Source organism: Thamnophis elegans, chromosome 5 (genome assembly GCF_009769535.1).
Source record: "Thamnophis elegans isolate rThaEle1 chromosome 5, rThaEle1.pri, whole genome shotgun sequence".
NCBI lineage: Eukaryota > Metazoa > Chordata > Lepidosauria > Squamata > Colubridae > Thamnophis > Thamnophis elegans.
Window position 1 is genome coordinate 45324955 of NC_045545.1, and position 144179 is coordinate 45469133.

The 144179-nt window shown below is 42.3% G+C and overlaps 4 protein-coding genes and 1 long non-coding RNA gene across 10 annotated transcripts; 2 read left to right on the top strand and 3 right to left on the bottom strand.

Moving 5' to 3' along the window:
• Positions 1-7390: 7390 nt before the first annotated feature.
• Positions 7391-48195, top strand: EPS8L3 (EPS8 like 3). 2 transcript variants are annotated; one of them, XM_032217483.1, is made up of 20 exons: positions 7392-7628; positions 8543-8626; positions 16998-17062; positions 19188-19252; positions 23111-23269; positions 23554-23703; positions 24708-24784; positions 24906-25021; positions 29811-29905; positions 31000-31123; positions 31351-31415; positions 34711-34785; positions 36913-37061; positions 37425-37527; positions 38212-38243; positions 39128-39221; positions 41784-41906; positions 44036-44121; positions 44993-45125; positions 47528-48195. In XM_032217483.1, exons 2-19 carry the CDS (start codon positions 8586-8588, stop codon positions 45123-45125), a joined length of 1752 nt encoding a protein of 583 aa, XP_032073374.1. In that variant the 5' UTR covers positions 7392-7628; positions 8543-8585; the 3' UTR covers positions 47528-48195. The 2 variants fall into 2 exon arrangements, with proteins under 2 accessions (XP_032073375.1, XP_032073374.1); XM_032217484.1 differs by lacking the exon at positions 41784-41906 and having other exon boundaries at positions 7391-7628.
• Positions 48196-49341: 1146 nt separating this feature from the next.
• On the bottom strand, positions 49342-58555 carry LOC116508979 (glutathione S-transferase Mu 1-like). Its single transcript, XM_032217849.1, has 8 exons — positions 58108-58555; positions 55899-55974; positions 51708-51772; positions 51489-51570; positions 51293-51393; positions 50421-50516; positions 50232-50342; positions 49342-49596 (listed from the first exon to the last, which is right to left on the bottom strand). Exons 1-8 carry the CDS (start codon positions 58141-58143, stop codon positions 49501-49503), a joined length of 663 nt encoding a protein of 220 aa, XP_032073740.1. The 5' UTR covers positions 58144-58555; the 3' UTR covers positions 49342-49500.
• Positions 58139-67435, top strand: LOC116508981. Its single transcript, XR_004255449.1, has 3 exons — positions 58139-58224; positions 63733-63800; positions 66175-67435. It is a non-coding gene; the product is annotated as an uncharacterized LOC116508981 (long non-coding RNA).
• On the bottom strand, positions 63023-73329 carry LOC116508978 (glutathione S-transferase 2-like). Its single transcript, XM_032217848.1, has 9 exons — positions 72423-73329; positions 70473-70548; positions 67726-67773; positions 66340-66404; positions 65332-65413; positions 65135-65235; positions 64425-64520; positions 64220-64330; positions 63023-63824 (listed from the first exon to the last, which is right to left on the bottom strand). The coding sequence occupies exons 1-9, from the start codon at positions 72456-72458 to the stop codon at positions 63729-63731; spliced, it is 711 nt and encodes a 236-aa protein (XP_032073739.1). The 5' UTR covers positions 72459-73329; the 3' UTR covers positions 63023-63728.
• Positions 73330-82541: 9212 nt separating this feature from the next.
• Positions 82542-142750, bottom strand: AMPD2 (adenosine monophosphate deaminase 2). 5 transcript variants are annotated; one of them, XM_032218063.1, is made up of 18 exons: positions 142504-142750; positions 114467-114597; positions 111682-111812; positions 109620-109688; positions 108021-108132; positions 103718-103904; positions 100921-101062; positions 99189-99278; positions 97572-97701; positions 96115-96309; positions 95138-95269; positions 93790-93953; positions 91506-91632; positions 91043-91206; positions 90624-90744; positions 89440-89613; positions 87434-87544; positions 82542-85751 (listed from the first exon to the last, which is right to left on the bottom strand). In XM_032218063.1, exons 1-18 carry the CDS (start codon positions 142511-142513, stop codon positions 85569-85571), a joined length of 2373 nt encoding a protein of 790 aa, XP_032073954.1. In that variant the 5' UTR covers positions 142514-142750; the 3' UTR covers positions 82542-85568. The 5 variants fall into 5 exon arrangements, with proteins under 5 accessions (XP_032073954.1, XP_032073956.1, XP_032073953.1 ...); XM_032218065.1 differs by having other exon boundaries at positions 142472-142750; XM_032218062.1 differs by lacking the exon at positions 142504-142750 and adding an exon at positions 140065-140192.
• Positions 142751-144179: the final 1429 nt, after the last annotated feature.

Below are 144179 nucleotides of genomic sequence, written 5' to 3' on the forward strand. Positions count from 1 at the left end.
CTTGGCAAAGCATAATGGGATTACATGATTTGTGGCCGAGGATACTGGGTGAGGATAATGTCAAACCATTTTGCATTTTTGTCCATTACATATTTTATGAATACAGGGAATATCTTTTGTTATCCTTCCCACTGAATATCTGTCAGGATTGCTGACATCTGTTAACTTCTACAGACCAGCTGGAGTCAGGCAACTTCCAGAATGAATAAAATATGAATAGCATAATGCATAGCACATTAATATAAAGAAACAAATAAATACAGTTGTATATACTGCATAGCTCTTGTTTCTTGTGCTTTCTGCTGAATTTTCTACTAAGAAATTCAGACTATTCTGGAAGGAAGAATTAGGTGTGAAAATGGTGTAAAATTGATTAAAATTGCATTCACTCGTGGAACAATTAAGGGGCTAAAATGCACTGATTCTAATCATACTGGTTCCCTGTAATAAAAAAAAGTCTACTCAGTATTACCAGGATACCCTTCTAAGATGCTCATTAATTTTAGGCTCTGTAAAAAGTATCAAACATTTTTTCCTACCATAATAAGGCATCTTGAACTGTGCCAAATAAAAAGAAATATTGTAACTGGAACCAAATAACAAAACCTTTGTTGATGTCTAAAGCATCAAGAGAAAAGATTTTTCAGGGCAATACATTATTTAACTTTTGAAATGAAAAATGCTAAGAGGACCTATGACAAATCTTTAGAGTAAATGAGAATTAGTAAGATTCTGCACACTAACCAATCCTAGTGCAGGGCAATTGTAACTGAAGTGTTATAAAGAAAAGGATGTAATAAAGCTGGATTTGGGGGAAAACCCTATTAATTTATTTAATGTATACTCTATCCTTCCTCTGGAAAGGTAACGACTCAGAAGAAAAGTGAAGCCCCAAAAAACCCCACCTATCCAAGGATATAATTGAATTAAACATAAGTCCATTAAGTCATGCAGAAAATTAGCTCTAAAGAGCGAAACTGGAAATTGAATATATTTATTGATGGTTTTGGGTGGAAACAGAAGCTAAGACCTGTTAGATGTCCAAATGTTGCAAAACAAACACAAGAATTATTATTTTTAAGAATCACTAGTTATGATGGTCTCTGTCTTGATTAAAGCATCCAGAGGTATTGTAGGAATGAGTATCCATAGTTACTGTGCAGGCGTATTTATCCTCCTAGAAGGCACCATGGCAACACTACACTCTCACAAAAAAGGTTGTACCACCAGACAAGGAGTAATAATAACAGCTATTTCTGGACATTAATCTATTATTATTTTCAGTGAACATGAACTGTTTCAGCTGATTTCCAACTTTTCCTTTGTCAGGGAAGATTACTGAGAAGGTGGCTGGAGTCCACTATAGACAATTCTGATAGAAACAGATTATGTGACTCTTTAAAGTCAGTATTCACCCTGGATGTAGGACCAAAACAGCATTTGTCATTCTTGTTGTTGATATTTGGAAGAACTGGGATAGAAGACGTGTGACTATTCTAGTTCTATTGGGCCTAGCCTCCAATACCAATGAAATTTTCCTGGGCTGATCATGAGATATGGGAATAGGAGGCATTGTTCTGCAGAGGTTCTCCTTTAGGTTGCCAGTTCCAGTTCTCCTGGGTGGGTGAGAAGAGATCAAGATTTGCCCACTGCAAGACTTAGTCTTCTCTTCCTTATTGTTTACTGTATTTTTCGGACTATAAGACGCACCGGAGTATAAGACTCACCATGATTTTGAAGAGGTAAATTTTTAAAAAAGTTTTTGCACTCTGCAGGCCTCCCAAACCCTCTGCACGCCTTGGGTATTTTTGCAAAAGAAAAGGGCATGCAGAGCTTTGGGAGGCTTGTAGAATGCTCCTGAAGGCTGGGGGGAGCAAAAATAAACAAAAATGGTCCCCTTTTGCTTGTTTTTGCCCTCCCCAGCCCTCAGGAGCACTTTTCCAGCCTCCCAAACCCTCTGCACGTCCATTTTTGCAAAGGGGTCAAAATGCTGTATTCAGTGTATAAGACGCACCCAGATTTTCACTCTCTTTTTTGAGGGAAAAATGTGCATCTTATTCTCTGAAAAATATGGTAATTGCTCCATAAAGTGGAGATATTATTCATCAGCACAAGAAGATAATATGCAGATGGTATAGCTCTCTCTACTCTGCATCAGATGAGAAATAAAGTGAAGGTCATGACACAGTTTTTGGAGGGTGTGAGGGTCAGAAGGAGGGAAAACAGCTATAGATTGAATCCTACACAGAAAATGTCTATTTGCATTGTGTAGCAATTGAGACAAAGGTAGACCATGTTTGACTCTAAATGGAATATTTCTTTTCCAGACAAAACTGGATTGCAATTTTCTGGTCTAGCTGCTCCTGGAGACTCTGGTGATGAAGGCCTTTGCATAACTACTTGTGCACAAGTTGTTGCTTTTCCTGGACTGGGAAACTTTAGTCTCAGTCATTAATGCCCTTGTCCACTTCTACCCATCCATAAAATCTAAGGGAGAAAATTTGCTGAATTTTTTGCACTACATGAATTGTCCTCCAGGTGGATCCAGATAAAAGGAAATGTATAGTATACTGATTCCATTCTATCCTGATAGGTAGGCTGTCCAAGCAAAGACATGTTTTCCCCTTTAGGCTTTCTCTTCTTGGAAAGGGCCTGACTTTCTGCTTAGAGAGATAGTAATGAGGGTATTATTTTTTTAGCTTCAGGAGCTGCCAGGCATTTTTTTAAAAACACTTCTAATATTAATCAGTAGGAGGAAGCACTGACTCCCTCTTTGTATTCCCTTCTTATTCTCAGCATTCTGAGATCAGGAAAAATGAAAGTAAATTTCAAAATACATTGCTGGGGTTGAGAAATGAAAACGGATACTGTGTAAAGCGTTCTACAGGTTGTTCTCAACATACGATGACAATTGAACCCAAAATTTCTGTTGTTAAGTGAGTTTTGCCTCATTTTATGACCTTTCTTGTCACAGTTTATTAAGTGAATCACTACAGTTGATAAGTTAGTAACCTGGTTGTTAAGTGAATCTGGCTTCCCCCATTTAATTGTCAAAAGGTGGCAACAGGTGATTACGTGGCCTTGGGACACAGCAATAGTCATAAATATGAACCAGTTGCCAAGCATCTGAATTTTGATCATGGGGGTGTCTCAAAGATTGTAACTGTGAGAAATGGTCATAAGTCACTTTTTCAGTGCTGTTGTAACTTTGAACTAAATGAACTATAGCTACTAAGACTTGTTTCTCGTGGTTGAGTCTAAAGGCCTCCAATTCTTTCATCCCACAATCAATGCTATCAGCATAATACTGCATTTGCTGAGTTCTGATGCTCCTTATCCTGCCAGAAGCTTGATGCCAGCAAATGGTGTCATCCTTATTTACTGGGTACAGGCAGGGTTGGGCTTCAAAAATTTCAGCAATGGTTCTGTAGTCGGCCTCCTGCATCATGGCAGTGGGACCATTTTCGCCTTCCCCAGGCTCTGGAGGCTTTCCTCGAGTCTCTGGGAAGGCAAAAACTGCCTTCCCTGGGCTCCAGAGGCCCGGAACTTCCGGGAGGCTTGTTTATCCCCCTCTCCAAGCCTTCACGTGGGCTCTGCACTTACCTCGCATCCAAAATGGGCCGCGTGGATGCAGAGGGTAAACTCAAATCTATTCAAGAATTGAAAGGAATAGAAATGAATTGGTACTCATATGTACAGATACAATCTAGATATAATGAAGATAGAAAATCAAAAGGTCTTTACAACAAAATGACTGAGTAAGATAAAATTTTAACAGGTACTTAGGTTTAGGTTTTAGGTTTTAGGTTTTATTAGGATTTGTATGCCGCCCACTCCCTAGAGACTCTGGGCGGCTTACAGATAAATGGGGGGGGGGGACATATAAAAATTAAAAAAACAAACATTAAAATTTCACAACATACATACAGCTTAAAGTGGGGCTGGATAAACTCAACAGCCCCAGGCCTGCCGGAACAGCCAGGTCTTAATCGCTTTGCGGAAGGCCGGAAGAGTAGTAAGGGTCCGGATCTCCACGGGGAGATCGTTCCATAGGATGAAAAAGTAATTTAAAAATTATATGCATATTTATTAGAGGTTAAATTACAAGAGGAACAAGTTAAAGAAAATATGATAGCTTGGGGGGAAAACTTTGGGCATGGGATTGATTTAGAGAAATGGCAGAAATTGTGGTCTCAAAATTATAAAATGACAATGTCAACTGCATATAGAGAAAATTTTTATAAGATGTTTTACAGGTGGCATCTACCCCCAACGAGAATTGCAAGAATGTCCAAGAATAAATCAGAAAAGTGTTGGAAATGTCAGCAGACACTGGGCTTATATTACCACATGTGGTGGACTTGTATTGAAGTCAAAGGATACTGGACTAAAATTCACGTGTAGTTGGAGAAAATGATACACGAACACCTAGATCTTAAATCAGAGATTTTTTTATTAGGAATTATACCAGAAATCTATAACAAAGACTTAAAATATTTGATTGTAAATGTTTTAACAGCAGCTAGAATCATATTTGCAAAAAACTGGAAAAATGAAACAATATCAAAACAGGAAGAAGTTATTTGAAAAATAATGGAGTGTGCTGAAATGAGCAAATTGGCATTTGAAATTAGAGAACAAGACAACGAGCAATTTTATAAGATATGGGATTTGTTTTATCAGTGGCTGGAAAAAAAACTTGGAAATGAAAAGTTTTACTTATGTTTTAATTGAAGGAGATAAGTGATAATACAATTATGTTGTTAAATAGATTAATAATGATACAATGAAAGACTGATTATATATATATATAAAGTCACAACCCCTGGTATGCCCCGGTTATGGGAGGAAGCTAACTGCTTCCATTCTCTGTCCATCGGCTCGTCACAAGAGACCATCCAGACAGAAAGCCCAATGTTTTACTGTTGCCTTTGTTACTTTTGTGTAGTATAAAGGGAGACTAGTATAGATCTATTTCAAGCTATTTAGCTCTCATCAGCTAGCCATACCCTTAGGTTCAAATCCCAGTAAAGGTATGGCTAGCTGATGAGAGCTAAATAGCTTGAAACAGATCTATACTAGTCTCCCTTTATTTATTTATCAGCACAAATATTACATATATATATGTAGGATATGAAGTCTTCTTGACTTACTATGTTTTAATTTTTAATGTTGTTTTTTATGTTTAAAAAAAATTGCAAAAAAAACCCAAAATGGGCTGCGTGGAGACTCCTGGGAGGGGAAGGGTCAGAGGGATGGGAGGGGCCAGCCAGGAGTAGGATTTGAATTAGGTTTCAATAATAATCCCATTCTGAATATTTTTACAGTATAAAAGAATTTACCAACTGTTTATATTTATATATCACTATTTTACATTTATATATCACTATTTTCAATTATGTATAATCCTACCAATCCTCCATCGAGTATGCTTAGGTTCATTATTGTCCTTGTACATCATATATTCAAACAAAAATGTTATTCCTTCATTTTTCTCTGAACTGGCCATAACATTAGCTATGGGTTCGCCTGAATCCGGACGATTCCATAACTACCCACCCCTGAAGCCCACCATGAAGCAGAAGAATGGAGCTGCTTCTCTCTCTCCCTCTTTCTTTCTCTCTCTCTCCTCTCAAAACAGTGCATTGTCAATTAATTTCTGTTTGGGCTGATCCAGGACATCTTGGAGATGTACAGAATTAGGATCTTCTTGCTACCTAATCCTGTGCATCTCCAGTAACCTTAACTCACACAAATATTTTACTTTGATCTAAATTGTCTCTGGTGGGACACCTAAGTAAGTAGGATGATCTTTCTCATCTTCAATCCCAATTAATCTTGAGAAACAGGCCACCTCAACTTTGAGGTGGCCCATTGCCACCATGAGATTAAACCATTGAAAAGTAAATGGGCTTAATAAACTAATTAGAACACTCCCAGGGATCAGATGAAGACCTAACTGAATGAGTGCTGCACATTTGCTGGCGTTAAATCCCTTTAGGACCCCCTGTCTGCCAGAAAGGATATGAAGTCTTCTTGACTTACTATGTTTTAAAATATGCTTAATTGGTATCTTGTTTTAATATTCTTTAATTGCTGTCTCATGTTATATGGGTATGTTAATTTTTATACCACTTTAGAATAAAACCTTAAGTACTTCTACTGTTGTGGAATACAGCATGACCCAGTCATCACAAAAAAGATATAAAGCTTATCCTCACACCTATTATTTTTCACATAACAATGATTGGATAACTCTGGGAAACATTATTGAGTACTTGAATCCTCCTAACTGCAGCACAAACATGCACTGATAAGTTTTTATTTGACACATCTCAATGACATTGCCTACATCTCATATTTAGCCCGCAGTTAAGAAAGCTTAAAGCTGTGCTTAACTTAAAAATTTATCAGTGCATGCTTGTGCTACAGTTAGGAGGATTCAAGTATTCAATATTGTTCCAGTTTCATAGTGTTCTCCTTGGGGGGGGGAGAGAATTTTTGCCATCAGTTTATCATGACCTGGCATGCTTAATTGACAATGTACTCATAAGAAGTAGCTAGAGGCCAAGCCATAAGCTGCTTTATAACTTAGGCCAATAGTTTGAGCTCAACAGCAATCAATAAAGGACCTGCAAGGCGGTTGCAATATGCTCACAATGATTTATGGTTGTCAGCCAACGAGTCATTGCAGGTGTAATGGTTAACCATTAATCAGGAGACTCCCACATCAGTCCAAGGATCAGATCAAAGGAGCTAAGGGAGACATTCAATTGAACAGCATCTTAACCCCACAACCCAACTTAACAAACCCCACTGCCTCAAGAAAACTGTCCATCATAACATGATTTTTTAATGCACAAAAAGGGGAAATTCAACATTACCCACAATGGACAAATGGTTGGTGAAAAGGATGGAACTTGGTGAAATGACTGAATTGTCCTCTTTAAGCAGAGACCAAACAATATTTATGTTTATTGCTGATGGGAAACCCATTTTAGACTTTTTATATTAATCAGAAAAATATGAACATATGATTTATGGTCTTGGTCATTAAGCAGGATGGATTATAGAAAGAAAAGAGTATGTGGTAATCATAGAGTAAAAGGGAAATTTATCATTGTACTTATAACTGCTTGCAAAGAAGATAGGAAGCTAATTCTTCATATCATTTTTCTTTTCTATTTTTCTTCTATTTTAGCCTTTCTTGTACTTTTATCTTTCTCTTTGACTTTTTTTCTTTTCTTTTTCTTATTTTATGTCAGTTTGTATAAATGTTTACCTTCTTTTTTTAAGCCAGGTCACTCTCCAGTAGCCGGTGTAGGTTCAGCACACAAGGAGATGGATGATTTATCTGTGCAGAGAAGAGTCCAAAGACCAGGGGTGTGACTCCTGCGTCATGCAGCACTGAAACTTTATGCCTACTATTTGCCCTCTCACTCTCTGAATACTTCCTTTTATTCTGTGTATTAATGCTCCTTTAAACAGAGGGACAAAGTCTGAAGTTGAAACCATGTTCCGGGGACAGACACAACTCTTTCTGTGGTCTTTTTCCTGCTTCTATGCTTAGCAGAGGGAAATCCTGTGTTTGTTCTATTAAACCACCTGTTACCACAACAATTCAGAAGGTAAGCTGCTTTATTAAATCCTACTCCCCTCCCCTCTGATTGATGGAAAATAGCACTGATTTCTCAAGTTCACGTATTCATAAGTAGAGCCAAACCCAGCCTCAAAGAATGTTGGTCTTTTCAATAACCTTTAATGGTTCTTGGCTAATCTTAAGCCAGATTGCCTAAATTAGGACGGTAATTGGAAGGAAGACCACCTGGGAATTCCAGGTCTTTTGACCAGATTAGGAAATTTATAAAAGTTTTTTAAAAGCAGTTTAAAAGTCCTACAAGAAGTCTCTACATAACACAGACAAGAAAGACAACTGGAGGGTATCTTTATCTTACAATAATTTTATTTTTTACAATAATTTAGGAAGGGTGAAAGGTCTCAGGTAGAAAGGGAAAATGTAATAATATTGATGACCATGGAAAGAGTTGCACCAGTAGTAGAAAGTACATACAAGGAAGAAGGCTTTAAAATTATCTGCATGTAAAACAAATTCCTTGGTGGGTTTTTTTTGGGGTTGGTTTTTTTTTGTTTTTTTTGCCTATTAAAGGGAATGACTATTTTATGATTTTTAGCTTTTCGGTAGGAATGGCAGGTTTTGCACACGGGAAGTCCTGGAATTAATCTCTGGCATCTCCAATTAAAATCCAGGCTGTATGCCCAAACATTTGGGAACATGAAAGCATGGAAACTGCTACTAGTCAGATTAATGATCAGGGCTAAGCCAGATGAATTGACCATGCTACCAAATTTCCTGCAAATGTGCTATTTTAGAGTTATGGTTAAATTTAAGCTAAGGTCTGGCTATTTAGAATGTTGAGAAGAAATATAATGCTTCAATCACAATTGCGGAAATGATTTATAAAATGCAGGTCTTGAATATTTATTTATTAATTCAATTTATATGGCTATCGATCTCTGCTAGAAACTCTGGCTGTTGAACAAGACTGTAAAAATCTGAATTCAGAATGGAAGATCGCTTCAGCTATGGGAATGGTGCTTACAGCGAGTAAGTCTACATATTTAAATGTTTTTAAATGGCTTTTTGTTAGTTTATAATATAGCATACAAAAATACAAAAGTAAATTGTAGAGAAAATAGGGAAGGGGAAAGTGGGGGAAAGGAAAAGGGAAAAATAAAAAAAGGCATTGACTTCTGGCTCCCTTTAGTGTAGTTAGAACAAGGTATTCACTTCAAACCTCAACTTTTTACATAATTGTATTAATTAGTCATTTCTATAACAACAAGTCTATCTAATCGGTAAAACCCAAAATCAAAAGTTTCTTTTCCACCTCAAGCATAAAGTCCAGAAGTGGTTTCCAAGTAAAAATAAAAGTATTTGTATTTTTTTCCTTGATCAAAAGGGTCAATTTAGCCATCTAACTCCATCAGTTTTTGCAGCCATTCATCCATTGTGGGGATCGAGGTGATTTTCCATTTTTGTGCATAAAGAAGTCTTGCTTTCATCAAAGTTCTGAATGTTTTCCCTTAGGTCGCTTTCCACTAAACCCAAAAGCAAAGTCTCTGGTTTTCTCTTTATATTCACTTTAAGAATTTTCTGTATTAAAATATGAATCCTACTTCAATATTTCTTTGTTTTATCACCCACCCACCATAAATGATAAAAAGTCTCTTTTAAACTCTTAAACTGGATCTCCTTTACACTTACATTTCCAACATTCATTTAAAATGCCTTCATACATTCTTGACAACTTATCTGGAGTTAAATACCAGTGATATCTCAACTTATAGGCATTTTCTTTTAAGTTATGGTTTAATGTAAATTTTAAACCTTTATTCCTATATATTTCAATCTTATTGAGAATTTGCCAGAACAAACTAGTCTCCAGTCTAGACACGGATTTGAGAAAGTTTTGTCAAAAGTCTTTGGATTTGGATTCTAGACATTTTAAGTGAAATTTAGCTCACACTGTATCTCAAAGAGCATATCATTTCATTTTGTCCAGAATCATGAATGTTTATTATTGTAACTTACTAAAATTCCTGATTCAATAGTAGCAGAGGGGAGGGAGGAATAACTGAGATATAAGGGAATATAAGTGAAAACTGACCTTTAAAAAAAATTAAATCCATGTAGTTTAGTTTAGTTTAGTTTATTAACATTTATAGGCCGCCCTTTTCCCTGAGGGGACTCAGGGCGGCTCACATAAAATCAGGAAAGGGGAATACAAACAATGACGTAGACACACATAAAGTAAAAATAATGAGCAACATTCATTCATCATTCGGGAGGGGCGGCTATCTTTGTCCCCAGGCCTGACGGGCTAGCCTAAGGTGACCAGATTTTCAGATTGGAAAAGAGGGACACCCTTGACCGGGGGGGGGGGGGGGCTTGATTAAAAAAAAATTTTTTGTCAAAAGGTCACCCCAGGACACTGAAACCAGCATAAATACGAATCTGTTGCCAAACAAAATTTTGATCACGTGACCATGAGGATGCTGCAACGGTCGCTAAGTGTGAAAAATGGTCGCAACGGTCGCTAAGTGTGAAAAATGGTCATCAGTCACTTTTTTCAATGCCATTGTAACTTTGGTCACTAAATGTTTTCCCCCTCCTCGAGACTCCTCACTTCTTCCTTCATTCCTCTTGCTGATCTACCTTCACCTTATCTGTCTTCTGCTCTTTCCCTCTCTTCCTTCCTTCCTCCCTCCTTCCATCCTCTTCTTTCCTCACTCACTCCCTTCCTTCTTTTTTCTCTTCCTTCCTCCTTCCATTCTTTATACGATATAAAATTCAATGAGGGTGAAACACACCAAATCTGGCAAAGCTGCCTTGCACCAACCTGGCCTGCCCATAGAATAGCAGCCACTTTGAGACACATAAACCTGGTCTGAACATATTGCATCACAAAGATTTGCAAAGATCACATTTGCAAAAAGGAACATTTCTTGTAGTAAATACATTTTATAAACAATTTAAAAGTAAAAATCCCCCCAAAATAATAAAAAAGGTATTCTATAAATAAAAGAAATCCTTAAAAACCATTGTTAAGTATTACACCAGCAATAATTTATACTGTCACCATTTCAAACTATCATCAGAAATACGAATCTGTTGCCAAACATCAACATTTTGATCGCGTAACCATGAGGATGCCACAATGGTCGCTAAGTGTGAAAATGGTCGCTAAGTGTGAAAAATGGTCATCAGTCACTTTTTTCAATGCCATTGTAATTTTGGTCACTAAACAGCCATGTTCCTGACTTAACAACCACCATGATTCACTTAACGTGGCAATAAAAGGTCGCAAAATGAGGCAAAAATCATTTAACAAACGTCTCCCTTAGCAACAGAAATTGGGGGATCAATCCTGGTCGTAAGTCGAGGATTACCGGTAGCCAATTGCAAAAGGCAACTTTACTTGGAACAGGTGAGATTGTGCCCGGATCCCTTTCATGCCAACATCCCATCCTGTCCATGGGGAGAACTCCACAGGCGGACAAAAGCCCCAATCCCCTCTCAACCTCCAGCTGACTCTGCCATCCGCCATAACCACACATGCCCCTCAAAGGCAAAACTCAGGGGGCTGAATTCTACAGGGGGAGGAGTAAAGGGGGGATTTGAGGGGCAGCCCAAAGCACCATCTGTCTAAATTTGCATCAGGCAGGCAGTAACATTTTCATAGACCATGATCAGAGGAGCAGCTGATCCTATGGAGAGACTCCTCCTGCATTCAGTCCCAGGCCTACAAGTGGAAGTACCCTTCCTTCCTTCCTCCTTTCACCTTCCTTCCCTCCCTCCCTCCCTCCCTCCCTCCCTCCCTCTTTCTTCCTTCTAGCCTTCCTTCCTTTCCATTCTTTCTCCTTCCTTCCTTCCTCTTGCCTATCTGCCTTCTGTCTTTCTGCTCTTTAGATCTCTCTTCCTCCTTCCTTCCTCTTTCCATCCTTTCACCAAAAATCAGGATGTTTTATTAGCATCAGCATCATTCTGCTGAAAATGCCAGATTCTGTGGTACTTCTGGATGAGATTTAGAAAATTACAGAGACATGAGGAACCATTATATAATTTCACTTGGCAAAACTCTGATTAAAATAATAGCAACAAAATGTAAGGTTTTTTAATTTTAAAACTCTAGCAAAACATAGATTTATTTCCAGTTTAGTTAATTAATGCCATTATAAACAGGAATGCAATTGATTAAATAAAAATGACTTTTTCTTTTATTAAGAATACTTATTCTACACTAAACTAGAAAATATTTCATAGGCCCTTCAACAAGTTTGTTACAAATTTTCAGGATTGCATGCATTCTTGAAACTGATACCATGTAATGTTAAAAAGCAGATAGCTAACTAAGTACACTAAAAACCATGTTTAATTATTTGCTACTTGAGGCCAATAGCAATGATGAAGAAATTTCTGTCATCCTCAGTGACAATATTTTTAGGGCCAAAAAATAAAACTCTGTATATTGGATCTGTTGAATGGAGAAAGGCCTGCCCCCCCTCCCCCAAATGAGACACCTTCCATGATAATAGGAGAGGAGAGCCTGGAGACAGCAATCACAAGGCAGAACGTATCTAAGAGAACGGAAACTTGCCTCTTGGAAGGAATGACCCGGTTTGGCTCCCACTTTCAACAATCGAACAGAGAAGCGAAGAGGCAGGAGAGACGAAGCGGGAGCCAAGCCGGGCTAGAGTGTTGGGCTGAAGGAAGGAGGGATACACACACTCGTGTTCTCCCCCTTCCTCTCTCTCTCTCTCTCAAATGGCAAATCCGAGCCCGGTCCCATGCCTTCTCCCAACCCCCGCCCTGTTCTCTTAGCTCTCCTCTCCTATTATCGTGGAAGGCGTCTCATTGGGGAGGGGGAAGCAAGCCTTTTTCCATTTCAAGGAGCTGCCGCTCCTCCCCCCCACCTCTTAGAAGTCCAGCCAGCTGCCCGCCAAGCTCTCCGCGGAGACTCACCCAGAGTTTTCACCGCGATTTGCCTGGTGAGGGGAGGCGGCAGGTTGATGCAGACCAAATCCACAGTATAATAAATACAAGTATAATAAATACTTGTATTTATTATACTTGTATTTACTTCCTCCTCCTTCTCCTCGCTGCGATCTGGTTGCTTCCCTTCACATCTTTGGAACGGCTTGGCTCCTTTTTTTTTTTTTTAGGGCGCCCCTCCGTTGGGAGGAGGTGGAGGATAGGCTCCAACTCTGCCCAGAGAAGGAGCCCGAGCGCTCCGGGGAAACGCGGCAAGCAATCCAGCACTTCAAAGTCATGTTTCGCTGAATGACGGGCAAGTTCTAAACTGCCGGCATGACTTTGAAAGGGCTGGATTGCCTACCGCGCGGGCCGACGTGGAAGGCAAGCGGCAAGCCAGCCAGCCCTTCAAACTTATGCCGGCACTTTAGCGTGCCCCTTGGCCGCCATTCAGCGAAGTATGTTTCGCTGAATGACGGGCAAGTTCTAAACTGCCGGCATGACTTTGAAAGGGCTGGATTGCCTTCCGCGCGGGCCGACGTGGAAGGCAAGCGGCAAGCCAGCCAGCCCTTCAAACCTATGCCGGCACTTTAGCGTGCCCCTTGGCAGCCATTCAGCGAAATATGTTTCGCTGAATGACGGGCAAGTTCTAAACTGCCGGCATGACTTTGAAAGGGCTGGATTGCCTTCCGCGCGGGCCGACGTGGAAGGCAAGCGGCAAGCCAGCCAGCCCTTCAAACCTATGCCGGCACTTTAGCGTGCCCCTTGGCCGCCATTCAGCGAAATATGTTTCGCTGAATGACGGGCAAGTTCTAAACTGCCGGCATGACTTTGAAAGGGCTGGATTGCCTTCTGCATGGGCCGACGTGGAAGGCAAGCGGCAAGCCAGCCCTTCAAACCTATGCCGGCACTTTAGCGTGCCCCTTGGCCGCCATTCAGCGAAATATGTTTCGCTGAATGACGGGCAAGTTCTAAACTGCCGGCATGACTTTGAAAGGGCTGGATTGCCTTCTGCGCGGGCCGACGTGGAAGGCAAGCGGCAAGCCAGCCCTTCAAACTTATGCCGGCACTTTAGCGTGCCCCTTGGCCGCCATTCAGCGAAGTATGTTTCGCTGAATGACGGGCAAGTTCTAAACTGCCGGCATGACTTTGAAAGGGCTGGATTGCCTTCCGCGCGGGCCGACGTGGAAGGCAAGCGGCAAGCCAGCCCTTCAAACCTATGCCGGCACTTTAGCGTGCCCCTTGGCCGCCATTCAGCGAAATATGTTTCGCTGAATGACGGGCAAGTTCTAAACTGCCGGCATGACTTTGAAAGGGCTGGATTGCCTTCTGCGCGGGCCGACGTGGAAGGCAAGCGGCAAGCCAGCCAGCCCTTCAAACCTATGCCGGCACTTTAGCGTGCCCCTTGGCCGCCATTCAGCGAAATATGTTTCGCTGAATGACGGGCAAGTTCTACTGCCGGCATGACTTTGAAAGGGCTGGATTGCCTTCTGCGCAGGCCGACGTGGAAGGCAAGCGGCAAGCCAGCCCTTCAAACTTATGCCGGCACTTTAGCGTGCCCCTTGGCCGCCATTCAGCGAAGTATGTTTCGCTGAATGACGGGCAAGTTCTACTGCCGGCATGACTTTGAAAGGGCTGGATTGCCTTCCGCGCGGGCCGACGTGGAAGGCAAGCGGCAAGGCAACACTTCAAACTTATGCCGGCACTTTAGCGTGCCCCTTGGCCGCCATTCAGCGAAATATGTTTCGCTGAATGACGGGCAAGTTCTAAACTGCCGGCATGACTTTGAAAGGGCTGGATTGCCTTCCGCGCGGGCCGAAGTGGAAGGCAAGCGGCAAGCCAACACTTCAAAGTCGTGCCGGCAGGCAGGGCTGGAGCGAGCGTGCTCCGTCCCGGTGGGTGCATGAGCGGAGCACTTTTCCAGCGCTCCTGTGCCTGGAGAGCTCCCTCTGCATATGAGCCCGGGATCCGCCATTTGCGCTCCCTTGCTCTGCCTCGCCACCCGCCTTCCCTATCTAGGGACTCCTCCAGCAGAAATAGCAGAGTCGCGTCGAGCGCCGCTCTGCCTTTCTCTGTGCTCTTCCCGCCCGGACGCCCAGAGCCTCCCAGCCTGCCCGGCCCGGGGTGAGTCAGCTGCAGTGCAGCGGGTGGCGATCCCGCAACCCCCCCCCTCACTCGCCCCGCCCGTCACTTACTCTGAGTTCGGAGAAGAAGCGGCGGCCCCAGGTGGCACTTTTCGCAGAGGGTTTTCCACAGCTTGTCCGGAAGTGGAGCTGAAAAGGCGAGCTCGCTCCCCGCTCACTCGCTACGCTACCCCGCCCATGCGAGCGGCAACGGATGGGCGGGGGACTCATGCGGCATGCTAAGCGGACTCCAGCCAATCAGTGAGCTGGCTGGGATGGAAAACTTTAAGCACGCCGCGTTTTCCATCCCAGCCAGCTCACTGATTGGCTGGAGTCCAGGCCAATCCAATCTGTGAGCGGCAGGCTGGGCTGGCTTAAATTTGTAGGTAGGAGGTAGGATAGAGAACAGAACGATGAGCCAGCCCAGCAAGCTAGCAGCTTGATGGGCGGGAGCTGCGAGCGCCAAAAAAAGCGTGCTTTTTAAAAAAGCGGGCGGGACGTGGGAAAATGCATTGGAAAGCGGGTGTGTCCCGCCAAAAGCGGGATGTCTGGTCACCTTAGGCTAGCCAGGTCTTAAGGGCTATGCAGAAGGCCTGGACGGTGGTGAGAGTACGAATCTCCACGGGGAGCTCGTTCCAAAGGGTCGGAGCTACTACTGAAAAGGCCCTCCTCCTTGTAGTTGCCAGCCGGCACTGGCTGGCAGATGGAATTCGGAGGAGGCCCAATCTATGAGATCTAATTGGTCGCAGGGAGGTAATTGGCAGAAGGCGGTCTCTCAAGTACGCAGATCCACTACCATGAAGGGCTTTATGGGTGACTAGTAGCACCTTGAAGCGCACCCGGAGATCGACAGGTAGCCAGCGCAGCTTGCGGAGGATAGGTGTTATGTGGGTGAACCGAGGTGCACCCACGATCACTCGCGCGGCCGCGTTCTGGACTAGCTGAAGTCGCCGGATGCTCTTCAAGGGCAGCCCCATGTAGAGCACATTGCAGTATTCCAGCCTAGAGGTCACAAGGGCCCGAGTGACTGTTGTGAGAGCCTCCCGATTCAGGTAGGGTCGCAACTGGCGCACCAGGCGAACCTGGGCAAATGCCCCCCTGGTCACAGCCGTCAGGTGGTGGTCAAAGGATAGCTGTGGATCCAGGAGGACTCCCAAGTTGCGAACCCTCTCTGAGGGGTGTAAAATTTGACCCCCCAGCCTGAGTGATGGAATATTGGTCGAATCTTTGGGAGGGAAGCACAACAGCCACTCGGTCTTTTCTGGGTTGAGTACAAGCTTGTTAGCCCTCATCCAGTCCATAACGGCCTCAAGGCCTCGGTTCATCACGTCTGCCGCTTCATTGAGTTGGCACGGGGCGGACAGATACAACTGGGTATCGTCCGCATATTGATGGTATCTTATCCCGTGCCTGCGGATGATCTCTCCCAGCGGTTTCATGTAGATGTTGAATAGTAGGGGGGATAAGACCGAACCCTGAGGCACCCCATATGTTAGGGGCCTAGGGGTCGATCTCTGCCCCCCCACTAACACCGACTGCCACCTGTCCGAGAGGTAGGAGGAGAACCACCGCAACACGATGCCTCCCACTCCCACCTCCCGCAGTCGTCGCAGAAGGATACCATGGTCGATGGTATCGAAAGCCGCTGAGAGGTCAAGGAGAACCAGGATGGAGGGATGTCCTCCATCTCTGGCTCTCCAAAGATCATCGGTCAATGCGACCAAAGCAGTTTCTGTGCTGTAACCGGGTCTGAAGCCTGACTGGAAGGGGTCAAGATAGCTTGCTTCCTCCAAGGACCGCTGGAGCTGGAAGGCCACCACCTTCTCAACAACCTTCCCAAGAAAGGGAAGGTTGGAGACTGGGCGATAGTTATTAAGAACAGCTGGATCCAGAGATGGCTCCTTCAGGAGGGGTCTCACCACCGCCGCTTTTAGCGTGGCGGGGAAGTTCCCCTCCCGAAGAGAGGCGGTAACAACCGCCTGGATCCAGCCTCGTGTCACCTCACTGCTGTTAGTAACCAGCCATGAGGGACACGGGTCCAGTACACAGGTGGAGGCACTTACAGCCCTCATGGCCTTGTCCACATCCCCGGGGGCAACATCCTGAAACTCAACCCAGAGATGGTCTACTTCATCCTCTTGTGCCTCGGCTGGAACTGCAGAGATGGAGTCCAAGTCCGACCGAAACCGAGCAATTTTGTCCGCTAAGAATTGGGCATAATCCTCAGCTCTGCCCTGCAAGGGTTCCCCCGCTTCCCTCTTATTTAGTAGGGAGCGGGTTATCCTAAACAGTAATGGATCTTTGTTCTGTTTTCTTCACAGTGATTCTGGAACAGATTTCAGCAGAGCCAACAGCATGTCCAGGCCAAGTGGCAAAGCAATTTACCGTAAGGATAGCCTGCTCTCCTCTTTACAGATCATTCAAATGGAATCATATCCTAGTGACCTAATTTTTTTTGTAATCAGGAGCAAAAATGCAGTTGCAGCTACCATCTGCACATTGTCTACTTTCTTATGTCGGAGTATATTTTTTTTATTTCAAGAAATAGCCTAGAGGGAACCAGATGATGAAGATGATTGATGACGATCATGATGATTGTCACTCTGTCAACCAGATGTTTAAACTGGATCTGATATTTTTATCCACCTAACAAGTCCTTCCCTAAGACCTGGAATAGGCAGATATTGTTTGATGTATTAAAGGTATTGTCACAGGATGTAGGCTGTTCCAAGGAAAGCTACCATTTGCAATTGACTGATGGTGATTTGCTGATGGTATTCATGTCTTGCCCCAGATATTTTTGGAATTGTACTCAAGGCTTCTATTACTATCTTTGCTTTCTTTTGCCACTATTGTTCCATTTCTATTTACAGATCTTTGTATGTCGTGATTTTCTCCAGTTTTTTCTCTTCTCTTCTGCTGTCTCCAGATACTGCAACATCCACTATCCAGATTTTTTATTTTTTATGAACAATTGTTAAGTTTGGGTGTTATGTGGCAGGTACTTATCTGTTTGAATTCTAAAAGTCCCAGAGCACTTCTTCATTTTGTATTATTTTATCTATTGTGTGGTCCCACCAGTTCTTGCTTGTAGGCAAATGGTATTTCTTGCAGATATTCCAGTGCTTCATTTTTGCTATTTGATCATGGCATTGGTTGTTTATAGTCAGTCTATGTGATCTTCTTGCAGCAGCTAACTAGATGGTTCACTATTTCTTCAGCTTCTTTACAGAGGAGGCATTTGCTGCCTGTTGCTGCCTTCACAATTCTGTCTTTATATGTTTATCTTCTTAAGGCCTGGGCTTGTGCAGCCAGAATTAGTCCCTCTCTTTCTTCAACTTTCTTGCTCTTAGCCATTGTCAGGTCTGGTTGTTATCTGCTTTGTCTGCTATTTTTAATAATTCTTTGCCTTGACTCTTTTCTATTCTTTATTTGATCTTTCATGTAGGCCAGTTTTATCTATCCAGTACTCGGTAACCCTCCATTGTATGCTAGCTTCAGTGCATCGTCTTCACTGTCCATCAGATATTCTTCCAATGCCCTTTTTATTTCTTCAACTCTCTGATGCCATCTGGGCAATATTCCAAGCCCACTTATGCTCCTTTGTAAATAAAGTCTGTCAACGTTGCTTCATGGATGAAGGGCATAATCCATTGTCATTATTTTTATGCTGTGGCTATCCCAGACTTTTAGTTCTGCTTGAGTCCAGTCTACTATTCCAGCTGTGTATCTAATGACTTGCCAAGGTGTTGTTGTTTTTTTAAATTATTGTTGCTATGCTGCCCAACTACCAAATCTGATTCTGGATGCTTTACAAATTGTTTAAAACATTTAAAAATAAGGAAAGGTCACAAAAATAAGAAGAAAGAAATGTGGCAGAGAAAGCAAACCCAAATAGGGGCAAAGAAATGGAAGATGAGGGATGCCAATCCTCAACAAAGGTCTGGGAAAATAGTCTTTGAAACACCAGTGTTGGGGAGGGGGGCATTTGAATCTCTCAGGGGAAACCTCCCTCCATAGAGCTGCACCAGAAAATCTGTGCTTCTGAGTTCCCAATAGATAACATTGTTTAGTGAAAGGTACCCAAAGCATGCCAACCTAGTCAAATCAGAGCTGGCAGGAAAATAATATGGGAGATAGGCGATCAAGTAACCAGACCCTGTGCCATGTACTTTCTCACTCTGTATCGAAGAGAGGAATATCAGCTGATCCTTAGCATAAACTAGTTTAGAAAAGTGGAGGCTTCCCTTCGTTCTGTTATCTTCTCTGAAAAAGAAACCACCACCCTTCCCTTATTAATTCCCTCTAATTGGCACGTAAAGCAGTCCTGGAGAAACCAAGATCAGTGGAGCCAACTCCTGCCCTCACCTGCCTTCCAGACATAAACTTTCTCTGAGGTTTTGGGTTATCATTTGTGTGGTACCCACTACAAACTGTGATCTAATTGCCATCCCAATATATACTTAAAGCAAAAACTGGAGTTGAATTCTGCCTTTTCCCCCCCCTCACAGGTCAAAGGAAAGAGTACAGTAACACCATAATGAAGGCTGAGTATGACTTCCGGCATCGGGTGGAGGTAGGAAAAACCTTTGGAAGCCCAGAAAGATCCCTGCCATTCTGCTCAGTTGCAGAAGTTATCAGTGGCACTTATCAGTTACATATGCTCTACGTCAGGGGTGTCAAAATTAAGGCCTGGGGACCAGATCCGGCCTGCGGGGTGCTTAGATCTGGCCCATGGGGCTGCCCTGGAAACAGTGAAGAAACAGCCCGCGGTGCCTCTGCCAGTGAAAATGGAGCTCGGGACGGCTGCACGCAGATCCTCCTGAGCTCCATTTTTGCTGGCAGAGGGTTGCAGGAGGCCGTGAAAACTGAACTCAGGAACCCATTGGCCCCAACATGAGTGATGTTGAGGTAGCCATGCCCACCCTGGCCACCCCCCACCCCCAAGGTCAAACACAATCCTGATGTAGCCCTCAATGAAATCAAGTTTGACACCCCTGCTCTATGTAAACCTCATCCATTTCTCAATGAAATAATTTTGGGTCCTTTTGTGCTGATCGTCCTGAAGAGGAAATTACCTGGCCATTGGCTCAAAATGCTCTGAGTCTGGACTTCCTGCATTGCACATAGAGTTAAATATGATGATTGACAAGATTTTGTCTTATTCCATAATGCTGTGCAGGATGATTTTTTCTTTACCAGTTCTCTGGTCCTAACCTCTTAAAGGCGTTCAAATGATTTTACAGAATGGGGAAAAACAGAAAATCAGCATTAATAACATCCTTAACTTTTACATTTTTAATTTACTATTCATTCATTCATGAATAAATTTACAACCTTCATTATACAGGTAATCTTCAATTTACAACCCCAATTGAGACAGAAACTTCTTTTGCTAAATGAGTCAGTCATTAAGTGAGTTGGGCCCTATTTTATGACCTTTAGGCCACAGTCATTAAGCAAATCACAATGGTTGTTAATTAAATCATGTGGTTGTTAAGTGAATCCATTTTTCACCATTGACTTTGCCTGTTGGAAGTCCCCTGGGAATGTTGGGAATGGTGATCATGTCACCCCAGGACATTGCAACTTTTGTAAATACATGGTGATCACTAAGCAGTCAAATTTTGATCATGTGACTGCAGGGACACTGTGATATGTGTGAAAACTGACTCTAAGTCACTTTTTTGAGTCCTATCATAACTTCAGTTACTAAACAAGTACTGTATTTTTGGACTATAAGTCGCACTGGTGTATAAGACACACCAGGATTTCAAAGAGGTAAGTAAGAAAAAACAGTTTTTGTCCTCCCCAGCCCCCAGGAGCACTCTGCAGGCTTTTCACAAAAAGGGGGGCATTTTTGGCTTCCCCCAGCCCTGCTGAAGCCTGCAGAGTGCTTCTGAGGACTGGGAGAAGGTAAAAATGTCTCAGTTTTTGTGGAAAATGTCCCATTTTTTGCCCATTTTTCGCAAAAATGGGATGCGGGGGCATGGATTTGGGAGGCCAAAAATGGCTGTATTTGGTGTAAGTCGCACCAACATTTCCACGCTCTTTTAGGGAGGGAAAGGGTGCATCTTATACTCTGAAAAATATGATAGTTGGAAGTGGAGGATTACTTGTACTCAGAGATTGCCTTCCAACATCCAGATGAATGAAAATAAATTAGGGCAACGCCTATTATTGGCTGTATCCATACAACATGCTTAATTTGATGACTGAACTATTCTGTTGTTGTTGTTTTTTTGTATAATGTACGGAATCCCCAATTAACCAAACTGTCAGGGTTTCAAGTAATAGTCCCAGGCAAAACTCTGAGGCAGGTGAATTCTTCAAAGAATAGCTTTATTGGAAATATATTGGCACATATCTGGTGAAAACCAACTCTGAAAGTTCCCGCAGTTTTCACCTAATTAAAAGAAAATGTTTTCCAACAACCCCAAACAATCAGTCACATGGTCCAATCAAAACGCTGTCTATTTGTCCAGTGACCTCACTCCTCCTTCCATGGTCCAGGTGTGAGAAGGTCCTTGATTCTCAAGAGAAAGTGTTTTATTTTGGCTACACAACTCCCTCTATCTCTAATCTCCCCCTCCCTTTCCCTCAGCTCCAGTGTGGCAACACTGAAGCTCCAATATGGCTCTAGTCAGGTCATTTTCAGGGTTGACACAAACAGCCTTGGTTTTCACACCATGCTATTCAATCAAGCCCACCCCCACCCCCGTTTGAGCTTTATGTTGGATGAATGCAGCTACTGTAATTAGCCTGGCTAAGCATGTTGCATATATACAGCCACAGGTGGCAACTCACTTCTCCTGGTACACATTTGTCTGAATATCTGCAAAAGACTGTGGCCTATTCTTCTGACAGAAAGTTATTCCGAATTTCAGCACTAGAAGCCTATATCTTTTGGGTGATTAATATTTAACTGATCACCTGAATTTTAATCAGATAAATTTAGAACTGTTTTCCTCAACCCAGAAAAGACCGAGTGGCTGTTGTGTTTCCCTCCCAAAAATTTGGTTGGTGTTCCATCGCTCAGGCTGGGGGGCCAAATTTTACACCCCTCAGACAGGGTTCGCAACTTGGGAGTCCTCCTGGATCCGCAGCTGACCTTTGATTACCATCTGTCGGCTGTGACCAGGGGGGCATTTGCCCAGGTTCGCCTGGTGCGCCAGTTGCGACCCTACCTGAACCGGGAGGCTCTCACAACAGTCACTCGCGCCCTCGTGACCTCTAGACTGGAATACTGCAATGTGCTCTACATGGGGCTGCCCTTGAAGAGCATCCGGCGGCTTCAGCTAGTCCAGAATGCGGCCGCGCGAGTGATTGTGGGTGCACCTCGGTTCGCCCACATAACACCTATCCTCCGCGAGCTGCACTGGCTACCTGTTGATCTCCGTGTGCGCTTCAAGGTGCTTCTTACTACCTACAAAGCCCTTCATGGTAGTGGATCTGCGTACTTGGGAGACCGCCTCCTGCCAATCACCTCCTCTCGACCCATAAGATCTCACAGATTGGGCCTCCTCCGAGTGCCATCTGCCAGCCAGTGCCGGCTGGCAACTACGCGGAGGAGAGCCTTTTCAGTAGCAGCTCCGACCCTCTGGAACGATCTCCCCGTGGAGATTCGTACCCTCACCACCCTTCAGACCTTCCGCACAGCCCTCAAGATCTGGCTATCCCGTCAGGCCTGGGGGTAAGACCATAGTCCGCCCCCACCCGAATGTTGTATGAATGTTGCTTGGTTTTAATTATATATTGTGTTTTTATGTTATTGTATGTCCTCCCCTCCCATACAAGTTGTTAGCCGCCCTGAGTCCCCTCAGGGAAAAGGGCGGCCTATAAATAAACTCAACTGAAACAACTGAAACTGAAACTGTAGATAGAATATTAATTTTCCTATCTTTAATGTTTAATCTTTCTTCATTCTTTCTTACAGTAATATAACAACTCTAAATTACTTGTACATTGTAAACAATTATGTAATCAATGATTATATACACAGTTTAATGAGCTATATATTGCCTCTGTTGAACAAAATTCCCACCATAAATTAATCATGTGAAAAATGCCGCTGTTTATTATACTGAACCAATTGAAGTTAATAGCATATATTCTATATGCAGCATAGTTGGCCCTTCCCTACAGTACTTCCTAGTGCCTCTTATACACTGATCCTTTCACAACAGTTATATGTACACCAGGGATGAAATTCAGCAGGTTCTGACAGGTTCTGGAGAAGCGGTAGCGGAAATTTTGAGTAGTTCAGAGAACCAGCCAATGCCACTTCTGGCTGGCCCCAGAGTGGGGAGGGAATGGAGATTTTGCAAGATCCTTCCCCTACCACGCCCACCAAGCCACACCATCCCCACCAAGCCACACCCACGGTAAAAAAAATGAATTACACCACTGACCAAAGTCCATATTTGATCCACAGCACCTTTTGACTTGTACTATTGATGGCAAAGAAATCAACAATGTAGAGAATTGTATTGAGCGACTCAAAATGATGGATGCCCAAAGCCAGGTGTGGGGCCAAGACATGCTTTTGGAGATCAAGGAAAATAAATTGTTGCTGAAGGACATAGAGTCTGAGGTAAACAGAGCTTCTGTATACTTTATTTCATACCCAATTTGCATTGCCATATTTTCTTACAAGCTGGGATGGGTACCTGGGACAACTGAGACAGACTAAATATCTGAACAGTAGCCATGATACTGCTATTAAATAAGACATTTAAAATGCCAAGGAATGGCAAAGAACTACTGTATACTCATGATTGTTGGGACAGAAAGTTGTGCCCTTAACTTTGGACCTGGAAGGCAGCAACATGGTCCTTTCTGCTACATCTGGTGTGTTTGGGTTCTTTTTACCTACAGGAAGAGCTGGACTGCTATCCCTTGGAAGATATCCAGGATTGGGTCTCCATCCTTAACCGTTGTGTTTACAACTCCATCTTGGCCATTTCTGTTAAAGACATGAACGAGCAGAAAACTAGTGTCTTGCTCTTTCAATGCGAGCAGATTGGGGTAACTATAGCATCTCTTTAATTTGGAGGGGACAGATTTGAAGGTAGCCTAGAGACAAACTGCAGGTTTCTCTGAAATCCATAGTCACATGCAATATATCTGAAATTGACACCTTTCCTTAAAATATAGCAGTCCTAGCAAATCTGATTTGGATCTAAGGCACTAGGAGTGTTAGGAAATTGTTCTCCTCTGGCAGCACGATTGCCAGATTTTAATAAACATGTGGGGAATCTTCTATAGTCCAAATCCTACTGCATGCTGTCTTCCTAGTGTTTTACATAAGAGGATTAGCAAAAAGAAATTAGTTCCTGATTATCTTATAGGAGTGGAAAATAATTTGCTCAGGTATGAGTCCACATAATTATCAAAAGGTTAGCAAAAGGAAATGTTCTGCAGTCATAGGATAGTACAGAATAACAGAATAATAGAGTTGGAAGAGACCTTAGAGATCTTCTAGTTCAACTCTCTGCTCATTTTGTGAAAGAAATGGTGTAGGAAAACATTCAGACAAATGGTTATCCAATCTCTTCTTAAAAGTGTTGCTTCCAGTGTTGGAGCATCCACAACTTCTGAAGGCAAGTTGTTCCACTGGTTAATTGTTCTGTCAGGAAATTTATCCTTAGTTCTATGTTGCTTCTCCCATTGATTAGCTTCCATCCATTGCTTCTTATCCTGCTCTCAGGTGCTTTGGAGAATAGCTTGACTCCCTCTTCTTTGTGGCAACCCCTTTAGTTATTGGAACACTGCTATCATGTCACCCTTAGTCCGTTCTTTCATTAAGCTAGACATACCCAATTCTAGCAACCTTTCTTTATATGTTTTAGCCTCCAGTCCCCTAATCATCTTTGCTGCTCTTCTCTGCACTTTTTCTAGAGTCTTGGTATCTTTTTACAGTCATAGTGGTGGAGATCAATTTGTATCAGACAATAACAGCAGCCATTCCAGTTTAAAGCTGGAAGGTCTGAATCCAGAGAAATCTGAAAATTGCTTCTTCTTTCTTTTAGGCTGACTTGCTGAAAACCAAAATACAGAAAGCTATTGGGGAATGGAAAACTGAACGTCAAAATCATGATATGCTCAGGTAACAGAAAAGTTGGACATCTGCAATATTATGTTTCATTTGTAGATGCTTTATTGATTACCTCAAGTGATGGTGATAATGATGATGATGATGATGATGTAGGTTTATTATTATAATTTAGGGTGAACTTGGAGAACATATTGAATCCGCGAAACAGACTATCTCACATTGGCAAGACCATACCAATTCCTCACGATTCACCTTGGGACATTGAGCCACACTACACAGAATTCAATGGTAACTGTATAATTCCTTTTTGCTGGAATGTTGCCTACTAATGGAAGGTATGCATGCTAAATAAAGTAACAGATGGAGGGGGGGAGTGTCTATTGTGATAATGTACAGCACATGGAAATATGACCAACGACAGAATTAGATTATTTACATGGGATAGGTTTGAATTATTCTTGGACTGTTTCCAATTTTGGATGCTCTGAATGGTGAATACAGTAGAACTGTAGTCTAGTGCTTCAAGTTTAGCAACTCTTGCTCAACAATAGGCCATTTGCTTGTAGTTTTCCTCAATATTCTATTTTATCTCCCACTGCTTTTCAATTTATACATGGAATTTTTGGGATAAATGTTTTGGAAAGATCAGCTTCAGTGTCACCAGTAAATTGATAGCTTCCGGTAATGTGTTTCCTTTAAAAAAAAAACACCAGGGAACCTGCTGAAATCCATTGTCAGTTATGGGTAAGATAAGAACGATCAGATTCAAGCTTAATGCAGAGAAAGATGCTTCTATCCAGTCAAAAAGCAAGTCAGAGAATGAAAATTTAGATAAAAAACAATCAAGAGTGCAATCCGGGTATGTTTCAATCCGGGCTGATGGTCCTGGGGGACTTCAATTTGCCTTCGCTTGGTGAACACTCTGATGTGGCGCAGGAGTTCATGGCTTCCATGACGGCCATGGGCTTGACCCAAGTAATCCGGGGCCCAACCCATTCAGCGGGTCACACGCTCGACCTCGTATTCCTCTCGGAGCAGTGGATTTGTGATCTTGGTCTGAGGGGTAACGACATCATACCCCTGTCATGGTCAGACCACTGCCTACTGAGGCTTGACTTCCGGAGACCAAACCCCCACTGTAGGGAGGAGGAACCGACCAGGTGGTTCCGCCCCAGGCGACTTATGGAGCCGTTAAGGTTCCAGACGGAGCTTGGGGTCATTCCTGATACTTTCGCCCACAGTCCGGTAGAGACTCTGGTTGCTGCCTGGCACTCGACAGCATCAGAGACCCTTGACCGGATTGCGCCACTACGGCCCCTCCGAGGCGGCGGATCCTGGAGACCTCCTTGGTTCACTGAGGAACTCCGGGAGATGAAGCGCCGGAGGAGACGCCTAGAGCACCTATGGAGGTCCGATAAGTCCGAACCGAACCAAGCAATGGTAACCATCAGCACCAAGGAATACACCAGGGCACTTAGGGCAGCGAAAAGATCTTATATAGCCACCTTGGTTGCGTCCGCTGAGTCCCGCCCAGCCGCCCTGTTTAGGATAACCCGCTCCCTACTAAATAGGAGGGAAGCGGGGGAACCCTTGCAGGGCAGAGCTGAGGATTATGCCCAATTCTTAGCGGACAAAATTGCTCGGTTTCGGTCGGACTTGGACTCCATCTCTGCAGTTCCAGCCGAGGCACAAGAGGATGAAGTAGACCACCTCTGGGTTGAGTTTCAGGATGTTGCCCCCGGGGATGTGGACAAGGCCATGAGGGCTGTAAGTGCCTCCACCTGTGTACTGGACCCGTGTCCTTCATGGCTGGTTGCTAACAGCAGTGAGGTGACACGAGGCTGGATCCAGGCGGTTGTTACCGCCTCTCTTCGGGAGGGGAACTTCCCCGCCGCGCTAAAAGCGGCGGTGGTGAGACCCCTCCTGAAGAAGCCATCCTTGGATCCAGCTGTTCTTAATAACTATCATCCAGTCTCCAACCTTCCCTTTCTTGGGAAGGTTGTTGAGAAGGTGGTGGCCTTCCAGCTCCAGCGGTCCTTGGAGGAAGCAAGTTATCTTGACCCCTTCCAGTCAGGCTTCAGACCTGGTTACAGCACAGAAACCGCTTTGGTCGCATTGACCGATGATCTTTGGAGAGCCAGAGATGGAGGACATCCCTCCATCCTGGTTCTCCTTGACCTCTCAGCGGCTTTCGATACCATCGACCATGGTATCCTTCTGCGACGACTGCGGGAGGTGGGAGTGGGAGGCACCGTGCTGCGGTGGTTCTCCTCCTACCTCTCGGACAGGTGGCAGTCGGTGTTAGTGGGGGGGCAGAGATCGACCCCTAGGCCCCTAACATATGGGGTGCCTCAGGGTTCGGTCTTATCCCCCCTACTATTCAACATCTACATGAAACCGCTGGGAGAGATCATTCGCAGGCACGGGATAAGATACCATCAATATGCGGACGATACCCAGTTGTATCTGTCCGCCCCGTGCCAACTCAATGAAGCGGCGGACGTGATGAACCGGGGCCTTGAAGCCGTTATGGACTGGATGAGGGCTAACAAGCTTGTTCTCAACCCGGAAAAGACCGAGTGGCTGTTGTGCTTCCCTCCCAACAATTCGACCAGTACTCCATCACTCAGGCTGGGGGGTCAAATTCTATACCCCTCAGAGAGGGTTCGCAACTTGGGAGTCCTCCTGGATCCACAGCTATCCTTTGACCACCATCTGACGGCTGTGACCAGGGGGGCATTTGCCCAGGTTCGCCTGGTGCGCCAGTTGCGACCCTACCTGAATCGGGAGACTCTCACAACAGTCACTCGGGCCCTTGTGACCTCTAGGCTGGAATACTGCAATGTGCTCTACATGGGGCTGCCCTTGAAGAGCATCCGGCGACTTCAGCTAGTCCAGAACGCGGCCGCGCGAGTGATCGTGGGTGCACCTCGGTTCACCCACATAACACCTATCCTCCGCGAGCTGCGCTGGCTACCTGTCGATCTCCGGGTTCACTTCAAGGTGCTACTAGTCACCCATAAAGCCCTCCATGGTAGTGGATCTGCGTACTTGAGAGACCGCCTTCTGCCAATTACCTCCCTGCGACCAATTAGATCTCACAGATTGGGCCTCCTCCGAATTCCATCTGCCAGCCAGTGCCGGCTGGCAACTACAAGGAGGAGAGCCTTTTCAGTAGTAGCTCCGACCCTTTGGAACGATCTCCCCGTGGAGATTCGTACTCTCACCACCGTCCAGGCCTTCCGCATAGCCCTTAAGACCTGGCTAGCCCGTCAGGCCTGGGGACAAAGATAATTGCCCCTCCCGAATGATGAATGAATGTTGCTTATTATTTTACTCTATGTTTGTCTACGTTATTGTTTGTATTTCCCTCCCCTGATTTTATGTAAGCCGCCCTGAGTCCCCTCAGGGAAAAGGGCGGCCTATAAATGTTAATAAACCTATAAACCTATAAACCTGTTTCTAGATTGAGCCTCGGATCTAGAAGCCAAGATTTAGTAGCAATGACTTGGAATGGATTTTCACAGCTTCTTTTATAACAGAGGAATGTGGTGGCTCAGTGGCTAAGACGTTGAGCTTGTCAGTCGGAAAGGTCAGCAATTCAGTGGTTTGAATCCCTAGTGATGCATAACAAAGTGAGCTCCAGTTACTTGTCCCAGCTTCTGCCAACCTAGCAATTCAAAAGCATGTAAAAATGCAAGTAGAAAAATAGGAACCACCTTTGGTGGAAAGGTAACAGCATTCTGTGTGCCTTTGGCATTTAGTCATGACCATGGAGACCAGGGACGTGCAGTCAGGGGAGGCAAGAGAGGTAGGGCCTCACCACTGTCATCATGAAAAGAAAAAAAAACGTAAAAGGAAAAAGGCTGAGCTAGTTGCTACCAGAGTCACAGTGGATCTCGGCTTAGTGCTTAACTGTGTAAAAAAGCCTCTAAAAAAGTGCCTCTACAGGGGACAGCAGGAGAATGAGGTGCCTCATTTAGTCTGACTTTATGATCACTTGAGCAGAGCTAAGCAAGGGTTAAAAGCCGAAAAAATTCTTATGTAGATGAGGCACAGGGTTCTCCTGCCTCCCGTTTTTAGAGGCTTTTTAGAGGCTCTGGGGGCAGCTAGCTCAGTCTGACCTCAGAGCTCATGCCTTTTTCCTTTTACATTTTTTTCATGATGGCAGGCAAAAGCAGAGTTGAAATCCTCTCTGAAAAAGCTGGAAAAGGTGTGGGGGGGGGGGGTAGGGGGAAGAATTCAGAAAGTTTGATTGCATGCAGAGCCACGTTGCTTTTTCAAACACACACACACACACACACACACACACACACACACACAGCTGGATAAAAGTATATAAGCCCAGCTTCACTGATTACAAGTTTGAAAAGGCAACATGGCTCCACCTGCAATCAAAGGCTCAGATCAGAAGGCAGCAGGGGAAGGGGGGGTATGGCAGAGGAGCTGCTTTCAAGCCATTGGAAAATATATCCAATCCAACTTCTGTGTTTGTGTTTGTTTGAGAGAGAGTGAGTGAGGGAGAAATCCAACTTCTCTGTGTGCGTGTGTCTGTTTGAGAGAGGGAGGAGGGAGGGAGAGGGAGGAAAGAAGGGGGAGACAGAAGAAAAAGAATGAAGGAAAACTTATTTCGCAAAGGAGAAAAAATGCTGTCACTTTAAATCGGAACTGAGCATGCCAGGCTGTGGAATTCTGGGAGTTGAAGTCCACAAGTCTAAAAAAATTTGAAACCCCTGTGTCAGTGCCTCACCAGCCATAAACCTCACTGCATGTCACTGATGGAGACATCTTTGGATGAACGCTGGTTCTTTGGCTTTGAAACAGAGATGAACATCACTCCCTAGTGTTGGACATGACTAGCACATATCTGTGAGGGGAACCTTTACCTTTATTATAAGACTTCCAGGGTTAAATTATATCCATTCATTATGTGATAACAGCTACCTCTTTTCCCCCCTGGTATCCTTTTTAGAAGCAACTGGGGTGCACACATTTGGGGCAAGGAATTGAAATGGAAAATCAGCTAGCTGGGGCATTATTGACACACTGTAGACACATTGATTATTGAATATTATAGAAGCTGAACAGCAATTTGACAGGCAGCAGAAATATGAAACACATCAAGAAGATCCTAAACTCTCCTCGATGTCACAAGATAAACATATAGAAATTGTAAGTACTCCATCCTTTCTTGGATACCATCTCTCTGCTGGCCCCACACTAAAGCATATTTCCCTGTCATGTCTCTAGAGGGTAGGAACTGAAGAACTGGATATTGTTATCTAAACAGGTAGGGCAAGAAAACTGCATAGTTTGGATGGTGTATAAGATGAGATATATCCTCATTTATTTGGGATTACAAATGCCCAACTGCTTAGGTTAATCATATTGTCTGGAGAGTATATGATTTTTAGTTCAACCCCAATTGGAAATCTCCTGTTTGAGTATAGGAACTGTTGTTGGTGGTATGAAGTCTGAATTTAAATATTTTTATGAACAGAGGTTATAAACATGAAGCACCCCTTCTTTAAAAAGTGTGACAAGAGATTCTAGAAATTGTCTGGAAAGATAGTCAAGAACTATAGTAAAGGAAGATATTTAGCTAGAAGCCAGGATTACAAGCCAGAATAAGAGATACCTTGGTATGGAGATCAATAACATTTAAATGAGAGAAGATGTCTCTGTATAGCTAATTAATTTCACTTCTTGATTAGTGTTTTTCCCCCAGATCTAGACAAGGAACCAAGTGAAGTAAATTAAATTATTATCAATACATCTGTTTACTACAGCCAGAATAACATTTGCCCAATGTTGGAAACAGATTAATATTCCCCCAGATGAATTAGTGATTCAGAAAATTCTAGATTGCGCAGAAATGGGCAAGTTAACATTAAGATTAAAGGATAAAGAAGAGTCTGAATACTATTAAATTTGGGATAATTGGTATAAATGGTTGCACAACAGAAATAAATGTAGCCAAGAAACAATAGAGAAGTGTATAGAACTGTAAATGAATGTATATAAATAAAAAAGCAATATAAGATTGATATATGCAGGTATGAGGACACAACAATGTTAATGTGATGATTGTAAGTTGTTATAGATAGAAAAGACAATAAAAATTTGATTTAAAAAATTAAACCATCATCAAATTGAAAGCATGACCAAAATGCTGAAATCTCTGAATGGCAAGAAAAATGTACACTGTTAGTAGTTTTCAATAATACAGTATTGGATTTGGATTCTTGTTCCTCTGTTGCGAGCAGGAGATCCTGAACCATGTTCTGAGTGATATAGAATCATTCACAGGAAAAGTACAAAAGAACGGCACTGTGAATGACAAGAAGAAAAAGAAAAAGAAAAAAGGGAAGGAAAATGATAACAATCAAGGTAACACCGCCAAAGCAGCAGCAAGGAGGCAATTGCACATTTCTAAATTTCCACAGTCTCGTAGAAAATAGAGGCGGGGCGGGGGGGGAACAGACATAAACTGATTCTAATCCAAACTTTTTTTGACTCAAGTCTCTGAACTGAACTGCCTTAAGAAACTGTCTCATTTCAGAGTATTCTTTTATCTTCTGGATTAGTTTGCTAATGTTTTTTCTCTGGTTCAGCAGCATTGCCCTCGGAATCTGAGTTTGGAGACTGCTTCCAGAAGATCAAGTACAGTTTCAATTTGTTGGTAGGTTTGCAACTTGTTTGACCTTGGCAGAAATTTCTCTATTGCCAATACAGTTGGCTACATTTCTTATGAAAAGAACTCTTCATAAATTCCGCAACAGGAAATATCTAGGGCAACAGCACAAAGAGCTCCATTCTCTTTAGTTGTAGCTGTTTATTGCCACTGTGGAATTACTGTAGGAATATTTTAAGCAACTGAAAAATTATGGTAGTCAAATAAGAAATTAGGAAACTAGAGGAGGATTGTAAATGTACCTACATATTCACCAGATGTAATCATACAACTGTATTGTGTGTGCTTGTTGGTATTTAATTCAGCTTTTTAGATGAGAATTGTTTCCCAAAGAAAGCCTCAATTAAATCAGAATTAAAATTCTATGCACATTTATGCTTTCAAGCATGATGCACAAATGATACAAATCTGACTTTATCGAAGGGCCAAATAAAGGCTATACTTTATTGGAAAGCTATGCTTGCAAACTTGAATAGATCTGATAAACAGGCTGGGGAAAATAGTCCAGACAGGTACCAGAGGTGGGTTGCTCCCGGTTTGACCCAGATTGGCCAAACCAGTAGTGGTGGCAGCAGGAGGCTCCGCCCACCTGCCCAGATACTTGTGCACATGCACAGAAATGTCACGTGTGAACGAGCACGTGCATGATCATGAGTGAACCAGTAGCGCCAGGATTTGAAACTCACCTCTGACTGGTACTCTGTAATTTGGAACATAACCTTTCCTCATCTCCCAATGTGCATTGCTAGAAGTATTCCCCAGTGAAAACAACTGAAACAATCTGGATTGGGATCATTTTGGGAAAGAGTAAAGGCTCCTAAAAAAGGGATGCGGTGGCACAATGGCTAAGACGTTGAGCTTGTCGATCAGAAAGGTCGGCAGTTCAGCGGTTTGAACTAGCACCACGTAACGGAGTGAGTTCTGATTACTTGTCCCAGCTTCTGCCAACCTAGCAGTTCGTAAGCATGTAAAAATGCAAGTACAAAAAATAGGAACCACCTTTGGTGGGAAGGCAATAGCATTCCATGCGGCTTTGGCATTTAATCATGTCAGCCACATGACCACGGAGACGTCTTCGGACAGTGCTGGCTCTTCGGCTTTGAAATGGAGATGAGCATTGCCCCCTAGAGTCAAGAACTACTAGCACATATGTCCAAGGGGAACCTTTACCTTTACCTTAAAGGCTCCTAAACATTATCTTTCAATCTTTCATATGATCCATAAACAAATCAATCCTCCTGTCACTTATCTATTGTAAAAAGCCACTAACTAAATTAATTTTCTGGTAGTTTTTTAAAACCTTCTTTAGTTTGATCTTAAGATCCTAAATGTGATCTGATCTTTATCTCCTGTCATTTTTTTCTATTTCTTCTTTTCATAACTACCACAGTTGTGTTCTTCCGCAAAGTTGGGGCATCAATATTCTTTCCTATTTTGATTGTTCACATCTGAATTACCCCATTCTACCTGTTTCTTTTTTCCTCATAGACAGCTAAAGTGGCTGGATGCAGGAATCTGGTCCCGAGAAACGAAACAAAGCGATAGGATTAAGATTTTCCCCTTTCTTTGTTAATCTGTATAGTATTATGTTTCTACTGCTAAAAAAAATGGAAGGAGAAAAAGACCTATTGGTAGCAATACTATGGTTAGATCTGTGTCATACACTAGACTAACCTGAGATTGTTTTAGTTCGTTGTCCAAATCTAGCTGGTATGTTTTATTAACGGTTCAGTGTGTTGAGCAAGAAATAAAATTAATTTGACAGTCATTGTGCAGTTAATTATGGGTTAATATGCTGTTTAAGCCTAATCTTTGTGTTAACTGAGTTCCTATAAAGAAAGGGGAGTGGAGGAAAAAGAGCTGAAAAATGAACCAAGATGAACAGCACTTGAAAACAGCTTTGTCTTCTAGTGAGGGGGATGTTCATTTTTCTTTGCTGAGGGCCTTGCTAGAAAGAGAGGAAAGAAGTAGTCCCCAGGGGCTCTTGGCCCCCTGGTCCAATATCCGACATCCCTTCCCAACTAATAATTGAAATTGTGTTATTGATGATGGGGAAAGGAGAACAAGTTCCCAGTAGTTACTCACTAGCTGGAGTTTCACATATGTTACCCATTTTGTTTTGCTTCTGATGGTTTGTTAAATGTATCATAATTTGTTGTGTTTACCCAAGTACACAACAAACATTGATTTATAAGCTATGTTCATACCATTTGTGAAACCACAGTTCCCAACTAAGGATTGTGTGATTCCCCTGGGCACCCCAGGATATTTTAAAGAGCCCATGCATAATGGGGTGATACCATATGGGCTGGTCTACTGTAATTCTGTCTTATACAGTATATGCCAGAAAATGCATTGGTTACTGTCCCTTGTCTGTAGTCAGTAATGGGACCTGGATAGGGGCAATTGATAGTATGAAAACAAGGTTGGGGGAGGACTACAGATGGGGAAAAATGTGGGGAAATGCAGTGTTAAGCCAAAATATGTGATGACACAGTACAATATGTGACTAGTTCACTCTCCAGCCAAGGACCAAGATAAGGCTTGCCTTCTTTCTTTAGAAGAATCAGAGTCCTGGCCAGAGCCAAGTATCAGTAGAAAATATGTTTCCCACGCCCAGTTTAATCCTTAATCCCCCTTGCATGTTTTTCTTTGAGAAAGGAACTAAGCATTAGCTGAATAAGCAAGTTCAATAGGATTATTAGAGGGTCAAAGTCTTTACCAATACCATAGCAGGTCATTGTAGATTCCTTGCCCAGATTCTAATCAAACTTAGCCCATGCCCTTCCCCATTCTTGCACCCTCCTAATGGCTGGCATCAAGGTTCCCAGCATTCCCAGCCTATATAGCCACTTGGAAAGCATCAAGTTTTGGAAAGTTGACTTAGTGCCATCCTTTATTTAAGTTCACCTAATATGAGCAGTATTCAAGTGGTGTAGTCATTCAGGCATTAAAAGTAGAAACTGGAAGACCATGAATTCTAGTCCTGCCTTAGAATTCATAAATAAATTAATCATCCTTTCACCTATCACCTTGCCCCCCACCCCTCTTTTTCTCTTTCTCTCCCCCCCAAACCCTCAAGGAAGAGGATGATGGCAAACCACTTCCAAACTTTTGCCCAAAAAATTGCAGCAAGTTGTTAGGAGTCAACACTATCTTAAAGTACAAAAATAACCCCATAACCTGATGTCTTGTTAATGGTTTACTTCCTTCCTTCTTCAATCTGTGAATTGGTTTTTCAAAATAGAAATAATAATTATGGGACTGTGCTTGTTTTTTGCAGGGGAATCTTGACCAAACAATACAACAGCCAAGTGCTCCTGAATTAATCAACCTCATCTTCTCTACTCTAAGAACTGTGAGTACAGAAGTCCAGAGGTTTCTGATGACTGTCTTTTTTAAAAAAAAAAAAAAGATTCATTTGTAAATAGAGAGCATTACTTTCTTATATAGTTTTATTGAAAGTTTTTACATCCATAAAAGATAAACAAGAAAAATATAAAAAAGGAAAGTAGAAAAAAATAAAAGAAAGTGCTAGGAACAGTAAAGATAAAGAAAAGAAGAAGAGAAGGGAAAATTTAAGAAGCAGCTTTCATTCTTTGCAGCAATTGCAAACAAACAAATTTTTACCACTTCCCCCCCTTTAGTATTCCATAATATAGTTCCTTTCATAAAAGGAACTGTAAAGTCCATTAAAAGTTTTCAATCTTTTGTAAATATAGTTACTGCCTATGTTATTAATCAAACAATTCAATTTTGTCATTTCTGCAAGTTGTACCATCTTCACAGTCAACTCCTTCATTGTGGGTATACTTCTGTACTTTTCCATCTTTGTGCATATAGTATGCACATGAGAGAGAGAGAGACCCCCCAAAAAATCAATTAGGCATCCCAGAATTCTGATAGGTTAGGGTGCTCTAGCAATAACATTTTCTAATATTCAGCATCAAAATGCAGGTGTCCTACATATTTCCCAGCATTGTTTATACCTCATTTTCTACAGATGACAAATGGGAAGCAGCTATTATCAAAGGCCAGATGAGAAGAAATTTCCTGACACATTAGAAATCTCTAAAGAAGCGGTGTCAAACTTGATTTCATTGAGGGCTGCATCAGAGTTGTGTTTGACCTCTGGGGGCCAGATGGGCATGGCTGGGGTGGGCATGGCCAGTTCGACGTCATTCATGTCAGGGGCGCCTGTGGTGTCCTGGGGAGGGCTGGGGGGGGATCCATTGTCTCCAGTGGAGGAAGGTGAGACCAGGGAGAGGGGCAAACCCTTGTCATCCAGAGGAGCTTTGCCATCCTTTTCAGGCCATATGGATGACCCTCAGACAGTGGCACAGGCTGTCCAGAGTTAGTTAGCAGTAGGCAAGTGCCCAGCCCTTGAGGTCCCAGGGCACTGGGACACCACAGCCCAGCTCCATTTTTGTTGGCAGAGGCACAGCAGGCCAGTCCTTTGTTGTATCCAGGGTGGTCCCGCAGGCCAGCTCTAAGCATCCCGTGAGCTGTATCTGGCCCATGGGCCTTGAGTTTGACACCACTGCTCTAAGGACAAAAAACGACACAAGTGGAAATCACTTTAACATGTCTATGTAGATGGTTCCAGGGAGGGTGTGGATCAGTGCCCAGTGGAGCTGGTAGCAGACTCAGACAATGAGGAGTAAGAGGAACATGGGCCAGTCCTGGAGTCTGGGGAAGGCTCTGGCTAGTGCTCTGCATGAGGGATAGAGATGAGGCCAAGGCCGTCCAACAGTTATCAGCTGCCTTTGGAGTCGGAGGTCAGTAGGACAGAAGAACAGCTGGAGCCTGTTCCCGATGTGCGCATGCACAGAGCTATCAGGAGAAGGGAACAGTTAAGGAACAAGGGCTGACCCTGGAGTAAAGGGACAGGTGGACAATGAATGTCCCCTCCCATAGGGAATAAAGAGGAGCGAAAGGGGAGTGGAGTTTGCAGGAGACGATTTGTTCATTTCATTAGTGTGTAGATTTGTTCCTGACTCTCAGAGACACCTTGCCAATTATTTTCTTGTACTGTGTTGTGAAGATATTGGCCTGGCAGCTCTACAAGCCTAATAAGATCTGTGGTTGTAAATTCAAACTTGAAAGACTGTTTGCTAGGACTTTGCTGGATGTGAATGAGAGGAATTCACATTAGCTTAATAAAAAGGGACAAGGAGTCTGCTTCGTGATTTTGTGAAGCCTAGGTCAGAACACCTCATTCATGGAATACAGAAATAATCCAGATAACTTCATGCTCCATTTCTAATCATACTGCATTTCTTAGCCTTTTTTTTCTTTCCTAAACAAAATTCCAATATACAGAAAAATGCATAGCTATAATGTGCTTTTTGAACATTAAGCAATAAGAACTTTAGCTCTATTTGGAAGCATTCAATGAATCAAAACCTGGGTCATAAGAAAGTGCAACAATAAACCTGTGACTTCATTCATCATTCCCTGAATAACATGTATTCTCACTCCTCAGATTTTATCCAGGTGTCCCAGGATGAACCTGGCCTCTACCATAGTCTTACCTTTGCTGACAACTGAAGCTATTAACTTGCTCAGGCGCTCCTTGAAACATGATGAGCAGATTATTTGGAAGAATTTGGGAACTGCTTGGAATCAAACTAGGTAAGACTTGTCAAGCCCTATGCGATACTTTTCTCCTATAATGTGATAAGAAACTAGGTCAAACGAGGGTACCAGCCATTGTATAATGTACTATAGCCAGAGCCATTCCATTGGCATCATGCAAAGCCACTGCCAAAGATAGCAACACGGACTTTGAGTCAAATCTAGCAGGATTCTTCTTCATTGAAATTATCCCTGTTAATCCCTGCTAAACTTTCAGTTTGTTCACTGTATAATTTTCAGTAACCCTGTCATTCAAGTGGATTTGTAACACAAATTCTGAAGGAAACACCTTGATGATCTGGCTCTATTGTAGCTTGATCCACATTTCTATTACTCAATAAGTTGTCTTCTTACTCACAGGGAAGAATTTCCAAACGGACAGTCCTTCCCTCCCTATATACCCACATTTTCAGATGGATGGATACCTCCCAGGTCTACTTGGAGATCCAACGATATGGCTCAGGTAAGTCCTGAATGGCAGGCAACCACAGACAGAGCAGAAGTAATAGACAGCCACGTTATGGGGATCACGTGCTGGCCATGAGCTCCTGAAGCAAAATACAAAATGCTCTATACAAGGTCAGCACAAATTCATCACAAATAGCCCAATTTTTTACAGTTCCGTATATTGTTCAAGGTCAATGTTAATTCTCATGGCAATACTCATGTAGCAAATGATCATTATATTTCTGCCCATCTGTACAGTTAAAGTTGTTCTGTACTTGGTGCCTACAGATAAGGAGACCTGCAACTCCCAGTATCTTGGGATGGATACTTATGGATGCAGCACAAGTATTGCTGTCTAGGCCTTATGGGAGCTGAACTCCAACATATTTGGAGAGAACCAGGCTGCCATAATTTGCAAATCAGTAGGTCAATTAGCAATTGCAAAGAAAAAGTTTACTATACTGTCAAAATGCAAAGTCTGCTATCACATACAAATGCATTACTAACAATGCAATTCTCCAGCAGATAAAATTTTATTGCTACCAGCAATACAGTGGATTCCTATGTAGTTCAAATATGTAAGCAAATATCACGACTATTGTCTTTGCATATGTTTGAAGCCATTCATTTATCAAAACATTGTTTAAATATGTACTTATGATTAATTTCACTTAAAGTAAGCTGTATTATTTTCTTGTAGGCAAATGGAACCCAGAATAATTCCTCAAATGGGTATGTTCTCTTACCAGACTTTTTAGTGGATATACAGGAAATATTCCTGGAATGAAAATGACATATGTGACCACATAGAAATTATTTTGACTCTTAACATGACCATGGAGACATCTTCGGCTTAGAAACGGAGAGCACTACCCCCTAGAGTCAGGAACGATTAGCACATATGTGCGAGGGGAACCTTTACCTTTACTAAAATTCTGACAAAAGTATTCGGGGAGGAGGAGGTGGGAGGAGGAAGAGGTGGGGGAGGAGGGGGAAGAAGAGATTGTGTGACCAATAATAATAAATTAAATATATATGTTACTCATCTCCCAACAACCCTGGGTGGTTTACAATTGTTTTAAATATTTAAGAACAAAAATCAGTGCAAAAATACCACAGTACAAAAATACCACAAAAACAGAACAAGATACAATACTTCTGAATTTAATTGAAATTATCTTTCAAAAATTTTCTTTAACATACTTATCAGTGTGTTCATCTTTGACATGCCATGTTGTGGCTTTTGCTACAACAAATTAATATGATTACTTGTCTGAAATTGGCATAAATCAGGACTAAAGGAAGAAATAGGAGCCTAAGTATCGGGACCCTATGCTAGAGCTGCTTTAGTGCATAAGAGCTCCATAATATTCTCAGCTGCCAGGTGTGTTAACTTTGGGAAGTGGGAGTCCCGTTATTCAATTTCTGTAAAGGCTCACCCCAGCTGAGGTGTTTTGCCCACATTTGCAGAACCTAGTAGAATCATTGCATCACAAGGGATGTGGCCATGTAGAGACAAGGAGGCAAACTCTCTTCAAGGGAGTCTTTTACAGAAATAAGGAAGAAGGAAGAACATCTCCCAGACTTTCTCAAGAGCAGATTCATTTTCTTTTCAGGGCTTCCCACGCTCCCCAACTGATGCAAGTCATAAGTGATTTCCATGCACGGAATTCCCAAGAGCTCACTGTAAGAAAAGGAGACCTATTAGAGGTAAGACTGAAAATCTGTTCCTTTAGTAGATAGGCAAGTAAGTGCTTGTCTCTTGGCAAGTACATTGCTCTTCACCACCAAAGCTGCTGTATGGGATCAAAAGCTATTTTGCTTCTTTACATAAACACCATCAAAGCAACTGCAGCCCAATCATGACTAGGAAAGGGAGCAAATTATACCAAAGTATTTTGTTCTAAGCCTATGATGCATGAGCCTTTCTGTGGGCACGTGCGCCATCGCTAGCTGCTCTTCTGGTTTTCAGCGTGCACATGCATGCTGGCCAGCTGGTCTTCGTGGGTGCTGGAGCACCAGAAAGTGGCCTGAAAACAGCCTGAAAATGCCCCCAAAACAGGCTGTTTTGGGGCATTTTGGGGTTGTTTTCCAGGCCATTTTTCGGGCTGTTTTTGAGCCCCAAAACAGCCCAGAAAATTGCCTGAAAACAGACCAAAAACCAGCCAAAACTGGCCAAAAAACAGGCATCTGTGCACTGGCCAACTGGTTTTGGGGGGTTTGGTGCTCTGGTGCACACACATGCACGTGCATGCACGCACGTTCCAGTTTAGGCATTCAGTGCTGAAAAGGTCCGCATCACTGTTCTAAGCAGTATAAAAGACAAAAAAAAAGAACCAAAAAGGAGAAGATAATTCTAATAATAATTCTTAATAGAAAACAGTGCCTCTAGCTATTTCACATCATTAAATAAAATCAGAACTGAAGACTGGAATAGCCATTTTTGTCTAGAAGTCATCAGTGCTGCAAATGATTATCACAGGCTCTTGAGCTAGATCAGAGGTATGGTATTCAGCAGGTTCTGACCAGTTCTGGAGAACCGGTAGCGGAAATTTTGAGTAGTTCAGAGAACCGGTAAATACCACCTCTGGCTGGCCCCGCCCCCATCTATTCTCTGCCTCCCGAGTCCCAGCTGATCGGGAGGAAATGGGGATTTTGCAGTAACCTTCCCTTGCCATGCCCACCAAGCCACACCCATCAAGCCACGGACACCATGCCACACCCACAGAACCAGTAGTAAAAAAAATTGAATCCCACCACTGAGCTAGAACCTGAAAGGAACAGTGTAGTAGACCAATGGTTTTCAAACCTGTAACTTTAAGTTACAGTATGTGGACTTCTGTAGAGTTTAGGATGCCTTTTACCCAAACCTCAAACTTTTATTTATAACCTTTTCCCAACAGTTTCCCTATAACAACATTTTCTTAACGTTTATTGCCATGGATCAAGAAACTTGGCAGTCACTCTAGTCATTCTGAATTTGTGCTAATGGCACAGGACTCATCTTTATTTACGTATTTATTTAGAAAACATACCCGACCACCTAACTCGGCAGCCCACAGCAACAACAGTACAATAAAAACATGTAATTAAAAAAAATCCAAAACAAGAAATGGTGCCTGGCATTCTTAAACAACACTTCCCAACAATAATAATAACAGTACTGGGCTCATTTTTTCCTACATTCCACAAGGCTAAACCTTGAACACTTTTATTTTTAATAAGCTTCAGTATTGGGTTCCTTAGTCTATCAAGAGTTATCTCATATATTTTTCATCAATGATATACTGATGAAGAACATGTGTTATCATATTCTTTTTTGTTATATCTCATACCTTCTTCATCAATTCCTCACATCTCCTTCATCAATGATTTAGATGAGGGAATAGATGGTGAACTCATCAAATTTGCAGACGACACCATGCTGGTAGGAATAGCCAACACTCCAGAAGATAGGCTTAAGATATAGGTAGATCTTGATAGACTTGAACATTGGGCCCTAGCTAACAAAATGAAATCCAATGGTGAAAAAAGTAAGGTTCTGCATTTAGGCAAGAAAAATTAAATGCACAGGTATAGTATAGGTGGATCAATAGTAGTAATTGTGACAGGAGTCCTAGTGGACAATTACTTAAATATGAGCCGGCAGTGTGTCGGCAGCTGACCAAAAAGCTAACACAGTACTAGGGTGCATTATCAGAGAGATAGAATCAAGATTATGTGAAATATCAATACTACTCAATAATGCCTTGGTAAGACCATACTTAGTATACTGGATCCAGTTTTGGTTGCCATGATAGAAAAAAGAGACTCTAAAATAATACTCTTAAAGATGATTAGGGGACTGGAGGCTAAAACATATAAAGAATGGTTGCTGAAATTGGGTATGTCTAGTTTAATGAAAAGAGGGACTAGGAGCAACATGATAGCGACATGATCCAAATATCTAAGGGGTTGCCATAAAGAAGAGGGAGTCAAGTCATTCTGCAAAGCACCTGAAAGCAGGACAAGAAGCAATGGGTGGAAACTAATAAGGAGAGAAGCAACCTGGAACTAAGAAGACATTTCCTTACAGAACAGTTAACCAGTGGAACAACTTGCCTCCAGAAGTTGTGAATTCTCCAACACTGGAAGTTTTTAAGAAGAGATTGGACAACCATTTGTCCAAAATGGTATAGGATTTCCTGCCTGAGTAGGGGGTTGGACTAGAAAACCTCCCAAGGTCCTTTCCAACTCTGTTACTCTGTTAAATTGAACTCTCCTATTTTTTAGATTTTGGACCAACGAAAAAGATGGTGGCTTGCCAGAAATGCCATGGGGGAAAAAGGATATATTCCTAATAATATTCTGGAATCTAAGAATCAGTCACCATCTAAAGAACACAATCCAGTGCAAGTGGGTACAATTTTCTTTTGCATCATGTGGCATTACAGAGACAGATGCTTTATGCTAGGTGTTATTTCACATAATCATGTCTCCCCTTCATATAAAATGGAGGCATATCTAGGGAGCAGTTCTCTATTGGCAATGTGAGACAAAATCAGAAAAAGTATATGTTCTCTGCGTATGGGCATCTCTGCATACTTTATTGGAACAGCTGTTTTCTTCAGACAGAATAGTTCTCGTTGGCTATATCTCACTTCTTAATATTCAGCTTATCAATTATCCCGAATTCTGTTTGTATCATAAAGTTAGCTGCAAATCTATGGAGGAAGAATAGCAAGAAATCTCATCCCAACTGTATAGATTTTTTGGAATTAAAACTGAAAAATTAAAACGGTAATTTAGTGAAAGCAGATATTCTCAATCTGCTATACAATGTGTAAGTAAGACTTATGCTAAATATAGACAACACATCTGAAGCTTCTAGCAACAGCACTTAGGTATTTGAGATTACTGTAAATTTATATTAGTTATATTTTCACATACACCACCCACTGAGAACTAGAACTGAAACTAACAGGAAGGACAATTAACCAGTGAAACCGTTTGCCATCAGAAGCTGTGGGTGCTTCATCATTTTAAGAAGGGACTAGAGCAGTGATGGCGAACCTATGACACGCGTGTCAGTGCTGACACGCGTAGCCATTTGGGGTGACACGCACAGGATTTCATGCGATTCATCCTCAGCTCCTGCACGGCCGCCGAGGATGAAAGAATCTGTGCTGGAGGAACGGGGGGGTGGGACGTGTGATCTCCCCCGCCCACACTCACTTACTGTATCGCCGCCGCCGCCCCTTTCTGAGCGCAGGGGCTGCTGGTAAGGCGTGCGTGCCGTGTGCACACACGTATTCAGCACGGAGAGGGAGGACCCGCAGGAGAGGAGCGTGGGAACAGTGCGCGCCTCTCTCCAGTCAGGCCGGCACAGAGAGTCTACTCCTGGGACTGTCGGTTACGACCGCACCACACTTATCTCAGTTCACGGCAGGGCTGTGGAGTCTGCTGCTTCCAGCTCCACGTCCTCATCAACATGCCGCTCCAGCCCGCCCCCGCTATGAATATTCATATTCTTCGCCCTCGCGTCACTAGGAATATTCATAGCAGGGGCGGGCTGGAGCGGCATGTTGATGAGGACGTGGAGCTGGAAGCAGCCGACTCCACAGCCCTGGTTCACAGCACCCCAAACAAGTTCAATAATATCAAGGGCAACATACAAAATCGACTGATGAACAAAGAAGTTACTAAGCAGGTATGTTAAATAATTTGTTTTTGGTTTATTAAATACAATTATATATTGCAATTATACATTTTTGTAGTTTAAACTATAAATTGCGCAAAATTATGTTTTTGTCGAAGTGACACACAATGCGAATTATGCTCGATTTTTTGCCGATTTTTGACACACCACGCCAAAAAGGTTGCCCATCACTGGACTAGAGAGTCACTTGTCTGAAATAGTATAGAGTCTCTTGCTTGAGCAGGGGGTTAGACTAAAAAACCTCCAAGTCTCTTCCAGCTCTATTCTGATTGACTGATAGAAGGAAAATTTCAGCTCCTCAAATTTGCAGCCATTTATTAGAAAATAAGATTGAGATATAGGGACACCGTAGCTCAGTAGCTAAGATACTGAGCTTGTCGATCAGAAAAGCCAGCAGTTCGAATCCCTAGTGTACATAATGGAATGAGCTCCTATTACCTGCCCCAGCTTCAACCAACCTAGCAGTTTGAAAGCATGTAAAAAATGCAAGTAGAAAAAATAGGAACCATCTTTGGGGGGAAGGTAACAGTGTTCTGTGTGCTTTCGGCGTTTAGTCATGCCAGCCACATGACCATAGAGACATCTTCGGAGAGTGCTGGCTCTTCGGCTTTGAAACGGTGATGAGCACCACCCCCCAGAGTCAGGAACAGCTAGCACATATGTTCGAGGGGAACCTTTATCTTTACCTAAGATTGAGATCAAGCCCAGTTGTTGAGACTTTATTGTAATTACACTTATTTCGAAATAGGTAGGCCTTTAGAAGTTTGAGCAATTGATATCCTTTTTTTCCTCTGAATCATCTTGTTCCTGTTGTCTCTGTATATAGGTTTCAGCAGGTTTCACTGATATCAAGCCAAGTTCCTCACCAGCAGAAGTCACAGTTTGGCTCAGGACAAAAGGTTTTTCCAAGATGTAGGTGTCACTTTAATAACTAGTCCAATAAGTCTGATTCTGGTCATGACTGGTTTGATTGTTCTAATCTAAAACTTGATGTTCATGAGATGAACAGTTGCGTAGAGTAGAAAACTCCTCCTTCATTTTCAACTCTGTTTACTCGCTTGACACTTAACTTCCCTGCTGTACTGCAGCTATTAATCCCAGCAATCATACTATCACTATAACCAAAGAAGTCAAGTTGGAGATATAATTCTAGGTACTGATACTATGTTTCCCCAAAAATAAGACAGGGTCTTATTTTTTGACCCCTGAAATAAGCACTTGGCCTTATTTTGAGGGAGATCTTATTATTTTTGAGGTGCAGGAGGTGGCAAGCGTGGTCACCTCATTGTTGCTGCTGTGTTGAAATATTTTAGAGGAGGGCTTATTTTGAGGGGAGGGCTTATTTTAGCCCATGCACGCAAAAGCCCAATTGGGCTTATTATCTGGGGAGGTCTTATTTTCGGGGAAGGAGGGTAGTTCAACAGAAACTGTAGATGTAAATTTTCTTTTAAGCAAAAATAGAGCAAGATGAATATGATAATGCTAACTTATACAGGAAAGACCAGATTCCACGTTTACAGTCAAGCACAACAAGCTCACAAATCAAGTGTTCAGAACTAGAAGGGCCATGTTCCAATTCACAGCCATGCAACAATTTTCAACTCTAACTACATTGAATGTTGAGAAACCCAGATTGTTTATTTTCAACAACAATAAAAAGGATGCACTGTAGCATGGCCCACAAACAAAACATATAGAATCAGGTCCAACCCTGCTTTCTTCTTCAGTCTTCTTCAAGAGTGACTCATTTGGCTACATATGTACCTTTTGTTTATTTCAACAGCACTGTTAAATCCCTTGGCATCTTAAATGGTAGACAGCTACTGTCGATGAGCCAAGAAGAACTGAAAATGGCCTGTCCGGAAGAGGGAAGAAAAGTATTTTCAATGCTTACAGGAGTTAAATCCCCACCGTAGGTAAGACCATGTCTAAATCTTGATCATTGGATCAATCTCAGTATATCTGCTGAAAGATACCGTTTGCTACCATATTGTCAATGTAGCTTTGTACTGGGATTCAGTCTCCCTCCCTTTTTCAATGACGCCACTGAATGAATGAAGGAACAACTAAAACATTAGTCATCAGGACTGTTTTGGATTTTCATCTGATTGATATTGTAGGCAGGAGATGTCAATTCAAAAAGGAATTGGCCTCTGAAGCCCACCCAGGATTTGGCAGATGGCACCTTCTGCCAATGGGGATGGACCCTTTCTGGGAGCATTTTAGTGGTGGTGGGGAATTAAAAGAGACAATAAGCACATGCTTCCCATTTCCCCCCACAGAACAGCAGGATTTGTTTGTTTGTTTGTTTGTTTGTTCGTTCATTCATTCAATTTATGAGGGGTCCTTGCTGCTCTCTGAACTTGGTTGTTTTCTTGAAGATATTTCATTAGCCAACTAGCTGCCTATAGTATTTTTCGGAGTATAAGATGCACCAAGGTTTTGAAGAGGCAAATTTAAAAAAAGTTTTTGCACTCTGCAAACCACCCCAAAACAATCCATTTTTGCTAAAATGGCCCCGCTTTTTTTTTAAAGAGCATGAATAGCCTTTAGGCGGCTTGTAGAGTGCTCCTGGGTGGGGTGAGGGGCAAATTTGAGCCAAAAAAGTCTGGTTTTTGCTCATTTCTGCCCTCCCCAGTCCCCAGGAGCTCTCTGAAAGCCTCCTAAAAGCTACGCATGGCCATTTTGGTGAAGGGGCGGGGTTTCGGGAGGCAAAAAAATGCTGTATTCAGTGTATAAGACGCACCCAGATTTTCAGCCTGTTTTTTGAGGGGAAAAGGTCCATCTTATACTCCAAAAAATACGGTAAATTGGCTAATGAAAAGAGAGTACAAAAACCCCTCATTTCAACTCTGACCTACAAATATTCTTTTATCAGTATTCAATTTATGTAGCCACACATCTCACCATAGTAATACTGGGTAGCTAGGAGCTATTCAAAAAAGTAACAAAAATTAAGTACTTTGCCAGCACCTATGTTAAAAAAAACTAAACAAGCAACAATTAAAATAACCATATCAAGGACAATTGAGAGCTCGTGCCCAGGAAGGCAAGCACACCTTCAGGAGTTGCAAATTGCCAACAGGGAATGGTGCTGCAGAAAGTTGGTAGTTTTTTGTTTTGGTTTTGGTTTAAAACACCAGAAACAGAAACAGGGTAAAGAAGTTTGGTTTAGCCATTCAAAGATGGCTACAGAGATGGTTTGGCATCACTCTCCACTTATAGGTTACTCCTTAGTCCTTGTTTTTTCATATTTAGCTAAGGAACATATGATAAATTAGCACATACATTTACTTCATCTATTAGGAATCTGGTTGTGTAATTTAAAAGAACAAGGCTCAGTTGTTATAAATGCACTCCTACATGCAAATCATAAGATAGACACACCAAATGCATAATTTAAGAGTGGATCATTGTTACCATTCATTTTCTGGTAACTTACTCTTAATATCATAAACTCATGTGATAGTGTTGAAAATTGCACGATGAGCACAAGGGAGCAAAGAGTAATATTCTGCTGGCAATGTTTTATAAGCAGACTGTTGCAAGAGAATGACTGTTAAACAGAAGAGAAATGAGAGAGCTTGAATTCAACCTTAAGTATTTTCTAATCAGGGTTGCTATTGTACTTCCTGTCAAGGATACTTCTATCTAAATAAGTGTAGCACAAAAATGTGCTCTAAAATCTTAACATATTTCTTCAATGGTAATACTTTCATTGTTCTGACAAAGAAGCATATTTAGTATTCTTCTAGATCAGGGGTGTCCAAACTTGGGAACTTTAAGACTTGTGGACTTCAACTCCCAGAATTCCCGAGCCAGTTGGCTCGGGAATTCTGGGAGTTGAAGTCCACAAGCCTTAAAGTTCCCACGTTTGGACACCCCTTTTCTAGGTCAACTATTTATGTTGGGGGGGGGCATGATACAATTATTTATTTATTTTTGAAAACTGATAATGTGCAAAGCAGCAAAACACTAACCAACTATTGGTAGGTAGAATTTAGGGTGCTCACTTCTGTTTGAAATTTACTGAATGACCTTATATTAGCCTCTCTTATTAAGCACACCCACTACAATATTGCTATGAGGATTAAAATATATTTACTTTCATACAGTACATGATCCTAACCTCTTCAAGGGATATGAGCCAGAATTCCCCACAGGTGGGGGAATTGCAGAATACTGAATTCTGAACTCACATAATACCAAGATAAAATTAATCATACCCCATTGTAATTTTCCATGAAGTCTTATGTGGTTTTTTTTTTAATGCTAGTTTATTTAAGTTAGGGTTTAATCTCTGTGCTTCCTTTCACAGTAATGGTCCTCAGCATTAGCTTTTGCAGATCTCCCAACCCATTCCATCCTCTATTTTGAAGAGATGATCACTGCATCAATGGCACAATTCACTGAAAATGTTATTAGCTGCATGGTGATCTTCAGTCCACTAATTTTCCAGTTAGTTTGTAATTGCTGTGTTTAAGAAGAGCCTTCAAGAGGGCTTTAAGATGCTTCTGTAAATGCTGTAGCAAGTAACATGTTTACCATTTTTGAATAATCTCAGGAACATTTGTAAATGGCTGTTATTACAGTGATGACATACTCTTCTATTATTGGGCTATGGCTTTCAGGATAGGGGACATTTGCAGGGGTCATTGATTCTTGCAGCCCAGCCTGATCAGACCACCTCATCAATTTTTGAGTGTGAAAAGAGACTATTTCCAGGACATATTTATAAAGGATAGAATCTTAAATGGATCTTTTAGATCTTAGAACTTTGAAAAGATAACTTTGAGGTAGCCAGGATGTTCTGAATAATGAATCTGATTTGGAAATACTCTACCTTCTCCAAATGAGGATAATTGGAGTAGGGGACAAAAGATTGAACGTGTAAAAAGATTGTATTACGGTATATTCCATCCCCAAATTTGTAGTTAAGACACAGATTAATACATTTGAAAAACAATAATTGATCTTTTCCCAAGGATTGGCAGAAAATCCACTTAATGAAAAGGCTCCAGCAAGCCAGACAATTATTTTCATCCTCACTCCAACCATTTGAGAGCTACTCACACATAAGCAGATTCTTTTTGGATAATAGCAAGAGCACTACCACTTAGACTTATACACCATTTCACAGTGCTTTACAGCCCTCTCCAAACGGTTTAGAGAGTCAGCATATTGCCCCCCAACAATCTGGGTCCTCATTTTACCAACCTCAGGAGGGAAACCTGAGTCAACCTTGAGCCTGGTGAGAATCGAGCTGCCAAACTACAGGCAGGCAGCAGGCAGCAGCCTGCAGTACTGCATTCTAATCACTGTGCCATCAGGGCTCCTCATAATGTCTTAAAGAGTATTCACTTACTTTCCAACTTTCATCATTGTGTACAAACATAGTTTAGGACAAGAACATTTTGCTTGGAAATAGAAGAGTCAGATTTTGACGCTCCTTTGCACTTCTGGATTAGAAATGAAGAAAATGATTCAATGTATTTACTGGTTGAAATATACCATTTTATGGGTGTATTATGAATATGAGTATATTAGGTTTACTTTAATTTCTTCATTTGTCAGTTTAGAAATACTTTCACTGATTCATGCTAGAACATGATAGAGAGAAGTTGGGTAGAAAAATGAAGTGATTGTTTAAAAAATAATCAATGAACTTCCCTTCTATGAAAGTAATTATGTTTCAATTAATTCCAAATTGTCCATGTATATTCATGTGAGATTATTCCCAGGATTTGACAGCTTGTAAATTTTGGGTTTGCAAAAAATATTATACAGTTGACTCATGATTCAGTTTTTAGGAACATGCTTTAAGTAAATCAGAATACAGTTTTCTGATGCTGCTAATGTTCATCTAACTTATTATTTAGTTTAATCGACATTATTTAAATATTTCTTATATGTAATGGAAAATAAAATTAGTAGCCTTTTATATTTCTTCTGTGCTGTTCTCATTTTAGCCAAAGGTCAACAGCCAATCAGCTTTGAGCACATGTGAAAGCATTTCTTCATAGATAAAGGCATATTCATGTGAATTACCTTAAAACAGAGATAAAACAGGAGGTGTGAGAGACTACAAGTCAAAAGGATGTGACAGTGTAGCAAACAGGACAACATCACAAAGTAATTCCAAGATACTTTATTGAGCACTATTGCTTTCCAAATACCTAAATATCACAATTCTACAGAACGACCATTCTTTTTCTTATCAACTCCACCCAAGACAAGAATGGAGAAAGGGGGGGTGGGGGAATATCTCATCCAGCACAAAGATTTCTTTCTTTATGTTTTCTTGTTACACCATTTGGCCATCTTATTGTTAATTGGAGTTTTCATGAAGCGGCTGGAACTCATGTAAGCAGCAATTTTCTCCAGGGCCTGAGGATGCAGACAAAAGAAATATTTAGGAGATTGAGAGAAGCTGCTAGTAGGCTAAAAGCTCAAGCAGGCATACTCCTACCAACCACCCAATAAACCCACCATCAGGGCAACCACACTCATTTCTTCTACATTAAAAATACATTCTAGATGAAACCACATTAATGGAGTACCCTCCCCATGCCTTTTCCCTTCAACCTCTGCTGCCATGCCTAGTTGGGGAAAGATGATGAGGATGAAATCCAAAAATATCTGAAATCATCAATTAGGACAGGGGTACCCAATCCACGGGGCCACAGAAATGACGGGTGAGCACGAGCGCATCCCCACTTGTGCAAGCAGACAGTGAGCAGTGCACATGCACTCCAAATGGAGCCGCACACATCCCCTCTCCCACCTCCAAAGCCAGTATGGAAGGGAATCTACCACCAAGTCTTATGGTGTTTGTTTCATATACTACACGGACAGTAGCTCATACCATAAGGATGGCATTTTTCATATATTTCTGCCCATTCCAATTTGGGTATCTAGCCAACAGATAAACGTTGTGGCTTAATCTGTCAGTTCCTGCCAAAACCCAGTAAACTAAGTCACATGATCCACAAGCCAGCAAATTTCATGAAGCCAAAGCTAACCTCAAAACGGGTCAGAAAATCTTGAAGGTTCTTGAATTGATCAAGGCACTTGGGTTCAAACATGCAGTTTTGATCAAGTACATCATACATGAGAAAGTCAACAAATGTGATCTGGGGAAAAAAATCAGTAGTGAGTCACCAGAAAGATCAGACCTGCCCAAGGATACCCAGGTATGGCTATGTACGTACCTTATCCCCAGCAAACCACTTTCTATCCCCCAAAAACTGGGAGAAGAGTTTGAGTTTCCCTGGTAATTGCTCCAAATATCCAGGCTTCAGTTTCTCCTGCAAAACAAGCAAGAAAAAAAACTGAATTGAAACCATTGCTTGTTTCTACTCAACAGTTATGGAATTTGACATGCTCCATCCAAGAGGCATCAGAGGAAGCCAAAGTTACTCCTTACATTCTGATGGCATTACAGAAATACTGAACTATTTGACAATTCCTTTGGGTCACATAAAATATATTCCTTCCAGTTCAATCACTATAGCAGTATGTGTAATGTGAGCAGGAAGGATTAAAATAAATTGTTTTATGACCAGCAAACATAACTCATATCTATTCAGCAATTGTACAGAAAAGTGAAGGGAAATTCCTTTGCATTTTAACTTTGAGAGAGCTAGTTGACATGTTTATTATTTGGAGCATTATGCCCACACACAACACAATTCCCCATTGCAAATATACACATGTTGATTTCAAATATCAGCAGATATCTAAGTTTAACATGGAACTGCATGCAAAGTTCAATATCATGAACTGGAAGGTTCATATCTGGAGGTTTCACATGTAGACTTTTCCAAATTACTTAATGCCTGAATATAGGCAATAGCCCTTAAAAAATCTTCTCCATCTTGATTCCTAGAAAATTGGCACAGGTATTAACAGATGTTTACACATCACTTTTACACACTTGCCACAAGAAACTTTTAGTGACACACCCAGGAACTATGATTTCTGTGTTATAAGTGGATCCAATCTTTAGTTTGTACAGCATTACATGGCATCATTTCTTTATTCCAGTTTACTAGAAAATGGAAATGAAGGTGAATCAACTCACAAAGTCAGGATTGTAGCAAATCATCACCAAGCCCATACGGAAATCCATCACTTGATTCTCCAGCATGTCCACTCTGTTAAGTTCTTCCTCGGTTTTGCCACCTGCAGATAGTATAGAAAAAGATGAGAAATGCTGGGCAGCAAAAACAGGTCTTAATCAGCCAATTCACCCTCCAAAAGAGCTCAGGTATACTTACAAAGATCGTGCTTGCGTGCGATGTACCTGATAATAGCATTACTCTGTGTCAATTTGGTCTTGCCATCAATTAAGTATGGAAGCTGGAAAGTAAACAGAATGAACTGCTTAAGAACACATCTTTGCCCTGTTAGGTTTTCACATGATTGCTCTCTATCTAATTGTCCTTCAGCATTATGGAAAGATATTCTTCCCAACCATTATACATACAGTTACTTACATTAGGGAAGTCCAGCCCCAATTTTTCTTTTTCATTGATCCATTGACTTTTATCATAATCCGGAGCTGGTAGAAAATGGGAGATAGAAAGTTCAGACAGCCAGAAAATTTAAATAAGATATAAACTGCTGACCTTTCACTAGACAAAGCAATCCATTTTAGGAAATGCCAAAAAGTGCATGCTTCTTCTGACCCAGTTGTAGCAAGTACCATATCAAATGCTGGCAAGTTTACCTCTATCATTTAATGACTGGCTGCATGATAAGCATAGCTTGGCTGCTGAATTAATCCAATTTTTGAAGTTTGTCCATTGCACTGAACTATAAAGTAACTAAATGGGCTAGGTTTATAGAACACATCAAATCACAAAACAAAAATTAACAGAGGTAAGCAAGGCAAGCTTAGCATGCTGTTAACAGCCATTAAGCCTTTAACCTGGTTAAATAATATTGTGAGACTTCTGTGGGTCATCTGAATTCTTGGTTTCATACCAAGAATATTCCCCAGAACATCACATAACATTCTACAAATTATTTCAAGGAAACAATTTGGCAAGATCAAGCCACATGAAGAAATCATTCTCCCCACTTACAGCAAAATATAGAGCTTAGGCCAGAGATATTTTTATTGGGTATCCTTCCAAAAAAATATAAAAAAGAAGATACATATTTGATTATGCATGTAACTACGGCAGCGAGAATTCTATTTGCACAGAATTGGAAATCAGGTAAGATACCAACAGAAGAAGAGATAATAATAAAATTTTTAGATTGTGCAGGTTAACTTTGAGAATAAAGTATAAAGAGGAATCGGTGTACTTCAAGACATGGGGAAGATTTTATGATTGATTAGAGAAAAGAATTTAGAAAAGAAAGCAAGAGAGAGATATAGAACTCAAATAAGACACTATTAAATGGAAAGGGGGGAAGAGGGTGGGAAATGGAAAAGAAAGTATTAATATATAAGTATATGTTCAAAAATGAGATATAGAGAAAAAAATAGTTAGGACATGATAATGAAGAAAAGGGAATAGGAAAGGATAAGTATAAAATTATAACAGGGTTTGCAGGAAAACCATCCTGAAAATACACCAGCTTAGAGTTGAAAAGAGATAACCACAACAACAGAAAAGGAAAGGAAAAGAGGATTAGAGGAGAGAGGAAAGGGAAGGAAGAAAGAGGAAAGGAGAGGAAGGAGGGAAGGGATAGAAAGAGAAGGAGAGAGTAGGAGGGGGAAAAGGAAGAGAGGAGCAGGGGAGAGGTAAGGGAAGAAGGAAAGGGAGAGGAGAGGAGGAAGGAGGAAAGTAGAGAAGGGAGGGCGGGTGAAAAGAAAAGTAAAAATAGAGTTGTGTATGGGATGGCAAGCAAAGCAACCCAGAATGTATATTTTAACCTTTTATATGGAAAAACAAATATGTAAAAATAATAAAGATAAATAAGAACAATATGTTCTTATGCCGCCCCGAGTCCTTCGGGAGTGGGTGGCATACAAAACCAATAAACTAACTAAACTAACTATGAGAATGTATACCTGTAACTATATATAAGAGAATAATAATTAAAAAACTTTTTAAAAAAAAGAAATCATCCTCTCCATCTGAATAAATGGAAAATCCGATAAATATTTGGCACAATAAATAAATAGAGTGGTTTATTTCTCAGATTTAAATGTTGTCCTATTTGAAGAAGAGAATTTGGTGCTGATATAATATGAGGTGGCTACCAGCAGGATCAGCATCCTCAGAACTGCTGCTGTGGTCATATGATCCCCATCAACCCAATTTCTTCCTACCAGCTTCCCAGGCTTCCCTATTGATTTGTGGGAATATGTCAGAGAAGATTGTAAATGAGGATCATGTGGCCACAAAAGCAGTGCTGAATAACAGCAGCACAGCAGTACCAAATGACAAGAACTTTCCAGAATTTAATTCCCACTGGAGTGATGTGTCCCAGCATTCTGTAAGTTGGCTCAATTGAGATACCTTGGTTGAAAAAGTGTTTGCCTTATGATGGACCATTTTGGCCACTTAAAAGTTACAGACAGTAAAGTTTTAGTAGTATATGGATATACATGTTTATATACTAATACCTAATTCAATGCAAATATTAGCCAGGTTATGACCAACTATGACTATTGCCTAACAAACCATACCAGGAGCCTATCGAAAACTAATTCTACACATTCATTAGATGGCGATCCGGGAGCTACAATCCAATAATGGAATGAGGGACCGAGGTGGACAACACCACAGCTATAAACTAATTCCAAATGCCAACCCTTTGTACTGTTTTCCTATAAATTAAAAACTAATCTTTCTCAGATGTGTAAGGACAACATTGTATACAAAAGGGGAGGGGGGAGGGGGCACCTCAAGCTATCAGAGTATCCTGTAACACCAAAATCTCTCCCACATGTTTAATACCTATTTTACTAATGTTGACCTGAAAGTAACTTGTGAATAAAACTAAGAAATCTTACAGAGCAGTGCATGGGCATAAATATAAAAGAGCAGGGTTAGAGGGAACTGGGTGCCTGGATATCCAGATAGAGAGATCAAGAATCAGCAGAGATAAATGGAGATATCCTGCTGGATTAGAAGCCTGCAATTGTAGTGATAAAGATTATGCAACATCCTTGACTTGAACTTTCATTAGAAGAGCACTATTATACTTCATAGGACTTGCCTAAAGCCAACCCAAGAGAACTGAAATGTGCAATGCTGAACAAAATTATTATTTAATAATGTCTGCGATTTTTGGCAGCAAATAGATAAAAAGATAGGTATATTAGAATCATTTACTGATAAGCACCCACTCATTGTGACTCAGAGGTCTCCCTAATGAGATGACAGTCTGGATGAACCTAGTTCATAGGTTCTAGAACAGTGATGGGCAACCTTTTTGGTGTGGTGTGTCAAAAATCGGCAAAAAATCGAGCATAACTCGCGTTGTGTGTCACTTCGACAAAAACATAATTTTGCGCAATTTATAGTTTAAACTACAAAAATGTATAATTGCAATATATAATTGTATTTAATAAACCAAAAACAAATTATTTAACATACCTGCTTAGTAACTTCTTTGTTCATCAGTCGATTTCGTATGTTGCCCTTGATATTATTGAACTTGTTTGGGGTGCCGTGAACCAGGGCTGTGGAGTCGGCTGCTTCCAGCTCCACGTCCTCATCAACATGCCGCTCCAGCCCGCCCCTGCTATGAATATTCCTAGTGACGCGAGGCCGAAGAATATGAATATTCATAGCGGGGGCGGGCCGGAGCGGCATGTTGATGAGGACGTGGAGCTGGAAGCAGCAGACTCCACAGCCCTGCCGTGAACTGAGATAAGTGAGGGGGAGGGCGAATTCTTTAACTAACCAGGAGTAGACTCTCTGTGCCGGCCTGACTGGAGAGAGGCGCGCACTGTTCCCGTGCTCCTCTCCTGCGGGTCCTCCCTCGCCGCGCTGATGACGTGTGTGCGCACGGCACGCACGCCTTACCAGCAGCCCCTGCGCTCAGAAAGGGGCGGCGGCGATACAGTAAGTGAGTGTGGGCGGGGGAGATCACACATCCCGCCCCCCCCTTCCTCCAGCACAGATTCTTTCATCCTCGGCGGCCGTGCAGGAGCCGAGGATGAATCGCATGAAATCCTGTGCGTGTCACCCCAAATGGCTACGCGTGTCAGCACTGACACGCGTGTCATAGGTTCGCCATCACTGTTCTAGAATCTAGTTTATTCCAAAATAAGGAGCTGCCTGAGATGATGAATGGATATAAGGAGCCTGTTGTTATATAAAGGAAAATTAGCTTAAGTTAATGGCTTTGGAAAGAGGCCCATCATATTGCACTAGAGAGATCATCTGGAAAAGCTCCAATACAACAGTTGTATAACAGCCCAGCCTTCAATGAACAGCTCCATCTAATTATTGTGTGCACCATCCTATCTTAGGTAACTTAAGGAATGTTTAAATAATTTATTCTGCTTCTCTTCTACTCTAACCTTTTATACATTTGTGTAGAGCAAGAACACATTCCCCACATTCTTGGGAATACTCAAAAGCTAGAAACAAATAAGAGGTTTTTTTAATGAAGAGCTGAGCTAATATTTACATTCAACAAGTTATATTCACAGAAGAAAAAGCGGGGGGGGGAGGAGAGGACTTCGGTGCAAATGAAACTCGGCAAGGCATACAAACCTTCTCCACAGCTGTATAACTTATCTTCGTAAGGTGTTCCTGTATATTCAAGCAGCAATCGAATGCTATGGGCAAGCTGTAAAGAAAACAAGCAAACCAGCCATCAGATGGGTGGGGTAGTTTTTCACAAGATGTGTGAAGAGATCTGATGAGAACCCATTGAGGTAAACAGGGCCAAGAAATGGAAACAGAGATTTCAAGAATGCTCTTTATTCTTACTGGGTAGAATGACAGGCCAGACACAGTGGCTCAGTGGCTAAAATGCTAAGCTTATTGATCAGAAAGGTCAGCAGTTCGAATCCCTAGCACCGCATAATGGAGTGAGCTCTCGTTACTTGTCCCAGCTTCTGTCAACCTAGCAGTTCTAAAGCATGTAAAAATGCAAGTAGAAAAATAGGAACCATCTTGGTGGGAAGGTAACGGCGTTCTCTGCGCCTTCAGCATTAAGTCATGCCGGCCACATGACCAAGGAGACATCTTTGGACAGCACTGAATCTTTGGCCTTGAAATGGAGATGAGCCCCACCCCCTAGAGTCAGGAACAACTAGCACATATTGCTAGGGGAACCCTTTACCTTTACCTAGAATGACAGGCACTTTGAAACCCTCTATCAAGAGCTCCTCACTACCCATCCCATCCCAAGCAAAATCAAGGGAGGGTTATTTCAAGTTTCTTCTCAATTTCTTCTTGGGACTGAACTCCTCCCACAATGATTTGCACATTCCTTCCTCTTTGCCAAGACCAGATCTATATGATTTAACACTTGGTAACTAGCAAAAGATCCCCTCGAGAAAGAGGCAGTTCAAAACTATGAAGGTGTACTTATGTTTGGTAGAAGAAAAACATATATTCAGTGTTCCCCAACCAGCACACGGTTCCTGCAATTTGCTAAGCAACCTGCTCCTTTTAACTTTAACATTAAAACAATTCCTGTTCTCCTTACCCAGCATAGCCAGGCAGAATGACTGAAACTGCAGTCCAACCTATTTGGAGGACCCCCATTGAGGCTGGATAAACTACTAGAGCCACTTGAAGAGAAAACTCTGCTACTTAAATCCTGTTCATGGTTCTTTGAGCTCCTTCAATATTTTCCAGCGCTTGCAGCAACAACTTATTTTTCTTTATCAATATAATTATAGGGGGAAACCAAGGGGAGAAATGGTTCAGGCTTATATATATTCTCCAATTTCATCAGTACAAGTGAGATTTCTGTTCCACACCCATTTTAAACACATAGTAATCACTCATTTTTAATCAATTCCATTGTATCCACACATAGACAGGGGTAGCAACTCCTTTGGACCGGGAGCCACACTAAAAGTCCTTCTTGGGTAGGGGAATTTCTTTTGTGAATAAATAACAAAGGAAAGGATTTCCTACTGGATTTGAAGCTGTGATCTTGGAAGGCAGGAGGTAACACTCAGTCTCTGGAAGGTTGTTTCTTTATTCAATTTATTGAACTGACGTTTCCCACCCTTTATCTATGGGGACAGGAAAAAGAGGAGATATTCCTCCAGGAATGACCACCTGATTTCATTGTGAGACCCACGTCACGTGGCAGGGGAAATGTGCAGCGCCACCTTGAAAACGTTAAACCTGCTTTAACCGTGAACTTACCCATCTTCCCCTCTGCAGCGCAATTCCGGCAACGTTTATTTAGATCCAACTGCCAATTTTACTCAATAGGTCGGGCACACCCCCTCTCCTCCCCCGAGACAAAGAAGGGGTCCCCGCTGAAAGAGGAAAGTGAACTCCTTTCGGGCCACGAGATCACTGTCTGGAGGCGCAGGAGATCGAAGCAGGCCTCAGCCGCCCCCCCCCCGCCGCCCCCGCGAAACAAATGCCCGCGTGCAGGACAAGCCCAGCTGATTTTGCAAGCAGCCAAGGCTGGCAACGGCCCCGCCGAGAACCTGAGAAGTCAGGAGAAGCCCGCGGAACCGCCGCCTCTCCTTCCATTCGCCCGCAGGCAGAGAAAGGCCTTACTGGGGCGCGGGGTGGGTGGATGGGAATCTCCCCGCCTTTTCAAACAGCCGCTTCGAGCATCCAGCAAGGAGAGGCGGCCGGTTTCCTGCACGCCTCGGCTGCAACCTGGAGCCCTGCCGGCATCGTTGGTGGCAACAGCGAGAGAAGAGAAGCAGCAGGTCCCGCACGGCGCACGGCGCCCGGGGAAAGCAAACCCAGCGCCGGTTTTCTTGCCCGAGCAACTCACCCCTCTAATGTCCCAGTAGCCCAGAATCATCGTCATGGCGCTTGCAGCTCCTCGGCTCTGTCGCTCACACGTCGGACTCTCCGCTTCGCGGGACACTGGACTCTGCAACCTAAAGAGGTAGACTCCGTCTGGGAGGGGCTTCAGAAAATGCTAAAGCGCCGCCTTGATTGCCAAAACTGACAGCGGGAGTTCGGGGGGGGGGGGTGTTTCTCCAAAGTGGGGCGCGGTGGGGTGGGCCGGCAACCCAATACCAGAAGTGTTAATTGCAACTTGGCAACTGCTCTTTTGGCCGCCAGCGGCCCCTTCGGAAGAGCGCCTTTTTTTTTTCTTTTTTGCTGCGTTTGGGATGTGTGTTTGGGTGGAATTTGAACGGTTCTTCTGAAATTTGCCCTCTTAAATCCAGTTAGAACTGGCATCGGTAGAGGCCCTTTGCAGGTCTGGTTGTGCCTGTAGAGATTAACCAAATAGCGCTAAGGGCTTCTGAAACTGTTAATGGTTTGCTTAAGGCGAAGTCCAAGTGCAGGGACCGAGAAGAACTTTGAGCGGGGGCGGGGGGTGTATGTGAATTCAGTGCGAAATGCAGAGCAAGCGATTGGTGCGCGCGTTGGCTTCGGAGCAGACTTTACCGAGTGAAAGGTGAGACCGGGATCCGCAGAAGCGACCGTCCAATAGTCTCTCTCCCTGCCTAAACAGTTTTGCTTTATGTTATTTTAACCGTGATTTCTGGCTGAAAATAGCAAAGGATGAAAAGCAGAAAAGTTTGGTGGCCCTAAGCCTGACTGAATCACAGGTTTTGAAATTTGTCTGCAGGGATGACGATGGTGTGACTGTGATCTAATACAAAGTACATAGAGAGCACTGCACACCAGAACAGCTAGACACAAGAACAGTCCTCCCCCCAACACCATCACTCTGCTAAACAAATAATTCCCTCAACACTTAAACTATTTACTAAGTCTGCATTACTATTAATCTTCTCATCTCCTCCCACTTATGACTGTATGTCTGTAACTTTGTTGCTTGTATCCTTGCGATTTATATTTCCTAGTATGATTTGACTGCATATTTGTACCCTATGACTATCTTTAAGTTGTACCTTATGATTCTTGATGAATGTATCTTGTCTTTTTATGTACACTGAGAGCATATGCACCAAAGACAAATTCCTTGTGTGTCCAATCACACTTGGCCAATAAAGAATTCTATTCCATTCCATTCTACAAAGTACAAAGGAGAATATTTTTAGCTAAGGGTTGACATGAGGGGTCCTTGGTGCTTTCTGAGCTGGTCTGTTTTCTTGCAGACATTTCATTACCCAAACTAGGTAACATCATCAGTACTACCTAGTTTGGGTAATGAAAGTCTGCAAGAAAACAAGCCAGCTCAGACAGCACCAAACACCCTTCATGGTCTGTTCTAAATACCATCCATGTTTATGTATATTTGGTGCCATGGTGGTCTAGTGGTGAAGATGCTGGCCTCCCACTTGAGAGTTCAATTAGTTGAGAGTTCAATCCTAGGTAGCAGCAGATGGGTGCTAAGAAAAAATGATCTGCTGTGAAGGTCACTTAGGGTCAGGAAGGGAATCCAGCCAGTAAATGCTTACCTCCGTCAGTTAGCCTGACTGTACCCCAAATTTAATAGACTACAGGGTTATAAAAAGGGAGTATATTTTTAATGCACATTAAAAAGAAGAAGCAGAACTTCAATTGTACCATTGTAGCCATTATCTTGACTTTTCTTTTGCATAGCCTGTAGACATGCTTGACTGTTGAGCTGCATTTTCTAAATCGGAGTTGCTAGGTGTTGCCCTTTAATGTGACACTTTAAATAAAGGATATTTTCAAAATTGTTTTTACAGTATCTCATTTTCCCACATCTGCATGATTCTACTTGCATAATAGCAGCTGAAATGGAATCATTGGTCCTTTGTTCTATCTTTTCATTTTTGATCCAGATGTCTGTACAGTAGAACTCTGGACTGTACAAGTTCTAACACTTCTAAGACTTCACATGATCTTTATTCTATATCTCTGTTAATGCAGCCTAGGTTGTTGGCTTTTTTGACAGCTGACACACTGCTGGGATGCCCACTCGGACTCCAGGATCCCTCTTGCAGTTACTACTATTGAACCAGGTGCCACCTATTTGATACCAGTGTGTTTGGTGTTTCTTGCTTAAATGTAGAACCTTCACTTTTCTCACCTCTGAATTTCATTTTGTTAGATAGGGCCCAGTGTTCAAGTCTGTCAAGATCCTTCTGTATCTCGAGCCTGTCTTCTGGAGTGTTGGCTCTTCCTGCCAGCTTGGTGTCACCTGCAAATTTGATTTCCCAATCTCTCCTCTCATCTAAATTGTTTATGAAGATATTGAGGAGTATTAGGCTAGGACAGAGTGTTCTTTGAACTGGTGTGGTTTTTAGTTCTTCTATGACAACCTTTCCCTATTCACAGGCACAGTCTGCCAGCAGTGTTGGTGAACAGTATAAAGTGCTGTTCACCACTTTATACAATGTCGCACATGATTACAGCGAGGCTCATTATTTCACCATCTTTTGGCACAGAGCCAAATATATAACGGACTAAAAAGAACAAGCGAAATGCAAAAAAAGGGAGAGGGATGGAGACAGAGAGAGGAAAGGAAGGAAGGAAGGAAGGAAGGAAGGAAGGAAGGAAGGAAGGAAGGAAAGACAAAACCAAATGATTTTAACTGTTTGTGACAATTCTAGAATACATTATGGGGAAAAAATTATCTGCAATTAGAAGAAATAATTGTTTGGGGTTAGGAGGGGGGGAGATACTCTCTGCTATATTGAATTTGAAACTGCCGGTAGAGTCTATAAATCATATTCAACTATGCATCTAATTTACCATGGTAGATATGTACCAGCATCAGAAGCAGATGCTGTATCCCAAACAGCTTTATAACATGCGCTCCCCAAATTGTGTGTGTGTGTGCGCGCGCATGTGCATTTTATAGTCTTTGGGAGAGGTTTCAGATTTCTCAATCCCTGTGAAAAAATTGTAAATCACCCCCTCAGTTTTCCCATTATGGAATCCAAGGACTAGCTACCCACTAGCTAGTTATGCTGTTATGAAATTAGCAATCCTACTGTGGATCCCAGTTTTCCAATGTTGGAGGCTGTTCTTGATCAGAAGAGACTGAGGGGGCGAGTGGACCAACAGGTGAGGGGGGTTAGCTTTCTCACCTGGCTCTGCTGCCATTACTTTCTTGCAGTTCATCAGCCAACAAGATGAACACCCCCACCCTCATTAGAGTATTACAACAGGAATAAGAAGTGTCTGGTTACAGATTTTTCCCTGATCCATCTAGACTAGTTGGTTTGCCTCTCCTTCCACACCCATTTGGGCCCCTCCCAGCTTAAAATAATCTATCTATCATCTATCTATCAACAGCTGTGGGTGGATATGCATGTTCCAGCATAACTCTGAAACACCTCCAGCAATTCAACCAAACTTGGTACACAGATCACTTACTCTCTGGAAACAAATACTGTGGGGGTAAGACACCCCTAAAATCGCTCAGGGTGTGTGTTAAGATACAGCCTGTTGTGTCTTAAAATGACTTCTACTGTACAGCACAGTGAAGTTGCCATGGTAATGGCTTCACAGTACTCCACAAGGGGGCTCCCTCTGGTAAGGGGGTAAATCCAACATTAGAAATTACGTTTGGTCTGGATATTTTCCCCCTATAAATAAATACCTGGACAACACCGGGTTATCAACTAGTGAGAAATAAAAGAAGCATTCTGTGATGGAGAGGACCTGATTCACTGCCTTAAAGAGGCCAGCAGAGTTCATAATCCCTGCATTGCAACATCATTGGTTCAGTCCTGGGGAACTCTCAGTGTATGCCAAAGGGGCTTCAAAGTGAACATGCAGTGGCAGCTACTTTGCATGGCACAGCTGCTATTTGCTCAGCTCTGGCACATGCTGGGCAGCCTTCAGAATGGGAATCTCCCATTAGTGCCCCCTGCTGTAGCTGCCCACTTTCAGAGGCCTTGGCCCATCTGCACTAAAGGCCTTCCAGGGCCGATGGCTTCTTTGGTTGCGGAAGAACCTGATGTGCCAACTGTGCAGCTCTTTAGATAGCAGAGTAAACGAGGGCTGACAATTGGAGGCCATGCATCAATAGGCAGCGGAGCCTCCCTTTCCCCTCCCCTCTTGTTCTGAAGCTTCAACTGGTCTAGCAAATCCAATTCTTTGCTTCTTATCTCTCAGTAGAACAAAGGCAAGGTGGGATTGATGCTACTTTGTCAATATGCCCTTTCTCTTGTCCAAGCTGCCTGGTTTTTTTGCTTCCCTTTTCTGCACAGAGAGAAGAGGGCCATTTTCCTTTGTTGCAAGAATCAGGGCAGCTGGCGGGGTGGGGTGGGGTGGGGGAGTGAGGCTTTCTCCTTTTCTCAGTGCTTCTGAGTTCATAAGTGAAGACAGATGGCTTTTATTAAACTGTAGAGGCTGGGAAATCAAAACCAGTAGTATGAAATATTAGTCTAAAGAAAAGAAGGACTCTGCGGACTTGATAGCAGTATTCCAGTATTTGAGCTGCCACAAAGAGGAGGGAGTCAGCTTGTTTTCCAAAGCTCCAGAAGGCAAGACAAGAAACAATGGATGGAAACTAGTCAAGGAGAGAAGCAACTTGGAATTAAGGCGAAACTTCCTAGCAGTGAGAACAATGAAGCAGTGAAATGGCTTGCCTTCAGAAGTTGTGAATGCTCCAACACTGGAGGTTTTTAAGAATGGACAATCACTTGTCTGAAATGGAATAGGGCCGTGATGGTGAACCTCTCTGCATGCATGGCCAAAGTGGCACACGAAGCCATGTCACCCGGCATGCGTGGCCTTGCCTGTTTGTTTTCTGGGTTTCTGACATGCATGCACATGTGATGATCAGCTGTCCTCGTGCACGGCAGTGCTGAAAACCTGTGTGCGCATGTGTGCCAGCCAGCTGATTGTCTGATGCGCATGCCAGAAGTTCAGTTTTTCTGGAGCACGATCCCTTCATGTGTGTGGCAGTGCTAAAAAAATTGGTCTGTGCATGCATGCCAGCCAACTGATTGCCGGGTGCGCATGTGCGCTAGAACCTGGAAGTTTGGCTTTTCCGGAGCGCGGCCCCAATGAGCACTCACGTGTACATGTGATGTCTCTGTGCAACCTTTTTAGCACTGATGGCCGAAAAGGTTCGCCATCACTGGTATAGGGTCTCCTACTTGAGCAGGGGGTTGGACTAGATGACCTCCAAGGTACCTTCCAGCTCTATTCTGATTGAAAATGCTCCTCATGAACTTAATCTGCCTTTCCCCTATTGAAAGAAGCAGAGTTCTCAGGAAAAAGACATGGGGTAACATAGTTTGTTACCTAAGCACCATTTAGGATCTATAAAAAGTAACCTCCTTTGCTGCAACATTGGAGCCCAAATTTAAAGTGGGGAAACAGGCCAAAGAGGGATTAAGAAACAGACTCGGGTTTTTTTCCAGTTTCTTATATTCTTTATTAGGTGAATGCATGCCATAATCAAGTTTGGAAATATGGAGGACTAATGAAGATCCCTCTTTCATATGGCAGTTCCAGTTGTTCCTCTCCTGAAACTTGTGGTCTCTTCTAGATTTTGTTGCCACCCCACGTGGCACAACTCCAAAAGATTGGACTTCTGATGCAGCGATTTGATTTCAGGTAGGGAGCAATCATCTCCAAGGCCTACCGAGAAAGCCAAAAGAAGGTTATTTGTCATTGCCTAGTGTTGCCATTACACAGCACAATAGCCTAAGCCAGAACAAAACTACAAATTTCTGTTTAGTATCTGAAAAGCTATATTGCTCTTGCTTTCAATTGGCAATGTGTTTGCAATATGGGAGAGCTGGAAGGAATATAGGTTGCTCCATTTTTCTATAGATCCCGATACATATTCCCAGTTTCTCCTCCTTAAACTGCTGCATGCTGACTTTGCGGCAAAGATCCTGGCTTACATGCCATATGAACACTATTAGATTCACACCTTGGCTTTATTGGGATGAAAATCATATTCACTTTACTACTGCAAACTTTCAGTAATTATTGGTAGAGATTCATGTATAAAGCAAAAGGCATTTCACCTCAAAGCGATGTAGGAACTCCTTCAGATTTGGGAACTGATCCAAGCAGTTTGGGTCCAGCATTTGATGTACATCTAACGCATCATAAGCAATGAAATCTATGTAGGTGAGCTAGAAAAATTAACAGCGGGAAAATATTTTTAAACGGAAGAATAAAATGTGCCAAGTAGCATAGTTTGATGTAAATTGCCTTGAACATAAATACCTTTCTTCCTATAAACCACTGCCTGTCCCCCAGAAATTGAGAGAACAGCTTGAGTTTCCCAGGTAGTGATTCCAAATAGCCAGGCTTTAGTTTTTCCTGCAAAAAGAGATGATTATATAGAGCCTGGCTTCTAGACAAATTGTTGTGAAACTTTGAACTTAGCAATTTCCCATTTTCCTTTTTTGTTCCTTCCCCTCAGCTCAATCACTCATGCAGAACTTTTCTCTCTCCTTCCTACCTAGCAATAGAGGACTGAATTAATCTATCCCAGAGATGGCTAACCTTTTCCGGACTGAGTGACCAAAGCCCCCACAAATGCGCATACGCGAACCCCCAAAATGCAATGTGGGTGTGGCCTTATGCATGCACCCTGCCTCCCATGCATGCATCCCCACACATGTCCTGTGCATGCATGCACATCCCCATGCATGCCACGCTCCTCCCACATACATGCAGATGCCTTCCACACACACACTACCCCTGCGCATTTGTGGCAGAGACCCAAAGACCAGCTGGCCACCAGGAGGTGCACACGAATGTGTGGCAGAGCTCAACTGGGGCAACGGCTTGTGTGCCATCTCTGGCGTATGTGCCATAGGTTCACCATCACGGCTCTATCCACTCACTCCAAAACAAGCCCAAGCTGATCTTCAGACCACCTGTTACAGTCTGATAGCATTTTGAAGGAAGACAGAAAGCACAACACTCACAAAATCCGGACTGTAACACAAGTGTGCAAAGCTCACACGGAAATCCATGAGGTGGTTCTCCAGTATGTCCATACTGATTGTTTCGTCTTCAGTTTCACCACCTGTGGCAACACAAAGTCCTACAGAACTAAGAATCTGCAATTATTTGAAGGAAATCATTTTTAAAGCAAGATTGAAGGGGAGTCTGAACCACTTACACATCTTGTGCTTGCGTGCAATGTATCGCAGGATGGCGTTGCTTTGGGAAATCTTTCTGTCACCATCAATAAGGTAGGGGAGCTAGGGAGAAAGGAAAAGAAGAAGAGTAAAGATGCAAAGATATTATGAATGATTACGTCGTCCAAACGTGACCCTTGAACAGTTCTTAAACTCTAGAATGAATCAAGAGGAGGATTTTTTGAGTGGCTTGAATTCGTGTTTTTATGATCACACATTGCTTAGGATACAACACTTTTGCACAGAGTTGTCAGAGGCCACAATAGTAACTTTTGGCTTCTGGCAAGACTAAATGGAAATATCCAATTATTTCTCCCATTCTAATTCATTCTGCTCTCCTGAGACATTCTTTTCGCATATAGCATTCCCAATTTATTCCCAGTCCTTTCATCTTTTTCCATTCAGAATTTGAGTACACTTAAACTTCCAGCTATTTCTACAGTATTTTGCTTTGAAACGTCTCAGCCTGTTCATTTGTTTGTAATTCTGCTCAGGTGAAACACTAGGATTTGGGGTCCCAAGGTCAATCATGTTCAGGGGTGGGTTCCTGCTGCCAGTTTGGCACACCAAAAAAATGTGTGCACACGCACTCATTTCCCTTGCGTGCACGTGAGCATTTGCACCTAAAAAGGACTGCGCATGCACACATTAGAAAAGGGGGGAAAAGAAAATTTGGCAATGAAAATCAAGATTGCGCTGACTACAATAGAACCGGTTCAGGGACGTGGCGGGCCAAGTTATTACCTACTTGTCCGAACCTGTAAGAATCCACCTCTGATCACGTTGATTTTTTTTCTTGTCCCACCTTCCCTCTGCAATTATAGACCGTGGTTGCAATCAAGCAGACTTCAGTCAAGATATTTTGCCTGCCTTGACTGCCTCTACAACATCTCAGGACTCTTTCCTCATTGCAGTAACAGTAACTTGAGCCACCATCCCCTCTCAACCCATAGGAATATACCGCTGTTTATTTCACAACTGCTACATACATTTGGGAAGTCCAAGCCCAGCTTCTCCTTCACACTCGTCCATTCAGACTCTTCCATATTAGAAACTGTAAGCAGATACATGCGTTGTTAAGGCAAATCCATTTAAATAGATTGGGCAAAATGGAGGTTTTGTGGTTACAACAACAGCAAATATATGACACATTGTTTTGACATCCCTACAGCAAAATGCGATTACAGCAGATTCCATCGAAGGTTATTCTCATTTAAGGTTGATTTGTCAATTGTTTGATTCCATTATTACATCTCTCACACTGCTCTGCCTCCCCTCCACAAAAGGACTGTTTGCCTTGACCTGGGAAAGGGGAAGAGGGGGAAGGGGGAAGAGCAGCCCCAGAGAGGAAACTCCACACGGAACACTCCCTCCCTCCCTCTCTCTTACTCCCTTCCCTTCCTCCGATTGGCTCCTGAGTCCAAAAACCCGGGATGAGCAGTATTTCGCCAAATGGCCCGTGATGAAGGTTCTGGGACTGAAGAGGCCAGGACAAACAGCTAGGGTCTTTTCAGCGGAGGACAAATGGTAGAGGTTAATGGCTGGGGGCGAAACCCTGGGGGCAAACAAGGGGCGGTGAAGGGTACAAGGCAAACAGTCCCACTCCATGCATCACTGACCTTTCCACCCAGCACATTGAATTCCTGGACATCCCAGCAGCTTTGGAACTGCAGAGGGCCTGTCCTGATTGCAGTTGGTCTTTCCATGCTGGGAATGGAATGCTTCCCATTTCTATTGAATCAGAGGTTAAGGCTGAAGCTGGCTAATCTGAAATAGTGTTCCTAGTATGGCTTCCTTGCTGACCAACCTGAAGTCCTTGTTTTACAGCAGATGAGGCTTAGGTCCTATCCACGCCTACTAATTAAAAGCTGGATAAAGCTTAGCTCCATTGCCTTTGTAGCTTCATGGCAGACAAATTCAATTATTAGGATCTTTCCAATATGGAAATATATGATCCATTGCCTTTACATCTGTCATACATTGCAGTTTATAGATGATTCCCTATTTTATTTGATAGCAGTGTTCCAATATTTAAGGGGTTGCCACAAAGAAGAGGGAGTCAGCCCATTCTCCAAAGCACCTGAAGGCAGGACAAGAAGCAATGCATGGAAACTAATTAAGGAGAGAAGCAACCCAGAACTAAGGAGAAATTTCCTGACTGAACAATTAATCAGTGGAGCAAGTTGCCTCCAGAAGTTGTGAATGCTCCAACACTGGAGGTTTTTAAAAAGAAATTGGACAACTGTTTGTCTGAAATAGTACAGGGTTTCCTGCCTGAGCAGGGGATTGGACTAGAAGACCTCCAAGGTCATTCCCAATTTTGTTATTCTGTATTCTGTAGTTAGAAAACTTTTTTGTTCCCATCCCATACTCACCAATGCCAATCTTTCCAACTTGTTCTGATTTCAGTTCATTGTTTTTCACTAGGATGAGATGCATTATGTTTATATTTAAATAACAATCATCAGCATTTAAATATGCACATTAAGATGCAATTGAATATATATTGTAGAATATAACTAATAGTTATATTAGATGAAACATTTGAGACGGTAAATATTATTTGAAGATGCAGATGCTAAAGCACTTGTAACCAAACGACATGCTGCATGTGATGATGGTTCCCCCCCCCCTTTTTTTGGGTCTTTTTGCCTTTTTTTAAAAAAAAAACCCTAGGTTATTGTGGTGTCTATTAAATATATAAGAGAGATACAGGGTGTGTGTATGGGGGGAAACGTAGTAGGGATGCACCTGTAATCAAATGACATACTGTATGGGATGATGGGTTTGTTTTTTCCCCTTTTTGTGTGTGTGTGTGGGGGGGGTTCCCTCTGCCTTTCTTTTTCCGTTGTTGTGTGATTGTGTTGTCTATGTAATAAAAATAAAATAAAATTTAATAAAAAAAGATGCAATTGTATACTTATCAATATATATGTATTTGTATTATATATACTATTTTGCAAATATTGAATAGACAGCTTAAAGAATATATAATGTACAAGCACTAAATGTACTTTTTGCATGCCTCTAAATACTATGATTTCACCCATTGTTTGTCCAGGATACAAATCTTTTCTAAAAATAAGACAACTCCCTCCCACAACTACTCTAACAATGGTCATTATTATTTATACATTTTCCCAGGAAGATGTCTTTACAAATAATACCTAACCAGGTGATTATGGTATCTTAAGTTGTCAACTTTGCTTGAAATTAAAAACCTAATTCTGTATTCATTTCACCTTCTTGGGCCAGCTTGAGGGGTGCAGGCAAGAAAAGTGATTCATCATGAATGGGTCAGAGAAAATCAATGCCTCATTGACAATCCTGGTCTAGAATATCTCTTCCAAAACGTTGCTAATTATTACCCTGATCAGTGAGTGTACAACTCATTACAAGAAGCTTTTTCTCTGGCTTTGTTGCCATCTCCTTTCAATATGTCACCAATCAGCAGAAGATATCTATCAATCAGATTACTGAAGCCAGAATGGCTTGGTTCTGTCTTTGAGATTCAAGCTTCTCTAAACTGGTTTTCTACAGCCTGCAACTCCCAAGAAAGAAATACAGTAAGATAAAGAACCTTATAGGAAAGCCACAGAAAGGAAGAAAACAGAACTTGTTGTGATGCTATATCTATATGCCCTGTTTCTCCTAAAATAAAACCTAACCGGAAAATAAGTCCTAGCATGATTTTTCAAGATGTTTGTAATATAAGCCCTACTCCCAAAATAAGCCCCAATAAAGATTGTCAGCCAGATGGATGCATTTAGTGCCATATTTTCTCCAAAATAAGACCCTAATCAGAAAATAACCCCAATGCATCTTTTGGAGAAAAAATTAATGTAAGATCCAGTCTTATTTTTAGGGAAATACAGTATATAAATTCTGTCCAGTAGAAATGAAACTCTAACTTGATCCAAGACAATCAACTTTCTCACTTAGAGTCAGGTGGAACATGATTGAAACTAGGAAATACAGGGAAACTGGCAAATAAGCACAAAGTTTCCTTATATTCTTTCCTAAGTGGCATGGATACTGGTGTGTTCTAGTCTCCCTCACCTTGTTGAAAACCTGAAGACATGAGAATTTGCAACAGGGAAAGGGGGGGGCACAATGGCAAAAATGCAGGTTACAAGTCAGCATACTTGCATTATTTGTTGGAATGCAAATAATAAGGCAAGTAATTGTGATGATGGCACAATCATTATTTTGAGAATAATGTAAATTACTGTACAAACTGCCTCCTAGAGAAAAATTGGATAGGAGTTGGTGACAGATATGAAAAGAACTCAGGAAACAAAATGTTAATGGGGAAAGGCAAAGGCAGGACAGAAATGATGGGTGGAGGACTGGGTAGGAATCAAAGAAGAGTGAGTAAGCTCTCCTTGAACCCCCAAACACATCTCCATTCACACATGCAGGTAATCCTCATTTAGCAACTGTTCACAGTTATAACAGTGATGAAAACTTAACTTTGCAATCAGTCCTTGCATTTACAAACTTTCACAGGTCTTTAAAGCAAAGGGGAGCTGAAGAAAGAGCATAAGAACAATCAAAATTTCCCTTAGCAACCAATTTTCTCACTGATTTGCCGGTCCCAATTGTGCAGTGCTTTTACAACAGAAAGGGTCAACTGACTTTGCCTCCCAGGGAATGAATGCCAAAGTTTTCACACCAGATTGAGGGCAAAAGAAGGGGATGACAGAGAATGAGGTGGCTGGATGGAGTCACTGAACCAGTAGGCATGAGCTTAAATGGACTCCAGAGGATGGTAGAGGACCAGAAGGCCTGGAAGAACATTGTCCATGAGGTCACAAAGGATCGGACATGACTTCGCAACTAACTACAACAATTTGTGTTACAGATAACAAGTAGCTTTTGTTTCTTCAGGCAACTCTAATACTTGAAAATTGGGTGCATTTCTTTGGGTGTTTGCTGAATTGTTAAAAATTTATTAGGTTAAAATCTGATAAGTCCAGACATATCCAATACTTGCTCAACATTTCTAAGCCTGGAAAGAGCCAACATGCCAGTTCAGAAAATACTCTGGTGAGCCCGCATTCTTCTCCCAGAAAGTTAGACAAGCCTTCTTGTAGTTCAAGACCTCTGTTTAGTTCCTTACCTTTTCCACCAACATAATGTTTCTCTTTATAGGGGGTCTTGGTATACTCTAAGAGCAGTCGAATGCAGTGAGCCAACTGTGGGAAAAGAATATCATGGTGAGACAATTCATTGATAATTGCCCCTAAGACAGCCTTATAAAAAACGGAAATAGTTCGATTAGTTTCCAATATCAAGGGAGGAGGAGCATGGGCTGCTTTGCGCCTGTGCTGCTGGTAATTTCTAACAAACACCTAAATTGCAGGATCCAATGTGGGTCAGTCAACAGGACCAAAGGTTTTGTCTTCCAAGCTTTCGGGCTTGAGCTGGAGCCCATCCAACATGAGTCCAAAAGCTCAGAAGACAAAACCTCTGATCCCAGTGACCATCCCAGATTGGATCCTGCAACATTATCCTGGGACACTTTCATCCATTATCTTCACCTTCATTTGTGAGACACTGAAATTGGCTGCTGTGAGCAGAAGAGAGAGAGAAGAGGTAGGTTGGTTTGGGAGCTGATGGCAGGAGCCTTTAATAGCAGCAATTTGCTCTGGTTTAGTGAAGCCAAATGATTGGCCAAAGAAAACAGGCAGATTTCCCAGTATTCCTCCCATCAAGGTTTCTCATCCTGACCTCATATTTGTGGTTGTCAGTGGTTGCTACCCTCAGGAGATTTGGGTATTGTCTTAACTCCTGGCAGTTTTCTTGCCAAGATTTCAGAAGTGGTTTGTCATTGCTTGCTTCCTAGGACTGAAAAGAAGTGGCTGGCCCAAAGTCATCTAGTCCAAAGGCAGGACTAGAACTCTTGGTCTCCTGATTCCTAGGCTGATCCTTTAATCACTACTGGTAGGCCTTAACCTATGACCATAACTGAGCCCCAAGTTTCCATTGCTAAGCAAGACAGTTGCGAAATGAATTTTACCCCATTTTACGACCTTTCTAGGGGACACAGGGCTCAGTGACCAAGACGCTGAGATTGTCATTTTAGAATGACAAATTGGTGGTTCAAATCCCTAATGCCGTGTAATGAAGTGAGCTCCCATTACTTGTCTCAGCTTCTGCCAACCTAGCAGTTCGAAAGCAAGTAAAAATGCAAGTAGAAAAATAGGGACCACTTTTGGTGGGAAGGTAACAGCATTCCGTGCGCCTTCGCCATTGAGTCATGCCGGCCACATGACCACAGAGACATGTTTGGACAGCGCTGGGTCTTCGCCTTGGAAACGGAGATGAGGAGTGCCCCCTAGAGTCAGAAATGACTAGCACGCTTGTGCAAGGGGAACTTTTACCTTTATCTTGCAACCTTTCTTGCTACAGTGGTTAAGTGACTCACTGCAGTTGTTAAGTAAATGGCAACTTGTCGAGTTGTTTTACATGCCAGTTGCCAAGTGTCCAAAGTTTTGGATCACGGAACCGCGGGGATGCTGCAGCCATCGTGTGAAAAAATCCCTTTTTCCCCCTCCAGTGCCCTTGTAACTATGAATGACCATTCAACAAACGGCTGTAAGTCGAGACCTGTACACCAAAATGGTCCCAGCTCCCCCACCACCACCACCGGTTGTGGAATGAATCCGAAGGGGGCGTGTGCCCTAGCCTTCAGCTCAGCCCTCTGCAACACGCCTCTTGCCTCAGCGGCTCTCTCCGCTTCGTTTTCTAGCGATGGCCGAAACCGTCGAGAAAACGCTGCGTGGCTTCCCCACCCCCACGCCTGCAGCCTCTCGGTCTCGGTCGCTCCGAAGGCGGAGAGCGCCGAGTCTTGGGCCGGAGCGAGGTACCGAGACAGGGAAGCTTTATCAATGGCCACCCCGCCTCCCTCTACGCCAGGGGTTCCCAAACGTGGCCACTTGAAGACTTGTGGACTTCAACTCCCAGAATTCTCTAGCCAGCTATGCTGGATGCAGAATTCTGGGAGTTGAAGTCCACAAGTCTTCAAGTTGCCAAATTTGAAGACCTCTCTTCTACGCTCATTATTTACCCCTCGGATATCCCAGTAGCCCAGCGTGGCTTCCATCTTCTCCGCTGGTGCTGTCTGACGTGCTCGGCTCTGCCTCCCGTCGCAAGCAGACCGGCAGATCACGAGAGCTGCTTTTATACTTCAGCGGAAGGATAGCCCAATGAGGGGAGGAGGTGGCGACTCCCACCACACAGGCAAAAGTGCTGATGGGAAAAGCCTTCCCCGAGGTGCGGACGACCAGGTGTCGGATTGCCAGTCCCCCTCCCCGCCCTTATTCGCCAAACCCGATTTCGCATCCGAACCATCAATCAGCTTCAAACAAATCCGTTTCTTCAGGTGACGGACGCAGTTCGTTTGAGCCAAAGGAGATCCACCCCCCAGATTAAAGAGACGCGTCTCGATGCCTTAACGGTTCGTTTCCGAAATTTTGAGCTTTGGGTTTATCCTGATCATCAATTATTCCTATTAAAAAAAAACCCAACTGGAGCTGCAAACGAAAGAAACGGGGGAGGGAGGGAGAGACTGCGTGAATGCAGTTTAGTTTTGATTTTTTTTAACCATCCCCCATCACCACTACAAGAGAGGACTAGCAGTGATTTAATTTGCACAAGGAAAACACTTGAAGCATGGTGGGATTCCAATATGTCAGATGTGCTCATTATTCATCCTGTCTGTAGATTAATGCAAAATATACCCAGCATGCATAACAGAAAAGGCTACAGATGATATGAAGTGCCCATAAGCAATGACCTATTTACACAGCAGTCCTTCTGCTGAAGGAGAATAGTTATTTTACAAAAAAGATAAACCCAGGTGGAATTTCACCTATGCTGTTTTGAAATACCATTGTGCATCCTGTCCAGCAGGATCTCGGAACGAATTCAGGGGTGGGGAGAGCCATGTTATTGTCTCATGATAAATATGATGAGCAAACAGCTTTAAGAACTGCAATAGTTTGAAAAAGTGTGCTTGAGCATTATCAATGTTACTTTTAAAAACGTATTATGAGCTACCCAGAGCGGCCGGGTGAGGGGGGCAATCACATGGATCGAAATAATATTATTAAAGTTTGTCCATGTTTTAATTCATTCACAACAGTCCACTCCTGTGTGACCTAGCTTCTGATCTTGATGGAGGGAGGGCTGGGAGAGATCTGTATTAGGTTGAGGTCATTCACAATGCAGGATAAAAAGTTAGTTAAGAGTGTAAGAAGCACCAATGTTTCCCCTCAAGAATGGATATATCCCAAAGACTACAGGAGAGGCACTACAATGTTAAAACTTGTTGAATGTTACTTCACCTTGGATCCAGTACCAAATTCTCTCAGATCAACACACACCATTCCATTCTGAATCCTGGTTAAAAATGTATCCAAGATCCATCTGAGCTGTTTGGTCTATATTCCTATGTTTTCCCAACATCTGGATCACATGACCTTGGGATCTACTTGGGCATCAGACATTAGGGGGAGCGATTAACTGATCAGCAGCTCTAGCTTAGCAGAAAGAACTGTCACCTGTTTGCTGATCAGAGACAAAAGACAACTTCATCCTCCTCTTTCAGCCCTGGACCCACATCCTTTTCCCTTTCCTTCATTGTCACAAAAAATGCTAGATTTTCCTGACTTTTCTGGGCTTGAAAGGATGATTGTGGTAATTATGTCTTGGGACTCTTTTACCTATTCATGCCAGCATGTTGCAGTAAGAGAATCCCAAGAGGTGTGATTTACAAAGCTCTCAATCTGAAGCACACAATCCAGGTCTACATGGAGGGAAGCATACACTGGGCTACCTCAAGGTTCCATCTTGGGCCCTGTGAGATGGGTTTAGCTGAGAGAGGGTGACTGGCTTTCATGGCTAAGGAGAGACTAGAAATCATGATCTCCTGCTTTCTAGCCCAGCACCCTAACCTCTAGATCCATGATGGCAAACCTATGGCAGTGTGCCACAGGTGGCACACAGAACCCTCTCTGCGGGAACGTGAGCCGTCGCCCCAGCTCAGCTCCACTGCACATATGCACGTGCTTCTCACCAACTAGCTGGTTTTCAGATCTCTGCCACATATGCGCTGGGGGGGGTGGCACATGTGGGAGACATGCATACATGTGGGTGGGTGGGGGAGCACGAGTGTGTGTGTGCATGCAGAGGCATAGAATGCATGGGGGTGGGGTACACTCACATGTGCAGGGGTCATGCGTGCATACATGAGGTGGGGTGCATGTGGGGGGGTTATGCGTGTCTGCAGAGGATGTGGGATGTGTAGGGCACACGTACATTGTATGGTGGGCACCTGGGTGTGCTTTCAGCCACCAGTGAAGAAAAGGTTAGCTATTACTGCTCTAAATGCAACTGGCTTAGAACAAAATGTTCTAAGATGCCTGATCTCTTCTGTTCTTTTTGGTTGCCCCACTTGACCCTTTCCAAGAAGATAACTGTCTTTATGAAATAACCTGAAATTGTGCAGGCAAACATCCTCTCCAAGGCCTACAGAGAAAGCCAACAGAAGGATCTTTGTTATTAACTAGCAATATCATTACACATTGTAAGAATCTGAACTAGAGACTTTGGGGGGCGGGGGGAGGGAAATGTTTTGTTAAGAGTTACTCTGAAAAGAGTAGAGCTCAGAGTCAAAACCAAAATTAAATATGGTACAATTTCTCTGAAATTTATTAAAATTGTAATTAATATAACTCTCCAATCATGTCTTGAATAACTTTTCACTGATTTCTGTCATAGATATGATAGGCACATGTGTGTATAACATACACATGCGCACACATGTATATGTATGTGTATATTATATATATGTGTATGTTTGTATGTATGTATGTATGTATACACACACACACTTATACTTTGATGATTTAAAAAACTCTTTTTTATCTTTGAGGACTAGAAGCGATTGTGGCCCTCAGGCTCTGGACTGATCCAACAAAAATACTTATTTGGGGAGGATAAATCATAGTAGATTTCCCTCAGGGAAATCCTTAAGATTTGAAAACTGATCCAGCTGAAACATCTGGTGCTGATCCAAGAAATCTCATGCAATAAAATAAATAAGCAAAATTAATAATGGAAAATATTTAAATGGAACAATAAAGTGTGTCAGATGTCATGGATTCTCTGTTGGTCACAGATATCTGTTCTCCAGAAATTGAGAATATAACTTGAACTTCCTGGCATTGAATCCAAATATTCAGGTTTCTGTTTTTTCCTGTTGAAAAAAAAGAAAAGAAATTTACATACTGACTGGTTTCCAGAAAGTTGTTGTGAAATCTTAACTTTCCCATTTCTAAACCTCTTTTGATTTCCTTCCTGCTCTCTTTCCTCTGCTTAATAACTTGAGACAACTGTAACCTACATGACTGAAAATCTCCACAGACATCTAAACAGAGAACTTTTCTCTCATTTTCCTACCCCAGAAATAAGAGGGTTGATTAATTGTGCAATTTGCCCACTCACTCCAAAACTACCCCAAACTAACCTTCAAATAATCTGTTACAGTCTAATACCATTTTGATAGAGATGAAAGGGAGAGAGAAGAGAGGCAGAAAACATAACCCAATATCTGAACTGTAGTACAACATAGCAAGGCTATTTGGAAATCCGTCAACTGATTCTCCCTCATGACCACGCTGGCCATTTCATTATCTGTGGGAAAACAATGTTCTGCAAAAATAAGTATCTGCTTCTGGGCAATCATGTAAAGGAAATCATGTTCATCTTAAGGCAACATTGAACTCAAAAACATTCATATATTTTGTCTGTCCAAGCCCACCTTCTCTCTTCACACTAGTCCACTGACTTGTATCAAAATTAGGAACTCTAAGCAGAGATATGAATGGTTAATGTAAATCCACCTGAGAAGGTTAGGCAAGATGGAGATGTGGTTGCAAGAAGAGCAAACATACAAGAATATAGTGTTGATATTGCTTCAGCAAAATGCAATTACGCTAAAGGTCATTCTTATTTAAGGTTGACCTGTCAAGACCTGATTGCCCTGCTATCTCTCTTTCAATCTTCTGCCTCCTCCTGTCTAAAGCTATTGTTTGAGAAAATGCCAAAATCCTTTTTTTTACCTTATTTGGGTATGCAGTTCTAAGATTCTGTCAACCTTCAAGGTAGGCTGTCTAGGAAGTCAATTCTGTTTACCGTAGGTCAAAACTACTTTGATTGTAATACTATAGTATTTATACCATACTATTGCAGAATCCTGCATGTCTGAATATGCTTCTCCATCCCTCCCTTTATCTTTGTGTGAGTTAGAGATGGGCTTGTCTGAGATGTTTTTTTCACACTACATGCTTGGCTCATAAGTCTAAATCTAAATCCAAACATAAATCTAAACATAAACATAAATATAATTCTTGGTCAAAAGGTATCATATGGAGTCTGCACCATGAGATAACAGAGACTGAAAGATAGAACAGAATTAATAATGAACTTTAGTACATAAAGTTGAACAAATATCTCTTGGCACATTTCTTTTTATTTTCCAATTCTGAGAAAAAAATGACACAAGTAGACAGTGACAATGTCCTTAGATTAGAATTAAAATAAAGTGTTTGATAAGTATCTAGATTTATATTCAATGTATCCCCATCATCATGGCAGCCTTAGCTGTAGATGATTCTGCACTCTTATGGATTTTGTCCCAAATTTTTGACAGTTCTATTTTCAGGCCTAGGAGTTCCTCAATTTCTCTTCCAACAGTGGGCTCTTCCAACATATTATTTGCGTGTACTATCTTATTAATCTGATTATATGGGTGAAGTGTAAGAATGGGGTAAGTCAAAGATTAGACCAAAACGTATATTATCACTAAAAAGTTTTACTTTTAATAAGGCTTAAATATATTTTTCATAATATAAAAAAAATATTGATATCCATATCTTATTTCTACTAGGATATCCTTCAGGTGGAAATGGATCTTGGGGACATAAAATAATGAATGAGAAATATAGTGAGAAATCTAGCCACTGATTTCTAGTAACCTACAAAGTTCCATCTTATCTCCTATGCTATTTAACATCAACGTGAATCTTCTGGGGAAGGTAACTAGTCATCTAAAGCTTTGGAGTTCAATGCCACTAAAATGTTGGTGATACCCAGTTGTACATCCCCTTCACTCAGTAAATTTTGGCAACAATTATCCATACTTTAATTCCATTCTGTGTTGCATACTGTACCAGCCAATAGTGCAGATCTTGTTACTTCCATCATCTTTATCTTTCATCTGGATCCTGTTTGGTTGTGGTTCAATGCCCCAAAGGTTCACAAATAAATAGGTTGGAAATAGCTGGCAATGGGCTGTACAGTGAATTTAATTCATCAATCACTTACTGCATGAAAAAAGGCTCATAATTCAGCAGGACATAGCCGAATCCTCTATGTAGCTTAGAGAGATCCTCAGATTATTCTCTCAAGACTTTGAATGCTCAAAGTTAGAAGTTGGATCAGTTTGCATACTCACCAAATGGCATGCTTGCTTGGGGTCTATCCTATTGTCTGGACACAACCACTGGGGTTTATAAAACTGTGGCCAACTGTGTTTTGCAAATTCAGCAAACTGGTTTATTTTATAAACTATAGTTAAGAAATCTTGCTTTATGACACTATATGAATTAGGTAATATTGGGATAATTTATTGGGTTATCCCAACCTTTATAAACATGGTTTGTGACTGATTCCGATAGTGTTTAATATATCATACTTTCGTGTAATGTACAATCAAAATCATTGTGGCTTCAAGTTGTGGTGGTTGTGCTTTTATCTTCCACAGCTACAATGCATTTCCCAGAAAAGTTGTGTTTGATTAAGGAGTGTGCATTTACCATCCATTCAGATGGATGATAAATATATGCTCCTCACATACTCCAAAGTATTGTGCAATGCTATTTATTTATCATCCTGAATGCTTTCAACTTCTTCATTGTTAATAAACAACATTCTAGTACAGGTTTGGGATGTTTTATTTTTTTGTTATTGACAGGTTATAAATTTTTCAGGTAGGGAAATTGGACTGGACTGTGGTGAAAGAAATACCGTATTTTTCGGCGTATAAGACACATCTTTTTCCCCTCAAAAGAGAGACTGAATATCTGGGTGTGTCTTATACACTGAATACAGCATTTTTTTGCCTCCCACCCCCTTCACCAAAATGGCCATGCATAGCTTTTAGGAGGCTTCCAGAGAGCTCCTGGGGGCTGGGGAGAGCAAAAGTGAGTGAAAATCAGGTTGCTTTTTGCTCAGTTTTGCCCCTCCCTCCAGCCCCCAGAAGCACTCTACAAGCCTCCTAAAGGCTATTCATGCCCCCTTTTTTGGGGAAAAAAAGCGGGCCCATTTTTGGGGGGAAAAAGAGCCGTTTTTGGGAGGTGTGCAGAGTGCAAAAACTTTTTTTTCAATTTGCCTCTTCAAAAACTTGGTGCATCTTATACTCCGAAAAATAAAGTAGCCTGATTTTGCTTGACTTGCTTTGGAGCACCTTTTGTTTAATCCAGACATTTTCTGAATTTATTTGAATTAACCAATTGCATCCAAGACTCAGCTGAATCTGATACAATTCTTTACTAGTTTTTAGTGAGATGTCCAAGTCACCATTTTTTAACTTACTTCTAACATCTTCACAAGACGTCAATATTCACTTAGAAAGGGAAGAGAAATGAGCAAGGGAGACGGTGTAAGGTCCTTAAAAATCAAGGCAGCATCCTTTGGAAAGGAGAATATGTATTTCATTTAGGTTTTGTACATGCCTATGCATAGAAATAAATACTGTTCACATAACATTCTTGAATCATAAACTACCCAATCTCATTTACATGTTAATTTAGCAAATTGTGTGAATCCACTCCATGCGGTTATTTTATTCTTCTGGTTATGTTGTGCATAGCCAAAACACTGGATTGAGCTAAATGAAGTTTCTTTAAACTATGTGTTGTGCCAGTCTCTAAATGCAATAGTGACTTAGCTAAAAATATTCCAAGTTTACATTATCATGAGCAAAACTATTTTGAAAAACTGCTTTTAAAAAATGCATCTATAGACATCCAAGCAACCATTTCCTGAAATTTTCTACCAGCATTTCTGCAAATGTTAAAAATTTTCTCATTAGAATCAGATTGGGAGGAGAATCGTGACTTTATGTTTCTAATTTCTTATAGGTCAAGTTCTATACCTGTAAATAGGTCATTAAGTTTTAGATTTAATTTTCATATTTCAGTTTGTTTCACAAATCTGCTGCAAATCATACATGCTCTATTCCAAATCATATTTGATTTCACCACCTCTGTAACTCTGTGGGACACAGTGGCTCAGTGGATAAGACGCTGAGCTTGTCGATCAGAAAGGTGGGCAGTTTGGCGGTTCGAATCCCTAGTGCCGCTTAATGAAGTGAACTCCCATTACTTGTCCCAGCTTCTGCCAACCTAGCAGTTCGAAAGCATGTAAAAATGCAAGTAGAAAAAATAGGAACCACCTTTGGTGGGAAGGTAACAGTGCTCCGTGTGCCTTTGGCATTTAGTCATGCCGGCCACATGACCATGGAGACGTCTTCAGACAGCGGGGGCTCTTTGGCTTTGAAAGAGAGATGAGCACCACCCCCTAGAGTCAGGAACGACTAGTACATATGTGCAAGAGGAACCTTTACCTTTACCTGTAACTCCATCTTCTGGTCATTACTGGTACAGTATTTTGCCATTATTGGTTTTTTTTTTCAAAACTGTGTGTCTCCCTTTTACTATTTATGAAACCTTTTTTTAAATGTGTGAAACATTTCCCAATTTGTATACAGTATTGCCTTTATAGTTGGAGTATTAAAAATAAGCCTTAAGCAACTTGCATGAGTCTGCAATACCACAGCTGATTTGAACTCAACATCAGCCCTTTATCTCCAAGGTCATGTTTGCAAAATAATAATAGAATATAGTAACTGCTACACAGATTGTCAATGTAATCACATAGCAAATGAAGAAAGTTGCATTAGTATAAGGTTGAGTTTATCATAACAGTAGTTTCAAGGCAATGGCTTACTTGCCCAATAAATTACATAGAAATCTACCTATTGGTAGCAGAACTCAATCTTTGTGTGAATGCAGTCTTGAATTCATGTTCCGAGATATTCAGATGACACGGTCAGGTAGTACATAATCAGGAATCATGGAGAGGCATTGCTAATTACCTATGGAGATTCTCAGTTATCCAGGTGGTTGCTCCAAAGGTGCTTTTTCAAGAGGCAACTGGACTTTCTGGTTTTTCTTTGAAGACGTTTCACTTCTTATCCAAGAAGCTTCTTCAGCTCTAAAGAAGCTTCTTGGATAAGAAGGGAAAGGCCTTCAAAGAAAAACCAGAAAGTCCAGTTGCCTCTTGAAAAGGCACCTTTGAGAGACTGCCAATTACGTTAGACCAGTGTTTCTCAACCTTGTCCCCTTGAAGATAGCAAAGCTTGCTGAGGAATTTTAGGAACTGAAGTCCACCCATCTTCAAAGGGACAAGATTGAGAAACACTGCACTAGACAAAATTGGTCTAAATCAGTAGACACGAAGCCTGGCCAATGGTTTGACAACCACTATTATCTTGCAACTTAATCTATTTGAAAGAAGGATTCGGACCTGCCCTAATATTCCCTTATCTCCATTAGCAATAGTATCTACAATGCAGGGGTGAAATTCAGCAGGTTCTGGAGAACCTGTAGCAGAAAACTTGAGTAGTTCGGAGAACCACCTCTGGCTGACCACAGAGTGGGGTGGGAATGGAGATTTTGCAGTATCCTTCCCCTGGACTGGGGAGCGAATGGAGATTTTGCAGTATCCTTCCCCTGCCACGCCCTCCAAGCCATGCCCACCGAACCAGCGGTAAAAAAATGAATTTCACCACTGCTAACAATGGTGTGGAACATTGTTACCATTGTTTTCTTCAGCTGCCTGGAAGCCTCTGTTCATATGTTACTCCATTTCTTTTTACCTTGGAAACGTTCTTGAAATTATTAAATTCATGATCCTTTTATCTGGTTAAAAACCCTTGGTATGAATGATTTCTGGAGGGAGGACTTCATAGCAAGATAGTTCATAGATACTGTATCTACGCATTCATTTGTTTCTCTTTGAAGCTTTAACAGCACCGTTTAATAGGGCATGGCACAAGTTGAGCACCAATAGGTAGAAATTCAGGCTTTTGTTTTTATTACCAAGCTTGTTTTCTTATGTAAGCAGATTATTTCCCATATCTATGAAGCACTAGGACTTTTGTGTGCATAGGTATTCATAGGGCCATTCAGAACAGACAGATATGCAGATCTCCACATGGATTAAGGAAAACAGCGTATCTCCCAATGCCTTTGCTTTGTATGGAAACACTCCAGAAGTATTAGAAGGGAAATGCTTCCTCTTTATGTTAACCATCCTTTCCGAGAAAAGACTGACAAGTGTGTGAAGGAGCTATTAAACTCAAGCTTTTTTTTAAATACAATTTTGGCCTCTAGAGATAATTGCTTCCAATCTGCTACACAGATTGTCAATATAATCACATAACAAATGAAGAAAGTTGCATTAGTATAAGGTTGAGTTTATCATAACAGTAGTTTCAAGGCAATGGCTTACTTGCCCAATAAATTACATAGAAATCTACAGTCTTGAATTCATGTTCCAAGATATTCAGATGACACGGTCAGGTAGTACATAATCAGGAATCATGGCACTGCCAATTAGCGAACCTTTTTGGCACTGAGTGCCAAAATGGGAACGTGCGCATGCACAGGAAAAAGGAAGAGCAGCCACCCAGTGCGCATGCCACCTGGTCTTCCGGTTTCTGGCATGCATGCATGCACATAGACCAGCTGGACAGTGCGCATATGCGCGCTGGAAACTGGAAGATGGCTGCCCTTCCAGTGTCCGGTGCTCCCACTTGTGTGAAGACCAGCTGGCCAGCACCCTGGAACCGGAAGAGCAACAGGCAGTGGCTCCCATGCCCGGAGAGATGGCTCTGTGTGCCATTTCTGGCACATGTGCCACAGGTTCACCATCACGTTCCTAGAGGATAAATGCTCCTTCTTCAAAATCCACCCTTGGAGAAAAAAATGATTTTATCATCTGCTAGGAAGCCAAACAAGGAGGGGAAATTGTTTCAATCAGAAGTACAAAGACTCGGTTTACTTAAATAATCTTTAATGGTGGATCATGCTCTTATTTCCAGAAGATTTCTAACAGCACAGACAAGCATAGTTTTATCCAAGGTACATAGAATAGCCTAGTGAGAGGATGATACAGGTGATTGCTAAATGAATACCAGCTTCAATTCTGACATCAAAGCAGAAACTAACACGATGTACCAGTAGGCAGATTAATGACAAGGAGAAAGGAAGAAAATGAGAGATAAAGCAGGGAGGCAGTTTATGTTTCACTTCAGTTCAACTGATTATACCATTTCCTCCTGGAACCACATGTTAGACCCAACCCTTAGATCAGGGGTGTCCAAACTTGGGAACTTTAAGACTTGCAATCTTCAACTCCCAGAATTCCCCAGCCAGCTGGCTAGGGAATTCTTGGAGTTGAAGTCCACAAGTCTTAAAGCTGCCAAGTTTAAAGATCCCTGCCTTAGATTAACAAGGTGTCCATGCTGGCTGAAACAAATGCAAGGCAGCTCTACTGCAAAACAGCTTGGGAGACAGCAACTTGAGGGGGGGGGGAGGAAAAGAAATTACCATGCTGTGCCATGAAGGTGAAACTCCAACTAGACAGGCTTTAGCGAATGGCTTCTTTTTCTTGGATGCGCAACCCTCAAAATAAATGACACAAACTATAACAAAATGCTTCTTCCACAAATAACATGAAAAAAGCAACCTATTTAGTCATGGTGCACTTCGTGAATATCTTTAAGCAGACATTTGTTATAACCCTCAGATTTTGGCCACAGCCACCTAGAGCAGTTTTCACTTCTAACTGTGCTGGAGCACAAGTTCATGCAGCCATGCTGGTTGAGGATTATGAGACTTTTAGTCCAATGTATCTGGAGAATGACAAGTTGAGGTAGTCAAATTTAGAAGGAGGGCATCACAAGCTTCCGGTTCACTTTAGAAGCATTCCTTGCTATCTACTCATCTCAAGTTTAACACACATACTTCCCTTTGTACTGGATCTGCTTGCAATATAGTAAGATCACATATTATTGGCAGCAACTGGGAGCAAGAACTGGGGAACTGACTGCCTTTTTTATAGACATAACATTCGTCTAAGAACCTGAAGAGAGTGAGCAGAGTCTGAGGTTGGTTTCCTACCTCAGGAGAGAGGCCCACAAACGATTTCAAAATTATGACTGATGTCACAACAACCATTAATAGGATGACAATAGCCTACAAGTATTGAAAGTAGCACATGAGAGTCAAAAGCTGTCAGAAAGAGAAAGAGACAGAGGGAGGGAGGGAGGGAGAGAGGGGAGAGGTCGTATAACAAGCAGTTTGAATTTGCTGCATTCTAACCAGCCTAAAACAATTTTCATCTCCCAGGAGCTTCTGCATCAGACATTACACCAGACATGGCTGCCAGACATGTTGGGAATGATTCCCCAACATGGGGAACCCTCCCAAAGAAAAAACCCCTAAACTTTAAATCAGCTGAAGGAAGAAGCAGTCCAAAAACCAGGGCAATACTGCCAGAGTGTATGAATTCTTATCCCACAGATAACGATTCTGTTCTAACACCCCCCCTCCTCCTGTAACTCCACCATTAACTCGGTAGGGAACAAAATGCTATCATTCCTGAGCTAGTAACAACTTTGGGAAAGTAGATTAGACCCAATAAATGGCTTCATGCAACTCCATATATCTCCCCACACCAACTGCTGATCCAAACAAGCCTTAAAATTACTTAAAAGTTCGCTTTAAAATGATCTCAGTTGTCCTTCATCGTCTCCATTTTGAACCTGATCTATAATTAATAACAACCATAATAATTTCTCCTAAACTCCTTCCATGCTAGGCAGCTATCTTGGCTCCAAGGCTTTCTTCCAGGAGTTACTTTATTTTTTCAGTGCCAGAATCATCTTCAATCTCCTTGTTGCATTAATAACTGCATCGAACTCCTTTTATAATACTTGGTTGCAGAGGGAGACCAAGAGTTTCACAAAAGATACAGAACAATTTTTTTTTTTAAAAAAACCCATATTTGGCACGCTAACAGCAATATTACCTCTATTACCTCAAGTCCACATTGTCCCTGACAGCGCACAGTCGTTCACCTTTAAAGCATGGAGGGAATCAAAGATTAGCGCTTTCCCTGAGCTGAAAAAGACAAACATTATTGGGCTTCGAAAGGAAATGAGAAGCAAAGAATCTGTCCCTTGCCCCACTTCATGCTACAGAGTGTTTCTGAAACTTGACAACATTTAAGATGTTGTCATTCTAGATGTCGTGACTTTATGTCATGCTGATGGGAAATTCTGGGAGTTAAAGTCCAGACATCTTAAAGTTTGCCAAGGTTGAAAAAGACCGTGTTAGAGGTTAACACTGAAAAAATGGAAGCTCTTACCTAGCGGGATTGACAACCACTTTCTGCCCTGATGGCCAAAGGCAGGGCTGGTTGCAGCCTCTAAGAGATGCTCGACCAGCCAATGGGACAACCCCCCTCCCCGAAACAAAAGCAAAGTAGCACAAGGCACCCCCAGAAGACTTTGTCCCTGGCAGATGTTGCTCAGGATACATGTAGACATGCTGGTGTTTCTTTCTGCCACCCAGCAAATGTATTCACATGGCAGGACTTCCAGAATTTATTCTGCACTGAACTGGCCTATGTCCCCTTCTGCCTCTTTGGCCTTGGCTCTCAAACGATCTGACCAGCCTTTCCATTCCCACTACAGAGGCTTTCCTTAGTTCCTGGACCCGAAACCTTGGAAACACTTCTAACTATTCACCTCCCAGGAGGCCCCATCAGATTACCAAGTGCAAAAGAGATATTGAAGGAAACACGCACACGCGCACACGTACATACACATACACACACACACACACACACACACACACACACGCACCAGGAAAGTAGAAAAGTCTCTGGGATGAGGGAGGTGGATGGTCAGGCTCCCTTTGCGCTCACATAACAGATAACCAGCTTGTCAAGCCAGTGTGGAGCTGAAAGGGAGACCGATGACGAATGAGTCTCTTTCAGCAAGTATCCCGGATGGAGCTCATAATTCTTCCTGGATGGTCTCCAGCATCTCTGTCTGCACAGCCTGGGTGATGAGAGTCAGCTCCTGGGAAAGTGTCTCATAGCGATAGGCTACCCGGATGTCTGGCACATTGGTACGACGGATGTCATTGCCTTCTGACCCCTCCTTCAGGTAGTTGGGTCCAAGCCAGTAGCTCTTCACCTGAGGAACAAAGGCAGAAATCAACCCAGGGTTAGGACCAAGAGCAGCCTATGTTTTCCATCTGGACATTCAAAGACAAAAATATTAATGAAGGATACGGTATAATTCATAGTCACTCTGGGAGTGAAATGGGAAGTCTAAATTTAATAAATAAATTAACAAATCCTTTAAAAAACAAAACAAGAGCTAGCACCAACTATTCCTCCGTCTTCCTCTTCCTCTCTCTCCCTCCCTCCCTCTTTCTTTCTCTCTCTCTCTCTCTCACACACACATGCAAACTAATACATTCACTCATGGGTTTTAAATTCTCGCCTTATGTTCATTTTAGTGCCTGCTCTGGACTTTTGCCTAGCAAAGAATTGCACAAATGTCTCAATAGCACCCCGCACCCACCCCCCAGAAAAGCTACCCTCCATTCAGTCCATGAGAACAAGATATCTTAGCAGAGGCACAGTGGTACTACAATGGCAAAGATAAAGTTTTTGGACAGGCATTTCTGCTTTTTGCTCATTTGTAGTAGTTAAAACTATCAGAAAAAAGGGCTTAAATATCCATCTTATTCTTACTGCTGCACAATTAATGTGCCAAGTTTCACTGGGATTTTGATCAAGAGTGCAATGCCTCCTGGAATTTTACAAGATGCATCAAGGTGTAGTAGGTTTATCATGCCATATCAATATAACTAATTCCTTGGCATCCACGGACAACAAGCAGGCTGCCCTAAGCTGAGAACAAACTAATGATTTGGGGAAGTAGAAACACCCTTTTGGAGGGGAGGAGGGAACTTACGTAAAAAATTAAATCAGTTTAATAAGGATTGAGCATAATAAGTGAGAAGATAACAGCAGCTATTATGTACATGGGAGAAGGAAAGGCTGAAGGAAAAAGAGGGATGGCAGATACCGCCCCACTGTACTCTTTAAGACAAATTGTTTTTGAACTTCAGGAGGGTAGCTACCTCACTGGTGAAAGGATCACATCTGCAGGGGTCTTTATCTACAATCTCCCCAGCATAAAATGGATTCATTTCCAGCCTAATTTCCCAGGACTGCCATGACGCTTTCAGGACAAAGGCTGCTCTTTTGCTGAAGATGGAATCAAGGGAAGGGAGGTATTGGATATGCTTTCTTCAACATTAGTCCTCAAAGGATTGCCTTCCCTTGAGTACAGACTTGGTTGAAGAGGAGGCCGCGTATAGGTGTTAAGTCTTCTACAGCAAACAGGCTGGTTTAGATGAATAAAGGTAGAGGTAAAGTTTCCTCTTGCACATATGTGCTAGTCGTTCCCGACTCTAGGGGGCAGTGCTCATCTCCATTTCAAAGCCAAAGAGCCAGTGCTGTCCAAAGACATCTCAGTGATCATGTGGCCAACATGGCTAAATGGTGAAGGCGCATGGAATGCTGTTACCTCCCCACCAAATGTCCTTATTTTTCTACTTACATTTTTACATGTTTTTGAACTGCTAGGTTGGAAGCTGGGACAAGTAATTGGAGCTCACTCCATTGCGCAGCACTAGGGATTCAAACCGCCGAACTGCCCACCTTTCTGATCGACAAGCTCAGCATCTTAGCCACTAAGCCACCATGTAAATTTCTGTAAATCCCCTCCCCTTGAACTTCAGAGCATTTTTGGGGGAGGTGGTAGCCTGAAGTCAATCCCTTCCAGAGAAGATTCTACATTACCTTGTGGGAGAAGCCACTCATGAGCACGCTGTTCCGTGCCAGTTCACACATATCGCAGGAACTGAGCTTCCAAACCTGTGTGGCAATGCTGTACTCTTCCATCAAGGGTTCCTGGAAGCAATATTGTCAGTCAGACCCAGATACATGCAAATTGAACATTACCAAGCAGCAAAATAGGATACCAGACTGGCTTCAGTGATGTTAGCACATATCAAATTAGTTGTGCACAGTGCAAACTGTATGCAGTAGGCAGTGGTGGGTTTCAAAATTTTTTAGAACCTCTTCTGTGGGTGTGGCGTGCTTTGTGGGAGTGGCTTGCCAGCCATGTGACCGAGTGGGAGTGGCTTGCCAGCCATGTGACCGAATGGGAGTGGCTTGGCAGTCATGTGACTGGGTGGGCATGGCCAACTTGTAAAATGTGGTGAAACTCACTTAACAACGCTCTTGCTTAGCAACCAAAATGTTGGCTCAGAAACTCTGCATTTGAAGCATGCAAGTCTTAAAGCTGTCAAGTTACAAGACCCTTGGATCCCTAACCCTTTAGAAGAAAAAACCCCAGGGGTGTTCAAACTTGACAGCTTTAAGACTTGTGGACTTCAACTCCCAGAATTCCTCCTCTCGCTCTTCATCTTGATGATGTGCGGACGGGCGGAGGGAGGGAGCTGGAACCGGTTCTAAATGGCACTGTAGATTTGTGGAACCTCTTCTATAGAAGAGGTTAGAACTGCCAGGAACCCACCCCTGGCAGTAGGCAGCAACTGAAAAGTCCAGAGCTATAAGCTAGATTGGAAAGTGGAGAATTATCACAGAAGAAGGCAACCACTTCCACATCAGGACAAAACTCCAACATCAGTAAGGAATGAAGCAAGTTTACTTTCTAATAAAAACTGAGCAGAAAACATTTTCATTATTTTATCTCTGGTAGAAATTGGAGAACAGTGTGTGCCTGGGATAAGTGAAAGATATGCAGGTAGTCCTTGACTTACGATGACAATTGAGGCCAACCTTTCTGTTGTTAAGTGAGATATTTGTTAAGCGGGTTTTGCACCATTTTACAACCTTTCTTGCCATAGCCGTTAAGTGAATCACTGCAGCTGATAAGTTGGTAACCCAATTGCTAAGTCAATCTGGCTTCCCAACAGACTTTGCTTCTCAGAAAGCCGTAAAAGAGGGGATCACATGACCTTGGGACACAGCTGCGGTCATAAGTATGAACCAGTTGCCAAGCATCTGAATTTTGATCACATGATCAAAATTCGTTGATATAAAATTCATAAGAGCGAAAAATGGTCATAAATCACTTTTTCAATGCTGTTGTAACTTTGAACAGTCACTAAATGAACTGTTGTAAGTCCAGGACTACTTGTAAACAGCTAAAACAACATCTTAGGTTTCCAAAAACAGTTGGTTGGGGGGGGGGGGTGTCCCAAGTTGCCACAAATATTTCTACGGACTGAACCAAAGGCAAAGCATGTTCTATTTACACCGTTTTTTTACTTTGGTTCTTGTGACCAAAGTTTGATTTTTGAGCCACTAGGTGGAGACATTTCAATTACACTAGACAAGGAAGATTTTGCTTCCTAACACTTTCCCCTGTGTCTCTCATAAATGTTTGGCTGCTAATCACAAAAATAACCTGGAATTTAACCATCATTTTCTAGATATTTTCTGTTTTTACACAATGGCAATATGCACCCTTCAGTTCCGACTGGCTATGACGCACACATGAAATAAACACGAGAAAACATGGAACTGTTATTGAAGCACATGTACTAAACCAAGCACAACAGGAACATCTGCAGAGATCTAAACATGGCAGCTTTGCTGCTTGGAATGAAGCATTAGGCAGTTAACACATGATACAGGCAGAGGAAACACTTATACAGCTATCTTTTCTTTCTAGTATTTGGCCACACTGCATCAGCTAAAAAGAAGGGCATCTTTCCTCCCTTGTGCCATCTTTCATTCCTTTGGGGGGGGGGTCATACATGCTACGCGACACTCACCTTAGTGAAATGGAACTGCAGGGGATCGTCTGTGGACAGGGAGACCACGAGCCCCCGTGACAGGTACTCAGGTAGCGGATTACGATGGTAGCTTAAGAACAGACTGTTATTGCTAAGTGGAGACATAGCAATGCCAATCTGAGCCAGGTAGTAGAGATATTGCAGCACCGGTGCCTAGAGAGAAACTCAATGTTAAGGCATGATGTATCTCAAGTAAACACTGAGCCCTTCTTAATGCTTGCTTCTGGATAAATATACATGGGTTCCCCCTTCCAGTTGGAAAAGTCGTGCATAGAAACTCTTTCAAGAGACTGCAAGTATCACCAGCATGCAAGCCCAATAATGATCTATTCACATTTCCTTTATAGGAGCACAGTGGCTCACGTGATTAGGGCACTGGGTTGACAAGCAGCAAGCCCACCTTTGAAACCCAAATGCTGCTGTGGGACCGGATGAGTTCACCTCACTTGCTCCAGATCCTCTTGACCTAGCACAGTGATGGCCAACCTTTTTGGCACCGAGTGCCCAAACCAGAACATGTGTGCATGTGCTTGAGCATGGGAAACCCAAAGACCAGCTGGCCGGTGCATACATGCCTGGGTTTTGGGCATTTGGGAGCCTTTTTCAGGCTGTTTTGGGGCCATTTACAGGCTGTTTTTCAAGCTGTTTTGAGGTTATTTTGGGGCTGTTTGGGGAGTTTTTTGGCCTGAAAATGGCCTCTTTTTTAAACCAGAAGAGCAGCTGGCTAGAGCACATGTGCCCACACAGAGGGCTCTATGTGCCGCCTCTGGCACACATGCCAAAGATTCGCCATCACGGACCTAGCATTTCGAAAGCATGCATTTGCAAGTAGCTAGGCAGGTGCTACTTCAGTGAGCACGTTAATGGGGAAAGGACTCCCCAACTGGGCATCCCCCCCCAGAGAATGGTGATGTCACCAGCTAATCTTTGCAACCCATAAGCACCTTGGTGCTTCCGACACAAGTGCGATGTGATTTTCTTTTTGCCTTCTGCCTAGGTTCCTACTGCATGTTTACAGTAGCCTTGATCACAACACCCAAAGGTATGTGGTGGTTTAAGCAGCAGCTTTGCTTCTAAGCAATGTTTCTGCTTCATCACACATATGGGCATGTCCCAAAGTCCATGTTTCTAGACGTGGCATCAACTCATTTCCGTTCCCTTACCTTGCGAAGGAGGAGGCCGTGAGATATGTTTTCTGACAGCATGAAAGCCGACACAAGATGATGGATGGGTCCTGCCTCCCCACAGTGGGGTCGCAGCACGAAGGTGTGGAAGCACCTCTTCCTAGGGGAAAAAAGGAAAGCAAAATATACAGCTTACAAATGAATGGCATTTCGGAAAAGGAGAAGTCAAAATGCTGGTAAAATGGGAAGAGGAACAGGAATTAATGCCCAGCTTACAGCACCAAAGATATAAAGCTGAAACATAGGCCACAAACTCTGGGTATTTGAGTGTCTTAATATGTTGCTATTATTATCAGAAAGGTGATAAAAAGGGTATTCAAGGCCTTAAAAACCATTCTGGAGGAGACACAAATTCAGAAAAGGTGGGTGAGGAGGCAGATAAGAAGCAGACCACCTACCTACGCAGATGATTCAACACCACCATATTAGCATAGGTGTAATAAAGGTAATAGGAATATGGCGGGTTATCTTCTTCCATCCAACTGCCAGGTAAGGGACTGTCCAAGTTGAAGATATGGTGTTCTGGCTTGGACTCATCGTCTACGCTATCAAAACCATCCACCTATCCATTCAAAAACCAGAGGAAAGAAAGGGAGGGGATGAAAATATGCTTGCATCGTCATTCATTTTATGCAAATCAGCCAGAATGATCTTGACAGTTATTTAAGACTGATAATATATCAATGTATATCATTCTACTATATGCTAAGTAAATGGTCTTCAGGATCAAGCATATACAAGAATCACATATATAACATTTGTCCTTCACTCTTCCCCAAATGCAGAGATACTATTAGCCATCCCTTTAACAAGTACTAGAAATTAGGTGGTTGTTTTTTTTTTTGCAACATCCCTACTTACATGCTCCAAGAAGAGATGCAATTCTGGGTGGCTGGCAGGGTTGATGGTGGCTTCAAAGAGAGGTAAGAAAATGTTCTCTAACATCTCCTGAAAGTTGGCCAACTGTTTCTTTGTTTTGTATACGTCACTGTTAAAAATCGAGAAACAAAAAGTGACAGTGCTCCATCACACATAAATCTCTTCATTCCTGACAATTGACAATCGTGTTCCTCAAAGTTTGTTCTGAGCTGACTGAGGCTGTAATTAACAGCCGTGTACTGTGACACTCCACATACTCATATCCTTGGAAGAAGAGAGGAGTGGGTAGCATACTTCCTAGAAGACTAAACTAGTTCATTTTTCCCCTTCTGTTGTCAATGTATTAGGTGGTACCCAATTCCCTGTTCTCTGGCCAGAAAAATCTCAAGCTGCCCAGAGTCACCTTGTAGGAAGATGGGTGGCATAAAAATTTAATAAATAAATAATTTTAATGAATAAATAAATATGTTTCCCAGTCAAATTGTTTTTCCTCTAGTACCAAAAAACTGCAAACACTTCTTCCCACATCTCTGCCTTCCCTGGCATTAAAGTTACCACAGAAATTATGAACGAATACTTAAGTGTGCCTTGATCGCACTTAAAATCGGCTGCTTTGTGGTAAGGCTTGCACAGCTTCGGGGAATGAGAGCCAGATCACTTAAGAAACCCAACTGCTTCAACAAATCCAATTCCCAACAGTCTTCACTGCAGATTTCATACAGCAGAGATGGTTGGAAGAAATAACAATCTTACACTCAAAGGTGCTTTTCCCCCCCAAAGGTGTGCAAAAGTTTTGCTTCTCGCTTCTTCAGTCCTGAAATGAAGAAGCTTCTTGCATAAGAAGCAAAATGTTTTCAAGGAAAAAAAACAAGAAAGTCCAATTGCCTTTTGGAAAAAGCACTTTTGGAAAACCATGAACTGGATGATTGAGAATCTCCATAGATATCTTACACAGTGATTTAGTTAAGAGAGGGTGTATTTTGGGGGAAATGTGCAAGTTTTTATGACCATTTACAAATACTTTCAAAGTAGCTTTTTGCTACTTTGCTAGAGTTAACTGCAGTAACAGTTATCAGTTCCTTGCGATAATTGCAAAGCTGTGAGCTCCCAGCCGAAAGGCTGAAAATTAAGTTCTGGCAAGCAGTCTTTGTGGCACAAAACACAATGAGCAAAATCTTCAGAAATACAAACTGTTGTCTCCTATGACAACCACTCCCCTTTCCTTCTATTTATTCCCCAGCCAGGGAGCCGTCCATGTGTGCTTTGCTTCCCGAGTCGACTCCTTGTCCTCCGTTGTTCCCCTCTCCTAACTGCTCTGTGCATACGTGCATCTGGAACAGGCCTCAGCTGTTCTTCCTCCTCACTCATTTCAGCCTTCAAAGGCAGCTGCCTCTCCGGTGGCTGGGAAATGTCGGACGGCCCTGGCTCTATCTCTGCGTCCGACGCAGAGCATCCATCAGAGCCTTTCCCAGACTTCAGCACTGGCCCAAGTTCCTCTCCAACCTCCTCATTGCCCGACTCTGCCACCAGCTCTGCTGGCAGCCTGCAGACCACAACAGGGTTTTTTTTTCCTGAATGGTAGACAGAAATCTGTTGCAACCCTTTCCAGTTCAGATGTTTCATTACTCAACTAGATCCTGTAACATCATCAGTGCAAGTCTTACCACTTTAGCTCATAAGCTGATATTTTACTACACTGAGCAGCTAAGTCCAAAGGGTGGTTTCCCACTAACTGGGATTACAACTGCTGTGGAAATCAAAGCTAAGATCCAACCACAGAAAACTAAAGGGCCCTCTGTATTTCTTATGAAGATGGTTGCTCTCTGTGACTGTCAAAAAATACAGTGGAAAGCTACTTGTAGCATAAAGAGCCTTCTATAAGACAGCAGAACAATTTCCCCACAAGGACACCCAGATATATAATAAGGCACAGCGATCTCATTGATCCTAAACATGGACGCTCAGAAATTGGTTCTAGGATTGCAGCCTCTAAGGTTTAACTTTAATCATACCTGTCCAAACAACATGGTTTTCGATAAGTCTTCTAAAAAAAAAAAAAGACAGTGGAAGAGTAACATTTATCTTCCTTAGGGTGTTATCTTGGTGCCAGAATTATAAAAAAAAGCAAGTCCTGTACCCACTTTTTACTAGACAGAAGTGACTGTTGAGTATTAACAATACAACAGCTAATATATGCAAAGTCTTTTGTGATTCTGCAAGTTTCTGCACGCTTTTGAAACTGCAAAACCAAGAGAGAGGTACTCACAATAGCCGAGGCACTTGCACCAGCCAGCGTACATTGTTGGAATGCACTCGGTGGGTAACAGCCCACTTGGCCAACTTATCCCACTCATCCCGTGCTCGGCCGTAGATTGACAGCCGCAGTTCTGCATTCTGATATTTGCTCTCTTCTAGATCAAACATGACTTCCTACCAGGAGAGAATGAGCTTGTTAGCACTTTAAGAATAAGAGCTCTTCCTTAAAAAAGCCAATACGAATGCATGTTCTTATATCCTGCCTTTTGTCTGAAAGTTCTGGGTGACTCAGATGGGGATCTCCCCTCATTTTCTTCCCAAACAACAATCCTATGAACCAGGTTGAGTGACAAAGAGGCCGGTTGAAATTCATTCAACAAATCATGCAGTTAAATAGAGAAACTGCCTGCAGATTGCCTGATCCACTTCCAGTTTGCATATTGGGCCATTTTTCACCCTCCCCAGGCTCCTAGAAAGTTTCTGGAGCCTGGGGAGGGTGAAAAATCGATGTATCAGGCCCACCAGAAGTTGGAAAATGGGCTGTTTCCAGCCTCCTGAGGGCCTCCGGGGGGCAGTGGAGACCATTTTTGGCCTCCCCATGCTCCAAGAAAGTCGTGCACGCATGTGCGGGGCAGCAGGGGGGTCATGCACGCATGCGCAGGGGTCACTGTGCGGGGGTGGGCACTTATGGCACCCGAGGCGAAAAAAGTTCGCCATCACTGGGCTAGGCATACCGTGGTTTCCAACTACAATGACTAGGTAAGTATTGTAGCATGATGTGACATGAATAGATTGGCTTCAACTTCTGATAATTGAGGGACAAACATATAAACACTTAAGATTGGGCTTCTAATGTTCAGAAGTGAGTTATGGCCATTACTGGGCCTGCAGTAATCAAGAAATAACCTTTATACACCCACCACCCCTTTCTGCTCCCCCATGTGACTTTATTACTTATTACTTCTCCAAAACCAACCTGCTTGGTTTTCCCAAGCTTCAAAGCCCCAAAAGATAGCTATATTTAAGTCTGCATAACTTGTTCAGCTCCCCTGGCTTTAAGAAAGTATCCACGAATGAGGCCAACTCGCAAGGTAGTCCAGATGCGAAGCACAAGCAGATGGACTGATCCTACTTTATTATAAGGTTACATTAACAGGATCTTGCCAGTCTGAAAATCCATTTCTCCCCCCTCCCCCCCAACTGCCTTTGCAGCCTAAAAAACTAGGGAGGGTCCCTTCTGAGACATCTGCCATGCCCACATTCCTTCTGCAGGCTGTCTCTTGTCCAACTCTTCCCCTGGCTGGGGCAATTCCCTATCTCTCCGGGACATTCCCACACACCATTACAGCAGCCCTCACCTTGATGATATGAGCAAAGTATTTTCCAGAGACTCGGTTGTCTGTTTTAATGAAAATCTCCCGCAGAATAGACTCTCCTATGGGGTTGTATTTGGCATTGAACTTGTCAAATCGATGAAAGGTGTTACGATCCTATTAATAGAGAGAATGCCAAGATAAATCATGATAAGCCAGAATGCAACAGCAGTGCCTTCTCTTCCTCACTTAGCACTACTGATAAAGATATATTTCTTATTCATAATTCCCTCCATCATCTCCCTTTGATTGGAGAGCATTGCCTCCCAAGATCAGAAGCTGCTATGTATTTCTTCAATGATCACTTTCTTCTCTTTTATAAATACTGCCAAATCACACACACACAAACACAAACACACACACACAAACACACACATATTTGTATGTGTATGTTCCAGCATAACTCTGGAACGCCTCGAGCAATTTCAATCAAAACTTGGTACATAGATGACTTAGTCTCTGGAAACAAATATTGTGGTGGTAAGACACCCCTAAAACTCCTTGGGATGTGTGTTCTGTTAAGATACAGCATGTTGTGCCTTAAGATAGCTTCTACTGTACTGCTGTAAAATGGATTCTGCTGTACAGTGCAGAAGAGTTGCCATGGTAACGGCTTCACAGTACTCCACAAGGACGCTACCTCTGGTAAGGGGGAAAATCCAACATTAGAAATTATGTTAGGTCCAGACATTTCCACCCTATAAATAAATCCCTGGGCACCACCAGGTTTTCAGCTAGTTGCTTATAATTGAGGCAACTTTAGAGCTGTGTTCCAATAGACCTGAAAAACTCAGAAACTACCATTCTGCATGTGAGACCATTCTACTGTAAAGAATAAGAAAGTTTTGTCCAGCCTAGTGTCCAAAATTAAGATTGCTATTAGTCCAGTAGGAAAATCAGTTTCTAATTTTCTTTGTAAGTCAGAGGAAAGCTACCCTCTTTGATGAATGCATCTGACATACCGCATGGACATCGAGGGTGTCCACACTCAGATCGTATGCTGTGAGATTCATGGTCTCAAAGACCTCTTTAAGGGTTTGCTCCTTGCCCTTTTCCACATGAACGATTTCCTCCAGGTGTTTCTTCATAGCCCGTTTGATGAAGCGCAGCAGATGCTTCTGATTCATGCAGGATGAGGCATGGATGTGTGTGTCCACCTGATCAAAGGATTAGTGGGTAAGTATACAAGCTAGGAAGATGGAAGCTTATCTTAGACATCAGTTCATTCGCTGACTTCAAGAAAAACTGTTATTCTCAAACTCAATTCTATTTTTCAATCCCTTAAATGGAAGTAATACTGACTTTCTTCTAAGATTGTTATATTCATTAACATACCATATTTTTCGGACTATAAGATGCACTGGTGTATAAGACGCATCAATATTTCAAAGAGGTAAGTAAGAAAAAAAAGTTTTTGTCCTCCCCGGCCCCCAGGAGCAATCTGCAGGCTTCAGCAGGACTGGGGGAAGGCAAAAACACCAATTTTTGCGAAGATTTGTGGAAAACAGGCCTTTCTCCAACCCTGCTAAAGCCTGCAGAGTGCTTCTGGAGGTTGGGGGAAGCAAAAACGCCTCAGTTTTTTGCAAAAAATGGGCTGTTTTTTGCAAAAATGGGATTTGGGGGCAGGACTTCAGGCGGCCAAAAATGGCTGTATTTGATGTATAAGACGTACCAACATTTCCATGCTCTTTTGGGGGGCTGGGGAGATGTGTCTTATACTCTGAAAAATACGGTAATTATTTGGATTTTGTTTTTTAAAAAGACAATCTGTATATACCAATCCAAAATAGGCCAGAGGTGCAAATGTGAGTACAAAACTCAGCATTTCTGTTGAAAGTATTGTCAGGCCTGCAGAGGTTCCTTTAAGAATCTTTGGCTGGCCACGCTCTCATTAAGGGGGGGAATAGCAAGGGGTAGAATGTGTTGTTTTCAAAATAAAAAATTCCTTTCTAGAAGCTCAAGGTCATCTTTTGTCTCCGCAGCTTTGCACCTGACCAGAAGCAGTTGGCCGTGGGTGCTAGCGAGGAAGAAGAAGATTGGACCATGTGATGGATTGTGGATGTGGGAGCAAGATCATGAACTTTTAACTGGGTGGAATTCTGATGTCATTTCCAGAATTGGGATTAACACAGATGTGCTAAGATGTCTGCTTCATTAAATTGGAACTTTTAGGATCGTTTTGCCTTCGACTCTGATTTAATTCTATATGATACTTGGAACGATGACATGTATTTTGCTACCAACTTAAAAGCTGTAGGATTTGCTAGTGTTCTCTTACCAGTACAAAGAGGTCAAGGGCTGTACTGGTGAAGCTTTCTACAATAACTGTTGAACTTTCTAGGCTCAACAATCTGTGGCACTGACATAGCCTGTAGCCCTAACTACCAGCACATATTCTCAAATTATACAGCGCTTCTACCTTCCGAATGTTGTAGAAGTCACGATGTGGCACCTTTTTCTGAGCTGCCAGCTCTTTCATCTCATTGAGCAGAACATGCATCTGGAACTTTGAACTTAAGTATTGAAGTCTTCGATAGCAGAAGGATTTTCTGTCCAAAGGTGAAAAGAAAACAATTTCAGATTTGCACACCCTGATTATTTTCCATTTGAGATCAAATTTCATTATTATCCCAGAAGCTGTCTCAGCACAATTAATTGATAAAGGAACAATTTGCCTTTCCAGTTTTACATGGGTGGGGAAGTCATTTTCCCCCAGAAATAGAATATGAGAATTATTAAAGATCCCATACAATTAAGCCTATGCCGTCAGCCTAATGGTGAGTCTACAGTAGCTACTGTAGCTATTTTAAGTAGCTACTGCCTACTTATGTCCATGGAGAGTCACAGTAATCCAAGCCATGTTATCCCAAAGGCACCTTTTCAAGAGGCAGAGCTGAAGAAGCTTCTTGGATGAGAAGTGAAGCATCTTCAAAGAAAATCCAGAAAATCCAGTTGTTTCTTGAAAAAACTCCTTTGGGACTACTGTCTACTTACAAAAATGCTAAGAAATTGAAAAGCAAAGCATCTGTTTTTGGTTCCTGGTATTAAAGTTGTATTGAAGCATTTTCTGGAGGAGGAGTCACCAACCTTTCAGACCTCAGGAACCACTAAATTCATAATTTTAAGTCCCACGGACCAGTAATATGATCTTCCTAATCACCGGCTGGATGGGCATGGCTAGGTAGTCATGTGACTGAGTGGGCATAGCCAACTCAATGTCACTCACATTGAGGGGCGCCTCGCCAGCCTCTACTTGCCCCTCCCCTCCCAGCCACTCCTCGCCTCCCTGCCAAGGCTCCTTAAGGCCCCAACAGGAAGCAGTGGTGGGAGTTAAGCAGCCACCAAGAGAAAGAGTTGGCAAAGGCTCAGTAGAAGCACCTCACTGAGGACTACGAGCATAGGATTTCCAAGCAGAGGGAAGACCTGCAGGAGTGCAAGTCCAGGTACTGGCGGGCTGAGATGGCCAGCCAGTTCCAGGCCATGATACAGTCCTGCTGGAACAAGGTCTTCCAGCTCTTCACCACCAGCGGCACTTTCCTCCAGCCTTCGCCCAAAACCCCACACCAGGAGGCTGAAGCAGACCCCAAGTCAGAATTTCTGCCCCCCTCCAATCCACACAAAAAGACCCCAAGGGGGCAGACTCTGCAGCAACACAAATGTTCATTGCACACGAGGATCCCTGATTTAGTGCAATATAAAAAATGAAAATAATTTTTCTGCGGACCACCAAAATTTTCTCATGGACCACCAGTTGGTGACCACTGCTCTAGAGGACACTGTTTCTTTCAAGAAAGTCCAATAAACTTTCTTTCAACCTGAAGAATACACTTTGATTATTCCAGAAAAAATCATAAGAACTATGTTAAATCGACAAAAAAGAAGATAAATGTGTCTCCCGTGTAATCTTATGATGACAGGGTGTTTTACATAATAGATTCTAAGATCATAATGTACGTAAGCCACACTTGTAGAATATTTGGAAAGGAGTTTGACACCTTGATTTTGCATGCACAGATCAAAAAGGTAGAAAACTTACATGGGGCCATTAATGATCAGAGCCATCAGAACGTTCATGTCAGCCACAAACTCCTGCAGGTCAGGATAAGGCAAGTCCAGTTCAGTGGTCCTTTTCAAAATGCAATAGAGAACAGACCCCAAAGATATGAGCAAGCAATAGCCATAGCAATAGACTTACATACCACTTCACAGTGCTTTACAGCCATCTCTAAGCGGTTTACAGAGTCAGCCTATGGCCCCCAACAATCTGGGTCCTCATTTTACCCACCTCAGAAGGATGGAAGGATGAGTCAACCTTGAGCCTGGTGAGATTTGAACTGTCAAATTGCAGGCAGCCGAAGTAGCCTTGCAGTTCTGCACTCTAACCACTGTGCCACCGCGGCTCAGTTGCATCATTAAAAGAAAGCAAGGAAAGAACAGCCACCACCACTGCCTGGGTGTGCATAGAGGATAGTTTTCTGAGTAACCCAATAGATATAAACCTGTCAAACCAAGAACAGCCTTACCAATAATCCAGGGAAAAAAGCCCTATATCATTGTCACTAATACTTCGAAAAATTGTAAGAAGTATTTTACTAGAAAAAAATAAAGAGAAACAAGATGTTCTGAATGATTTGTCAGCCTTGAAGTAGACTAAATCATAGTTTTGAACTGGCAAAATCCTGGGTTTTACATTTGCTCCAGGATTAGTAAAGAATAACAACTGATTTTCTATATTAGGCAGAAAGGAAATGAGCAATGCAAAATATATGTAACTGCTGTAACAGATGGTTTAGAATAGCGATCCCCAATTTTTCCACCTTTGTAGATCGGTGGCGGTGGCAGTGGCAGCGAGGGGAAAGAGTGGATGGTTCCAGGTCGTGCAAGGGGGGGGGGGCATGTGGGCAGCTCCACTTGCGCGAGCAGCGTGGGAACACACTGGCCCACATAGCTCCATTTGGAACTGTGTGTATGAGCGCCTGTTGTTTGTGCGGCCCAATTCTGAACGATACTAGGCTGCAGCCCAGGGGTTGGAGACCCCTGGTACAGTGTCATCAATATCTTCCTGACATTGGCCTCAAAGTTTCTTTTACATCAGATCAAGGAGTTGCACTATGACTAGAGCCCAATATCTGGAGCCCTTAACCTGGTTATGAGCTAAAGTGGGGGGGGGGGGTGTTCCAACTCGCGGTCCATGGGCCGGATGTGTCACTGGCTGGCTATGCCCACCGTTGGTTTAGCGAAGGGGGGAAAGTTGTGATACATCACATGATGTGTCATCGTGAGTTAGATGCCCCTGAGCTAAAGGGCAATATGAATATCAGATGGCTGATGAGAAGATGAAGATGCTGAGCAGCAGTATCCTGCTTTTCCTTCCTTGCTGTTTCATTCTCAGTCCAGAAGTGTATGTTACTAGCTGCAATTGATACAAAAACTAGTAACAGCCTGGTAACAACATAACTAGTAACTAGTTATGCCCACATCAATAATGATTAGCAAAAAAGTAGTAGATCCTTTTGTGTATACCACAAAATGTTGCTCAAGAATGAACCTTCCTAAAATAAATTCTGTTTGGGATAATTATAGATCAATTTTTTTACTTTCAAATCTGTTTCCTTTGCAATTTGTTAGATGCAGAGAAAAATGAGAGGATCAGAAATCTTGCTCAGCTAGACATGAATCATAGATAACATCACTGCCCCAGAAGTTATTTCTCTCCCAGATTTTCCCTAATAACCAGGTCATTCTCATGCCTTCAGCCACCTACTTACTTGTCAGTGATGTCCTGCTTGGTGTACACATGAACTACTCCATTGACCATCCTGAGGCCAAAGCCAAGATCTCCAGGCATTGATTCAGGATCACATTTCTCATAAGGATGCTGGTTTCCAAATGGAGGGTGCACTGGGGCATCTGTAACAGAAGAAAATGCTTACGACAAACCATCCATCTGCCCAGTGACCTTGGCTGTTGTACCTAAAAGAGTTTAATGGAATGCTAAAAGAGAAATCAAATGCTAATTTAACCTCTGGCCCATACCATAATCCACCCACCCACCCCCAATTTCAGGGGTTGTTTGTTTCCATCCTTTTCCTCTAAGCGTTCATGGGCACAAACCAAGAAAATCAGTTATGCAAAGGCTGAACAGGTACAGCTAGTCCTGTGATGGCAATTAGGATTGGGATTTCATTGCTAAGTGATGTGGTTACAAAGTGTGACCGCATCACTTAGAGATAACAATCTCTGCAGTCCCGGCCATTGTTGTTAATCAAATTCCATGGCTGTTAAGCAAGGCAACGTCCTGCCAGAACCAAAACCAAAGTCAGTGGGGAAACCAGCAGGAAGTCTCAGGCTGTCAGGGACGTAAGCGGCTGTAGCCAGGTGGGGAAGGGACCAAGAAAGTATCCAGGGTGCAGGAGAGTCTGGGGACTGTGCGAGGAAAAATCTGGAAAAGTGTACAAAGGGTGAAACAAAGGTCAGTATGGGTTTATAAGGGGAGTGCATGAGAGGCATGGGTCAGGGAGAGTGAACAAGGGTGCATGAGGGGTGAGGGCTGGGGAGGGAGTATGAGAGTGTATGCAAGATAGGTTGGTGAGGTTGTGAGAATGCAAAGAGATGCACAGAAAAACCCAACAATAGCGATAGCTGTTAGACTTATATGCCATTTTACAATGCTTTACAGCCCTCTCTAAGCGGTTTACAGAGTCAGCCTATTACCCCCAACAATCTGGGTCCTCATTTTACCCACCTCAGAAAGACGGAAGACTGAGAACCTTGAGCCTGGTGAGATTCGATCTGTCAAAGTGCTGGCATCCGTGATTAGCAGAAGTAGCCTGCAGTACTGCACTCTAACCACTGCACCACCTTGGCAGTAAGGGTCAGGGAGGGTGTTAAAGAGATGTGCGAGAGGTATGCCACGGGATGGGGAAGGTGCAAGGGAAGCAGGGCAAGGGGCAGAGAGGGTGCAACTGGCACAAGTGAAGAGAGGGCGAGGGAGGTTGCATGGGTGAGGGAGAATTATCCCAGTGATTTGTGATCTTTCCTGCCGGCTTCCCCACTGACTTTCTGGGCAAAGTGGATAAGAAAGGTTGCAAATAGTGAGCACGTAATGGTATTGCAACCAATCATTAAGTGCAAACCAGTCATAAATGCCAAGCACCCCTATCACAATTGTGGGATTAGGTAGTGCTGGGATATCTAGAACTTCAAGGACCAGTCGTAACCCTACCGCTGCTGTCATTTTGAGCGGTTGCTGAATTAATAGTCATAGCTGAGGACTACCAGTAACCGGTTAAGTTTATATTGCATATAGAATGTGATGGTTCCACTGCAAAAAAATTACATCCAGTCTTCCCCAAATTTGATAGGGAATCTCCGAATACTGTATATTAGACATTTCCACCCATCATTCACTTGTCAGCTTTCCATATTTGAGGATAAGGAGATGGGTAATCCAAAGTGTCCAGAGAGCAGAATGTTGAGGAAGCCTAATTATGTTACTCCTTCCCATTTACCTCATAATCTGTTTAGATTGCATGTTTCTATGGAAACACAGAGAACGTGCAGCTTTGGATGCAGTTGAAAATTTAGCCTACATGTAGAATTCCTTTGTTATTCCTGAGAAATATAACTTTTTCGTTTTCTCTTTTAATTTTTAGAAGTAAATTTCTAGTTGGCTTTAGTCATAGCTTAAGATGCACTGGAAACTCCTGGGAGAGCTAACAAAGCTCCTGTCTCTTTCACTTCCTAGCCTTTTCCTTTATTAACAAAATCCAAATAGAAAATAAGAACACAGTATATACCAGTGTTAGCGAACTTTTTCAACACTGAGTGCCGAAACGGGAGTTCATGTGTGCAGGGGGGGGGGGCACTAAAAACCGGAAGAGCAGCTCCCCGGTGCACATGCACGGGAGTGCCAGGAACTGGAAGAGCATCTGGTCTTTCAGTTTCTGGCACGCATGCGCGCATCAAGACCAGCTGGCCTGCACAACAGATAGCTGCAGTTCGATTTCCAGCTTTTCTGTGCATGCGAAGTCCAGCTGGCTGGTGCATATGTGCATGCTGGAACCCAAAAAACCAATGGGCAACGACTGGTGTGCCCAGAGAGATGGCTCTGCGTGCCACTTCCAGCACATGTGCCATAGGTTCGCAATCAATGGAATATACCAAATAAGCAAATGGAAGATTCAACTTTTTTCGGCATAGAACTGGAATTTCCTTCATGGTTTTTTGAATCTCTCTCTTGGACCCCACATTAAAAAAAAATCTGTAGTTTACAGAAACTTTGCAGAATACATAAGCATGGAGAAAACTGTGGAGTTCCTGCAGCTATCCAGTTTAGTCTACCCCAGTAGCAGATAATGCAGGATTTGTTATTGCAACTGTCACTGATTGTGAAAGAAGTTGTTGTGCCTCCAAGGTCTTTTCCTTCAAAACTATTTGCCAGGCTTCAAATAGTTTAAACAATCAGTCTTAAAATCTCTTTTTCTCACTATCTTCTTACCCATCTGTGTCACTAGAATTAGGGAACTGCTTTTTTTTCAATCCATGCCCAGTTCTGATCCTTACCTGCAGCCACAGGAGTCTCAGCGATCTCCTCATACATCCTGAGAACTAAGGGTTTTTCGGAAAGGTCCTGCAGGAATCGTGCTGTGGTTTTACAGAAACTTTGCAGAGAAAGCCCCATATACTTCTCCCGAATGAATAATGCCTTGACCACGCTTTTAGCAGCATCCAACAGGTCTGTGAAGGGCACCTGCGTAGGGCAAAAGAAAAGCAGTTTATTCAACTGAGGGGGCTGTCAGAGGCTCATTGTGGAAAGTTTCACACACTATAAAACAGAAGTCATCAGAGAAAGCACTTTGTATACTTGAAGATAGAAACCAAAGGTTTTGCATTCTACCAGAGTGATTGTCAAAAAAACAACCACCCCACTGTTAAGGAACATTGCCAAAATGCTTTCTAATATTTCTGTGATCTGTTTTTTTTTTCTTTACAGGAAGCCGCATTTGGAGATCACAGGATGCTTAATCCATGTTTTATCTCATATGCATGCTAGTTCAGTCAACTGAAGCTATTACAACATAATAGTTCTACAGATGAAGTTATGATGCAGCCAAACTTACATCTGGTGGGACTGCAAAAAGCGAAGTCAAGTTGGTTGTTCAGCAAAACCCTCATTCTTACATACATATTTCCTCAAGGATTTATGGCAAGTTGACTTGAGTCAACCAATAAGGGAAGGTTTAGGAAGCTTTCTGTTCATCATTTTATTGTTTAGTATGCTTTAATCCCACTAGCACTGCTGATGTTACCTAGTTTTGGTAATGAAATGTCTGCAAGAAAATAAGCAAGCTGAGAGAGAGCACCAAGGACCCTTCATGGTTTAATAAGTTGTTGTTTTATATTAAGGAACTAGCCGATAACTCGGCGTTGCCCAGGTATTTATTTATAGGGGGGAAATGTCCGGACCAAACATAATTTCTAATGTTGGATTTTCCCCCTCGACCAGAGGGAGTCCCCTTGTGGAGTACTGTGAAGCCATTACCATGGCAATCCACTGCACTGCACAATAGAAGCCATTTTAAGGCTGTATCTTAACAGAACACACACACCCAGGGGTTTTAGGGGTGTCTTAGCCCCACAGTATTTGTTTCCAGAGAGTAAGTCATCTGTGTACCAAGTTTGGTTGAAATTGCTGAAGGCTTTCCAGAGTTATGCTGGAACATACACACCCACAGCCGTTTTTATATATATAGAACATAGATAGTTAAGAGTTTTGTTTTGTTTTTGTCTTATATATCCCCCAGACTCACATAGCTTAAGTTGGGCAGCTGAATGAATGGTCAACAGCTAGTAGTTCCAATTCAGCTTTTACAAAGACTTGTATTCATTATACAAGTGGCAGTGAACAACCCCATCCTCTTCCTTCTTGCATTGGTGTGGTAAGAGAAAAACTGATCGCCACACTCACAACATGGTTGCCTGCGGCAGGACCACCAAGATTCTGGCTCGCATAGAAGTGATCAGGGGAGAATTAGGCTCTGAACTACCAATAAATATTCTCTAGGTGTGGACCCTGGCTCTTCACTAATAGCACCAGTGTAACTGTGAAGAGAGGGACACGGTAGTTCAGTGGCTAAGACGCTGAGCTTGTCGATCAGAAAGGTCAGCAGTTTGGCAGTTTAAATCCCTAGTGCCTTGTAACGAAGTGAGTTCCCTTTACTTGTCCCAGTTTCTGATAACCTAACAGCTCAAAAGCATGTAAAAAAATAGGGACCACCTTTGGTGGGAAGGGAACAGCATTCCGTGCGCCTTCAACATTTAGTCATTCCAGCCACATGACCACAGAGACATCTTCAGATAGTGCTGGCACTTCAGCTTTGAAACAGAGATGAGCATCGCCCCTTAGAGTTGGGAATAACTAGCTCATATGTGCGAGGGGAACCTTTATCTTTACTAACTGTGAGAGGGAAGGATATGCTTACTGCTCACCTTCTCAGCAGAGGAAATTACAACAATATTTGTGGTTGGCTCCAGGGTTGAGTTTTTTCTCACTCACTAGATTCACTGGCTTCCCTCTCTTTTGCTTTACATATTTATGTATTTGTTTGCTAATTTAAATTTCTTTCCTGTCTTTTCATTAACAGAACAATCCAAACTGGAGCACATTCATGAAAAATAAGGAACAATGAGTTAAAAAAACAAGGTCCAAAATGACAATTCTGACAAACTTTTATTCCCCCCTCCCCCTCGAGCTCTGAAACGTTGGGCAACAATGCCAGAGCAGCACAGAGGAGCCAGTTTAACCCAAGCATAGATAAACAGCTGCATCTGAAACTGATCCCTGGAAACTTCGAGGGTTTGGCCCCAGCCCCAGCTCAATAGGGGGAGACTTGGCAAGCTGGAGTCCTGAGAATGCCCCCTCTTGGCTCGCTGCATCCCAGATCCCTGGCTGATGTAGCACCTCCAAGAAGAACATCCTGACTTGAACTTGGCTGAAGGGCAGCTCAGCTGGCGGAGTGGCTCTCTCTTCTCAAGGCTCCTGGGGAACTTACTTCCCAGAACCCTGCAAGGCCTTGGGTTTTTGTAAAAACAAACAACATTCCTGTTCTCAGCAACAGCAGTTTTCCTCCGCATTGCCCTGGAAGTCAACCAGCATGGTTGAACCATCAGCATGGAAGAATATGCAAAACGAAAACCACATGCTTTTGCAGCAGAAGTAGCAGCAGTATGGGGTGGTTTTTTCCCCTTCAAATTCATTCCTCAGCTTCTGAGACACCACTAGGAAAAACAATTAAGAGCCAGCAAAATGTTCTTTTAAAACAAGGGTGAACAAGCACTTTGAAGGGATTCCACCCCCTTTAAAATGTGTTTTTTTAAATCCCCAAGATCTCTAAAATGAGAACATTTACAGCCCTTTGCTGAAGTTGGGGAGCAGAACACACGGTAGTGGGTTTTTTTTAAATACTCAAAAAAACAGAGCTTCACTTTCCTATTTTACTGCCTGTCCGAAAGGTGCTTTTCCAAAAAGGCAAGTGGATTTTCTTGGGTTTTTTTTTTCCTTGAAAATGTTTTGCTTCACATCCAAGAAGCTTCTTCAGTTCTGAAGAAATTCAGAACTGTCACAGTTTGTCAGTTTCCGACAATCAGAAATTCAGTTACACAGAAAGTCCAGTTGCCTTTTGGAAAAGACGTTTTGGCATAACCATGACATGGACAATTAAGAATCTCTACAGATATTTTACTGCTCGTTTTCTTTTTCTAAAAGCAGAAAATCATACTGTGGGATTAGGTTTGTCAGATTTCAGCAGGGCAGAGAGGCTGTTAAACAGAACCTGGTCACATGCAGCCCACTGGCTACTTCACAATCCATACTTTAAAAACAACTCGCAAAAAAAAATTGGCTTTAAGCAGATGCCGTAGTGTAGGGACTCCACCTGGGGCATTCAAGTAGTCCCAGCCACTGTCAAGGAAACTAAGTTGTAGGACTAAACTCAGTATCACCACACAGTAGCTAGTTAATGTGAAACTCTTTGAATTCTGTGATTTTCAAGGAACGTATAGAATATTTTGGGAATGTAGAAAGCTTTCTGCAATGTGATTAGCGTATCTGTCCAACTAATTTACTACTTTACCCTATTAAACTCTTCATTATAGGAAACTTTAACCAAAGAAATATGTTGCTTGCAATCCATGTGCTTTATGTCCAAGCTATGTTTTATCCCTAACTCAGAGCAAGGACAGTAGTTCAGCTTTCCCCAATTTAGCATCCTCTAGATATTCTATCTTTCTGACTTTTAACTCCCATCTGCCTTGACCAAAGTGGCTTAGGCTAATGGGAGTTGTCATTAATGCAACAGGCATCAAGTTGTAGATGGCTATCAGAGACTAGTCATTTCCAGGATAGCAATAGCACTTAAGATTTATATACCGCTTCACAGTGCTTTACAGCCCTCTCTAAGCAGTTTACAGACTCAGCATATTGCCGTCAACCATCTGGGTCCTCATTTTGCCAACTCTTGGAAGAATGGAAGGCTGAGTCAACCTTGAGCCGATCAGGATTGAACTGCTGCACTGCTGGCAGCCAACAGCAGAAGTAGCCTGCAGTACTGCATTCCAATAACTGCACCACCCCGATATTTCCAAATATAGCAGGCACTATGTTCTGTAGCAGGAATAAGTATCTTTCAGATGTTTTCATCCACAACAATCAGATTATTGATTATGGTGACCAGAGTTTTGGGACATTTGTAGTCAAAGTTAGGTGGAGAATGTCAACTTGCCCCTCTTTGTGTGAGGGCTTCTAAAAGAGAATCAGTGTGTATGGGTTGGGGGAAATGAGAACAACCCCTAAATCAAACAGGCTTACCCCACATGTCTCTTCTCCAGAGATGGTAACCCTCTGGAACTCTCTATCCAAAAATACATCTCGATCTTTCGGAAGGTAATCTACTAGGTCTTCACCCTGTTCTTTAAATAATCTGGGGGGAAAAGAAAGGGGAAAAGAGGGGGAATGAAAGAACCACCATGAGGAATAGTCTCCGATCAATTCTGTCAGTCTACAGGAGTCCCATTTTCCAGCAGGCATGTGAAGACACAAAATTGAACACACAAACACGGGCAACACAGGGCCTTTCAGGTGTATCCTCCAATGGCAGCACTCTGAACTATGGAAAGGGTGAGGAACAGCAGTGGGCAACAAATACATACAGCAGAACTGGTAGGAAAATGTTCCTGAGCCCCAAATTTCTATACTGAACAATCAAACATTTGGATTAAACAGGGGTTTTCAAACTTTTTCAGGCTGCAAAAAGTCTTAGGTTAAAAAAAAATCCTGGAATCCATAATCAGAAGGCAAACCTCTAGCGATTAAAAAATTGACTATGCTTAAATAATTCTTTCTTTCTTCCTTCCTTCCTTCCATCCATCTTTTTCTTTTTCTTCTCCATGATTCTATCAAACACAGTTTGGGGAAAAAAAAACCTGTTGTAGAGTATCAGAAGAATAGATTTCCCAGGGCAATGACTTGTCCTGGCAAAACTGAAGGAGCTGCTCATCTGCCTAAAACAATGAGAAACATCCTACTTGGCTGAGCTTCTGGGTTCACTAGGATCCAAGCTGCTCAGTCAACCAATGCACAATGAAAGAGGGACGGGAAAAAGGCAAATATAAAACAGAGACAAACAGCTCTATCCACTATTCCTGCCTTGAAAATACTTTCTTTAAGAAGGACAGGGAGGGAAACAGAGCTCAGAAAAGGAACAAGGGAAAACAACCAATAGTATGACATGAGGAATCCCCCACTCACTGGTGTTGAGATTTGTGGGACTGGAAGATGCAAAAAATAAAACGAGGTTTGGTTTAGTCCAATAATATTTGGCCTGGTCCAAAATAAAATAGTTCCCCTATTTTTTCAACCTTAGCTAAGCTTTTTTTTCTCAGAAGAGTTTGCTTAAGTGACACACACAGATAAGCATATCAATAAGACAGCTGACTTTAGCCTTTTCTTTGCAGAGGTAACTTTGTTCTAACATACCAAACTTTTCTTGGAGGACAAATTCACTTCTGGGAGTAACTCCACTTCCATTCTGAACTCTGGTTCTATCTGACTATTCAGAATCCTCCCAATGTTGTTACTCAGCCTTTCTTTCCCCAGCCTGGTCCCCGTTAGGCATTCCGTCATCAACCCAAAACAGCAGGGGAGCAACATGTTGGGAATAAGTACCTTAACTTAATGTGGATTAAGGTTTTCTTCACAGTCTGTGGAATTGATCTTAATGGCAACACCCTCAGCAGTGGTACAATTGCATGTGGGATACAATGTATGCAGGGGGACAGAACTTTGCAAAAGAGAAGGTCACTCACTCTGGATCAGTCAGGGTGGGAATAAGGAGAAGAGTCAGCCTGCGGGAAAGTCCCGCGCCCACCCCTAAGTCAAGGGCCGAGAGAATTAAGGCCAGGCACTCACTGTAGGTCGGCAGCACTGTCAATTTTCAGGAAGTCCTGTTTGGCTCTGAGTAAAATTTCTGGTTCTAGTCTGAGGACAAATGGGAAGTGGAGGCCAAGGCCAAGAAAAGGACAAACAGTCAGAGAGAGGAGGAAGAAAGAGGAAATGGTAAAGAAGATGAGGAGAAAAAGAAAAACACTAGCATTAATGCAGAAACCAATATCAGAAATGACAGACTCTATACAGCAATATAGTAGCAATGGGATCCAAAAGAGAATGAATGTCCGGGTAACATACCATGACTAAGCTATGGTTTGGCTATTATAGGAAAAGCACGGCTGGTTCCCACATCATCTTTTCCCTTTAAATTTCCTTCCCTCTTTCCCACCTTCTTGACTACCAGTAGCCAGTTTGTTTTCCAAACCACTCCTAAACCCTCTACCCAAGCCCCTTTCGCCTTAAGAGATATCGGCAGACAAATAGCTCAACTACTTTTTCTTCACTGGAACAAATCTCATTGTACAAGTATAATGCCTCTTTCCAACTGTAGATCAAAGACGTTTGGGGTTGTGGGAATATTTTCACTGGAAGAAAAGGAATCTGTTATCTCCAATATTGCCCTGGTAAAAGGAAGTGCTATAGTCGTGATGGCGAACCGGTGGCACGCCTGCCAGAGGGGACGCGCACAGCCCTCTCTGTGGGCACATGCGCCATCACCAGCTGGTCTTCTGGGTTCTGGCATGCATGTGCACACCGCCCAGCCAGTCTTCGCATATACGTGTGTCATAACCCAGAAGAGAGCAGCTGGCTGGTGCGCATGCGTGCACCAGCCAGCTGGTCTTCTGGTCCTTGCGTGAAGACCAATTGGCTGCCGCGCATGCACACGCTGTAACCCGGAAGACCAGCTGGCTGCCACATGCATGTGCACTGGCCAGCTGCCCTCTTTCGGGTTCTGGGGGTCCGGCATGTGCACGTTCCAGTTTTGGCACTCGGTGCTGAAAAGGTCAGCCGTCATTGTCCTATAGTCTCCTTCAGAAGATATTTTCCTGGATCTCTATTTGTGCTTCTCCTCTAAGAGGAGAAGCTTTTCCTACATTGCCACAACATTCCCCCAAGGGGCACTTTGGGGAGTTGAAAAACTGGGCTTCTAAATATGGTGGAAATGAAGAATTCCCCCCCCCCTTGAGTAGACTGCCTCCTATCTGTTCAACAGAACTCACATGCATGGATCTCTGCAGCAAACCAGGTTCTGCCTATTGTTTTCCTTCTGCCTAAGTTTTTTATTCCAATTCCATTCCATTCCTTCTGTCTCCCTTCTGCAATCCCCTCTTCCTTCTTCAGAGCAGCACAAGTGCACCACTAATTGCCAGGCATCGGGCAGGTAAATAGGCAACTGGTAGCTTCCATTTCTTCTGCCAAAGCACTAGGAGTTCCCTTCATGCTGGTGCCCTGTCTTGAACCACTGAAGAAATAACTCAGACTTTGCAGCCCTTCCCAAGTGAGGTTTCTGGTTAGAAGTAAACATTTGCAGAATCCTAATGGCCAAATGTGCCATTATTCCACCATACTGTTTCTCTCCCATCTTCTGCTCTCTAAAGAACTATAGAGAGGAACAGCAAGAAGGCAAGAGATAAAACCCAGATATTTCCCACCTGATGTGAGGTTGCTGATTGCTAAGGAAACTTGCCAGTGACAATCTAACAGTAAGAAAACTGTGTGCAGGACAAGCAAAGTGTAAAAATATCAGCCACACACATATATGCACATAAACACGCAGTCATGCCACTGACAGATGACTGTATGAATGCTTCTCTTGACATGATGGTTACTATCACTGCAGAAGTAGAAGCAATGAAATGACATTTCCGGATATTTCCAAAGTCTCTACCATGCTTTTTCTAGACTGTAAATAAAAGTTACCTCCATTTGATTTCTTCCCATCTTTCCCAGTTTCAAATACTCTTACTCATCCCGTTTTCTCCCCCCCCCCCCAAGACTCAGGTGAAATGTTCCATTCTGCTCTTGAAATATTGAAAGGAGTTAGGAGAAGCTAGGGAAAGTCCAAAAAGCATTGGCAACTTACTTCACATCCTGGCTTATCTGCCGCTCCAAACGTTGGCGTCTCTCTTCCAACTGTTCGATGGGGCTGTCCTCTGGGAATTCGTAGGGAGCACTGCGCATTTCACTCTCAGCCAATGAGTGACAAAACAACTCCTGCAAGCATAGCAGCAGAATGCTACTGGAATAGCCAAGTGTGCATGCAACTTGAATGAAGGTCTTAAACATTCTATGAGGTTACGGTATTTTTTGAACTATAAGACACACCATTATTTTGAAGAGGTAAATTTAAAAAAAAGTTTTTGCACTCTACAAACCTCCCAAACCCTCTGCACACCTTATTTTTTTGAAAAAAAAAGAGGGGAGCATGCAGAGCTTTGGGAGGCTTGTAGAGTGCTCCTGGGGGCTGGGGGGGGGACAAGCAAAATTGGTCCCTTTTTTTGCTCATTTTTGCCCTCCCCAGTCCCCAGGAGCACTTTGCAAGCCTCCCAAACCCTGCACATCTGTTTTTGCAAAGGAGGCAGGGTTTCGGTAGGCCAAAAATGCTGTATTCAGTGTATAAGATGCACCCAGATTTTCACTCTTTTTTGAGGAAAAAAGGTGCGTCTTATATTCTGAAAAATATGGTAGATAGGATGGGCATGCTTCTAGCCCCTTCCCTTAAAAACTGCCACCTTACGGGAACCAAAAAGCATGCCTTTTCTGTGGCAGCCTCTGCCCTATGAAACACTCCCCCCCCCCAAAGTTACAATACAATACAATAGCAGAGTTGGAAGGGACCTTGGAGATCTTCTAGTCCAACCCTCTGCCTAGGCAGGAAACCCTATACCGTTTCAGACAAATGGCTATCCAACATCTTCTTAAAGACTTCCAGTGTTGGGGCTTTTACAACTTCAGTTTCAGCAGGCCTCTATCCTCCCAGCCTTCCAACAAGCACTGAAGTTCTGGCTTTCCACCCCATGTGCTGGGATAGGATGAGGTGGCAGCAAATTAGAAGCTTGACTTGGCACCAGTTGGTGTTTTTTTTTTTTAGTATTTGTGTTTTTAATAGTTTAATATGTTTTTTTTAATGTGGTTTTAATTCTTGATTTGGAGTCACTCAGAGTTTGGTATGAGATGGGCAGCCACAGATAGTCCTTGAGTTACGACCATAATGGAACCAGTTTATTACAGTTGTTAAGTCGGGATGGTCACAGATCAGGTCACCCATGTGACTGGCCTGATTTTATGATCTTTTTTGTGGTATGTGTTAAGCAAATGCCATGGTTGCTAAATGAGACAATGATTTGCTATAGAGCAGTTTTGCCAAAACCCAGAAGTAAATGCTGGCAAAATGGTTGTAAAATGCGGTCACGTGACTATGGGAAGTTTAAACCATTTGCTGAGCGCCCAAAATGAAGTCACGTGACTGACGAGGGTGGTCGGAATTTCAAAATTGGGTTGTAACTAACTTTGGGGGGAGTTGTCATCCCTTCGAAAAGTCATTAAGCAATCAGTCATAGGTCAAGGAGTACCTGTATATAAATGTTTTAAATAAATAAGAGAAGCAAATCTCTGTTATCCATAAGAAACAACAACTGAGGAGTCCATTAAAAGCTGTTCTGGGACAATCTGCCAGGACTAGAATCTCATGCCAACATCAGTGAAAGTAGCTCTGCTCAGTGGATTAGAAAACTATAACATGATGTACTCCTGATTAGGATAGTAATTTACATTGAGGTCATAACCGCAGTAATTTAAAACTGTTCCAGTGACGGCTGTTGAATGAATCTTATAACTGCTGCTTCTCATTGTCCAGGTCATCAAAGAACACATCAATGATTAATAAACTCAAGGCCACACCCAGGAGCAGGCCTTCTCCAGTATGCTTTAGACACACTGATCTGTCAACATCAAGGAACTGCCACTGCCAAGTAAACAAGCTCTTACTTGCTTCCTATGAAAATAAGACAGAAGCATATCCTAACACAGCGTTTCTCAGTCTTCACGACTTAAAAGATACGTGGACTTCAGCTCCCAGAATTCCCCAGCCAGCATATGCTAACATTTCCTTCTCTCCACCAAGATGTGAAGTCTGAGAAACACAACAGTGTAGTGTATGGTGCCTTTCCAACTTGTCAAAAACAACAACCAGGCTGCTTAGTGATGGGCAGTTCTGGGTGTCCCAGTTGCTGTGTGTCCTAAACGATGATGGCACGGCTCATTGAATGAGGTTCATGATGGGACTTGCAAATTCTTGCCAGCTTTCCCTTGTCAGAAGCCAAAAGGGAAGTTCACAAATTGCAATCATGTGACCTCAGGATACTGAGATTTTGTAATTGTGAGTCAGGTGACAGCCATAACTAAAATAACCAGTCTTAATTACTATTCCTTCAACACCACTGTAAATTCATTGAATGAGTGGTTGTTAAATGGGGACCACCTGTTTTAGATTACAATCCTACCACCTCCAGTGGCTGGTGACCAGTGCATACCTTGGAGAGTTTAGAGTAAAAGGTGAACAGGCAAAAATCACTGTTCTGCTTTTATTTCTGGGATCCAAAAATAAGTTGCTTCAAGAGCAATTCTTCACTAAGAAACTTTAAATTAATTTTCTCCAGTCAACCCTTCTCTCCTATAAATGCTAGAGAATCACACGGATTCAAAAGAAATTTCTCAAAATAGCATTTACAAATGGTCTTTTTTTAAAATATTAAGAACAACCCAAGAAACATTGCATGATTTTTACATGTTCATTTCACAGCCCTCGTTCTACAGTGAACGGTGCATACACATACACACACACAACTAGTGAGGAATAAGCAACCTACCTCAGCAAGCTCTTTGTACTTGCCATCCATGGAGGTCCGTAGGTCAACGGGAAAATGCTTCAGGCAGTGGGAAGGTCCTGGGAGAGAACGTGCAGGTTGCAACTGCCGGGACCTCGGCCCTCCGTGAATCTCTGTGGATGCAAGGAAGACAGCAATCAGGCAGACAGGAAAAGCTACTAGGCCTGAGAAGCAGGAGGAACCAGAGAGATATTAATAACATCTTCTTTCGCCTTAGATCATACATAAATTTGCAGTACTAGACCTCAGTTTACTCAGACTCATCGGCAGATCTTGGACGTCAGCAGACTTTCACTGAATTAATGGTATTGCAAGACAATTAGCTTTTTCATAATACTGCCCCAGTCCAGTTGGCATATTTAAGGGAAGGTGACTTTAGTTTACTGAAGTTGTATCACACATATCATATATACCCCTCTGCTAACCAATTCAATGTTCTCCCATAATAGCCTTAGAAATCAGTTCAGAACTGCTAACTTTGTCAACTAGGGTGTGAGAGCATTCCATAATGTATTTTAGAAATGCCCAGCATTAGTTCCTTCAGCTCCCCCTCCTTACAAGAGAAACAGACTTGTTCTTTGTGAATAGTTTTCAAAAATTATTTCTAGCTTCATGTTTTGAAAAATATGCCATTAGGACGCATGTCCCAGGTCTGCTAGAGGTCTGATACTAAAGACAATTTTAGTATTCAAACTGGTTAGGAGGGACCTGGGTCTACTAACAAATAGATATTAAAACAAATATGAACATTTGTGTGAAGCATGCTTGGTTTTATTTTCATTTCTGGCTTCATATTGCTCAATGCAGGAACCATGCCAAATTTCCTTGTCACAGATTGAGTCCACATTAAAAATAAGAAATAGCTTCCTAAAAAAAAGTGGAGTTCTTAATGTTCTCTGAGCTTAATTGTTTGCTTGCAAATGTTTCATCACATGACTAAAGAACACCATCAGTGCTACTCAGTGCGGAGTTTGCTCCCTGTTTATATATAGTAGTTTTCCCTGCCAGTATTGGTAGGGGTATGGTTGTCTGGAAGTTCCTTGATTCGGGTATTGTTTTCTGCTTGATTATCTGGTGTTAATCCTTGCTTATCTGGGCATACGCTTCTGGAGAGGATGTGTTCTGCTCTTTTTGTTTCCTGCTTATATTTTGATTGACTATGTGTCTATTGATGGTTGATTTGTCTGAATGTCAAGCTTCCAGGAATTTCTTAACACTTTGGATTTAGCTTGGTCTAGAATGCTCATAGTTTCCCAGCTGAAACTATTGTTGATTGTCCATGTGTTGTATGATCAAGGAGCTTTCATTGTATCCTCTGACTGTGAGTGAGTTCTTACTCTGCATGTTGTAGATGACTGCTGATTTTTCTTCTTGGGGTCCTTTGGTTTACTTAACTTGTTTTGGAGGGCATTTATTGGTTTGTGTACTATGGTGATGCCATGTGTTGTAATAATCTCTGACTTCTGAGTTGCTTTTGATACGTGGTAGTGTTGTCCTTTACGTAGCCTGTGTGGCGGTGCTTTAGTGAATTAACTGATCAGGCACTTTTTGATAAAGTTAGCAGTCTATTTTCTTTTTCTGGCATTCTGGGTTGCCATGATGCATTTACAGTATATTCATTTTTAAAAAGGTTCTTACAGCTTCTCTTTGAAAGATTGGGTTGTTACTTTGGTAAGGGAGCACTTGGCTAGTGTGGGTTGTTTTCCAATATATATATATATATATTCTAATTTGCTGCCATTTTTTCTGATGATTAGGATATCCCAGAAGGGTAGTGTGTTGTTGTTTTTTCTTCTCTTGTGAATTTTATTCCAAGATACTGTTGATTGTTTTCATGTGTCTTCTTTAATTGTTCCATCTTTATCCTGATGTTAAGCTGTCGTCTACCTTCTGGATTTATACTTTTGGTTGTATGAATGGCAGTGCTATAATTTCTAGATGCCGGGTTACACTCTTTGCTATGAGTCTTGAGAACCCACAGGTGGTATTCTAATTTGTTGATATATTTGTCCATCAAACTGAAAGCACTGAGGCAGAGGTTGATGGAACCATGATTTTGGGTATTTGAATCTTAGTGTATTGGCTAGGTCTGGCATGTTGGGTAATACTGTTGCTATGGATTCTTTCACGAGTTTTGGATGTATGAACATAAAGAGTACTGTGACTTTGAATGAATCCATAATTTCATCTTCATCAATGTTTAGGTCTTTGTTTTCTGGATGCACTATATTTTCTGAAGGCACTTTGATTTTTTGAAGGCAATAAATAAACAACCAAGTTCAGAGATCACAAGGACTCCACAGTTCAATCCTGAGCTACTTATATTCTCTTCTATTGGTCCTAAAAGAAGTGCTATCTGTCTCCAGATCAGATTTGTCCATCTGTCCCTAAGGGCCCATCATTAGAAATAAAATGAGCTCCAGAATCAAATGACAGCTGTCAATGTGTATATATATATCTCTCTCCACGAGCCTGTCAACATTTGAAAAGCATCTTCATAACCAACTTCCCCTGTTGGGTGCCACAGCACTCAGATACCAGAGAGAAAGCCCCAGATTTCTAACCTTTACATTTTATGTAAGCTGGAAATCCCCCTCCTAATAATGAAAACAGCCTTCCTTCCGCATAGTTCTTCCACATGAAAGAACCTCATTTCTTTCACCATATGAACATGCACTATTTTTGTAGATAGCATAGAAAGCATACACCTCACCTGTTCAACCCAGCTGCTATTCCTCCTCCCCAGGTAGGAAACTAAAGAAATGGACTGGCCTTAGATAATAGTGAATGATCAAAGCCAAGAAGTGATTTCACGTCTTCTCCCCAATGGAAACCCAGGCCATAGGGTTTTTTTTTTTGTTGCTATCTTATTCCAAATATAGAGTTACCAAGGCTGACTTCAAATGCAGAAAAAACAAATCATTAAATGGGCTTAGTGTTTATTGAAACACATACACTGAAGTGGTACTTTGTATCTGAATTTCCCTTGGGTATGCATGGGAAATGCCAAAGGTGAAATAAAAAGATCTGCAATCAGATATAGCAAGGGGACTTTTCATAGGATTTGGCCATCCAAATTTTAATGGGGAAAAATCATTGCTGCTGCTTCTCTCAAAGTAGAAAGTTCTAATGTCTGCCATGCTTGGTTAAGACATTAGCTTGGTGTTTCTCCATTTCAGTAACTTTTAAGTTGTCTGGACATCAAAGCTCAGAATTTCACAATCATTTTGAGAGTCCTAAATTTGCTTAGGATATGTGGAACACTGGGTTAGTAGTAGAATTTTCTATCGGTCTTCTGGCAGTGATAAGGACAAGAGAATGCTATTGAAGGTGCCAGGCAAGAGAAACAGGCCTTTTTAAAAATTATTTTCCATCACTTTCAATATAGTACACAACCGCCTCTTTTCAGCCAGGGGAAATCCTTCCCAATCAAAATCAAAAGGCCAAAGTCCTACCTTGCTTAGGTTTAACTAGTATAGAACTAACACGTCAGTTTGGAAATCAGTATCTTATCGGTCTTCCAGAGACACTGAAAGAACAAACATCCTTTGTCCTGTTAAAAAGAACCTGGCAACCTTCTCTTTCCTATATAGACTGCAGATGCCAAGAGCAAGCCCTTGGGAGAAATCAACCAGCCTCTATCCTGGGCTTCAGGGATAACATTGCAAGAACGAACTGCTCCCAAACTGCTCCATTTTGTTGTGCTTTCAAAATTCAGGCCTTCTTCATTCTTTAATGAGAGCTGTTGCCTGCAGATCAGACCTTTCCCCTCTGCTGCTGCAACAGAACAGCCCCTCCTAGCTCGAGGCACAGGCAGGGGGTGGGAGTGCTGGAGAAATCTAGGGAGAGATGGCCAAGAGTAATTTCTTTCTCCAACTCCCTCTGCACGAGGGGCCCAGTAAATAGTAAAAACACAGAACCACCAGCATTGACTGCATCTCCTTTCATTGTAGCTTTCCATCCACACAGAATGTATATGGATCTCAATGTTCCTAAAATAAAGCAAACTACATGGAGGCCAAAGGAAAGGGATTGAATGGAAGGTGGGGTGGGGGGGACTCAGAACACGTAAGAAACAATTATGAGTCCCAACCACAACACAATGGGTCACACACCACAATACTACACCCATGTGGAGATGTGTATTTCTCTCTTTCAAGAGCTTCCTCAGCACCATTTTTCCAAGCTACCAAAATATCCCAGCTGATGTTATCTACAATCCTTCAAAGGAAAATAACTCCAATTGGCGCTCAGAATTGAATGTATCAACCTCAACTCCCCAAATTCTCCCAATGGGCACTATTAAGCCACCCATTAGAAAAAAAATAGGGATACTTCTAAACCTAGGTTAGATGTCTTAAATCTATGGTGTTAATACTAAGCAGGAACAAAAGCACAGAAATTATTGCCATTCACCAGCTGTATCCAGGCTCCGTTGAAAGGTGTTCCTTTTTCCTAGCAGGGAGAAGCAAGCTGAAAATCCATGAGGTTAATGCTACTATTCAGTTCCACATTTAAAAAACTGCTTGTATAGTTGCATTGTTCTTTTTAAAATGCTCTAAACCAGGGATCCATAACCCTCTGGCTCCGGCCTACTATCAGGCTTCTGCCTGTTCGGAACTGGATTGCAGAAGTGGTGGGTGAGTGTGCCTGCATGCACACACAGCTCCACTTGGACAAGCAGCAAGCGAGCGTGCGTGCCTGCAAAGCTCCATTTGTGCAAGCGGCAGACACACATGCCTGCCACTTACACAAGTGGAGCTGCACAGGCACGCTTGCCTGCAATTTGCATGGAATCCTTCCCACCACCTCACCCCAGCCAGTCTGCATAGCCCGAAAAGTTGGGGACTGTGCTCTAGTCTAAACAGCCCAGAAAATAATTTTGGTAAATGCTAAAAAGGTACCTCAGGAGCATATACTGTAATTTATTTATTTGGTTGAATTGTTATTTTTTGTACAAGAGTTGAAAGCAGCATCCCTCTTCCTCTCTGTTCCCACAATAGCAACACTGTGAGGAAGTTGGGCTGAGAGAGAGTGACTGGCCTAAAGTCATCCGTAACCTTTGGTGGCTGAAAATAGCTTAAACCTGGGTCTTTTTATCATTTGACTAATGCTTTAACTATCATGCCACACTTTCTTCACATATGTCCTCTTTACATATTAAACTGTTTACCATGGATAAACAGAGTGTCCAATGGCAGCTCATAGTTCCACAGGAGTCAAGTGTTGATATGATACATTATTTCTCTCTGTCCATTTTGTCTGTACAAAATAGAACTGGATAACTGGGTAAGTTCTGCCAACTTCTTCACATGGGACTTAAACCTGCTGTCCAGAGGTAGGTAGTTTAAAGCTTTATAACTAATCATAGAAGCCACATTTCTGAATTCCAATGAGCAACATTTTATCCAGATTCATTCATGCATGCATTTTTATTTCTTTTTCATTCTTTCTTTCTTTCTCTCTCTTTCTTTCTTTTCTTATTTCATTTCATTTACCAATTTATGTAGCTGCCCATCCTACAAACCAGGACAGCACACAACAGAGTTTAGCCATTGTCAAGTAGTCGCCTCATGAAAGGATTGCAGTCTACCTTCAGGTTTTGTCCCCTTGGCCAAGCTAGACATCTCAGCCTTGTCAGAGGCTGTCATAAGTGCAGGCATTCAAGAAACATTCAATTTGTGATAAATATGTGCTGCCCATTCTGGCATTCCTTGGTTGACCTCTGCCATCATCCACTTGTTCATGTGTATACTTGTTACCTTCTCCCAAGCAATTACTCTCTGTAGTGCTGGTCATGACCCACCCGAGCCAGGTATTCTCAAAATGTTCATTTCCTTTTCACGCCCTTGTTGGTCATCACTCAAATATATTATTCTAAACATGTATTCGTAATCAGTAATAATTGCATATGTAAAACATTCAAGGAAATTCATTAGTGGCCTGAAAGATTGGAAATTGCATCAGGTAGTTATGGTAGCAGGAGAAGTAAGGTTAAGGTCAAAAAGGAGGGTGGGTAACATGATTGTAGCAGAGAACAATTTATCTCTTGAAATTACCTCTATAAATCTCTCAAAAATCAATACCAAATGCAGTTTACATAAACCACAGGGAAGCATTAATTAATGTACATAGAAACGAAACTAGTTACCTTCAACCTAATTTACTACTGGCTTACTACTATCTATACCTAACATGAATGACCAGCCATGCCAGAGTTGTATGTGCCCCCCACTCCCCAAAGCCTTGGGTGTAATTCCAAATCCCCACCAAATATTATGGTCAATTGTTATTTTTAATGTAGCAGAAAGGAAAATTATTAAGCAGATGTGGAGTGATTATATTAAAAGAACTTTACTGAAGTAATTTTAATAACATTTTTCAATAAATTCAATTATGTTTTTGTCTTAGCCCTGACACTTTTAGGAAAAAAGCAATGTATAAAATGCAATGGCTACCCCCAACTCAAAATGAATGTTCATCCAGGATGCCTGTGCTCCAGGGAATTAGAACAAAGGACTTTTCCCAGTTCTACTTGGAGATGCCAGATATTGGACCTAGGGGTTTGGAGTCTTTTCCCAAAGAATCCATACACCAACCCATAAATCCTGCCTTTATCCTTAGACATCCTAAGGTATCAGGAAAGCAACCAGTCTCTGGAGTTTCCCCCGTTGGACTCTGCCCCTGTCTTAGGTGGGTAGCGATGGGGATGCAAGGTTTGGTAATGATGGTCAACAGGAAATGGACCAGGAATGTGACAATTTCACATGAAGCATTTTTTGCAACCTCAAGAGTATTTAAAACTAGAGGAAGACTCTCTTAGATTGTCAAAGCCTGTTTGTATATAATATTCCTAGAAACATTGTTTTTGAAATGGGATACAGTTGCTCACTTTTTAGCAATCGTAGCTGCGATAACTAGAATTCTTACCTTGGTGTCTCAGCTGGCTGCGAAGTAATAGCTTGCCCTTCTCTTTCCTTCCTCCCTCCTCCCCCCCCCCCCCGCAAATGAGGTCATCTCCATCTCTTCTCCACATTTCACATGTCCCTAAAGACCTGGCTCTGTTGTCATGCCTGGGGAGTCCCAGAGGACCAGGGAGATTTTGCAATGGCTCTCTTACTATGGTTAATAACATCTTCTCTTGTTTGTGTGTCTTTTCATAATTATGTTTTCATTATGACTGTTCTTATGTATTGATTTCTTTTTTGATAGTATTGTACGTCACCCAGTCTCTTTTATGTGAGATAGGTGGCTATACAAATATGACAGAATAAACAAACAAATAAATAAACAGGACTAGGAGGATTTGACTGCACCCTAGAAACAGCTGCAGAACAGTGGCTGATGAGATAATATTTTAGCAGGCAGATTTTCCATGCTTTTTGTGTTTAAGTGGTGTAAACCCTATTGCTATTAATAGCCTATTCCTCAGAGCTTCAAGTAACCCCATTCCTACTCTCTTACAAACCACAGAACAGGTTTTGCTAGCACCACACTCAGACAGAACAGTGGGGCAATGCAAGAACAATTAGTTTGGCCTCTGAGCTCATTCATCTCCAAGTCCACTTAAGATACATAAGAATTCAGTGAGCCCACACAAGTCTAATATCTGGCTGGGTGATAACAGGACAGCATCAGGCCATGATCACATCTGTCAAATTTCGTTTATAGCCCTTGCATCCTTCCAGGTTCCTAAGTCCAGCTTAAATAGTAAGGTATATGGTAGTAGGTATATGGCAGGAAGAAATATTTGCAGAGACGAACCCTCCTCTCTCTAACTCTTGATCCAGGCACAGGCTACGTTGAGATAAACTCCATCATGCTTTATTAATGACCATCACATGTCTCTCTAATGTGATCTCTGTGTACACTGCAAACAGCCAATTCATTAAGAGAAACCAGCAGGGCTGAGGAAGGGCTGTGCCAATTATCAGGCTAAAGCTTGGCAGCTCTATCAAAGCCAGCATCTGTCTTGATCTCATGAGGGGCCCAGGCAAGTACAGCTGGTCGTGTGAGCTTCAAGGACAGCCTGAGCAACACAAATTTCCCACCACTCCCATTCTGCCCCCATTCACAGCAGCTTCAGAACAGGGCTTCACATTGGCTGAGCAGTCTCTCAATTGAAAAGCACTGATTCTAAGCCCAGACTGCCAACCCTTGTAATTTTGCAGCAAAAATGGGGGGGGGGGATTTTTAAACCTTGGTCTTCATACTTGCCCTCAAACAGCTTAGAGAAATGAAGACAAAGCATTCTTATTTTACTTCCTGCCCTATCCTCAGCATGATTAATTCCGGTCTTCCTCTCCCTGGTGCCCTCTAGACCAGTATTTCTCAACCTTGGCAACTTTAAGATGGGTGGACTTAAACTTCCAGAATTTCTGGAATTCTACCCATTATAAAGTTGCCAAGGTTAAGAAACACTGCTCTAAATAATTATGCTGATTGGGAATTCAGGGAGCTGCAGCCCCAATACATTCAGAAGACACCAGTTTGGGAAAGAACTATCTTTTCTTAAATTCACATTAGCTAAAAATTCTGGAAGCTGTAGTCCTAATACAGGGTGTCAAACTCATGGTCTGCAGCCCAATGCATCACGTGATGGCCACACCTGCCCCAGGTTTAGTGAAGGAGGAAAAAGTTGTGATACATCACATGACAACGTGTCATCACGAGTTTGATACCCCTGTCCTAATACATGTGGAAGGCACTAAACTGGAGAAGGCTGACCAAATTGTACCAGGTCAACTTCCTGTTTTATGAAGAAATGCCTTCACCAAATTATAGATACTAAATTATAGATACTACTAGGTCAATATTATATTCATCTTGCATTGCTTTTCATGGCATTGTTTTGAAAATCCTGGTAGCTAATAGAATACATGCCAAATGTGAGGTTTCTCAAGAGGTGTATTATGAAATTATTGTGACACCTTTTTGGCAACTGTCAGAGAGATACTACATCTGATTTAAGTGTTATCATACATTCTTCTTGTTCTATGCAAGTTAACCATGCTGTCCCATCCCCCCACTTCACACGCACAGGGGACTTGTGTTTCCCAAAAAATAAAAATTAAATCTTTTTTGTGAAGTCAAAAAGCATGATATTCTCCCACTCTTCTGCTATACGCTACTATTTTGGCCTCACTGGGAGATTCTATCAGTTTAGAGAGCTACAATTTCTTTGTCAAGAACTACCAGGTAAAAAGGTTTTCAGATTAATATTTTGATCTTCCTTGAAATAGTCAGATTTTCTTAAAGATAGTAATTCTGAAAAAAAAAAGTATTCTGATATTTTAAAATTGTATGCCTTAAATATATAAATAAATGTAGATTTAAATGTAGTTGACAATTATTTCTGAAAGCATATAAAATCAAGGGAGTGTCCTGGTGGTGGTTATTTTTAATTTTTTTCTTCTATTTAGAACCTGAATATGCTTTCTGTTAAACAGGAAGGAGCATCTCATTCCTTATGAACTTTTGTTTCTCTCCAAGACCAGAAATCATTCTTGAAACCCAACTGATCACAAGATAAGGAACAAGTTTGTTTCCAGATAAAATCTTTCTTGACAGCTATGCTGTCTCGTTCACAGAACACAGACTTCTCCAATACCTTTCCAGACCATTGTTGTATGGTAGATTAAGTTTTCTTACTATTGTAACTTTTTCATTTAACTGAAAAATAATCCACTAAGAAGTGCAGGATAGCCATTTTTCCATTGGTATAAAAACCCTGAAAATACAAAATGATATACCTGATTGGAAACTTCTTTTTCTGTGAGTTGCCATTTATTTCAGGTTGCAGTGTTATTCTCTGCTGTATAGAGCAAGTCCATTCTCTGACTCAACTTAATTTGAGTTATAAAGGTAGCATTCCCACTGAACATACCCATTTCCATCACTGTGTAAGCAATATTGGCGAGGACTAAACAAATATTATGCCTGGCTATAAGCCATGGTTTTCTTATTACTGCTCCATTCAATTGTATGTATTATCCATACATTTTTATTGTAATCAAAATGTCACTATTCCAAAGATGAGACATTCTTAAACTGTACAAGAACAAGCTATCTTTCTTTATTTTTTAAAAGACAAAACTGACAGATATCTTGCCATTAATACCCTTCTCTTCTTGCTTTTAAAGAGTGGAGAGAAAAGTGGCTTTGGCTATAAAAGTTAGGTGGGGAAAAAAAAACAGAGGACAAATTTGAAATTGACTAGAAAATCAAACAGGCATTTTTTCCTAGCTGTGTTGCAAAAGAAAAGTAAAAAAAAAGTCATCATCCTAAAGTTTACTCAGAATATTGCAAGAAGAATCAACCCTAACTAAAATTAAGCACAAACAAGGAACTGATATGGTTATCAATAAGTGTTTTTTTTTTGGAAGAGATGATGTCTAAGTCTAATTCAGAAAGCAAAGAGGACCTTACTGGTTTCTCAATTACATGGGATTTTCTGCATGGAAAAGAGAAAGAAAATGCATTCTGTACCAATAGTTATGGTCAACTCTAAGAGCCATGTCTTTAAGTCCCCCCACATATCTTCTCCAGAAGGAGATGAACAAATTTGCCCAAACTAGATTGGTAAATGGATCTTCCTTGAATGATGAATTTGTAGAACTGTTAACTTGGGTTCTTATTTACCAAAATATCTCCTCCCACTCCTTTGAAACTCCCCTTCTCAGCATAAACTCCAACATACCTAAATAGTAGAGAGAGAACTTGCCCGTCCTTCCAATAACTATTAGGCATTTACTTCCAGCAGCAATATGAACAAGTTCTTCTTTCTTATGTTGTCAAAAGCCTTATAAGGCATCCCCCCAGCACAGTTATTGTCACTTCAATTTTACAAGAGACTGGCTTGTCAAGTATCTCTTAACTCCATACCAATAAAAAGCTTCACCGGCTCAAGTCATTTAGTCACCCTAAGGAAAAAAAAATGGAAGGGGGAAAAGGGTTGCAAAAGCATTTACAGACCTGGCAATACCAAGACCTCACTGGACAGCTCTTCCACCTGGAAACCAAGAAGCTGACAAACTAAAGAAGGGGCATCCCATGGTCTTCTACCCAATCATGGGCCAAGAGATCTCCAGGATATACCTGGGGCGATAGAAGAGGAAGCTACAGTCCCTGAGGCCACCAGCATTTCATAGTTTCTCCGTCTGAGCTACAATCCCATAGGATTTCAGCCTTGGAGCCGGCTTGGGCTGTACCAATCACAGCTACATAGGGGGAGAGGGAGGAGATAATCCCAAAATTGTAGCCACTGCTAAGAGACAGGCAGAGCAATAGACAACTGAAAGAAGCCACCAATGGTCGGTCAGCCAAGCTAATTTCTAATCTCAAAGTAAGGAAGAATTAACCCTGGAAGTACCAGAGAGGGTTGTAGCTCTCTTTCTGGCACTCTCTTTTTCACCCTACAGTGGAATGCCAATGCACCGGGATTTCCAAAACTAAAAGCACATAGCTCCACATACCGGTCATTTGGGGGTAGTAAGAAAAAGGTGAGCCTCAAAAAACTCTTCCTGTTCTGATGTCCACATGTCGGTGTGCACACACATGCAACTAAAACAAACAAATGTGCTTTCTTTTCCTTGAGGGTTGTTAAAAGCAGTGTAATATATTCTTTGCCACATAGTTTTCACTTTTCAGCTGTGTGATATACATCCCTACCTCCTAAATCCATTCCACCTAGAATCCAAAGACTTAAAGCAAACCACTAAAACATTCCAACAAGCGACTTCTAATCATCAGGCATTGTTACTATCCCAAGCTATGCTGCAATATCTAATTTACACAGTTACCATAATCTTGCAAACATGTGAAGCCAATTGGGAACTGAAATTGGTCTGGTTTTACAATGTGACAGGGAGAAAAAAGGCAAAAAGCTGCAGAGAATAGAGGCAGATTGAAGGTGGAAGCAGGGCGAGCTTTATTTCCAAGAGCTGTAGTCACTGAATATTATCAACAATGACCTCCAAGGAGCTGCTGTCTCCTCCCACTCTCTGGGTGTCACAGAGTATCTTTCCAGATATAAAAGGCCCGGGAGTGGTCACAGTGACAAGAATCTCATCTCCCTCCCTGGTCTTCAAAGGCAGCTGAGATGAAAACCGCTCAAGCAAATTCTATCTGGAAGCTTAGGATGATATTCACATGGGCAAACAAGGCTAGATTCACAGTTCATCATTCAGGACTGCTTAATGCAGGTGTTGCAAAAATGCAATCACCATGAGAAGGCAACAAATAGATACAGAACATCCCAACCTTCTGCTGCCACCTCATAATCATCTGGACATTTGCAGATCTCATAGCTGAGTTCACACACTGCATACCTAGTGCAAGATGTAAAGCTGTCTACATATAGAAACTGATTTCTCAGCAATCTAAACAGAAATTAAATTCTGTTGCTGGGGAAAAAAAAATAAGCCATGATCCAATTCACAATGGATTCTTTGCAGTCACCTTCACCTCCTAATAAGGATCAATGTTTTATACTGACTTGCTAGAAAATTACTTGAAATATATTACACCTTTTCACCTGTTTTTATTTTTGTTTCAAACATGCATCAGTTCTAGGATCTGTTACAAGCAGAGCAAAGGAATGATGTAAAAAGTTAAAAAGTGATATTTTATATAGATTTTGAAAATCCAACTTTACCCCACCTGGTACTTTCCAGATATGCTGGATAACATAATTTTCATTTACCTACTAAAGAGTTCTTGCCCAGAATTGGGGAAATAGCATCCAATTATCTGAACATTCCGAAGTTGGGGAACTATAATAATATCTTTGGGACCAAGGAATGAACTGAATATTACAATAGTTCTGAACACAGCATTCATCAAGAACTTGCCTACTTTCCAACCTACATATACAACAATTTATTTCCTTATTTTAGTTCAGGTACTGTAAAATGGGTCTTTTGCTTATTCCATTTCCCTAAAAAATAAATATTGTTTCACAATTACTGGGAAATCATCAACATTTTAGAATGGACATGCTGAACACTTTCCAAACATGTAATTGTAAAAGGCACTAACAGCAAGTTAATTACCACAAGACTAAAAAGCAAGTTTGAATGACACTTAGTGTCTCTGGAGCAAATAATATGTTGATGTTGCCAGCAGAAAATAAATTGTTTCAATTAAACTTCTGCATGCCTCATACAAAACAATCTACGGAAATGTAAATGTAAGCATCACATATGAAAACCCTCAGTGGAGCCCTGATTTAAATAAGATAGGGCACCATTGCAGAAATCTCAAGGTTGTTTTAAAAATTCAGGAGTAAGCTTAACATAGCCAACTAGCTGCTGCAAAATTATATGTCAAAACCTTTCGGCTACAAGGTTGCTCTAAGCAGTTGCCTGTTCTTGACAATTTAAAAGAGAAATGCTAAAATATTATTTTTAGTGAACTGGCCTTACAAAATAAAAATAAAAAATCCAAACAAAAGTAAAATATCTAGTTTTATAGGGCCCTTACTAATACTCAAGACAAAACACATGCCTGGATTGTACAAATTTATTTTCTCAGAAATATGCAAAACACTTATTTGCTAGATATGAATAAGACAGCTGAAAGGCAGGTATGAATGGTCATTGACTGAAGTATGATCTGATCATACAACAGATCTGCATAAGAAATACGAGTTCTGTCATCTATATTGCCTATAGCAGCATGCCCTAAAGGAAGGTTGCACTGCCCAAAGAAAGGTACCATAGATGAAAATGAAAGAGTAACAATATTCACTTAGAAGTAAGACAACTGTTTCCAAATACAAATAGTGCTTGACTTACAACTACCATTGAGCCCAACATTTTCATTGCTAAGCAAGACAGTTGTTAAGTGGGTTTTGTACTATTTTACCATCTTTCTTGCTACAGTTGTTACGTGAACCACTGCAGCTGTTAAGTTAACTTAACATGGTAGTTAATTTGCTTATCAGATTTGCTTGGACTTGCTTATCAGAAAGTCACAAAAAGGTGATCATCACATGACCCTGGGACACTGCAACCGTATAAATACATGCCAGTTGCCATGAGTCTAAATTTTGATTATGTGACTGCAGGGATGCTGCAACAGTTGTTAAGCATGAAAACCGAGTATAAGTCACTTTTGTACAGTGCCTCTGCAACTTTAAATGATCACTAAATGACTGGTTGTAAGTCAAGGACTACTTGTAATATACAGAGTCTGAATCAGCATGGGTAAGGAAATAAGAGGCAGTTGAAAGAAACAGTCTTCATAGAAAAATGGGCAGCCTAAACCCTTAATCACATGAATCCAGCAACCTTCCCACCATCTTACGAAGTCGGGCTCTAGAGAAATTCTTCTCTCAAATTACAGAACTGATGAAAGTATACCCATTGTGGCAACTGCTCATGTTTTTTTCTGGGAAATCAATTCAGCAATTCTCTCTGAAAAGTTTGTTGGATTGTGCACAACTCAAGGACACGTTAGGACTGCCTGCCCTTCAGCCTCTGTGTATATGGCATCTCTACTCAATATAACCACAAGGACTGTAAGTGGGGAAAGCCATAGCAGAGAACAAATAATTAATAAAAGAAGCCCATTTCACAGATATCCCAGTTTAGTCAAGCAAATTCATTTTGTTATTCTGTCAATTCCTGACTGAGCTTCTGCACATCACTTTTTTTCCCCTTCCAGGGATGAAGAAATTATGGGGAAGGCTTTGATATATTTACATTTGTTTTTCTTGGGGTGAAACAGAAAATAGCAACATGTAACCGGTCTAACACACACACACACACACGGTTGGTTATGCATCACTTCTTAAGCCTTACTCTAACAATTGAGAAAAGTCAGGAATATATATAGCAGCACCTCTTCCTGTTATGAACCCTTTTGTTCACAGAAATACTTTCGTTTTAAACCAGACACCACTGCAGTTATAATCTCCAGTAATAACTGCTAATGGCTGTAGCACCTGGATTAACGTATTACGTCAACGTGATGCTGTTGAAACCAGTTGTGTTCACAGAGCAAGTAACTGCACCAACTACACCAACACCCAGAGGCCCTCAACCTCCTTTTGAAAATTATCTGCAAATTGTCCATTTGCATTAAAGATGTTACCTAGGCAGACAATGAAACATCTGCATAAAAGCAGCCAACTTCAAAGAGCACCAAGGATTCCACAACTGTCCATTTGTTCAAACCTCTGACAAGAGGACGGGTCCCTTCTTCTCCAGCAGAAGGTGTGAAGAAGGAAAGAAGCTATCAGAAAGAGAAGCAGTGAATCCTCAAGCTATTTTCAGTCCTAACACCTCCCCCCCCCAGCAATTATCCAACTTTCTTTAAAAAACATCCCACCCACATCTTCTGCATTGCACCAAATCTCTCTGCCTTCAATTCCAACCCAAACTCAAAATTTAAGTTTCTGTGAGGCAGATGCCATCTCATTTTAGAAGGATTTTTTTTTCTTTTAAAGAAAAGTATCCGGCATCAGAAGGAATCGAAGCTGAATTCAGAAGCACTGAGTAAGCTCTTCAGCCACACTGCTGGATCTGATAGAAACCAATGGCAAATGAAAAATCTATTATTTTCCTACGACTTGAAATAAATTATGCAGAGGCCTTCTTTCCCAGATGAGGATTGATGGCAAAGTTTGCTTCATTTAACAGGTTCTTGTATTTTCACTGTGAGCTGAAAAATTGTAAGGGCTGCCCCATTTTTAATAGATGTTTGCTTACATGTGTGGAAAGTTATCACCCACCCCTCTCCCAGAAAAATGAAATATCCTAGGAAATATTGAAAAGGCAGACTATTATATTTCCCTGGATGTGAAAAGGAAGAAACATGTTTTAAATTGAGAATAGCTCCCTGTAGCTTCCTGCCTCCACCCACTTTGTCAATGGGACATTAAGAAGGCCAAGCCAGTCCCATTACATAATAAAGAGTTCTCCACTTCAGCTCCAGGGGGATGGAATTGAGGCATGATAATATTGGCCCTTTACCCAACTCCCCACATGGCATCTGAGAACTCAACCAAACCTGAATTCAAAATGCAGCCTAGAGAGTTGCCCCTGCATGGCCCCATGGGAGTCTGACAACCAATCAGAATACAAGATCAAGGTCAAAGGCCTGAGGGCATAAAACCAGGGACTCAGCTTCTCCCCTTCTCTTCTCTTCTCCACCAACATTGAAGCATGTGATCACCTTTTCTGTTCAGGACTCAAGCCATGTGGTCCTGTCCTCCATTAAAACCATCTTTCCAAGCAGCCTCCATGTCTCCAGTGTCTTTTTCCCACTTGGAGCCGAACCCAGAAGGACATTTTTTTCAACACATGTAAAAACAATACTTAGATGTAAAAAACTAAAAACAAAATTCCAAAAAACTAAGAAATACTGGCTCAACAATCACAGCAGAAATGTCAGACACCTACCCACTCACCTAACAGGATTACTACAGAGCAGGAATCTGAAACTCAAGGCCTGGGGGCCTGTGGGGTACTTAGATCTGGCCCGCATGGCCGCCCTTAAACAGTAAAGGACCAGCCCACGGTGCTTCTGTCAACAAAAACGGGCTCCTGGGCTCCATTTTCGGCTGCCACGGCCTCCTGCAATCTTCTGCCAATGAAAACGGAGCTACACAAGCTCCGTTTTCATTGGCAAAGGGTTGCAAGAGGTCATGGCAGCCGAAAACGGAGCTCAGGAACCTGTTTTCACTGGCAGTTCACTCGGGCCACCACAGGCACTGACACGAGTGACATCAAGCTGGCCACTTCCACCCCACTCACTTCCACCCTGGCCTCCCGAGGTCAAATACAACCCTGATGCAGCCCTCAATAAAACTGACTTTGACAACCCTGCTATAGAGGAAATAACGAATGAGTGAGTGGGAGATACAGTACTGTAAAGACTACCTTGAATTTTTTGGAGGGAAGGCAAAACATAGGAAACTTACACCAAAGCTTTTGATCCTCCCATTAGGTCCATTTTTGTGTATGTCTGTCACAGGAAAAAAAACTATGGCTACATTTAAGCCAGTACTTTTGAACCAGTTGCTGTAGGGCAATGAAAGAATACCTCGCCAGAGGTATTTCCTAATCTTCCTTCTGCTTATAAATGAAGGTTTGTACTTGCTTTACATTGAGCAATCAGAATTTGTTGTTGTTTTCAGGTGGCCTGCTGTTCAGTATTTCCTCATGTTTTTCCAATATGTTTTTGTTTACAATAAACTACCTGGAGCCATAAGTGTGACTAAGCAAAAAGAAAATAATGTTCTATGCTAATTAAAAGAGAATGGGGAAAGAAATATTACTTTATTTAAGTCTTGCACACACAAACACAACAAATCAGAAAAGGAATTAGCATTGCTAACAAGAGAGATTTTTCCATTAAAGTGACATAAGGAGAATAATTGCCTAGATGTTGCTCAAGTAGAATCCCCAACAACCTCAACAAGTATGACCAGTTCTGAGGTCAAAGAAGAATTGGGCTTAATATTTCTAAAGTCAACACCAACGGCCTAGCTCTACAAATAGCTGAAATAGTTGTTTATTTTAAAAGATTCCCATTCTATTTGACTCCAACTGTGGTAAACTGACAACATAGTTGGGAAACAGATGAAAATTGTGGTCTAAGTCCTAAAACAGGTCTACTGCATTAAAAAAAAAAAAAGAAATCATCCTGACAAAATACATACTTCTCCTTCATGTGGGAGTCATGTGACACCCAACCACGTTGCAAGTCAGAGCCACAAAACATTAAATGTACCTCTGAAAAGCCGCCAACTACTGTCCTAATCCTAAACAGCACCCTAATTCCAGGGCTCAACTTATCTTTCTCAATCGGCACTTTTACCATTCATAGCCTAGAGAGACGTAACTCTCGTCTCCACATTTCATCGCCAACATTTATCTCCTGTCTAGCCCAGTGTTTCTTAAACGTTTTGCTCTTGGGGCCTCTTCCTACTTTTAAAAAGTATAGAAAACAAAAAAAGATTTTGCTTCTATTGGTCAACTTGCTACTCTAAAAAATTAAAACCGATGCATTCATAGAATACTTATTTATTGAATCATGTAAAATAACAATATTAAACCAATTAGATATTAAGATAAAATGTTTTTCATGAAAAAATTAACTAATAAAAATAATAGATATTATTTTAACTTTTTGCAAATATCTTCAATATCTGCCAAATAATTTTGATTTCACCAAGCCCTGAAAGAGTCTATTGGGACCCCCAGGGGTCCTCAGCCACATTTTAAAATAACAAGCAATTTCCTAACCTGTGGTGGTGATGCAGATCCATCTGGGACTGAAGGAACGCCCTGAAATTGTTGTGTTGCTATAAAATTCCCAGATGAGAAACACTTTTTAGCTCACACAGTATGATCATTCTGAGCCGCAGGGTTTTCTCTCCTGAGTTTAAAACCAGTAAATATGCTTGTGTTGCAGAAATGTTCTGAGAAAACTAGTCAATATTGTTTTAAGTTTTAAAAATAGACAAGTTCTCAGCAAAAATATTCTGGCTGCCAGAGAAAGTTAGCTCAAAGGATTATGGCTAGAGATTATGGTTTGAACATTTGCTGTATTTTTCCCTAGTTTATATTCTTGTATCAAATGAAGTGTACCTCACAAATTACCATTCATGTATTTATGTAAATACATTCATGTATTTCACTTGTTATTCATGTTCCCACTTGGAGGAAAAAGATTCTGCTTGGAACTTTTTATCATTTTCTCTAATATCTCCTATTTATGTATTACTAAAACTCTAGTTGTAACCTTCTGTTAGGTGAAACGGTGTAACATCAGTCCAATTTTTTTGAATTAGCTACCTCAAATGGGCTAACTTAAAGAATGCATCCAAAGTTTGGGTCTTATTACTCTCATAGGATTGAAATTTGGCAAAGTTGTGGCCACTGCAATGCCCCATTGCCATGGTCAGCAACAGTCACATGATTATCATTTTCAACACTTTCTGCCAGGTTCCCACAAGGAAAATCAATGGGGAAGCCAGCAGGAAGCCAGAAGTCACTCTCATTTCCATTGCTTTTTGGTCTAACAGTGGCCATTCAGTTTCCCTATTTAGGTAAGGAAACACCTGTGAAATGATGATGCAACAGGGCAATGGCTATATAGTGCTTTTTAAAGACTTACTGCTGCTTTTGAAGTTTCTTTTTTATACTCTTTTTATGCTAGGTTAAAATGGAACCTCTCCTCCTTTGGATTGCAAGAATATATCTTTCTGGTAGGAAATTTTATTATACACTGAGGACTTCGGTGTAAACATGAAGAGTATGGCTTTTCCACTGGCTTAAAAATAAATCCATCTCACTTCACATAGAAAAGGTATAAAGCTGGGACACTTAACCAAGAGAAGAAAGCTGAATCAATGATGAAACTTCAGTGGAACTGCATACAATGTTTGGTCTTACTCAGTTTCCAAACCAATTAGGGTCAGGACAATTATCAAAGGGTAATTTAGTTATACTGACTAGAACTGTGAATTACTTGATTTTTCCAATGGATTTTATATGTGGGGTAGTAAAAAAAGATGGACTCTGAGAATTACAAATGAAAGAGGGTGGTCTGCGATTCCCTGCTCAGTTCTGTGTTTGAGGTAGACCCGTATGGTTCTAGGAATCACTTGGAGCAACCTTCCCCAACTATTCCCTTCTAGATATTTTTGACAAACTTTCATCACACAAAGCTCCTTCTTTGGACATGTTTACCGAAGACAGTGAGAATTGTAGTGCAATACATGCTGAAGATCTGGCTAATTAGAGCTGGCTCAGAATCATTCTTCACAATCTGCAATAGCTTTTTAAATGAATTTTGTTGTTCCATAAAATAGTTGTAACCTCTTGTGATTTTTGCATGGATCTATTTTTTTTGGTAACTTCATAAAAGTTTTATTTCAAAAATAAAATGTTTTATATTATATACAGAGTTATGACTAAACTTTCAAATACTGGTACCTTGGTACTCAACTGATTTTAACACTCATAAAATTTGGTACTCATCACATTTTGACATGAACATTTTGTCCAGGTAATCTGAACAAAGCATGCTAGAACTTGCTGGTGTCAGCTGCCTTATGATTCCCTACATTATTCCTTATGGGAAAAAACGGTTTGGTACTCATTATTTCTGGTACTCACCATGCCTCCCAGAACCAATTAATGATGAGTATTGAGGTACCACTGAACTGAAAGATACACACACAGTCTTCTAATTTTTTGGTGCAGTGGTTAGAATGCAATATTGCAGGTTGACTCTGCCCACTGTCTAGAGCAGTATTTCTCAACCTTGGCGACATTAAGTCCCGTGGACTTCAACTCCCAGAATCCCCCAGCCAGCTGGCTGGGGAATTCTGGGAGTTGAAGTCCACAGGACTTAAAGTCGCCAAGGTTGAGAAACACTGGTCTAGTGTTTGATCCTGACCAACTCAAGGTTGACTCAGTCTTCCATCCTTCCAAGGTCAGTAAAATGAGGACCCAGACTGTTGGGATCAATATGCTGACTCTGTAAACCACTTAGAGAGGGCTGTAAAGCCCTGTAAAGTGATATATAAGTCTAAGAGCTATTGCTTATTTTGTTTTGCTTCCATGATATTATAATGAGCTCAATAATAAAAAGAGCACACTAAACACCCTCTTGTGTTGTTTATTACATGCAGAAGATTTTGAAGTCTTGACATTCTGTAATACTAGAAGGGACTGCTGCCTGTTAATCACAGGAATGACAATCCCTTTGAGCCATTTCGACTCCTGTGTATATTTCTCATGGCTTTCCATTCTACTTAGGCAACCTGAACCCAGACAGAGAAATACACCCCCCACCCCCGAATTAGACTGTAAGTAGAATATTGAAATGCTGACTGATGAAAAACTGAGAGTCACACTGCTGGAGAAAACAGGATTTCAGGAACACTGTGGATTAATTTCAGGATATGACATTGAGACTGAAACCTCATTCACGGCAAGCTTCTCCAGCCAGGATGAAAAGAAATGTCACAAGAAGTTACAATAAGCCCACTGTATAGTTTTTATTTATTTATGGCATCTAGCTCAAACCTGAAAGCAAACATTTTAAAATCATAAAATATTGAGAAAACAGAAAAAGGAACAGATTAAAAAAAAGAGTCTCGTATTCATCCGCACACTGCACATACTTTGACATCTCTTACACTGAATTGATCAATTGCTACCTGATTCTTTTCAGAACAGACACATCTCCAAATATATAAGCCATACAAAGTAATTAGAGGGATTTTAATCATCAACTGTATGGTGGAGACTTATCACTCCAAGGTGGAAAAATGGATCTTGTTAAGGCAACATAAAAAGAAGCCAGATGGAACAGCAGTTTGTAGGAACAAATACAACATCTTGTGTTAACCAGAGATTCCTACGCTATAGAAGTACTTTCACATGAAGATTGTGTATGTCATATCCATGGAGGCTTTTTTTTTAATGCCCCTATTTGCTTTTTTTTTTAAAGGAAAGACAAAATATCCCAATTTCCAAGACTTGCATATTTGGAAATATCACTTCCATTCCTCTTGTCCAAAGCACTGCAGGTACTGGTTCTCCTATCGTACCTTGAATTAAGCCACAATGCAAAACCTCAATACAGAAAAAAAGCAAGTTTGATTTTTCAGTAAGGTTATTATTTACTCAAGGGACATAGGTGGCATACCCAAATCTATCTTTTGCCTCAATCATATTGAGGGAGGTGTCTACTTTTGAGATTTGAGATTTTGAGATTTTATTGTCATTTATAGGCCGCCCTTTTCCCTGAGGGGACTCAGGGCGGCTTACAATTCGTGGGAAAGGAGTGCAAGACAAAACATGAAATAATATGTGAATAAAATAAAACAATAAAACAACATTCATTCAATATTCGGGTGGGGCGGATGAAAATCTTATCCCCAGGCCTGACGGGATAGCCAGATCTTAAGGGCTGCGCGGAAGGTCTGGACGGTGGTGAGGGTGCGAATCTCTACGGGGAGATCGTTCCAAAGGGTCGGAGCTGCTACTGAGAAGGCTCTCCTCCGCGTAGTCGCCAGTCGGCACTGACTGGTGGATGGAACTCAGAGGAGGCCCAATCTGTGCGATCTGATGGGTCGAAGGGAGGTAATCGGCAGAAGGCGGTCTCTCAAGTACTCAGACCCACTACCATGGAGGGCTTTATGGATGGTAAGTAGCACCTTGAAGCGCACCCGGAGATCAACAGGTAGCCAGCGCAGCTCGCGGAGGATAGGTGTTATGTGGGCGAACCGAGGTGCGCCCACTATCACTCGCGCGGCCGCATTCTGGACTAGCTGAAGTCGCCGGATGCTCTTCAAGGGCAGCCCCATGTAGAGCACATTGCAGTATTCCAGCCTAGAGATCATAAGGGCTCGAGTGACTGTTGTGAGGGCCTCCCGATTCAGGTAGGGTCGCAACTGGCGCACCAGACGAACCTGGGCAAATGGTCACAGCTGACAAATGATGGTCAAAAGTCAGCTGTGGGTCCAGGAGGACTCCCAAGTTGCGAACCCTATCTGAGGGGTATAAAATTTGACCCCCCAGCCTGAGCGGTGGAACACTGGCCAAATTATTGGGAGGGAAACACAACAGCCACTCGGTCTTGTCCGGGTTGAGTACCAGTTTGTTAGCTCTCATCCAGTTCTTAACGGCCTCAAGACCCTGGCTCATCACGTCCACCACTTCATTGAGTTGGCACGGGGCGGACAGATACAACTGCGTGTCGTCCGCGTATTGATGGTATTTTATCCCGTGCCTCCGAATGATCTCGCCCAGCGGTTTCATGTATATGTTAAATAGTAGGGGGGATAAGACCGAGCCCTGCGGCACCCCATAAGTTAGGGGCCTCGGGGACGATCTCTGCCCCCCAACCAACACCGACTGCGACCTGTCCGAGAGGTAGGAGGAGAACCACCGTAATACGGTGCCTCCCACTCCCACCTCCCACAGTCGTCGCAGAAGGATACCATGGTCGATGGTATCGAAAGCCGCTGAGAGGTCAAGGAGAACCAGGATGGACGCATGGCCTCCATCCCTGGCTCTCCAGAGATCATCGGTCAATGCGACCAAAGCGGTTTCTGTGCTGTAACCAGGTCTGAAGCCGGACTGGAAGGGGTCAAGATAACTAGCTTCCTCCAAGGACCGTTGAAGCTACTTACACTCTGCTAACTTCTCTTTCCAAATGCTAAAGTGTAAGTTCTTCAAGGTAGACTAGGTCAAGAAATAAATACCACAAGAATTGCTAGAATTTTACTTTAGTGTTAAAAAGGTATAACAGAATCTTGAAATCCTGTTGATATGCTCCCTCTCTGCCCTGCCCCACCCCCTAGAGCAAAAAGAATCCAGACAGGGCAATGAGTATCTTTCTCGCTCACTCCCACTTTACTGGCTAAGCCAGTGTTTACTTAATAGTTGTGGAATATTTTCTCCTTCTCCTAGCTAGGAAATAGCTATTCACTTTTTAAAAAAATGTTTACTATGTTGTCTCTACTCAGTGGTATTTCCAGGCAGTTTTCTTATGGAGCTGTTTTATGGTTAGTACTATTAGAACAGCAATTCCGAAAGAGTGATTTATGAATCAGCAATGGCCCATGAAGGCCCACCATGTAGTCTACCTGTCTTGCCACAGTGATTAGTCAACTGGCCACACAAGAAGCACACTTACTCCTTTCCATCTTTTGCATTCAGTGGCAGTCAGCTGCTCCATGAAAATGGATCAATAGCTAAAACCTGTTTCATTGAAGCAATAATGCTTCAAAACACCGACAAAAGTAAAGTAGTCTCAAGTACAGTTACTATGAATGTATATGTAATGTGACAAGTGGAACTACAGTATGTTCACACAAAAACAACTGAAGAAAAAGCCAAGAGAAAATACAATACAGTAATTTTTTAAAAACATATTGTGTAAATGTGGTGTACATCTAAGTTGTGTGTGTGTGTATTTTACATGTTTGTTAATAAATTTTTTAAAAAAAATTAAATAAAATAAAAAAACAAAAAAACCCAAACATTTTCATTGAGTGAAAGAACCCCTGACTCCTAGCTGTTTGAGTTTAATATAAACTTTCATGCTGTTAAAAACAAAAACGTAAGATTTTTTTAAAATCTAATTGGGTGGTTCCTGCATTTTCTGAACATTTATTTAGTGATATATGATTGTCTAGAATTTAAGAAACACTGCAGCAAGAAGCACCCTGCAGATCCTCCAGTAGGCTTAAACAAATTATGAACCGTGCCTTCTTAGCTACACAACCTGGGAAGATGAAAACATGGGCACCTTACAATCACTGTAGAGCCATCTTATACAGATCATTAGAATGCAGTTAATTTATACAAGTTGGTTATGACTGTTTATTACACACACACATACACACAAATGACTACCTGCCATTCATAATATCTCATCTACCTATAATGTAAAACATGCTCTCACCATTTACTCTGGACAGGTCTGGCTCAACTAAAGATCTGGATCTTAAAAACAACTACAAAAGCCATTGAACAGATTTCTGCTCATGTTATTCAATTTAAATAAACAATTGTTTATTCAACCAGCACATCTCATGAAAAGCTTCCCCAAGTCAACTGTGAGAAGTGTGTATGAAGGAATTATGGCATCAAATGTTTTTTGGCACCACCTGTCATTTTTGTGCGATTGGCCCAAGTACACATAAAAGAAACTACAATAGCAGTAGACTTATATACCGCTTCATAGGCCTTTCAGGCCTCTCTAAGCGGTTTACAGAGAGTCAGCATATTGCCCCCAACAATCTGGGTCCTCATTTTACCCACCTCGGAAGGATGGAAGGCTGAGTCAACCCTGAGCCGGTGAGATTTGAACCGCTGACCTGCTGATCTAGCAGTAGCCTGCAGTGCTGCATTTAACCACTGCGCCACCTTGGCTCAGAAGCTTTATCCTAATGTCTTTTACAGAAGGTTCATAGTAATGATTTCTAGTTTATATTACACAAACAGCTGCCATTAGGATGAGGACTGTGAAAAATTGCCAGGTCTCCCTCCCAAATTTAATGGCCCCTTTTGCACACATTACAACAAATTCCCAGAAATCCTAGGTAGCTTGAGGATAGGTAGGAAATTGCAATAGATCTGGAGCTCTCCAGGTTCATCAAAGCTGCCAGTATGCACAAAGAGAATGGCGCATGTGTATTAAAGGGAGGACAAAACACACCACATTATCTACACCTCCAGCTGCAAACAAGAAATCCTTTCTTTTAGTTCTTCCAAGGGCTGCCATTCCACACAAAGTTACCATGGGTACCAGAATGAACCCAGGAAAACTTATTCCTGAATTTTAAAAATTCAGAAGTGCTGTTAAGCATTCAGCAAGGAAGCAACCACCATCTTTCCTGTTTGAATAAGCACACCATAAAAAAAAAACCGGAGGGAAATGAATAAAAAGAAACCTGATTGCCAGTTTCTCTATCCTTTAAAGAGAACTTGAATACAGGAAAGAAGCAATGGCAATTAATTTCGTGACGAATGCATCATCTCCGCTTTCTCCCGCACATAATAGAAGCCAGCGTGAAGCTGGGGAAGCAATCCACAGATGCTCACCTCCTGGGCTGGGAGCCTGAAGGCTGGCCCGCTTCCTCAGTGGGGAGCCGCTCTTGGGGGGACCGACACCAGAGGACATTTTGCTCACTCCCGATGCTCCGCAGAAGTCTTGCAACCGGTGTTGCTGCAGCCACCGTGCTCCAAAAGAAGGCGGAGACAGTGTCGGGTTCGGCCCCTGCTATTGATTGATGGAGGCGCGTGGGAAAGACATAGGAACTTACGCAGAGCCGGAATGGATCGGGGGTCTCTCTCTCTCTCTACACCCCCCCCCTCGCAATTCGCCGGTTGACGTTCCTTATATACTTAACAAGGCAATAGAGCTTTTCATGCATTGATGGCGTGGCTCGGCGGACCTTTCGGTGGTAGGCTTTGTAAGACCCTCCCACCGCTCCTGCAGCTGAACAAGAGCATGATACTGCATTCTCCTTAAAGGGGTGGGGGGAGCCACAAATGCTTATAAGGTCATAACAGCCAGTCCTAGTCCCCTAACTGCTTTCACTAATATTCTCCCTCCCACATTTGCTTAGGCACCGCAGACAAGATGCTATAAATTTGCCGGCTGAGAGGGCGCCAAAGGAGCCTCTCTCAAACCCAGGAACTCTGAATGCCACCAATCCACACACCCCACCCCACCCCACCAAGTGTGCGTGCGTGTGTGTTCTTGCGACCTTTGGCGCATCAAGGTGGCAGCCTTTATCCTCCACGATCAATGGAATGATGGCTCAACATGCTGGAAGAAGCCCGCTTTACACACTAGTAAGAGCCTGGCTTGTTTAACCCCATTCACATCGCAGACAGAATCATTAACCAAGTGGGCTGGGTTCACTACAACTCCGCGTTCACCGGTGGACTAGTTTAGTTGCCCTGTTGGGTGACATACACAAACCCCTCAATCAATTCGGAGCAATTTCTTTGCTCATAAATCGCGCTAAAACATTAAAGCCACGAATCGACCCATAATTCGACCGAGTTAAGAGCTTAAGCAAACCGATTTAAGAGGGAGGCGTCTCCTGGTTTAAAGAAAGCGGGAAACGGTTCAAATTACACTTTGGCTGCCTCCATGACGTTGAAAAGACGTGCGTGGATTTTACACGTACACCGCACTAGCCGATGCCGTGATAATTTAAACTGTTAAAAAAAAGGCGATGGCTTTTAAATGCAAAGACTGCGCTTTGGCCCCATCAGCTTTTTTGAAGCCTTCCTTTCAACCGGAAGCGGCCTACTTGGTGACGCCCTAGCAGCCTGGGAGTCAGGGCCAGCGCTCGTGGGGCGGGGAAGAAGCCAGAAAGGGCTTCTCCCACCGAGGCCCCATCTCCCTGTCGGGAAAGCGCCCGTGGGCGCCCTAGGCCGGCATCGGAGCGGATTCGAAAAAGCCGCTTCTTCCCGCTCGGCCCGAGTTTCCCGGGGCCTTGGCTGGAGATGCCCAGCGCGCAGACGCTCCGCCTACGGCAAGGGAGGCGGAGACTTTGCAAGCGGGGTGCTAATTCAAGCTGAGCCTCCTCCTGATTCGTTGGCAGAGCGGCCGGCGTGACGAGGCCGCTGCACCCCGGGAGAGTAACGCGCCTTCTTAGGGAAGAAAGTTATCTCCCGGCTGGTGCGAGAAGCCGGGTCAGGGGGAGGGAAGGGAAGCCAGCTGTAATCTGGGAAATGGCGCCCGGAGAGGCTGCTGATGTTATCGCTTGCATGGACTTCCAAGTCAATATTTGTTTTCCCGCAAACCGGGACCCCCAGCGACGTTTATAACATAAAGGTCGTCGCCTGCTCCTGACTCCTAAATAAATGATTTAACGCGGCTCTCCCGGCCTTAGTTTCGAAGAAACTGAGCTACCGATAAAGGAGAATATTTGTAGTTTAGGGTTGGCATGAGGGATCCTTGGGTGTCTCTGAGCTTTGTTTTCTTGCAGACGTTTCATTACCAAACGAGGTAACATCACCAGTGCTAGCTCAAAGTGAGCAGCGCTAACGAAGCGTGGAGGGACGGTAACCCAGAAATAAAGCCCTTTTTGCCCGTGGCGTCCACATTTCCACACTCGGCCACTTTCCGTCTTGCCGAACGACTTGCTAAACTTTCAGCGGCTTAAAGTGGTCTTCGGGTTGCTTCTAAAAGAGACCCCCTCACCGGCGTTGTTGGCGCCTCGGAAACTCCCGAGGACGGTGGACTCTGATGGGATAGGCAAGAGGATGGAACTAAGAACTTTCCAGCCCGGAGGATGCGCGCAGCGTGGCTCACAGAGAACAGGCTGGTGCCTCCCCTAATCGTCGGCGCCTGTAATACCCCGAGCAGCAATTAGGAGAGATGGAAGGTGGAAAAAAAACAGATCGAGGTAGCAGCTGGAAGAAGGCGATTGGGCAGAGGGAAATAAGTGACGGGAGAAGGAAAAGAGAAAGGAGCTAGTCCGGAACTTACTTTGTTTCAAAACAGCGAAGGGTCTTCCCTACCTGAAGCCATCCTACTGCTGGCTGAGAGGTCCAGTAAGTGAAGGCCCAGCTGTTTTCCCAACTAAGCAAGGAAATCGGGCAGAGGGCAGCCCCCCCGCCGGCGCCAGGCGAGGCTGAGCGGGTGGGTTGCACAAGCACTTCCTGGTCCAAGGGTCCACAGCTCGGCTCAGCACAGCTGGCAGGTCTTGGCTGGAAGATGGAATCCCAGTCTGGCTGCTGTGGTCCCAGCACTGATGGGCCCTCCTCTCTCCTCCTTGGCCGGGTCCGGAATAGCCTGTGCTGACCGGTAGGCGGGGAAAAAAATAAAAATAAAACAGCTGTTCCTGGAGCAAAGAGGAAGCCGGTCTTAGGCGTGGGCTGCCGGGACTGCCCCGCGAAATTAAATCCCGGCGGTCAGAGTCTCCGCGCAGTGCTGGAAGCGAACCGGGTCAGCGTTTAAGGTTGCCCGAAGCACAGCACCATCTTGCGGCAAAAATGGAAAACTCTTAGCAATTACGAAAGGAAAAACGCCCGGCTCAAATTTCTTGAGGAATTATTTGGTGTTTTCTGAGGACCTACCCTGGTGACAGATGTTTGTAATGTTTAAGGTGTGGAGAAAGAAGACGGGGGGGGGGGGTGTCTTACAGTCAATCCTTTCTTATCAATCCTAAACACAAATCAGTGGGATAGGAATGAGAACAAGATCACTGCAATGTTTTCGAAGGCCCAGTACTTTAAGGAAACATAGGAGAATGACCTTTGAACCTAAAAACTACATCACACCAGAATAATGACAAAAAAGGTCCTCAAAGTAACCAGCTGCAATGAAATGGCACTGCAGATAAATTACCAATGGTTCAAAAATGTAAATTCATGTTAAGACGTTGCACAGCAAGTGAGAAAGAATAGCTGTTGGATCCTGATAGCAATAAATGATTCATTTCATTTTTAATCAAGAGGCAGCCCTGTATAAATATTGTATCAGCAATAATTCAAAGATTGGTTGTTTACTTCTAGCCACATCAGTAGTTTTCCAACTCTCAGGATTGATAATTTTATCAGGATTAACCTTTGGTTCATTTTTTTTCATTCTACAACTGCCCTGTGGAAATAGCTGTATAGTACTACATATGCAACCAAGCAAAGTTTGTGGGGATGAAGTTGGAATAGATTACACTTTGGAATTATGCCCATATCTCATCTCATTTTAATATTAAAGAATTACATTCTTGACAACAAAGCTGTTTCTTTCTGGACCAGCTGCAGTTTCTGGATGGTCTTCGAAGGCAGCCCCAAGTAAAGCACATTGCAGTAGTTCACTGAGAGGTCTGATGACTAACAAAGAACAGTGGCTCCCAGGTTCATGAACAGTAACTACTGGTGACCAGGTGGAGTTTTGCAAAGGACTTCCTGACTGCAGCTGCCAACTGTTTTTCAACAGGAACCATGAGGGCCCAAAAGGAACTGCAAATTGCACGCCAAGTCTGAGGAGGCAATTCCTCAAACCAAAAATGGAAACTTCCCCTTTCTGGGTAAGTCCACCCCTACCTCCCCACCCCCACAAACCCACATCCACTAAGTCTATGCCTGGACTATGCTGAAGACTGTTCTTTCCTATCCAAGCAACCACAGTCTCGAGACATTAACACAGAATGTTGGCAGTATTACTTGGACAGCCAGGACAGAGGTATAAAATT

Bases quoted from the DNA above. Each gene is read 5' to 3' on its own strand.
- LOC116508978 (XM_032217848.1), bottom strand. From the start codon at position 72,458: ATGGAAGCCACGCTGGGCTACTGGGATATCCGAGGG. The intron at 70,549-72,422 runs GTAAATAATGAG...CTTTTCCCACAG, and splicing joins GCTACTGGGATATCCGAGGG to TTGGCTCACTGCATTCGACT. The intron at 65,236-65,331 runs GTAAGTGGTTCA...GTGTTGCCACAG, and splicing joins TGCACGCAAGCACAAGATGT to GTGGTGAAACTGAAGACGAA.
- AMPD2 (XM_032218062.1), bottom strand. From the start codon at position 140,143: ATGTCCTCTGGTGTCGGTCCCCCCAAGAGCGGCTCCCCACTGAGGAAG. The intron at 114,598-140,064 runs GTGAGCATCTGT...TTGCATCCACAG, and splicing joins TCAGGCTCCCAGCCCAGGAG to AGATTCACGGAGGGCCGAGG. The intron at 90,745-91,042 runs GTAGGTGGTCTG...TTTTTCCCCTAG, and splicing joins GTGTTGAATCATCTGCGTAG to GAAGAGGTGCTTCCACACCT.
- LOC116508979 (XM_032217849.1), bottom strand. From the start codon at position 58,143: ATGACGATGATTCTGGGCTACTGGGACATTAGAGGG. The intron at 50,517-51,292 runs GTGAGTTGATTC...CTTGTTTTGCAG, and splicing joins TTTGCTACAATCCTGACTTT to GAGAAACTGAAGCCTGGATA. The intron at 49,597-50,231 runs GTTAGCTTTGGC...CTGCATCCTCAG, and splicing joins ATTTTCTGACCCGTTTTGAG to GCCCTGGAGAAAATTGCTGC.
- EPS8L3 (XM_032217483.1), top strand. From the start codon at position 8,586: ATGGAAGATCGCTTCAGCTATGGGAATGGTGCTTACAGCGA. The intron at 24,785-24,905 runs GTAACAGAAAAG...ATTATAATTTAG, and splicing joins CAAAATCATGATATGCTCAG to GGTGAACTTGGAGAACATAT. The intron at 34,786-36,912 runs GTGAGTACAGAA...CTCACTCCTCAG, and splicing joins TCTTCTCTACTCTAAGAACT to ATTTTATCCAGGTGTCCCAG.